Here is a 144,179-nt window from a genome sequence, read left to right as displayed (position 1 = left end):
GTCGGGATTTTGATGTTGATCAGTGTTTTACGCATCTGTGCGGACGGATGTACGCTAAACCGCCAATGATACCACTACATTCTTTCATCTTTTTCAAGGTATCATGTACCTATACTTAAATGACAGGATGATTACGGATGAACTAAATCGTGTTCTTCAGTTGTTTTTGTATCTTTGTTAGTCAAGACAGACTTTTTGCTTATTTTTTTTAAGTCCGTAGGTGATAAGACCGAAACAGAACTCTTACTTAGAATCGGCATATTCCACAGACATGTCATTGAAGCACATGTCTTGTGCTATATTCATAATTAATGAAGTATATAGCTTGTTGCTGGGATTTTGTTTTTGATTTTGTTTTGTTTTGTTTTTAGAGAGAGAGAGAGAGAGAGGTAATAAGAGGCAGATGCACAGAAATACTTTCGGCCTTTCAACAGTGTTGAAAAAAAACCCCTGAATTTAATACCTCGACTGAAAAGGAGTAAGTACGTCGTCGTTTCGCCGAAGAACAGCTGTCCATTGAGGTAGGCCAGAACTCCAGCAAAAAACAGACCCAGAAGTTGAATTTTGTTTTTCTCTGATAGGCGCCATCGCTTCAGATCTAAAAAGAAAACAAAGAAAAACAAAACAAAATAAAACAAAACAAAACCTGGAACACCATATTACTCGATCAGCGAGGATGCAAGACTTCTTCGAGAAAAAAAAAAACGCCAGTCATTCCTCTTTGATTAGAATTGTCAAATCTTAATCATTGCAACATACAACATGATTATCACGTTTATCATACACAAACACTATTGCACACGGTAAGATTTAACACGTTTCCTGCGAGATTCTACATCCCAATAGTACACTTAACACATGGTTCCAAGTTCTCACTGTAGGTAATTATGTTTACTTGTAAAGCTGGACCCTAGATGCTCAAATTTAATGTATGAACGTCAGTGTAGAGTAATCACCATCACCATAGAAAGAAGAGGAAACAAAGTGAACTGAAACATCAGCTCATTGCTGAAACATCAACATCTGAAACATCATCTAAAATGTTGCAGGATATTGTTTATTATCCCGTACATACAGGAGCCGGGTGGAAGTCCTCGTATATGCTTGAAACAATTTTATACGGTATCATTATGTTACATGTGTCAGCAACAATGATTAAGATGGTCGCGTGTTGTTGGGGACCAAGGTGATTTGTGTCGAGTTTGTGTTTGTGTGTGAATTTGGGTTTGTGCGTATAAGGGGGATTTTCTGGAGCGCAAAAGGTTTCGAGGGCGATAGGGCTTCCCTTTTCAGTCAACATTTTGTCTGTAACTTGTGTAACTAAGGACAAAAGGGGATATTAGCGAAAGTGGAAGAAGAGCCCGTTCACTATCCGTCCTACGAAGTGCCTCATGTTAAAGATTTTTCTCTGCACTTGTCTTTTATATAGGAGGAAGAAAAGTTCGGTGGATTAAGGAGTGATCGTTTTCCCACGGTGATTTTTGTTGGCCCAGGGACGTTATTGAACCTACCTGCATGTAGTGAGTCAATTACGTTGACAAACAGACGACCGCACAATAAGTACTATTTTCTTTTCTTTTTTTTTTTGAGTCTGTCGCCTGTGACTTTAAATTCTCCCCACCCTCCTCCTCTCTCTATTATTTTCTGGTTTTTTTTTTTTTATATTTGTATGAGGCAGTATCAGATAAAAGCTATGTACACTGTACTGGAAAATGTGGCAACATGGTTGTGACAGAATAAAATATATTTTGACATTGAAGTTCGCTCTCAAAGAAGAGTTAGCGTCCCTGACTTTGCAAACACCCCCATCAGACAGTTTTACTTAAACTTCCTGAAAATATCACATGGTATAATGAGAGCATGAGTCGCGTATTTTTTCAAATTTCCTCGCTAATTTTAAGGATATAGAGTTAAATACATAGGCTCCTGGTTTTGTTTGTTTCATTTTCCGTATAAAACGATTTCTTTAAGAGGTCCAAATTGATGATTAACGACATCCCTTATTGAGGTACTTTGCATCTAATGTTACATTTATTCTATAATTCTTCGCACCTATAACAACACAGTCTGCGCATGTACTTTTAAACAACGCTGCTTAGATAGGCCTATATCATGAAGGGGAATTCACTGTTAGTACTTGTAACCATGCATGGAGCTGCAGCTCCATAGCTCCATGCTGCAACACACGAAGTACACGTGTCCTCTAGTATAATTGACTCGAAGACAAGTGCACTGAACTTAAAAAAGGGTAAAGCAAACTGCAAAGATGATTATTTGTCTTCAGGATATACCGCATTCCTAAGCTCTGAGGAGGATAGATCATGTACAGATACTACGGGCCAGCAGAAGGTGAGTTTCAAAGCGGGGAAAATAGGAAAATATGGGGATATATGATGAATTTATTTTATTTCTATTTTATTAAGTCTTCTTTAAAAGCAGGGTAGTCCCATTCAGTGCCACAAAGGCCTGCTTTACAGGGGAATCCTGCGTTGATATACATTACATTACATGCGAACACAATAAAAAACAAGAACAAAACATAGATATGAAACACCTAAAGAACAATCAGTTCGTAAGAACATAAAACACATAAGAGAGAACATAAAACGAGCGGAGAAAATAGATATCTGAATAATTCATATTATAGCTAGTGCAGAGGGTTCATATCAAATGAGAGATTGATGTTGGCGTACACGAATCTGAAATGTTTGCAATGAGGAGGCTGTTTGAATAAAAATGGGTAACTCATTAAATGATTTGCTTGCAGCATTTTATGTGAAGGAGCATTTCTTATATTTATATAGATTTGGGTATATGAATCCAGTCCTACTGGTGGTGACTCAATTTCGATATTTCCACGCCCCTCTCTCTCGTTCTAGAAAAAAAAAAACACAATCAAACAATCGAAAATATTGGAACAAAAAATTAATGGTGCATAAAATGTCATGCCCATGGTATTTGCAATACTGTCCATTCTTGGAGATACAAAACTATGCCGTGATTGACAAATAAAGAACAAACTAGGAAATACATAGATAAGGATAGGAAACAAAATCATAAAAAATAAGTTGTTAATTTCATCCTATGCGTGCTACCAAGGATTCGTTTCTTCAACACGCTGACAACATGTTTTCTAAGTCACCATTTACATGACATCATACTTTGGAAATATTGCAGTTCAGATTTGATGAAGTCAAGAATTTTGATAAACCTGGGCCCTGTTTCATAAAGCTGTTCGTAAATTACACACGACTTTACGAACAACTTAAATATGTCAAGCCAAGTGGGTTTTCTATAGTAATTGTTAATTTCAATAGCTAAAAATTTGCAGATGATAATGATTATTCTTACACGTTAGCACACGTTTTTAGTTGAAAATATGTTTGCCCCAATGTAGATGAAATAGTGGCAGTCGTACTTTATTAAAATGTTAAGAAAACAAATGGGCACACATATTGGTACTTTAAATTCAGTCGTTCGTAAAGTCATGCTTAACTGTCTTTACGAACAGCTTTATGAAACGGGACCTGAACAGTAAGTTGGAAAGCTGTCGAACATATACAAATGTGTGTGTGTGTGTGTGTGTGTGTGTGTGTGTGTGTGTGTGTGTGTGTGTGTTCTCTCTATGATACTGATGTAAAAACGTGACAATAAATAAAGCAACACGCCCAACATTGAATGCCCCCCATCCCGCGTTCGTCTGTGACGTCACACTTAAATTATTACAATCGCACGGAGTTTCCTTTAGGGTATAGTTGGTTTAAATGTGTCTTTCCATACAACGTAAGAAAAAGCAAGAACGCCCTTACACAATATTTATTTACAGTAATATACAGCAGGCATACGATATTACTCTGGTGTCTATACGCGACACCTTAATTCGTATCTTCAGCCGTCATTATCTTTCAGCTAATCAGTTCATGGTGATCACATGTCCACACTGACCTTCTGTCGTCGACACACACATTTTACTCAAAGGAGTTACCGCTCCATCATGAACTACGATTGTATACAATTCTGTCTAATTTAAATAGAGTTTATGAGAAGGAATGTTGTTCAATATGGTTGTCATCGTTGAAGAGAATTATGACAGTAGACTAAATTCCTTTCGGATTTCTGAAGCGACATTGCGCAATCGCAACATGAATTATTCCACATCATCCCTCCCTCCCTTTTCGTCCTCGGCCGCGATGCATTTAACGGTATATAGCTGTGCTTTATACGTAATGGGCATGAAGAGACAGTTACGCAAATATTAATATGCCACCATGATAACTTTTTATTCATCACCAAATCAGGGTCAAAATTATGTGGAGGTGTAAAGTGGGACCAATTTAATCAGGGAAAGATAATTCCATGGTCAGATATCTCAGACACAACTTTGCAGTCACACCTGACGATGACTGTAACGTGTGTAAATTTGCCATTGAAATGTGCGAAGGCAAGGAATGTTGCCCTTGCTTGTGAGCGTTGCGTAACTCCCCCGCCTTTGCTCTGAGTAACCCAGCGTGTACGCCGTAAGGTGTGCCACGACCTTGTCGCATCCGCCTTCCGCAAACCTCTTTTACGTAATATGTTGCGTGAAAAAAAAAAAAAAAAAATGCTTCAAGTTCGACCATGAGAGGGGCACGAGATGTTTATCGAGTTCAATTGTTTGCCCAACTACGTTCTCATTCAAATCTCTAGTACAACTGCCCAGAAAATCAATAAGGACCAACAGTCACTCCATTCACTTGAGTTTGCACTAAGTGTGTTACCTGTATAAAATTATTTACGGTCAGAGAAGTTGTCTCATTTTGTTTTGTTTGTTTTCCCGTTATACTTCATTTATTCTTTTGCAAAGAAGTTAAGGTGGCGTGGCATAATACATACAACCAAATATGTCATACCTCCTTAGTCGAACAAAATGTCAATAAAATTGTAATCGTCGCAGATATACATTTGCAATGTGCAGAGCGCCATAACAATTAATCGTAGCTCTACATGTCGTCACGAATACGTAGAAAGAGATTATCATTTTTCTACATTCCGGAATATTAGAGGAGAACAATGAATCTTTGTTTCGGGGATACAGATTCCTATAAGTGAAACTACCTAAAAAGAAAGAAAAGAAAAGTGTCACAAACGTCTCGCCAGAGATATATCGAACCACAGAATTAACGGTGTTCGAAAAGTATAGTGACACGACATTTGCTCCTGCGACAATATTGCTCTGGTCTCATTTTCTCCAAGGACTTAGGGTTGTGATATAATACCCCTCTTACTCAAGTTCTACGACACGTAGAAAGATTAAAATATGTTTTCATAAATTTGAAGATACCAACTGGTAATCAATGCATATCTCTATCATATCATTCCTTCTATCTATCTAAGATCTCCAGCTCTATCTATATATATATATATATATATATATATATATATATAATCTATCTATATACCTATCTATCTATCTATCTATCTATCTATCTATCTATCTATCTATCTATCTACCTATCTATCTTATCTATACCTATCTTACCTGTTTATCTAAGCCTATTAATATATCCTCTCTTCAATATTAGCTACAAACGGCTGCAAAGAAGAAACAGAAGAGTATAACCTTCTATTTGAGGGCAAAATAGGTTTTTGTTTGATTCCCAGGTTTTGTTTTCCCTGTGGAACGCAGGGAAAAAATTCGTTTCATTACTTGGAATTATGTTTCCGACTCTGATTTGACGCTTTGCTAGTGAAGTATCATTCAAAACGGTAACAAAAAGCGAATAGAACCTTTCTTAAAAGTATAATGGTATGCATAAGATTTTCATGTATTGAATGAGTGAATTATTGCGTCCTCTCGCTATTTTGTAGAGACCGAAAATTACAGCATCGCATTTAATTTAACAGGTACAACCCGATCTATGAATCGTTGCAGCTAATTGGGACACTCCGAAATGATTTCCGTATGTTGTAACCGAAATCGATTTCAATTTTCACAGAATCTATGAGTGAGCATGTCAGTTTTAATCATGCCATCTAAAAATACTAGTAAAAAGTATGATGGTAGCTTCCATGTAGCTCGCATTCTGTTCATTAATCTTAAACCTTGTGCATACCTTGACAAAAGCTTTAGGTCACAACGTAGGTCGATCTATTTGAGTTTTGCTCATTTTTTTGTCACACTGCTAAACAGCAAGTCATGCAGTTATTTCACCGTTTCCTTCTCCCCCCCTCCCCCATGAGTCTATTTCTATCATACTAAAGGAAAGTGTTTCCGTTGAGTAAATTCCAATTATGTCAACCTAAACACAGAAATTAGCATTTGAATGTCCCCTTTTGCTTATTTTGAGGGCTTTCTTTATTTTGTGGATTTGTGAGCAAGCCTCGATGGGACTTCTCTTTAAGAAGGCGGGCACATAGCAACAAGGCAAACAATGTACCTTGTCCTTCGTAGCCTCCCGAGCATCTATGGAATTCGTGTAGACACCAGCTAGGAGCGCAGACGAAGATATGACGTCATTTCTTGATTTCCTGTCTCGGTTCGAATATTCCATTATTCATTGGAATGTTTCACGAGAAGTTTGTAATCACATAGGCCCAAATATAATGTGTTGTAGCACTCTTTCCCTGCTTTTAGACTACGTCCCTGATAGACGGATAAGGAGTAGAACAAGAGGAAAACATAGAAGTTCTGACTTACCCCCTAGGGGCTATACAGAAATGCGAAGGAAACGGCGCGATGTCGTCTATAAAAGACACCTTCCCCTGATTGGGCAATAGACGCGTGACGTCATTCTAGCCCTGCGTTGTAATCTTTTGAACAAACTAGGAGGGGAGGGGGAGGGGTGATATGGGCCATGAGATTGACGTATCAGAAAACTTTTCTGCTGGAATCACGTGTAACACACGCGGTTTCATGAGGTGCTCTATAGATGTCCAGTCGTCATGCATGTTTTAGCACTGATGATTTAGGCGTGACAGTAACACGTTCGAAGACCGACAATGTGTCCATCTTATCACTTAGTAACGAGCAAGTCGGCAACCACAAATCACCCCTTTTGTAGTACGATAATTAGAAGAAACAGAGTATTGAAGACCATAATTATGTTATTATTCTCTTTTTTTTTTCAGGTTAGCGGAAATATTGAGTTAGAATTGAAACGCAAAGTAATCACTGATGACGTGATCGTCCCAAGGGACATTTTTGGGGATGGGGGCTCGTTTCCGAATACATTCCTTTAACTTTTGTTTATCAAACCGAAGAGTATAGGCAAAGGTATGTGTGGAAACGTCAGATTTTGGTACATTCAGCTACTGCTCTATCGTTGTCGGCATCATCATCACTATCATTATCACCATCATCATCATCACGATAATCGTCATCACCATTAGTAGCAGTTTCTTCTTACTTATATTTTCCCCTCTTTCTTCTTCTTCTTCTTCTTCTTCTTCTTCTTCTTCTTCTTCTTCTTCTTCTTCTTCTTCTTCTTCTGGTTTTCCTTTTCCTTCCTTCATTTTTCCTTCATAATGTTCTCGTAATATACTTTTTAGTCGCCGACTTTGCTTCTCATCATTGATGTCCGTGACTAGGTCGTCGTTGCTATCTTTGTCGATACATCATGGGTTATTAATTTTAGTTTCGTCAACCTTACTGTCTCATATTCATCCATTTCTGCGTGAAGTAGTTCTGTTTCTGATCAAATCTAGTCGTCCATACTACCAACAGGAACTGTATAGAAAAGGATGATTAGAACTGTTTGTTTTTCATTGGAGTCTAAGAAGAATTTTGTGTTTATGTTTTTATGTATACTATCATTGTTAGGGAAGTTCCCGGTGTCGTTAAAGGACAAGTAGTCCACCTTCATGTACATATGGATTGAGTGAATGCAACAATATTAGTAGAACACATCAGTGAAAGTTTGGGGAAAATCCGACAATTCGTTCAGAAGTTATGAATTTTTAACGCATCTGCGCCATCACTGCTGAATGAGGAGACTGCTACAATGTATGATGTCACATGCGTAGCGGCAACGGTATAAGAAAAATAAAAAGAAAATTTCACAAAACTTTGTTTTTTGCATAAAATGCACATTTCTTCGACTTAACTGTTACTGATATATGATAAGGGGAATATTATTCCCCTTGCCTTCTGAAAGAGAAAATTCGAGTGTTCTTTTGTTATGTGAGAAAAGTGAAAACATGTTGAATTTTCTGTATGCTTTCTTTATGTCGTTGTGACATCACAAGCTCGAGTAGTCTTCTCATCCAGCCATGACTGAGCAGAAACTTCAAAAATTCATAACTTTTGAACGGATTGTCCGATTTTCCTCAAACTCTCAGTGATGTACTCTACTAATATTGCTGCATTCACTCAACACACATGTCTATGAAGATGAACTTGTCCTTTAATTTATCTCTCTCTCTCTCTCTCTCTCTCTCTCTCTCTATATATATATATATATATATATATATATATATATATTATATATATATATATGTATATATATACTGTCATAATTGAATAATTTATTGAAAAAGAAAGTCATCGAAACCTCTTGAGACAGCAATAGATGAAGGTGCATGGAAATGCATCTAGGTCTTAAAGGCACTATTTACCTTTGCAGATGAAACAAAAAACCAGCTTTAGTGCTTTAAAATAGTTCTAAAATGTGAGTTAGGGATAGAAACAACCACTGTAAAAATTTGAATCCGTATAATCGATGCTAAGTATTGTTAAATGCACAAAATGTGAACGATAGTTGTAATCAAAATGTTCCCAGACTTAACTGTCTACAGTTATAGTTTATTGAGAGAAAAAACAAAAACAAAAACCCTGATATCTCCTTATATTCTATACAATGTAGTTCTAAAATGTGAGTTAGGGATAGAAAAAACAATCACTGTAAAAATTTGAATCCGTATAATCGATGTTAAGTATTGTTAAATGCACAAAATGTGAGCAATAGCTGTAATAAAAATGTTCCCAGACAAAACTGTCTACAGTTATGGTTTATTGAGAAAAAAACAACAACTGATATATCCTTATATTCTAGGCTTTATTGCGAAAAGTTTGTATAGTACGATGTTTTGTGGTCCAACAGACCTGCACATAATGCATCAGCTGTGATATTTTGAACAGTTTTTAAATCACTGCTGCAGCTCCCAAAGGGAAACAGGACCTTGAACGAGTTGATTTCAATGCTATTAAACTCGGCATGCACAGTGAGTTTCGTTATGGTGGTGGTGGTGGTGGGAACAGGGGCAAGCGGGATGAATAGGGGCAGCATTTGTTTAGTTGAATAGAGCATGGGTTTATTCAAAAGAGTTCGTTTCGGATTGCATGCGACGACAGAATATTATAATGGATTGGTGCATAAACGTGGTATGCTGATATTTTTCCATTTGAAGGACATTTTTACAGCTACTAGGTGATACACCTCATCAGTCATTGACTCTGTGCAATTGCCTTCGATTTTCTCCCTCCACCTAATTTCGTGACGAGGAGGGACTATGATAATGATGGTGATAACGATGGTAATGTTGATGATAGTGATAATCATAATCATGTGGTAGGTAAAAAAACATACTGATTATCAATATCATCGACAGTCATCAACATGGTCACCGTGGAGTCTATCATAAGAGTGTCATTATTTTTTAGTGCAAAGACACGTCATCCTGAATAGCAGATCATCTTGGCTGTCGAAATACCAAGTTTCTAAAATGATGTTCCCTGCAAATATTATACACTGTATATTGTGTGTAATTTGTAACACCAGCTTTAACCGTAACTGAACACTATGGGCTGTATAATGAAGATTTAGAAAAACAAAAAAAAAAAAAAAAATTATGTTCTCAACGTATATGATATAATTGTATCATTGAAACAAAACTCAGGACAACGACGTTTTCTTCTTCTTCTTCTTCTTCTTCTTCTTCTTCTTCTTCTTTTTCTTCTTCTTCTATCATAACGAGGCAGACTAATATACATTAAGCTGCATCGTGGGCACTTATGTGAAAATGTACTTGTGATGGTGTAAATCATCGTTTCTGTGGTTTAGCATCTATGGAAGTAAATGCATACATATTTGTAAAAGCTTATAACTTCTGTGCATTATGAGTGTTATCTTTCACTGCGAGACGAGTAGATGTCTCAACAGCTGCCAAGGGTAAGCTGGGCAAAATCCGCAAAATGTTTCCTTTTCTCGTGATGCAAGCGCAATGTTTATAGGCTGACCTACACCAACTTTAAAACATGTTATTCGGATATTCACTGCCTTTCAAATGAAAAAAAAAACAACAAACAAACACAAATATAAAAAAAAATAATAAAAAATGAATTCCACTGGGCTGGTGTATGCACTCCTGAAATAAGCTCCTATTCACATTCAACCCCGGTATACCTGACATGCCTGAGGGCAGGAATACCACTAAAGGTTTCAGTAGCAGCGGAATTCTGATACTACGTCGCTGAAAGGTTTCGCCGCAGTTTTGGGCTCCCATTTTCAGGTGTTAAGAGGACCGGTCATGCAAAAGCAATAGGATGATGAAGCGTTTTGCCGATTAGCCGAGTCTGAATTTTATTCGTAAAGGCAACATACATTTCAACTGTTTTCAATGATATACCGCTCTCCACAGTTTGTATTAAGTCGCAGTCATGTCTAAGGAAGTGGCCTACCAGACCAACTTCAAATTGGCTTTGTCAAAACAATCGATCAAGACTGAAAGGGTTATATCATGTTTGTCAATTATAGACCGAGAGCATGTCTTTTATTTCTCTGTGTACCACCCTATAGTAAATTTGCGAGGTGATGACACACGAAATGGACATGATGAAATTCACTGAAAACGTACAATGTCATCAGAACATCCATGTTTAACTTTATTAAATTAAGTATTTTGTTCCTTTTATTTCACTTTCTCTAATGTTTTCAATCAACGTCACCATGATGTGGAATTTCGCATTGATGGTAAAGACTTACCTCGGCGAGAGAGTCTCGACGGCGTGACAGACGATTTGGAGGTGTGAGCCTGCCCCCCATTGAGGATGTAGGAAACTTCGATGGTAGATATACTGTCTGATGACATACTGTACTTAGGGTTTATAGAGACAGTTGTCCCTCGTTGGAAAAGATAAAGTAATGACCCAAGAAATCGAATGAATGAAGGAGTCTGAGTAAGGTTACTCCAAGATGGGCACCTCTGACGACGACAACTCCGACTGCCCTGCCTCCGATCACTCCGACGAACCACGGACGAAGTGATGCCTTAACCTCATTCTTTTAACCCTATAACGAAGTTCAGTCCATTCATTCTGTTAAGGTCTATGCTCGCGGTTCTCAATAGTTTGTCTGCGCAGTCTCATTAGCATGGGGGGAGGGGGGGGGGTCATAATACCAACACACGGCAGTGGGCGGGGCACTTCTGTGATACCACGCCGTTCTGGTCCAGGTCCTGAGCCCCCATGGTCCGCGATCACTCAGTGATGTCGTGACCACGGTTTGTCGCGAGCAAACACACCGAATATTTATTTTGCTCGCCTTTGATTCAGTGTGGGATATATTCGTCCCCCCCCCCCCCCAAATGTAGCTCCATAACCTCACTCATACGTGCGTGCGGAGGGTGATGAGTCTATTAGCTATTCTAATTATCGATCGTCAGCATTTCACTCACGTTTTGTTGTTGTTTCCGAATTGTATCTCTTTGTTAACTTTTGTTAACATATTGATTGTGAAGACGAACGGCATGGAGAGAGGGAGACCGATATTTCTTTTTTACAAAGTTATGAACGCAACTTATTTTTCTGTAATTTTGTCCATAATACGTTTATTAGTAACACTAATTTCGACGGTCAGATAAGGCGGGGAATTTGTGAACTGTGGTCCTGTTTCATGTAATTTGCAGCATGTTTTGAAGAGCAGGAAATTGACGAATCGATACGAAATACTAACCGCAGCATAAGTTCATATCTTTTCAAAAAGCTCAACTATTTTGAGAATGATTCATGCCGACTACATGAGTAAAAATAACATTACAAAATTGTAAGATCCATGCTTTCATGGCAGATTATAGTCCGATCCCCAACTCTCTCGCTTCCTTTGTGCATGTTATGTATTAGTTATTTTCACGTGAATTCAAGAATTTTTTCTAGCGTACTCATGTATGTGTTGATACATGTTTGCATGTATATGTTTTCTTAGCATATTTACACGTCTCAATGAAGTGTCTATTCCGTAACATTGTTGTTATTTTCAGTTTACATTTTCTTGGACTTTAAAAAAGAACTGTCTAGGATATATATATTTTTTATCATTAGCATCACATAATATATCAATTATCAAATGCTTTAACTTTACATTCTTAGATTATTTTGTATGTTATTGGTATATTTTGTGAAGTGCAATTGAATTAATTTGAATTGAAATACATATCCTATAAATATGGGTTATATATATATATATATATATATATATATATATATATATGTAGATAGATGGATAGACAATGCTATTTAAAAGATAAAACTTATGCTAATTTTGGAATCATACACAAAAGCGATAGTGAAACGTACGTTCTACACAAGTATTAAGCAACTTCTTTTCTTCTAATCAATAAACTTCTCTAATGTTTAGTAGAAAACTCTATTTCCACCGGTTACTTATATCATTCTGCCTAGATTTTGAGCCCTGCTGTCTATAACTTACGTGTTTTGTTTGCAGTTAGAAGAGCTAAGATTTTTGCGTATGATAATTTGGTAAGATGTCCACAAAGGAAATTGTATTTCTCCCGGAAAACGCGATTCGCGAAACTTACATTGACATTTGTAGTTAGTGGAGTTAACGGAACAGTAGAAAGATTCACTCCATTAAGATGTCAGTCCCCATTTAGACCTTTAAAGACGTGACGTAACAGACATAAAGCATTTTATGATAAGAGAAATGGCAGGAAAATTCCGAACCTTCACATATGATGACGTCACGAAAGAAGCATTATTGGCCATGCGCAGTCGATCATGACGGAATAGTGACTTATTTAAATGTCTTCATATCTCAATATCTGATCTAGTTTTTTAACCTTCTCGGTATCATCTCCTACCGTCACCCCAACCCCCTTCCTCACCCCCTCAACCTGAAAACAGTTATGTTCACTCAAAGTCGCTATATAAGCCACCAGACAAACAAGCGTTTTTTTTTTTTTCCATTGGTTCTCAACAATGGACCCTATACAGATCGCTGTTACATGCATAAGAGTTCCAGTTCATAATAGATTCTGTTTCGCCTCGCCGCCCTGTTGGGATGTAGCTACGTGCGAAGAGGCTGTCCGCTGCTTACGTCCATGATGTCACTCATACACTGATGCCATTGCTATTTTAGGGAGCCCTTTGACTGTGGCAGAAAAGCGAAAATGAAGCGTGTCAGAAGGGAGCGAATTGTCGCGATAGCTCGAGACAGGTTTGACTTTGAGATTCCATACGTCCACAGAATGTGGAGGAAACATAAAAGAGACGTGCAGAGAGGGAGAAGGGAACAGAATTAGAGAAAGGAGAGATGGAAAGAAGAAAGAATGGAGTTCAGAGATTAGAAGAGAGGAGAGAGAAGGGGATGAGGAACAGAGTGGTACCAATTTGGAGAGAGAAGGAGGACTGGAAAGCAGGGCAGACAGGGGGATGCAAACGTCTGCTTTAATAACATCTCAACCTTTCAAAGGCTTACAAATCTCCAAATATGACCTGTCTGAATTCATATAATCCCGTATTAGTGACGTAGCGGTACATTATCATTGTTTGTAAAGCGCACTGAAATTCTTTTCGAGTCTGAAATGTGTTGTATGCGAATTTGCTGTTATTATTATCGCAGGAAGACCACTACATAACCACGATTACAAACTAATCCGATCCCCAACCCCACCATCAGTGGAGTCTAACCTTAACACCACTTCAACGCTGCAGGTGGCTCTACCGGAAAACCCGAGGAGAGTGACACCCCGGGCTTCTAAGCCTACGTTTCTATGGTTGCAAGAAGAAAACAGTTTTTTTTTTCTGCCTAGGAAAGAAACAGGAAAGGCTGCTGCGCTCTCATATGATTTGTCTTTATTAACTTATTTATTTATTTATTTATTTATTTATTTATTTATTTATTTATCTATTTATCTATGTATCTATCTATATATCTATCTATTTATGTATTCATTCATTCACTCTTTCATTTATTAATCTATCTATTTACTTCGTTGCAGAAGATTTGGTACGTTTCTTACATTAGCAGAAACAATGTCTATAAAGTTTGGTTGCTGTTGCTGCTGTTTTCTTGTGCGTGGGTGTCTCTGTGTGTGTTGGTGTATGTACTTTTGGCTTTCAGGTAGATCGGAATAGGTTGGTGGGACTCGAATTTGATTTGAAGTGGAGGATACTTTTAAATTGTAAGAATTATTCGCAATAACTAATCGTTATGGGATAATAATAGATATGAAGGATACTTTTAAATTGTAAGAATTATTCACAGTAACTAATCATTATGGGATAATAATAGATGATTTATTTTGGTTGGGAGAATTTGGGGAGGTTTTATTGTGCTTATATGCACGATTTCATTCTCAATTTGTACAATGTATTTTTGTATATGTATAGTCTCTTAGAGAAGGACTACGACTTAGGCCATACAAACATACAAACATTTTAAAGAGTATATTGTGTCAATATTTTTTCGTTAGTTTTCACCAGTGGGATTGATTTATAACTGATTTACTTTTATCATCGACGTGGAAGAGAGATATTTTTCAGCATATATTTGAAATTCAATTGTTTGTGTGTGTGTGTGTGTGTGTGTGTGTGTGTGTGTGTGTGTGTGTATTTGTATTGACTTTTTTCATGTTATACCCTGAATGGGTTAATCCATGGATGATGTGAATGAAATGAATAAAGACCAATGAAAAAAGTGTGCGTGCGTGCGTGTGTGTGTGTGTGTGTGTGTGAACGTAGGACTGTTCTTGAAAAGGCGAGATGAAATATTTGTTGTGTGGCTTGAATTGGTCTATCGTTTATCCTTAAAAGCTGCAGAAAGTTATAAAGTTGATTATGACGGGCAAAAAACCAGGCCAGAAAAGCTCTCGGCTTCTAAGCCGCAATTCAAATGATCACGAAACAAAAAGTAACAATTATTGTGTCTCATTTTCTGAACGTTAAATGATTTATTTTTACTCCACTCTGTCACGAAAACAGCTGACAGACAAGGATTGTAAATCCAACCTACAATAATCAATCAACATAACTGTTGATTAACGCATCCATTTTCTTCTACGGCGATTTCATTACCTTTCATCTTCAGGTTGACTTAAATAAAACACACACAGCGGAATAAGCAACAGTATAATGGTAGAAATTTCAACAAATTCGGACAAAAATAATGATGTGGCAGGTTAGCAGCGTTGCGTGTTTCGGCAGTACTTTGTACAGTCATAATTGGTCACAACGATCGAAGCTAATTACAAGAAATGTCATCATCACGCTTTTTATGTTGTTTTGTAGACAAACAGCATTTAGTGTTCAGTTTTTCATCAATGACTAAGCTCATTCATATTCCGTCGAGAGTCCAACGTTACTCTGCATGTCATTGACCGTGTTTTCTTTTTCTTCTCAAATGCTCAATAAGAGTAGAGCCTATTCAGTAGCATGAGTTATTTAAATGTGTCTTTGTCAGAGAAATATGAATATAAATGAATAAATGAAATTAAATCAAACGAAATTAAATAACAACTATACCTCCACAATCTTTGAAGTGAAGTGCATGTACAAACATTTCGTTTTTATTTCATGAAAATAAACAAACAAATTAAGATAAGAATTATATGTGACAATGGTAGAAGATCATCAAACATCATCTGAAATTGTTTCTTCAGGAAGAGAAGGCTTTCAAAAAATACGCCACAGGTAAGAATAGCTAAAAGACAGATTATAAACTTTTACACAAACAAATATGAAAACATACACGCTTCGCATTGTAATGGAACGTGAATAATATCAAAAGTATATTCCTACATAATTGTAACATCATACATCAATGACTTTTGTAAGGCACATATATACACTTCATAATCTGAAAAAAGTAGGGATTTATGAGCCCATTATTGCGAAGGACAAAATGGGAAAATGCAGGAGACAGCTACCTTAAGCTTTACATTCCCGCTGAAGGCCCTAAACCAACTTTAATGCAACATCTACTCAATGCCCGCGTAAGATCTCAGCAAACAGACGTTATGCGACAGTTCTAATACATTGAATACAACCAGGTTTTTAGTTTTCTCTCTGAACTTATACCTGACAAACAGATTAGATCTGCTACCATATCATAATCCGTTTGAACCCATCATCTATTTCCTTAAATACAAAAACGTGTCTTAAGTCGTCATGCAAACACAGACGAATGGTACTTGTCAAAGGCCAGACAGTTCAGTGAGAGGAAGAACGTCACTTTAAGATTTCCACTCATTTGTTACTTCATGCAGCTGTTTGGGATTTCTCGCAAGGATATAGGGCCATTTTGTTTCCCATATCACAATAATTATATCATTTCCCGGGAATAACTCAATATGCATGCACCTATTAACGCTTGCGATTGATATGCATTTTTGAACGTCTATGTACATAAAACACTTCTATCAGTTCCAAAACTCAATAAAATGCAATGATGATTACTTGAGATTGTCTGAACACAGCAAAAGACTCCTAAAGAAAAGGGAAAAGAAAGATACTGTATACTGAGAAATAGAGAGACAGGGGGAGGGGGGAGATGTCAGATGTCGATAGGAGTATAATATGTAGTTCATAGATGGATAAATAGATAGATAGAGAGGCAGATATATAGGGCCGAGATAGACACCAACAGGTAATCAGATGATAATAATAACTGGCAATGACAATAATTGGCTACTAAGATCACATGCAGTAGAAGACTATATTCCCAAAAATGTACATAATATGTAAGATTTACACATGTAGGGTTTACTTAACTTAAGTTTTGCTAACTACACTACACGAACAAACGCACTCCCTTGTCACATATATAGCTGAGAAGTGGGATTCATAATTTGATACAAAATCATACAATGATACAAACTGTTCTTACCCCGAATGATTATGCATGAGAGAAACTTGTGGTTAATTCAAGTACATGTATGTTATCGCGGTGTTGTTTGTCTGTTTTCTCAAGCAAGAAATGAAACAGGCTGATCAAAAGAAAATTGGAAAGAAAACCCCATAATTTCAGAGAGGTTCTTCAGAAGATTTAAAGACGTCTTCACTGCACCTCCCTGTCCGCAAGAAGCCGAATCCATTCGCCTTTAAGCAGTTTCTTCGGGATTTTGACCTGCTGTGCGGTCGCCGAGGAATTCGCAAGCACGTATGCGCGCAGGGCCTCGAAAGAACCCGGCTGCAAGCAGATCAGCTTGAGTGGAGGGATTGCGTTCCGGCTGCGCTGAAACTCGTAACCAGATGCTAGAGTGCGTAGGGTTTCATCCAGTTTCAACGCCACCTGTCAATGTAGAAAAAACAAATAGCAGTCATGATGATGTAGTCATACATTGCATAATGTATCTGCCGAAAAATTCACTAGCGGGGCACGACTGAATATAGCACGAAAATTAACAAGAGTGGTTATTGTGGAAACTGAAAACACAATGTATGCCTGCTAAAGTTTGAAACTTAAAAAGAAAAGAGAAATAAGTGATGCCGAGGTTGAGGTGAACTCTCAGATATCAAAGATAGACTGATAGCTGTAGCTAGCTAGCGAGGAAGATAGATAAAATCATGTGCAGAAATAATCGTCTTTGTGGTTGATGGCTTTAACCGATGCCGAACGGGAGTCGAACTCCTAAACTCGAACGAAAAATGTAGGCCTACATCTATCGGAAGGAAATATCAAGTGGTGTGCCAGTAACAGTCCAGTCGTGGCGCTGTTTTGTGTGTTGTTAAACAGAGAGTATGTTGCTTTATTTCCATCTCTGTACATGTAAATTCGATCTACCCCAGTGAGATCTTTAGTATAAAAGCAACAAATTTGTCAGCATATTCGCTCTTTATCCGCGTAAATCGCAGTGTTATCATTCGTGAAAATATTCGGCGTTTTGATAATAAGTACTAGCCGATTCGGTGACGTTTGGATTCTCATTTCACCTCCTAAATACCCCACTTGTAAACCGATGTCCCACGGATATTACGAGAAGTCCCGTTCACGTTCGCTTTCATATAATTCAAGTAATAGTTTCACCTCAGTAGGACACAAAATAAAAGATTTATAGCAGCTTAAAGCATCGCTTGTTTTCCAAGTGACTGTAATTTTCATCATCGGCACACCAACGCTAAATTTGATGACTGTTGCTACACGCATTTCCCAACTAACCTGCACATAGATTCTTACTTTCTATCAAGTTCATGTACGGTTATTATATCCTAGCATCGAGGACTTTTAGGGGACAGAGTTGTAAATGGTAGGGACTACATTTAAGTTACCCAAATATATCATATCAGACATATTTCTTTCTTTTTTTTCACGAGGTTTTTCGTTCTCAGGCCAGCGGGAGGATCGTATGAGGATGACGTCGTTGCCTCTTATAATTTGCCAATACCACTCTGTTGTGAATCAAGCAAATTCTTTGTATTCCTTAACTTCTTTTATGCGATTCGAATTTAACCGCAACCACTATTAGCTTCGTTACATTTCACGATCACTTACAAAAGTCAGAGCTAATGTGGGGTGACATTTTCCCATTGCGTTATGCATTCAAATTCTGAAACCTTTTCCGTCGTGATAGATCAATACTATGACAATTGTCGTAATTTGCCTTTTACACCCTCCACATCACGGCATCGAAACATTACACGCAATGAGGTCATTAATCTACAGTAGTCGCCATGGATTCAATAAAAAAAAAACAGTTGAAAAAACCCACAAACATTAAAACTATCAAGTAAGACAAACGACACACCCACACAAATTCAAGGAAAGGACACTTATAATAATACATGCTTCTATACAGGTGAGGCTGATAGTGGAACCTCCTCCAATCAAAAACAAGTCCCACATAACAAAAGAGACCTCCGACAAAACAGACCGTGACAAAGGTAAAGCATGTTCTAAAAATAGACATGACGATCGAGTGAACAAAATCAGTCAACTGAGGAATGAGCCTCGTTTGTAACTCCTTTTCAGAAACAAAGAAGGCACTGCATTTGAAAAGGGATGAATACAGAGTTTTATTTGTGTGTGTGCGTGCGTGTATGTGGAATATTTACTATTTTCCACATGAAATTCCTAAGGCTGAATGGTAGGGGACTGTTTTGACAAGACACTTAGTTACGGAACATTTAGTACTGACGATGGTTTCTTTCCCAAGGCTTCGTCGCATGCTTAAAGGGATGGTACAGTATTGATGGAGATGAGAATTGGGCTTCTAACTTTTTGCGAGATACCAAGAAAACACTTGTGGAACAGTACAGAGCATACCATTTTAAGTGGAATTCGGAGTTTATGTGATGAAAATCGGGTTTGGAATGACTGAAACATCCAAAAACAAAGTAAAACAAAGTGATCGTAATAAAGTGTGGGTCCCACACTTATTAGAATTGCTCTATTTTGGATATCTCAGCCATTTCAAAACCAATTTTCATCAAATAAACATTGAATTCCTCATGGAATTACATGCTCTTTCATATTTCACAAGAGGTTTCTCATTATCTCACCAAAAATGTCAGAAACCTGAAATCTGAACCAAAACTATACGATCCCTTTAAAGCAAATCATGGATCGTTGCTTTTCTCAGATTTGCTTGGGAATGTAGTTTGTCTTGATAGATTTTTTTTAAATACATTTTTAATGATTACGTCAACAGTGAGTTTACCGACATATTTCAAATCCATGCCTAAAAAAAAAAAATGTATTCGAAAATGAATATATCATTGATATAGACGGATCCTACCCTTCCTTAAATGGCGCGTCTAACCAACTTAATTGATGGACATGCCTTTACATTTTAGAAGCGAAATATCAAATTTTTGATAAGAAGTGTGAAGAAAAAGTGACATATTGGCCTACATTATCGTCATAATCATACAAAATATTGACTGCAACTGGTTGTTACGATGTCTTGCCATGATAGCACATGATAATTGTACCTACATGACATGACATCAGAAGCGTTGGGGAAACCTGCGATTCAGTGATGTTAAAAAGTTTCGGAGTTGCCACGCACAAATTCCTCGTTTAAAAAAAAATAATAAAAAATAAAAAATCACACGTGCGAAATCAGAAGAAACTAAGAAGAGGATGACAAGGATTTAAAAAAAGAAGAAGAATATGAATACGAATAAGAAATAGACGAGTAACATCCACAATAAAAAACTGCATAAACAATCTATTTTCACTTTTCATACAATGACTTCGACACACATACCGGGGGCATTGAAGGATCCTTCATCTAATATTTTGCTCCTGTTCTGAAATCCAAATTACCTTTCCCATCGATATGCACGCAAATTAGCTAATTGGCGATCTCACCTCATCTTTGTTCTTGCCTTTACAGGTGTCAACAATGCGATCCAGCTCAACAAAAATGACGTAGCAGGCATCTCGATCTGTTGCCGATAATCCTATCAGAAACAAAATAATGAATGATATGCGTATCATTATTATCTGCTAGAGTGGACATCAAAGTAGGCCTATATAGTTATAGGTCGAGCGGATTTGAATTCACTTGCTCCAGATTTTCTCGATTTTTATCTTTAAGTGACTGCTTGAAGGAATGTTTTTGTCTCACGAAGAATCAAAGTGGAAGGATTTAAACACACGCGTGTAATGCAAAAAGTTGGAGAGAGTTTCTCTCCAAAGTATTCAGCGAGTTTTTTGATTTTCAGAGAACTCTTCAGCAAAGAGTAATGTCCTACGTAATAAGAAGGAGGTGTCTATTTTACTTCAGTGCCTTGCATGATGAGGACGAAACATTGCAAGTTGTTCTGTGCATTTAGACTTTTTCTCCGCGACAGCACTTTTACTGATGTGTTTGCTTCTTTGACTCCGCACTGTTAGAAAACATCGAAGAGACGCAACGATGTAACATTACTGTCAATACATCGAGGGGACCACAAGATCAATAGCTCATGGTACCGCGAGTTTAATCAAACATCAGACTAGTCTTTCGTGTAAATGTCTGGGAGTTGGCTAAACACACAAGATGTGGCGGAAGAAATAATAAAACAAAAAGACAAAATGACCTCTTTTTTTCATGCAATCTCAGCCCAGCAGCTCGAGTGAGGTACAATGGCGATGAATTAATGTCTATCATTTCCACATTAGCTTCAAGCTGCAAAACGGACCGTACAAAATATGATAGTAATAGTAATATTGAAGATGGTGACGATAGCAGCAGTAGGAGTAGCAGTGTAGTAGTAAGTAGTAGTAGTAGTAATGATGATGGTGGTGATGATGATGATAATGATGATAATAATGATACTTCTTCACAAACAAAATAAATCAGAAAGTATTCTCCCACACAAAAATACACACGGGAACAGAGCAATGGCCTGTAGTCGATGTCTATGATTTCCTTCACAAACTGCTCCGTATTATAAATCAAACATGGTACCCATATTAAACAGGAAACATACTTCTTTCGCAATAGGGTCACAAAAATCATGCAGTTTGTGAACGGCCGCTGAAATCGCAATCTATGCAACATAGACCTCTTCGTGAAGTTTAAAAAGAAATCCTAGTTGGAAGAATGTGAAAAATGAAGTGAAACAAAACATTTTGCTTGGATAGAAAACAGGAAGCATATTACACTTTCTCCTATTGTAGATACATTGTAATAGTATACTTTTGAATAAGAAATGTCTCTGGAGGACACAGGCTGTAAGGTGACCTGCAGGGCCCCGTTGCTAGAAACTTTGCGTTTAAACGCAACTTGCAACTGATTGTCACTGGCCAATCAAAATCATTGTTGCATGCATGTCTTCTTAATAGGGCAGACCCTGAGCCAATCAGAATGGTTGTTTCAAAATTAGCAATTATTTGCAATTGATTGCAACTTTCTTGCAACAGGGCCCTGGTCTGGAGCGAATCGAAATTCTTACCCATCGTTTCGTCGTAGAGGACGCTCTCAACACACGCGTAGTCCACCAGCGAGGCGTCATTGCCAAGAGCCGAGGCGAATGTTTGAGTGACTGCCATGCGGATGTTGATATCCGTGGTTTTCTCCCCTCTCAGATTGAGCAGTTCGCCAGATCTACATGGGTTATAGGTCGAAATAAATTGAAGCTATACCAAGAACCAAACGGACAAACAGACAAATCAACAGAAAGACAAATACACGCACATAGAACGACGCCCACAATATCACACACAATAACAGCTGCAACATTATCAGCTGATCGTAGTGTTCAGCAGCATACTACCAAATTATGTTATTTTTTCATAGCTCTAGAAATGATCAGTATGCACCAAAACTTTATTAATACTTTAAAACAAAACAAAGCAAAACAAAACAAAATTACCTCCAAAATGGCCGCTAAATATGGGTGAAAGGTTTATAATTATGTATCGTTATCTAAAGTGATGTGGTGGATTATACCCAACGAGGCAACCAGACCTTCTTTTTTCGCATTTCTGTCAAGCAAAATACATATCTATATTACATCAAACGGGCCAAAATGGCATTCAATATGGCAGCCTAATAGTTATATTGACAAAATATATCCAAATATGGTTTATAGATTTTGTTTTTTCCGACGGGCACTGAAAAGTTTGATATTCACATTCTTTTTAAGCAATGAAAGTGTGTCACCTACGAACAGAAAGACATGGAAAATAATTCAAATTTTAGGTAGGCATGTCAAAAATGGCTTTTAATATCGCCGCTAAGACGACTGCCAAAATCTGAAAATCTGAAATTTAGTTACTATATTGTATATCATTGAATATTATTATATCTATTATTTATTAATATATTATTATTATTGAATATTATTGAATATTGTATGGGCCGTAGGCCCATATTATGATTCATGCGAATGATTTTGTTCTGTAGAGGTTCTCATATAACTAGCCACTAGACAACTTGTTCATTTTGTTTTCATCTGAGAAGATGGCTGGTTAGCCCATATTCTGCTGCAATTCTTCGGACCAAGCTCTTTGCGATGAATGAATGAAGCTGGATCTTTTACGTGCATGAGATGTGACTCTCTAATAAACAGGACATCCATTTTATGTCCTATCCAAGGGACAGACGGTTTCGCCTCTTAAGACGTGAGGGGACGATAATTACAATATTGCTCCGTAATCAAGACTAGGGGAATCGAATCCGCGTCCTTAGGTTCTGGAGGCAGACGCGCTGCCGATTGGGCGAAATCACCATCGAATCAGATTTTCTAGCAGTAAAGCAAGGTACACTTTCTGGTGCCCATCAGACTCTAACTTTCATTCCCATAGGTATTATGCCTTCTCTATATTAGTCGTAGCCTTTTGTCAAGGGCCTCTCGCTGTATGACGGCTATAACGGGCGAGCGAGGCGAGTCCAGCCGAGCGCGACGCAGTCCATCTAAGCTGAGCTTCATTCGACTCATCCGCTCACCATCATATAGTGAGAGGGCCTTGTCAAACGGCTACATTAGTCGGGGTATCTCAGTCGCTACTGCCCATCTAGATTTCCGCCATATTCTAGGCAAAGTAAGTCTGTCACCGTGCCGAATTAACCTTTATTACCTGTACTGGAAATCAACGATTGGACATTTCTTGTGGAAGCCAGCAATCTTAACGATGTCTCCCATCCGGTACCGAAAGAGGGCGTCCATATTCGTCACCACCAGTTCGTAGGACTCGCCCACCTGTACCTCTTCAGCCAGTAGGGTGTCGGGTTGGTCCTCCTCCCTGATTGGATTGAGTACCAAAGGAAAGATAAAGATAACAGTTAATTAAAGTTTTCCCTCCTCTCGGAAATGGAAGGCATGGAGAAGTGAACTCTCACATTCAAATTCACTAAAGTTCAATGGATATCATCACACAAGCAAAGCAGTAAAAGTAACAGGTTATAAAAGTATAATATAGAAAGAAATTCGAGAAGAAGTGAAAACAAAAATAACAATACAAATATTAGTCAAGATGTCAGTAGAGTCAAACCTGTCTATAGCGACCACTCAATCAAAGCTGAAAGAGTGGCCTTCATAGATAGGTGGCCTCTATTATACAGACAGATTGGAGGCCATTTTAATTTTGCTGCACGACTTGGAAATGCACTGGTACATATGTTATGAATGGATGCGTGGATCTATGTACGAATGAATGTCAACATTAATTGCTGTTTAAAGCTATTTCATTTTCATGGAAATAAAAACGGGGGATTATGAAATTCAGCAGTTTCTCTTGTTGTTGATGTGTTAGGGGATTTTTTTTTTTTAAATTATCGGATTGGCCCCCGGAAAAGGCGTTGGTGGCCGCCATAAGCAATTAAAAGCTAAAATGTGGGGCTACTGTTTCTGCTGTCCGACATGACGCCACCATACATAGCTAGGGTATTTGACACGTTATTTCCGGGGGGGGGGGGGTGGTGACGGCATCATGCAGGTGGTCACTAAGACAGGTTTGAATGTATTTGCTGTTGAATACCGCTTGTCGACTGGGATGAACTCGTAGAAGATATCAGCGACATCGATGAGGTACTGGTATTCGTCTCCATAGTATGTGCCGATGACACCCTCCGTGGCATTGTACACCTGAGACACAATCGGTAAACCTGTCGAAACATAAGATAGATTAGCAAATGATACCTATAATGTATAGTGGGTATGGGATTACTGTTCCATTCTCTACCAGACCATTATTGATGAGAGCAAGTTTATTTTGATCTGAGTTTTATGATTTATCATTGTGTACATACCCTCTTCACGGAACATGTCGTCTGCAGAGGTGTGAGCTTGAAACTATGCTAAATGCCGAGTAGAAAGTTGATTTTATTGATATCTAGGGTAAACAAAACATAATACATCATGGTAATCCAAAGCAAAAGCAAACTAAACACTTTGCTGAGCAGGAGATGATCAAAACGTGCGTTATATACCAACCTTTAGCGTAAGTCTTCTCCGTCCGCCTAGCATACGGCGCCTGTGGTCCGGAGGAAATGGCTAGGATGTACAGCATGTGGGGCCAGATGCGCTTGGCTATGCCATCGAAGCCTTTCTTAAACTCCCGCTCCAACTCCGCAGCCCGCTCTGGCTCCGGCTCTAGCTCGGCTTCCAGTGCCGCTTTGATCTCCGCGTCGAGACCGACGTCGTCGCTGACACGACCTCGGCGCAGATCCTCCACCAGTTTAGGCCAGTTCTCTTCCAGGTAGTTGAAGAAGGAGAGAAGGGCGCTGGCGAAGATAACGACGAGGGACTTGATGGTGCGATCACGGAGACCGAAGAGAGAGTGGACGTAGATAGCTTGGTGCTCATTGGTCAGTCGCATTCCTGCCGGAGGAGTTACGAACAGTAGACGGAAAAGGAGATCGGGAAGGGCTAACGTTGTTATAGGTCCCATCTTGATTCCACCTTCCGATAGCTTTGAGTCAGTGTGGACGTACAGATACAAAAACGTCTGCAGAGGCGATGCATCCGGTGCGTGGCGCTGTTCTACGAGGTGCGTTACCATGGCGCCCATTTTGAAGAGGGAGATCAGCTGCCGCTCCATGGTGACGGCGATGAGCTTGGGCTTCCCCGTCGTTCCCGACGTTCTGCCGATTCGGGTCGTCTTACTGGCTGTCACCACGTTCCTCTCTCCGCGCGCGACGCGCTCCATGTACTCCGCGTAGTGCGCATATTTGGTCAAAGGGTGCCGCTGGCGGAATTTGGCGACCGATTTGATGTCCGCGAAACGATGATCCTTTCCATAGGCCGTCTTAGCCCGCCTGGATAGGAGATTCAGCAGGAATTTTTCCTGCGTCTCCTGGCAATGTGCCGACTCGTATTCGCGGCGTTTGGCGAAGTAGGCCCCGATGCGGTCGTTTATCACAACATACAAGTATCGCAGTAGAAGCACTTTCGCGTCAGCATACCGTGGCGCGAATAGCAGCGATACTCGAATGAAGAAAAAGGCCGATAATGCCAAAAAGGTGACGAGAAGACCTGCATTAGAAACAAGATAAAACTTTAATTCAAACCATGAAAACAAGCTAAACTAACAAGACTCCTATTACCAGATTCAAAATTTTACTCTTCTTTTTCATTTAAAGAAAAAAAAAAGACGGATCTATATGTTCTGTATTAATATTAATGACTTCCTGATATGCCCCCAGGAGCGGCAACCAGATTTGTACGTAATTATTCACCACGAAATTTTTGATTATACAAATGTTCATTTTGATGTTTGTACGTTTGATACGCGAATGTGCATGAGCAGGCAATCTATTCGAGATAGAGAATTCAGCATAAGATGTGTGAGGTTGTGTATCATAGATGCTATGATGCAATATTCATTCCAAGGTCGTACATTAACCTCAATGTAAGCTCCTGGCTCATCTCATTTTCTCTCGTCAGTTTATTCAGAGGTTGTGTATGCTTTTACTATTTATCAAGCTCTACCCCTATAGCCGGATGTCTATTATCTTATCAACTTATTGTTACATTAATATTGGGGATAGAAACTGACGTCAGGATATATCAAACGTCAAATTTTGACAGTCAACTGTCTTCCCTACTCACTTGCATGATTTCATTCCAAAGAGCCACGTTTTCTGCTTCTCCCTAATGATTCAACTATAGTCAACCGCGCATCAACCACGACTCTATTTTAGATAAGATTCTGGTATATCAGTATACGTCTCCATAATCGTCTTGAATCGAGCATGGTGAATTATATATGTGCCAAAAGTGTCATCTAAATGGTATTCATACTTTGAATCAATTATAGTTGGCCAGACAACCTTTGCCATGATCAGGGGATAAGACGCTGCTACTTTGGATGGCTCGCAGCAAAATCTTCGTACTTTTTTTTTTTTTTCACGGTTAGGACCAGGTATGGCTTCATTACCGTAAATTTTGCGCGTCCTTGCATAACATAACAGAGGGCACATTCAAGCTCAGAAATAATATGCATCTCACGTACCATTATGTTTGTTAATAGTTGATTCCGCTGTATGGGCGTACTTTGTACTATATGCACACATATATGTTAATGCATTGTCACGAATGTGATATTGACTCAAAAAACTTGCGTTTATCGGCACATTATGTCTGGTCAATTCAATTCAATTCAATTCAATTGAAGTCAATTCAATTTCGGTTTTATTAAAAAACACCAAATAAAAGTCCGAAGACTAACCATATTTGGTTTCCATCAAACTTTACAGCTTTACAACTTTACAGGGAGACATAAAGAAAAGAAATAAAACAAACTGACACTTTACACAACAGCTGATTCATATTGACAACCCCCCCCCCCGAAAAAAAAAACCCAAAATGCCACACTATAATTACATTAACATAAAAATTGATAACATCAACTTTAACAACAAAGTTAAGGCATCAAGAGAAGAGAAATTGCACACACCCTCGCATAGAATGTACATTTAATAAAATTCATTATATATAATTCACACATTAAAATGTTTAGATATTTTTTAACATCTAATTTCTATCAGATGTAGCCCTCTCTTCCCATCTTACTGGTTTTACCTAGCTTCGTAATTTCAACAGAATACGGGAGGTCTGAAGGAAACTTTCGCTGGGGCAAGTGGTAACGCAATGTGGATTAACTTAAGATCCCGAGCTTAAATCCAGTATTGTGTCAAAATCATTTGACTAGATGTATTACACCAACCCAAGTCGATCTGTCTTGATCGACAGGTGTAAATTGGCACCTGCATAGTCATTATTTCTTGGTAATATATATCAGAGACTGAGCCTTTACCACTGATGTCTATAATAATCGCGAGAGTGTATGTTTCAATCAATCAATATAGTATAATATAATATATATATATTTTTTTCATTCACCCATATTATGATCATATATATATATAAATATACATATATTATATATATAATGATCATAATATGGGTGCATTAATATATATTATGATATGAATAGGAAGTGATGATTATAGATAAATAGAGAGACGGATAGAGGTGTACACAGGAAAAACAATATATTATACTGTGCGATACAGTTTTGTGATATTATGTGGTAAGAGTATGAAGATTTTGTCAGTAATATTTTTGGTATATATTATATATGTGTATATTGTATATCTCTGTGTTATGTGCCTAGGGAAAAGTGCCAACACACCATCCACTCTTTATCTGTACCCGGGTTCCATGCCTGCTATTTTGATTGTTTGTAAACCAGCTGTAGGGGTTAATGACCACGAGAATGCTTATTGTATTGTAATTGTTAACAACCCTCCATCTGCACTGACACACTTGTAACACTGAACCTAATTCTTTATACTACCCCACTTCTGCCTGACATGCACCACCGCACACACACCTTCCCTCCCAATATATCACATGATCACTCTCATCCCGCCACAAGACAGCCACAAGACAGCCACAAGACACCCAAGTAACTCACACGTCTGCTTAGCAGGTAATTATATTACTTAGTTTATTTATGATATGTGTTTGATATTTTTATTGTATGATATGTCTGTATGCTACATATACTCATTATATATTCATTTACAGTTATACATTGTTGAATGTGTTGCAAATTGCCAAAAATGTTGCCAAGTATGCTATGAAGCTATTAACTCATGCTGAACTTGTATTTGATATATTGTGTTCATGACTCCAGATTTGTTATGCTCAAAAACATATATTTCATTTCATAAACAGATAATAAAGCTGAGGAAGACCAAGGTCGAAAGCTTCGTAACAGCCGGCTTCATGAGACATCCTTTATCACCATTACATTGTATTCTTCCTAAGATGACAGAGGCTTACGGTACGAGTATCAGCATCATCGCACTATATATATATATATATATATATATATATATATATATATATATATATATATATATATATATACATACATATACATATACATATCTATATTTTAAATATATTTTAAAATATCTATATTTGAATTTGTAAAAGTTGTTCGTAAACATTCTTTTTCTTCAGTGAAGTTTAGAGACTATGTGCAAAATCATACTCAGTAGGTGTGTGATTTGGCATTACAGATTGAGTTGTTTTAAGGCAGGTGTGGCAGGGCCTACACACAACGATTAGTAAAACAAAAGAGCTGAGGCTTTAGCCAAATAACTAGCTAGATCAACATATAAGAAGACTTGTGTCGATTCTATCAGATCCCATACTTTTCTTTTCCAATTTAGATTAACAGTTCCTTTCATACAGAAATCTGCTGCAATCTCATCAAATGGTTATTCATATTCTCAACACAACAAAAGAAAACATTGAAACCACTGACAAGCTCATGTTGGCAAGCTGCATATTGTATAATTGGAAGAAAGTAACAGTGAGACGGAGAAAGACTGGGAGAAGGGGGGGGGGTCGAAATCAGTCGATCTTAAAGGGATCGTGTAGTAGTTTTGGTTGAGACCTAACTTCAGGTTTTAACATTTTTGGTGATATAATGAGAAACCTCTTATGAAATATGAAAACACATGAATAATTCCAAGAGAAATTTGAAACGTTTATTTTTTATTTTTGATGAAAATTGGTCTTGAAATGGCCGAGATATCTGAAATAGAGCAATCCCAATAAAAATGGGACCCACATTTTCTGAGAATCGCTTTCTTTTATTCTGTTTGTGAATTTTCATCTCATAAAGTTTTCAACCGCCTATATGGGGGTTGAATTCCTCTTAAAATAGCATGATCTGTATTATTTCACAAGTGGTTTCACCAATATTATACCATCCCTTTAATAGTACCGTCAACTAAATGATACGATCAAAGTTACAAACTTCGTTCTTACCCCGTAAGACTGTCGAGGTGAGAGACAGGTCTTGGACTTGTGCCCAGCGATGGATGATGGCCAGAGCCAGGCCCAGACTCACCAGGCCAGCAAAGCGCAATTTCACCTGAGCCCTCGTCATGGTTATAATACCCCAGCATACACAAGGTTCTACTTACAATGTACAAGTCTGAACACTTGATTCTCCGTCTTCAGATCAGACGAGGCCTATGGCTTCATTCTTCTATACGGAGGAGTATTCAGCGTACGACTGATATATATATACGGACCCTCGAAATTGGAGTTTGCAACAGCGTTCAAGAGACCCTGGAGTTCATTCTTTGCAGAGTGCTTGACACATGAGTGTATGGTACCAAGATCAAAGTCGACTGACGGCGTGCCGTGGCCTATTGACATGCATTATAACGGGACGGGTTCAACGTGAAGGACATCTGTGAAGGTTGTCAAACTATAACAACTAAAGTTCTTTTTTCTTTTATGTGTTGTTTGTGACGTGTAAAATAGTAAATTAGAGATCATCTACAATAGTCAAGTCATCTTGGTGTTGGGACGTAAAAAAGAGAGGAGGTATAGAGTAAAGTAATAAGGGATTATTTTAGCAGCAGCAATAGAAGAGTTCACGGTACATATGACGCGGGGTTTGAGCTTCAGGTCGCGAGATGAATTCGAGACACGCTCGATTTCCGAGTGTGTGACGAGGGCCTTAGAAAAAGGCTAAGCCTTTAAAAAAAAAAAAGGTTTGAGCTGGGACAATGTGGGCGGGGTTGGGGTGGGAAGGCGGAGTGGCAGGTGGAGAGGAAGGAGAAGCCGTGGGGAGGGGATGGAGAGGGGAGGCTACAGACGAAGAAATGATGTACCTGTATATTTTTATTCTATTTCACAGGGGACAGCTCCTGCACAAACGATATTTTCTTCCCCTCTCGCTGGGTCTACACTCTCGTTGGTGTCTAGTGTCGCGTTACTATGACAACCTTCTGCTCGGTCCTCCTGGAATTAGTATATTGGAATCGAGGACCGTTGACCCTGATGCAGGGGGTTGAAAAGAGACCCCTCTTCCATCTCTCTGCCTTGACAATGGCTTACCTAGCATGGCTTGTCAGCCACGCCACCCAGATCACTCCACCAAATCTTTTGAAGAATGTAGCTCTCTTTGTGCCTTGATCGTGAGCAGGTACGAAAGGGTAATGATATTGTACTCGGATATCATTTTCTTTTCTTTTCTTTTTTTTTTTTTGGGGGGGGGAGGTCAGATTTTGTTTTCCCAAATGGCGTCACGTTCACGTTTAAAATGGTTTCAAATGGAGGTGTCGCGTTGCTATGACGACCGTCTGCTCGCTCCTCCTGCAATTACTGCAGTGGGATCGAGGGCTGTTGACCATGGGAGGGGGGGGGGGGTGGTTGAAAAGCCTACTTCTCTTCCATCTCCCTGCTTTGACTTGACAATTGGCTTATGCCTCATTTATGTATACTTGTGTGTGTGTGTGTGTGTGTGTGTGTGTGTGTGTGTTTTTTTGACTTGGGAGATTGGAAAGTGTCTCGGGCCTGGATTCTTGTCGGGCTGGTGTGGAGACGCCTGATGTCTTGTTAGTTTGTTTGTTTGTTTGTTTGTTTTTGTGTGAGTGTGTGGGTGTGTGTGTGTGTGTGTGTGTGCTCAGTGGGCGTTTTCGCGTCGGCCCGGTGGGGATCTGGGCCCGGGATATATATATATATATTTTTTTTTTCTTCTTCTTCTTCTTTTTGCGATCGCAAATTGGCGCGCTATTTCATTTATTATTCGCATCAGCCCAAGCGTTATCAAGTGGCGCGATGGTTCGCATCGATTTATACTGCTGTTTCGAGGTTTCCAGAGTTATGGACTCGGGAGGATTTCTCGATAATAGCGCGCTGATTGGTATATCATTAAATGGCGATCTGTCGGGGCGTCGGGCTGGTGTGAGGACGCCTATTGATATAATTTTCGATGTGAATTACACCACACCCAGAATGTACGAATTCTTGGTTTGACATGGGCAGAACCATTTTTTTTTTTTCTTCTTTTCGCTGGGATGCCTGCCATGTATGTTAACTGTCAGGCTCTGGGGTGATTTGTACACTATATTTATACAATGTTTTGTTTTTGTTTTTTTTTTTCCCCATCGATATGGGTTTTGGTGCGTGTTGCACCACACCCAGAATGCACAAATTCTTGGTTCGGTATGCTTCATATTCTTTATGCATAATTTGAATATTTTTTTTTTTTAATTTTATCTTATTATCTACCCGGTTCAAATTTTATCTTATTATCTACCCGATTCAAATGTTATTATCTACCCGGTTCAAATCAGTGCATGTATGTCGGGTAAGAAATTACTGTTAAGTTATGTGTGTAGAGTACGCAGACTTTGCAGAAACTCTTTTTTTTTCTTCTTCTTCTTTTTTCGTATGGCTTTGGTGGAGGGCCGCTTTCAATCATCTCCTTATGGTATGGAAAGTGGGTTAGTTGTTTTGGTATGGAGGTTTATTTTTGTAGTGTTTGAAATTATGTACAGGGTAGGTATATGTAGCACATGGGTATCAGGTTTTTGTTACCGAATTAGATATTGGGATAAGTTAGGCTGCAATAGGAGGGAGGGAGAGGGGATTAATTCTAGGAGTGAAGGGTGTGAGGTGAGTGTTGTGTGCTTGAGGTGTTGTGAGCGTGAATGTTATGGGATGTCAAGTCGTGGTAGGGTTGCCTGTTTCCATTTTAAGGAGTTATTTTCAGTCAGCGCAAGTTCGCACTTTGCAATTTCCTGTCTGTGTAATCAGTTGGGAAGAAATGTCCTGGGAAAGAAAGTTTTTTGTGGGCATGTTTGGGGTGTGATTGAATTATCTGTTGGGAATAAGGTTGTTAGAATTTTTGGGATATGTGATGTAGTATATGAATAGTCTGTCTTCTTGTACATTTATGTCTTTAAATGTAAGAGGAATAAGAGATAAGTTGAAAAGGAAGAATATTTTTGAATGGTGTAAAAGTAAAGGGAGTGATATAATTTTATTACAAGAAACATATAGTACACGGGAGGTGGAAGATATATGGAAGTTAGATTGGGATGGACCTATGTTTTTCAGTCATGGATCAAATCATAGTCAGGGTGTATTAACGTTGATATCTTCACATTTAAAATTAAAGATTGAAAAAGTGGTAATAGATGATGATGGAAGATATGTTATTTTCAAAGGTGATATGCAAGGGGTTACTTTGGTAATGGGAAATTGTTATTTCCCTACAAGAGATAAAGAGAGAATGCAAGTGGAGTTTTTGCAGAAATTAGATATTAGTGTATCTAGGTTGTATAATCCTAATCAATTGTTTTTTTATAGGAGGGGATTTTAATTTGATAATGAATGGAAGTTTAGATTATATGGGACCAAGGAAGGTGTTGAAAACTGTTTTTAATGAAAAATTTGAAGATTTTTTGAATAAATATAATTTGATAGATATATGGAGAAAGAGAAATCTGAATAAACAACAATTTACGTTTAGACAAAAATGGCCTGTTATTCAAAGCCGTTTAGATTACTGGTTTTGTTCTTCTAGTTTACAACACTCTGTGAAAAAGTGTGAAATAATAACGTCAATAACGCCTGATCACTCTGGTGTTTTGTTACAGGTTGAACAGTTGGTAGATATATTTTGTTATGGTAAGTCATACTGGAAATTTAATAACAGTTTATGTATGGATAGAGAATTTGTTGAAAAATTTAGTAATGAAATAATTAGATTAAGGGAAGAATTGAGTTTGAGTATTCAGGGTAAACGATTGTTATGGGATTTTATGAAAATGAAAATGAGGGGATATATTATAAGTTATTCTAAAGATAAAGCAAAATTGAGAAGAAGTAGAATAGAGGAGTTAGAAAGAAATATTGAGGAATTAGAGAACCAGATATTAGTTTCATCCAGCAATGCGGTAGTAGATGATATAGAGGAGAAGAAATCGGAGTTACGAAAAATATATGAGTATTCTCGACAAGGTTTGAGAGTTCGGTCTAGGGCTGAATGGTTTGAAGAAGGAGAAACAAAAACACAGTATTTTGAACAATTGTTGAAATCTAATAAAAAGAAAAGTGTTATTAAGGAAATATATGATAATAAAGAACAGTTGATAAAGGATGTAAATGGAATAATGAAAGTAATTAGGTTATTTTATGAAAAGTTGTATTCTAATAATGATGAAAATATCTATGATATAAATTGTGTATTTTTTGATGATATTCCGAAATTAAGTGAAGAGAGTAGAGAAAGTTGTGAAGGGAAAGTTAATATAAATGAATGTTTTATGGTTTTAAAAGAAATGAAAGGTAATAAAGCTCCCGGAAACGATGGTTTCACAGTGGAGTTTTATCTCACTTTCTGGTCGGTTCTGGGGCAAATGATGGTAGATGCTCTGAATGAGGCATATGATGAAGGGGCTTTATCAATATCAGAAAAGCAAGGTGTTATTACTTTATTAGAAAAAGAAAATAGGGATGTACTATACATCAAAAATTATAGACCAATTACACTTTTGAATGTAGATTATAAGATATTATCTCAGGTCTTATCAAATAGAATTAAAGAAGTTTTGGGAGAGATTATTCATTTTGATCAAGTTGGGTACATAAAGAATAGGAATATAGGAGAAGCGGTAAGATTAGTAGATGATATGTTATTTCATTCTTTGCACTATACAAGTGGGTTTTTGGTCACAGTGGATTTCGAAAAAGCGTTTGATTCAGTTGCACATGAATTTTTATTTCGGGTCTTACATAGGTTTGGTTTCGGTGAATCGTTTTGTTCCTGGGTTAAGGTGCTTTATAAGGATATTAGCAGTTGTGTTATGAATGGAGGGCACTCTACTGGTTATTTCAAAATCAAGAGAGGGGTTAGGCAAGGTGATCCCCTGTCTCCGTATTTGTTTTTATTAGTAATTGAAACACTGGCACAAGTAGTAAGGAAAGATAACACTGTAAAAGGAATATGTTTTGGGGGAAATGAAATAAAGCAAATTTTATATGCGGATGATATTTCGTTGTTTATAAAGGACATAAAATCTTTAAATAGGTTACAGTATATTTTTGATGAATTCGGGAAAATAAGCGGTTTAATTGTAAATAAAGAAAAATTTAATTTTTTGTGGATGGGTAAGGATACAGAGAAACCTGTATTATCTGTATCTGGAAAATATGTTGATGCAGTTAAAATTTTGGGGGTGAATTTTGTAAGAGATGTGAGGGGGATGAATGAGATCAATTTTAAAGAAATATTGAGTAGAATAAAAAAGTTGTTAGGATGGTGGAAACAGCGTGATTTAACACTCATGGGAAAAATTCATTTGTTGAAAACTTATGCATTATCAAGGTTAAATTATGTTTCATCACTCATAGTTGTTCCTCAATGGATATTTCCTGAATTGGATAAGATGATTTTTGAATTTTTGTGGAATGGTAAAGACCGGGTAAAAAGGAATATTATGTATCAAGATTATGTTAATGGGGGACTGCGAATGATAAATTTTAAGTTGTTTGTCAAAACGCAACGTATTATGTGGCTGAAACGTTTATTGTATGGTGAGAAGAAATCTGGGTGGAAAATGTATTTTGATTTTAGTTTTCGATCAGTAGGAGGAAGGTTCTTATTTTAATGTGACTATGAATGGTCTAGATTGACATTGACAAATCCAGTTCCACCTTTTTATTTAGAAATGGTTAAGGTATGGCAGGAAATGGATAAATGTAGGAATTTTGAAGATGAAGTGATGAATCCAGTTATATTTAATAATAGAAAAGTATGTATAAAAGGGAAGAGTATTTTTGATTGTGATTTATATGAAAAAGGTGTTTATAATGTACATCATATTTTACAAGGAGGTTTTATTAAACCCGTTGGGTATTTTCGAAATTTAGGTATTATGGGAAATGGTATATTTAAGATAAATGATATTTATAATGTTCTTCCAGAAAAGTGGAAAGAGTCCGCAGGGAGTGTAAAGTTTCAGCAAATTGATGTATTAAATTATGATATACAGGTGAAGATTTTTGGTAAGATATTAGAATTTCAAAATATTAAATCAAAAATAGTGTATGAGTATTTTGTTACAGCTTTACAAGAATTGTATACTCTGGAAATAAGATATGGTGAAGTGAAGTATGATTGCAGTGATAAGGAAATTAGAAATTTATTTCTTAGACCTAGAAGCACGACTTTACTTAGTAAACATAGGGAATTTCAGTTTAAGTTGTTACACGGGGTGATATATACAAGGGAACATTTGTTTAAGTTTGGTTTTGTGAATGATAATCTTTGTTCTTTTTGTCAATTGGAAAGGGAAACTTATTCACATATATTTTTTGATTGTGTGAAAGTAAAGCCGATATGGCAGTTTCTTATTGAGTTTTATGATTTAGTTGAGTTAGAAGAATTAGAATGGAGAGATATTTTTTTAGGTTTACGAGGTAGTTCAAATCGAATCAAATGCGTGAATGCCTTGATAATTTTGATGAAAATTGTAATATTTCGGTCAAGAGAACAAAATAAGTTACCTAAGAGGGAAAAGATAAAGAAATTTGTTCTGGATTTTATAGAGGAGGAAAAGAACGTTGCGGTTAAAGCAGGTAAGCTCGGTTTTCATTTGCAAAAATGGGAGCAGTTGAAACTTTCATAGAGTCAGATGTATGGTCAGTTTAGGTTTTAGCCGTATTAATGTTTAGGAATTGGTATATGTATCAGCATTATGCTGGTCACTTTTTTTTTCCCCATGTAAAATGTTTAGTTAGCTTCGGTTTTAATTTGGTGTGTGTTTAACTGTCAAAGAAACAGGTAACCAAGATACCACAAGTATGTAGTGTGATTTGGCGTGCAAATGTTGGTGTTTGTGAGTGCGCACTGGTGGGTATGTTGTTGTTGTTTTGGTTGATGTCTAGTGCATATATGGGTGTGTGTGTGTGTTGAGGGAAGGCTACGGGGGGGGGGGGTATGTTAGTGGGGAAATAGGTGGGGATGGTTAGGGTTATAGGTAGATGTAGTTAGGTTAGAGTAGAGTAATGGTTAGCGGGGAAATAGGTGGGGATGGTTAGGGTTAGGTAGATGTAGTTAGGCAATGGTAGAATAATGGTTAAGGGGTCAGGCAGGAATATGGTTTGTTTTGATGATATACACATATGGTTATTTTGTGCTTGTACGGGGGGGGGGGAGGGGTGGTTGATAGGTTAGATGGAAAAAAAATGATGAGTTTTGTTCGGTTAAGTAAAGAATGCTTTTTTTTTATATGGTTTAGGAACTGCTGTATTCTCAAAAGAGTGTAAGAGAATTTATATAATGAAGTGGATATTGAGCAATCTGATCAAGTTGATCAAGATTTTTTTCCCTTTAAGAGTTATACTTTATCTGATATATTTATGTATATAGTGCGTGCTCTGCCAAAAAAAAAGAAAAAGAAAAAAAAAAGAAGTTAAGTGAAAAAGTGATTGAGTAGCACACATTTCTTAGTCGGTGTGTGAGTGATAAGGCACATTCGGATTGGCTTGATTAGGCTGATCAAAATAGCTTTTTCTGAGAATTATGTAGATTTTTATGTCATTTCCCTTATAAAAACAGGGTATGATTTGGTAAAAAGAATCAAATATATTGTACTGTATGTTTGAAAAATGATTTAGCAGCACAAGAAAGAAGAATACAGCTGCTTTCTTCTTTTGTTGGTGGATGTATTAATTTTATTGTTAATATGGATTTCACATTGAATGAAACTCAAATAAAAGAATATTATAAAAAAAAAGTGTGTGTGTGTGTGTGTGTGTGTGTGTGTGTGTGTGTGTGTGCTAGCAAAGTTATATGGCAGTTGTAAACCTTGGTTTGGCCATAGTAGACGATTCTTACTCTCTCCGAGTGTGTCCTCCTTGTTATCTTGTAACCAAGTACTCTATGGCCATATAGTATCTATCCTATACAGTTTAATAAGGTCAAATGAAATTGACGTGCACGCAGGGGGAGGGGGTGCAATTATCTGCATGCCAACAGTTAAATTCTATCACATTCCTGATATTGCTTACAACATTGTGGTGTTGACACTTGACAGATTTCGAACTTTGGGGCATATGCTAGGATTACTTTAATAATTAAAAAAAATGTTTTTACATGTGAGAGATATAGTCATCTTGTGAAAGGTGAAATTTCATAAAACAAAGACGAAAACAGAAACATTTTGAGTGGTATGGTTAAAAGAGTCCATGTTCAAATGCATACACACTAAGCCAATTTTCTCCTACTGAACAATAACAAACCTATCCGTTTTTGCATCTACATTCTCTTTGTACATTACTCCGAATAAAGTACAGAGGAAGCATGAGAACGGGTAACAGTCTGTCTCCATTTCCGCTCAAATTAAGCGTCAAAGCGTAAACCGCATCAGTCTAGTGTGAGCGAAGTCCGTTCTTTACTCATTCACGTGTGCGGAAAAAGTAGCAGAGTCAGTGTTATGACCACCACTGAATCGTCGCTTGTGAGCAAATAGAGTGAGTGTATTTACAGTACCTTTTTTTTTCGTATGTTTTCTCGTTGACATGCAAGCAAAGTTCGGCAGGTTCATACGCTATGAAATTCACATTGACTGAAATTACCGCGCGAAATTGATCGTGGGCACAAATTTCTCGGGAAGTTATATGCTTATGAAAACGTTTGAACATTCCCTCGAAGATGGGCATGTAAAGAATTAAATGACAAGATAATGGAAACCATGGAGTTGTGCACATTGAAAACGCCACTTGGAGGCCTTTCTCTCTCTCTCTCTCTCTCTCTCTCTGTGTGTGTATGTGTGTGTGTGTGTGTGTGTGTGTGTGTGTGTGTGTGTGTGTGTGTGTGTGTGTTTTGTGTATATAGAAATGACTCCAACTTGTTTCATGGCCTACGCTGAAACTACGTCTAGATATCTATGGCGGGTGACTATACGACCTTCCAGCTCGATGATTGCAAGTCAAAGTTCTGTGTTTACATTGAAAGAAAGAAATAAAATTCTCTTTTTTTATGTTAAAATAAAAGAAATTAAAAGAAAAATAAAAGGGAGCGCATGCGCCCCCTTTCCTTTTTTTTTTTATTTTGCGCCCTCTCCCTTTCAGAATTCCTGGATCCGCCCCTGGGTATCTCTAGACAGACAAAAATAAGACATATTTTAAATGATTCGTCAGCACTTTGACTCTAAAGTACATCGGCAGACAATTTTCCGATAGGGGGAAAATAACCTGCACCACAACACTACAGGTTCTCGTACCATGTCTGACACTATCAATGAATAAATTTCGGCAGTCGCGTCATGTTTGTACAATGTATTTCATTTCTGAAGCTCTTATCTGGTCTCAAAGTACCTCAAAACAACCAGTGTCGAGACGGTTCTCTATAGGTTGTCAATGTGATCTTCAAGGTTTAATTCAGGAAATTGTAATTGAAGGCTGGTATATAGTAATGACCGTCATGTTATCTGTTTCTCACTGAAAGTGCGAGACGAAACAACTTTGGCGCTTGTACTATAAAACACACAAACAATATGTTGTACGATAAACTTTGTTTGCGAAGGCCTAATAGTGGGGGTTTGCCCAAGGAGTCACGTGTCTCTTATACGTAAACCCTGTGCAACATATTTATACTTAATCGAGATTATATCCATGATTCGATTTTACCAGCGTATAAAGTCGACTATAACAGGGATATTTCTGTGATCGGGCGATATAACGTGACTCAACTCTTTTGACTTAACATCTTCACCTCTCATCAGGATGAAAAAAATCCGTGACATTCACTTTCACGCCGTCATTGACTTATGAAGGTCCATGTTTATAACACTTACATATAAGATACATAATAATTAACACCAACACTAAGATTATATATAACTGATCAATCACAATGGCAATTTCATTGATGATTCAATGTCAATTTATTTCCATATTTCACAACGAAAAAAAAAACACACACACCCTAGATATAACAAAATAGAATGATGTATGACATCAAATTTGGATGCACAACAAAATACAACGTAGTACTGACAAAACATAGAACCTGGTATAGCAGTCATGATTAAAATAATCTGATGATAATAATCCGATTACAAAGCAATGGCTATAAAGACAGAAAGTATTAGGACAATGATAATTGTAGGTCATTACATGACACATCAACTCAGTAGCATTCTTTAGTGAAGAGCCCCAGATGGGTTTACGCTCCACGAGCAATTCAACGTTAGCGCGATCTCTCCTATAGCTGGCGCCCTTTGAGAGTATGTTATCAATTAACTTGAAGCCACCTCACAGGGGTCATAATTATGCAAGCAAGATTTATCATTTTACCTTTGGGGCCCAGTGTTTATACATACAGTACACTTGTAATATAAACTACAATAATATAGTTCGGGATGCACAAAGAAGGACTGGAATCACCGCGGTATGGTCCTTATTAACATCCAAGGGTAATTTTCCTACAGAAATGATCAGCATGTATATCCATCAGATGGCAACTTTGAATAAATAATTACAAAGAAAATGGATCTTATAAGGTAAGAGATTTTATTCTCTTTTAAAATACATTGGTAGATACCAGCGATCATGAATGGTAAAACTCTTGATAAAAAGATATATCTCCAGACCTCGAAATGTGGCCTCCTGTGATGGGTTAATTGCTCGTACCCCGTGCGAACCACACCTTACCTTCTGACTACCCCTGCATAACCTATTCCAAAGAATGATTCCTGCAAACTTTCATAAAGTTTTCTGAAATAAGATAACTGAAATCAGGTAAAGTAAAAAAACAAAAACAAAAACAAACAAACAACAACAAAAAAAAAAAACCAAAAAAAAAAAAACCAAAAAAAAAAAAAAAAAAACGATTCATCAAAAGGAATCGCAATAACACGCTCTTAAAGACTGGCTTAGTAGATACTGATTTCGAAGTTTAGCCGAGGGTAGCGTTAATAAAAGCAGTAAAAAAGCGGCGGTGGTGGTGGTTAAAGTTGGAGAAGAACAAAAGAGAGCTGATCACTGCAACCAATATGTCCCTATCATGGCTGATATATGTTTTTGAGTATATCGCATCTCTCTGCTCGGTCATCTCCTTCGATCGTTAGATGGACGACTTCTAATGGAAGAATTTCCCATTAGAAGTCGTGTTCTTTGTCGAGCCAATTGAAGGTAATCCAATCTAACAGTGAGTCATATTTATCTAATGTCTTACTGAAGTACATCTCCGCTAGATCTCGGCCATCTTCACTTCTCTCTCGGCGAGAAAACGAATCCACTGAGTTCGGTCTAATTTCTTCGGGGATTTCACTTGAACCGCGCATGCTTCCGAATTCGCCAGAATGTAAGAGCGCAGGGCGGAGAAAGAGCCCGGATGGACGAAGACCAGCCTCAGCTGCGCTATTCCGTTGCGCTTCCGCTGATAGTCGTAGCCTGCCGCCACTTGGCGTAACTTGGCGTCGAGACTGGCTGTTATCTGCATTAACACACATCGGACAAATAAGAACAAAGATATTTTTGTTGTCTGAAACATAACGATACTGTATTTGAATTTAAAGGTAATTTCGGTGTCGATCGCTATTCAGTCAAACAGAGATAATTGCTGATAATATTACAACTGGGCTACATAGCGCGAGATAACAAATTCATGTTCCCTACGTACTTTACAATTATCCATTCAAAACGTACATTCGTATTGTAGGCCTATACTATGTTACCTCTCTTTCGGGAGAGTTAGAAAAAAAAAATCCGTCTCAAAGCTACAAACGCGTACATTACTCTCGTACCTTCTCCAATTTATTGTCGATCAAACTGTTGTCCCTTGCGTCTACTTCCGCGAAGATGACGTAATAGGCATCTTGCCCTAGTTTGGTCGGATCTGTGCATGATTATGATTTACATGAATAAACACAATCATACAACTGTAAAATGAGTGAAAGATGCAATACGCCATGTATAAGCCGTACCATATCTTGCTGGCGAATCAATGGGATCGGAGCATACTGCAGTTTCTGTAAATGGACCATAAGACCGTTTTACCATCCAGTCCCCAACGCTTCGAATAGATACCATTCATGTTTGCATCTGACGAAGATTTTGCAATGCTGGGATCGAAAGCTCACAACAAGTCTCCTTTGACTCAATAATCATGTTGATCTCAAGTTGATGATATCGCTCTCCATTACACCTTATTACAGAAGGACAGGAGGACCTCATTATGTTGCAATAAAACAGCAGAGCATTATGTACGTGGCGGATATTACAACGAACATAAGTATTCATTGAAACCTTGAAAAGTGGTCAATCTAATTATTATTTTTCATCGCTGTATACTATTAACACTTGAGTGGAAACTATTTATAACGATTTGATATATTTCCAGTGAAATTCATGTATTTCTGCAAACATAAAAACAGTACTTTTATGTCTATACTTCTACCGTTGTTCATAATGCGCGATGAACATATTTATCGACAGAATTCATTGCCATGATAAACTTAGAAATTAAGACGTTGCAGTCACATTTCATCATATCACAATCTTGCACTGTGTAGGGTACTTTTATATCATAACCGTGTCTTACAGTAAATGTAAGTATTATTCGAGAAATAGAAACGTATCAAAGTAAAATATTTTTAAAAAGGAAAAGAAACTCATGCAAACAGCGAATAAACTACAATTTGATCAACGCGTTCACCTGTGGCTTCTTCGAAAAGGACGCTTTCTACACATGCGTAGTCGACAAGAGCAGCACTCGGAAAGTCATCAGAAAACGTTTCCATGACAACTGTGCGTACGCTGACTTCTGGAGTTTTCTCTCCTTTCAAGTTGAGAAACTCTCCGGATCTGAGTTAGCGAAGGTAACGATAATGAAAGTTGACAAAACAACGATAAGGATTAAGATAAATCAGCGCCATCGGAGCCATCGAAGAAAGAGACATGAAAACTACTGATTTATATCAAATTCCTTTGAGAAATTGCAGACAGAAAGGGATTCGTATTATAATCATATTTACTAAACTGCGTTTATCTTATAGTGTCGACCTTCATCTCATTTTTTTTTTTTTACTTCTGTTAAACAACAGTTTTTATAGCCACACTGTACTCCAATATCGAATCAAGTTATCTGAACATAATCAGCAAAAAATGTACCATCGCATGGTACATTATCATGGTGCCATACGATGATAGTACATGTAACATATACTAAATCATACATGTCACATGGTTTATCCTGTGTCATATCACTATCTTTGCTGATATTGATGCGCATGAACAAAGTGACTTCCAACGCACAACTCGCTCAGAATTCAGTACGTTGCAGCGTAAATACTACGTCTCAGATGCTAACAGTGTATTCTACCCATACTCATCATAAAACAACATAATTAGAAGTCTACACATCACAGGGGCGGATCCAGGAATTCTGTAAAGGGGGGGGGGGGGCAACTAATATTTCTGGTGCCACTTCCGGGTTTCATTTCATTTTTTTCTTTTTATTTCTTTTGTTTTTAACGACAAATAAAGTGGGTGCGCCGGTTGCGCCCCCCCCCCCCCGGTTCCGCCACTGCTTTAGAAGAAATTCGTTTCACTGATTGTCTACCACTATACCTGTATTGGAAGTCGACGATTGGACATGTTCCGTAGAACCCTGTCACCTTCACGACGTCGCCGATACGGTACCGATAGAGGGCGTCCATACTCGTGATGACGACTTCGTATGTTTCCCCGACTTCCACCTCCTCCGCCAGCAAGGTGTCCGGTTGATCCTCGTCACTTAGGTCAAGAAGTTACGTCGTTCAGGGCAATAAAATACAACAACAGCAACAACAAAAGGTACATGGGTACTCATGGATGTTTTTGTCTCTCGGTTTCACACCATGATTTATGTGAAAATGATTATCGAACAATAATTGCAAAGGCGATTGTTTGAATTAATCAAAATTTGATTAATTTAAACATTGTCAATGCTTGTATCGAGTTGTTTTTATTGCAACTGTTTGACAAATTGCCCTCCATCAATACAAGGCAATTTGTCAATCAGTTGCAATAAAAACTGCTCGACGCAAGAATTTTCCCAATTTGAATAAATTTGCAGTACCCGCTGCATACTATAAGGACAAAACCAGCACTGTGGCTGTCGGACGGAAGCCCGGTGGTTTAGTGGATAAGACGCCTGTCCGGTAATCAGGAGGTCGATCGTTGGTTCGGATCCAGCCCAAGTATGTATGCCCACTACTTTCTTATGATGGCTACTGCAAACACTGCTTAATTCGGTGCTTAGTTACGTCGATGTAGTAAAATTTGTCAATCACCTGGTTTTCATGATGCATTTGGATTATGGTCAAAGGGGTTCATTGATTGAAGCACAAAATCACCAATGTCGGTAATCTCGGCGTGTATCACCGCCAAACAAGAAAAATGGGAAAGAGAGGAGGTTTGCAGAGCTTCAGTACCTAAATTCAATCAAAACCATCATCTCAAAATGACTTCGACATTTTACGTATAATGAAGCTGCCGACAGTAATAACACAGCTGGTGACGATAATGATGTCACTTCTATCAAAATTGAACTACCACATCTTCTACTTCTACCTACGTCAATAACAACTACAGTCTGTATTATGATAGTAAGTATATGTAATGATAATAACAATGATGAAATAATAATAGCAGTGTTAATAGTATCAAATTGTCTTAGTCATGAAGGGAAGCCTCTGTACGCTGTTGGAGCCATGCTCTTTGTTGGGTCCTGCATGCCAACCTGACTACACCAGGATTGTCAGTTCCCAATCTGTACACCCATTATAAGTATACAAATGACATAAAGCATTTCATTTGGGTAGAAGCACAACGGGAATGATTCGGGGCCAGGATCGTCTAAGTTAGTTGCATGTACATTTTATTACATACAGCAATCATGCACAATTTGCCTTAGATTCCCTTCTGCTGATGTTAGAATATCGTTAGGACCGCGTACTAGTGATATTTCAATGCAAAAAAAAAAAAAATAGATTGGTTTCGGGCTGCAATTCCACATAGTAAATTTTGACAATCGGAGAAACAAAAACAGATATCTACTGAATCTACTAAAGGATTTTAAAATCAGGCGTACCAATGATCAACGGGTATGAACTCGTAGAACATGTTGCCTGCGTCGAGCACGTATTGATGATCATCGCCGTAGAGGGTGCCAAGCACGCCTTCCGTCGACGTATACATCGTGGAAACAATAGGTATACCTGAGAAAGAAAGAATTAGGGTGGGAAGAGGGAAAATAATTCAAGTGACTGACATATAGAAATTCTTCATTTTAAAGGGTGTGTACAGTTTTGGTCGAGGTGAGGATTTAGCTTTTAACATTTTGCGAGATATTCAGGAACCACTCTATGAGATGTCAAAGAGACTGCGATTCTAAGGGGTATCAAAAGTTTATTTGATGAAAATCGGTTTTGAAATGGCCGAGTTATCCAAAAACGAGGTGAAACAAAGAGATCCTAATAAAGTTGTGGCCTGTAGTCTTTTATTATTATCACTTTTTTGGATATCTCAGCCATTTGAAAACAAATTTTCAACAAATTAGTTGAATCCTTCTTAAAATTACATGCTCTTTCATAAGAGGTTTCTCAGTATCTCACTCAGGAATGTTCAAAATATGAATGCCCACCTAAACCAGTACTGTACAGTCCCTTTAAGCTGTTTATGAGCGTGAATTCTATTAAATTCAACGAGGTCAAAAGCTGGAATGCTTTCATGCAACACTCGTTACGACAGCGACTGTAAAGGTGATTACTATTGACACTCGAGTATACCTTAAAATATGTCAAACACTTCAGTACACATTGATCAGTCACATGGTATGGGTTGGTTCAACATCAGATTAAAGGGACAGGCTTATATATTTCTACCCTCCACGTCCTCCCCTTTCAAAGTGGAGTAAAATTCGTCGTGGATGAAAAATAGCAATAACGAACTAAAACAAATAACACAGGGGCGGTTGATGCCAAAAGATCTCTCATTTTTTTTTCCCTTACGATCGATCACTCTTCTAAAACGCAATGCTTCAAACATAACCACATTAGTCCCCTTTCTAGATGATAAATTCATGTCCAAATCACACAACAGAATAATAATAATAATAAAAAAAACCCCAGACAAATAAAATCTTGGGGGATGCATTTAGGCGTGACTGACTGCATGTAATCACATGCACGTTATCTTGTCTCAGATTATGTGAAACAAAAGTGCTGCTTAGGTTCGACAGTCAATAGGAATCATGGCCCAAGTCTAGTTCTACCTTGTGTGTACGTCTTTTCTAGCCGCCTGGCGTACACAGATGCCGCACCAGAAGATATGCCATACATGCAAAACATGTGAGGCCAGATGCGCTTCGCAATCCCCACGAAGCCTTTCCGGAATTCCTCCTCCAGCTCTTCGGCTCTCTTCGGCTCTGGTCGCAGCTCAGCCTCTAGCGCGGACTTGATGTCGTCGGGAAGTCGTCCAGCGTGATCACTGATCCGACCAGTGCGGAGATCTTCGACGTACAACGGCCAGTGCTCTTCGAGCAGGGAAAAGAAGCGGTAGATGTTAGCGGAGAAAAAGCCGGAGATACATTTGATTGTCGGGTCGCGGAGGGCAAACAAGAGATGGGCGTACATCGCTTGACGCTCGTCTTTGAGTTTCATCCCAGCCGGAGGAGTACTGAACAGCAGACGACACACGTTATCCGATATCGTCATCATTGAAATTGGGCCCATTGTTGTACCGCCTTCGGAAGTCTTCGGCTCGGAATGCACGTAAAGAAGGCATATCGTTTGCAAACTTTTTCTTTCGCGCGCGTATCGCTTGCTCACGAGATGCGTCACCAGGGCGCCGATTTTAAAGAGAAACACTAGCTGTCTCTCTTTTGTGACGGGGATGAGCTTCTGGTTCCCGGTGGTTCCTGACGTAAGGCTTATCCTACTCAGCTTTCCCACAACCAGCACATTCTCTTCTCCGCGCGCCACGCGCTCCACGTAATTCGCGTACTGCGCGTATTTCGTGAGTGGATGCTGCAGACGAAAATCTGCCACTGACTTCATAGCGATAAAACGATGATCTTCTCCGTAGCTCGTCTTTGCTGTTTTCGACAAGAGTTTCATGAGGAAAGTTTCCTGCGTTTTCTGAAATTTCTCGGAATCGTATTTTCTCCGGCGGGCGTAGTAGGCTCCCACGACTTCATAAAGGCTGTTGGACAGGTACAGTTTGACGAGAAGCCTTGTATTTGCGTACGGAGTGGCGGTAAGGCGAGAAATATCCAGAAAGATAGCCGCCAGCACAGCTAACCAGACGACCAATATTCCTACATGATACAGGGGTAAATTTAAAATGACTGTTACTGGCTGTTTCTGAGATATGCTCATGTATCTTAGATATGTACAAATCTAAGAACTTAATCGTTTTGAGCTCTACAGTTTGTTTCCTACCAATTGGTTTCCCCTGCGATGATATTTGCAATATGAACACCATAATATGAAGAGCTTCGTGGCAAATTGGGCTAAGCGCCATTTTTAAACATTACAAAGTAAGTCCATCAAGTAAGGGCAAAATAAGATATTTCCAAAGATAATTCACTTGAAGCATAACAGGGAATATTCTTGAGATTATGATTAAAATTATATCTTATTATACTTTTTTTAAAAATTTGTTAGCAGCTTTCATCGCAAATACCTCAACTTAAGAAGAATGGAGTCAGCTCGTTTTGAGATATAACTCTTCATATTCCCCTTCCTAACCCGAAATATACAAGCACACGTTCAGGCAGAAACGCACGCTCGCACACACACACACACACACACATACACACTCATAATACAACGGGGGAGACATAGGTAAATAGAATAGCTAAAACGGTGTGACCATTGATTGCGATCGTCAATACAAACCTTTAGTTTGTTGTTTTATCGTTTTTTACTTGAAAATGCAAATTGAGAAAACAAGAACACTGAAGTCTCAACCCTACATCAGCTGAAGGCAGAGTTCAGACGTACAACCCTATAATTAATAGTTTGGAATGACGTGGGGCCTAAAGGTTATTAGACAAAGTGGCTGTTTTTATTTCTTGCAAGCATTTCATAGCTTTTAGAGAATTTATTCACAGACAGCTCACATGAACAGTAGAAACATTATGAACCATGTATAGCTGCACTGACATAACTCATTATTTTGTTCGATGTTATGCCGGCAGCTCCCATTTGAGTTCCTAAAATGCATTCATCATCGTCACAGAAATTATATACCCCAGCTCAAATATCTGCTTCTATCATAGTATCCTCTGGGGATTTGTTTTTATCACATCCCCAAGACCCCGGAATGCAATGTTCCTTCGTAAGAAATTGAAAAGGGGATGCATCAACTACTGTATATTTTTAGAGCCCACACAACTCAACGCCAACTTACAAGACTTACGGAGTTTAGCCTGGCCCTGTACACCGTTTCGCAATCTCCGTATATCCCCCTCCCCAGGTTACGATTTCCCCTACAGATACTGTATTTGCTTCAGATTTCCTTCGAGTTAACTATGGCACACACAAAGAAATCATCGCGTTCTAGATGTAAAGGGAGATGTTGAGGTATGAGAGTGCACGGAGGCTTGGTTGTTTGTGTTTTAAGTTTTGTTTGTATAATTTATGTTTTTGTGTTTGTAATTTAAACCAATATAATGCGTAAATATATTAGAGTAAACCAAAGTACTTGATTTATATGCGCGTGTCAGGATTTGATTTGTATTGGGTAATTATGATAACAATAACAATAGTAATAATAAAAATACACAAATGTATATTCATGTATCACAATTATGCATCAATGTATGTCTGTACATACTATGATGTACTACGTAGGGCCTGTTAAATATAGGCCTACATTGAGTACCCATGACCATTTTGACAGAGTGCATCGATATCTGCATGCGACCTCTATAAATCTCACTTGCATACTCTTATATCATCATTTTGATTGCGATATTTTTTTTATAGATACTACTCACCCCAACAGAGCATTGGAAACAGGGGCAGCTCCCCTGTCCATATTGCACGACGTAAAATCGCCAGTAACAACAATACGCATGACACTCCAATTACTCGTAGCTTACTTTGAGGCCTCATCGTGTGTGTGTGTCACTATATCATACTCTAATGCGGAACAGTGTATTCGTACTCATGAGCATAACTCAACGTCCAATTTTTAACGAGAGGCTGCGATGTATAAGTTGTGAAGTGTCAACGTGCAAATGCTGTGTTTTAATGTTTATTGGTTTCTAGTAGTGGTTAGGAGTGCGGCATTTGCTGACATCCAAGGAGGAACCAAAATTGAGAACGACACTTTCCAAAGTGACCTTAATAAAGGTCAAAGTTGACTCACGACAAGAAGCAGACACTGTTCACACTCATGTGCACAAGTCTTCCTGACACTCGGCAACATCAAAATGATAATGTGTCCTCACAAATATTGCACTGTTGCAGTCGTTTAAGTAAAGCACAGTCACGTGCACGTAATTAAACCCGACGGAGGTTCCGCTGGCTCGTCGCTCCAAAAACACAGTCAGAGTTAAGAGTGTGACGTATGGACTCAACATTGATGATAATACTGGTATCATCCTCGACTTACGCTGTCAGTTGATTTTTGCGATCCTTACTCTATTTCCGACAATCACGAGCTGTGACATCGTATGCCTTTGACAAAAAGTAGGCCGTGATGCACCGAACATGTCGTGAGATCCATCTGTATAGCTGTCGCGGTAGAGTCTTTCATATCAGCATTGCGATCTATATATGAAAATACATGTATATGTGTAATGTGGGCAGGTGGCCTGGACAGCTGTGCCAGGCTACACACATCCTTACGGAGACAGAACTAATTATCTGCACAGGGATCGATGCAATGGTCGAGTATACAGAAGTAGGTTACATGCCTTTGTGAAAATGATGTTCACGATCGTCTGTCGAAGCGAGTATATTCCTACCGAGTTCGTAGCCTCAGTGACTTTGCCTATATTTATCTGAACCCGACTAATAACCCAGTTCGCCGGGAGGACACAAAGAGGTTACCTTTTGACCTCCGTAAACAACGTCAAAAATGCTTCGCCTCCGCATTCGGAAACACCAACCATGGAGCTACAACGCACCAACTATGCGGCATCAATATAACCATTGCCAAGAACACAGACAAACTTAGCGCCTGGTGCATTATGACGAAAATATGGAAATAATTTGGCAGCGATGAGGCAGAAAGCCCCGGCGAATCTGCAGTATAATTATAGTCATAAAGGGAAAACGCATTCACAGTGCACTCATGGAACACAAGAAAACATTGGCATGCTTTTGAAAGGAAAGGTGAACAAATGCCTCGGAACAGAGCTGATATACAATGTACCTCGTCTGCTCGTTAAAAATGTCCAGTCGAAGCGTTATACTGCGGTAAATGCCCTTGGAATTTTGATTGTGTTATCCCATAGTATTCACGTAGACGTTTGATATGCATCATACTGCTGATATGTCACTATTCCATAAACTCAATTTAGGCGCGGTCAGACTGGCAAAAGGTCGAGAAGTTTAACATCGCGAAGACTTCGCGATGTTAAACTTCACAATCTTTTGCCAGTCTGACCCCGCCTATTGAGCACGAGAGACACATGAGAGAGGGGAAGGGGTGGTATAATGGGAGGGAATTGAGATCGCACGAAGTTGTGATCATCAGATATAGAGTCACTTTTTAGGAATGCTTTTTCCCTTCTTCTTAAGCCCTGTGGCATATACAAGTAGTACAGGTACCATTTTTTTTTCTTTATAAAAGAATAATGTCTTTCTTTCCTTAAAGCCCTGTGGCCTACATATCCACGACCTTGCCCGACTATAATGCCTTATACGGCAACATTTTGTGGCGGAGGCAATGTAGAAACATATAGTGGTGTACATAAAAAAAGAGGCATGTAATAATATGCATGTAGAAATCAAGTCATTATCTCCCTCATAAATACAAATACGGGTTCATAAAGAAATAAACGTACACATAATCATTCCTTGTTCTGAGACATGCACTTGACGTACATCACCTTCTGGATGTGACAAATTAATCAAAAAGATTTCACTCACATAGAAGTCTGTGCGACTGACTACATTGATAAAATTCAAACTCACATTCCGCAAAAGATTGACCTCAACGAATTACACACAATATTAAACACAAATCTAAGAAAATAAGCAAAAGTATATTTGATTCATAAAAAAGTTAACTTCACATTGTACAAGGAGCATTTTTTTTTTTGTCAAACACGATACAAAATAGAAGTAAATGTTCATCTAACATCGTACATGTATAAGGTCCCTTTTTGAGAAGAATGAGACTGCGACAGAGCAAGTGGATCAACCCTGTGTCATACATGCACCACAAATTGATGATATTGAATATCAGCAATTTGAAAGGATGACATTTAATTTTACAGCATATAGTTAGTGCATCAATACTGCAGCCGCCATATTGGCTCTATGGTATAAAAGGTGATCATTCAGCAGAAAACTGTCTTCTCCTTTGCAAACCATAATATTAAGGAATACAAAGAAATTGTGGAGTTCGCAAACCATAATATAAAGAAATACAAAGAAGATGTTGGGTCTTTGGAAATTTGTGGAAAGTTTCGGCTGTTTCCCCAGTACAAACTGTTACAATTAAATATATAAGAAATGTCGAGTCTGGGGAAAAGGAAAGTTTTGGGAAGGGTGCTAGTCCCGGAGAGGAGGGAGAAGCACCACACATATATACATGGGATTTTCCATCATGAGCAGCCAGGTGGTAGTGGACAGTCGCTAAGACAAAGTAGAGTGTAGTCTAGTGGTCAGCCTGACGGTCACTTTTGAACAGGCATGAACGTGGCCTAAAGCCATGTAACCGACAACTGATTGGAGGATGGTTTGCATAAATTATCAAGGGGTGGAGCATGTAAATGCTATTATATTCATTATGTTGTTGCTAGGTGTTGCTCCAGTGGTGGTGCTAGACAAAATTTTCCATAGCACCATGTGCTGCACCCTCAGAATCATTATAAATAGAATGATTCTGTTCCTTGAAGTTAGTTGATTCGAGCATTCATGTATTCATCGGTCACTCATTGAGTGGGAGATACCCACTCTCTTATACCGTACCGGAAGACTTGTGAACTTCATCTACAAGACAATAAACGACCATCTTTGTACATACATCACTGTCTGCTTTGGAGTTCTTCAAAGTGTCATCGTGTGGTTGTTGAGCGTGAAAGGTACGCCAGTGTGCTGAGAATGCGGCATTGCTGAAAACCATCCAGTTACATTTGGTGGCAGCGGTGGGATGAACTCCCAGTACCTGAGCAACAATTAAAACCATCAGCTGAGACACTATTTCTGCGCTGTGTGATCCAGAAATATTGCCTGACCCGGGAGACGCCGAGTAGCAACCGTGCTGGTGGTAACAACAGTTGCTAGAAGTAGAACACTGTCTTGGGACTCGAAAACTTTTTGTGTGAGTTCCAACAACGAAAAAGACTGGAAAGCAGAGCCCAACTTCATTATATCAGTCGTCTGCAACGCAATTGTGGCGTCATCAACACCGACGTGGGGCAACGAGGTCCAGCCTGTGGCTTTGCAGACAGACGGGAGATCGAGGAGCTGACTGAGACGACATCGATCGTGCACCGGAGTGAGCAGTCGTCAGGACGGAGTCTGGGACAAGACTACAGCAGGGGACAGCTGGCTGACCCAGGGTGACGGCAGCAACGGTGACTACAACAAGGAGCATCGACAAGGCCAACTGACTGATAAGGGGGAGCGAAAGTCTTATCAGAGGGGTAAGCGAGTTTCTCTTAATTAGTCAACTTCAAGGCAAGGCAGAGAGAGTGGACACACTACTGTGATACATTGTATTACCTTCATATTGTATGTATAGTGAAAAGGTTGCATGTTGATTAGTTAGGAACATGGAGGAAGAGGGTATCCTAAGTCAGGTAAGGATGCAGGAGTTGAGACAAAAGTGTGAAGAGTTGGGGCTGTAACATGAAGGGTTGAATAGGAACCAGTTGATCAAAAACATAGAAGAGGCAAAGGAAGAGCAGGCTTGCCTCTGCCAAGTGCACCAGTCATGAGCACAGATAAGAATACGACGTGTCCAAAACACTGCTGCGCGCACTGAGTCTGATACAATGGAAGAAGCACGCATGCAATTTAAACTTGAAAAGATGCGGATGCAGGTGCGCCTTGCTGAATTAGAAAATGCCAAATTGGAAGTTGAGCGCAAGGGGACCAATGTAGGGTCTTTTGGTTTGGATAGGGGCATCAGAAGGATGCCGATGTACAAAGAGGGAGAAGATGTTGATGTGTTTCTCCGTGCTTTTGAGAAGATGGCGCAATTAAATGAGTGGCCGAGGGAGGTATGGGCACTACAGCTCGCCCCCTTACTGACAGGTAGAGCTTGGGAGGCATACTCAAGACTGTCACTTGAAAGTAGTAGAGTGTACGATGAAGTCAAATTAGCCATCTTGCGTAGGTATGACCTCACACCCGAGGCATATAGGGTCAAGTTCAGGGAACTGAAGGTGGATAGGGACGAGACCTATACTGAGTTTTCTGTAAAGCTGACGGACCTTCTCGGGCGGTGGCTCCATGGGGCGGGGGCTTTAAACGATCTAGACAGACTAAAGGAGGAGATAAAACAAGTGCCTTTTGACCTAAGAGTGTGGCTCCGAGACCATGAGCCAGATACACTGGGTGACATGGCAAGGCTTGCCGATCAGTATGTCATCAGCAGAAAAGGGGCAGGTAAACCACAGGGACACTGGGGAAAAGCAGGCCCTAATCACTCCCCTAAACCAGGTTGGAATTCGGGATCAGGAGGGGGAAAAGGAGAAAGTAAGCCAAACCCTCAACAGAATAAGAAGCAAAATGACAGGGCATTCAGACGCAAAAAATTTATACTAGAACGGTATAGCTATACCAAAATGGTATAGCTATACGATGAATTTATACGTCTGAACGCTGACTAACGAAACGACGTATAACGAAACGACGTATAGCGAAACGACGGTCAGAGCATCGTTTCGAACTAGAACTCGATAACGAATCAGCATTCCATCGTGTGCATTGTGCGTCTGAACGTATGGCGACCATAGAACGGTATAACTGGGCGGGGCTTAATGGGAGCGAGCACGAAAGGTGACCTTGTACCTGTCACTCATGACCATAACAACGTGCGCAGTGAGAAACTGCACATCTATACGACGTTTTTCCGGAATGGTCGAAATTAGCGTCTGAACGGTCTATCGGCTATACGATGATTCTTTATACGTCGTTTCTTTATCGAGTTTTGGTATAAACTGGCTTGCGTCTGAAAAGGGGGTGAGGATAGGGGTAACTACAGAGCAAAGGTGAGGTGTTACACCTGTGATAAGATTGGTCATATCGCAGTAAATTGCCCAAATGCCCACAAATCTGAGCTCCAGGCAGAGAAGAAGGGGAATGACAAATCCAAGGAACACGGTCCCACCTATTTCTGTAGACCTGAGCCCCACCCCAAACTAAGACCATACATTAGTGACGCCAGACTGGGGGACAGACATGTACGTTTGCTGCGTGATTCGGGATGCACTCATTCTCTAGCGAGAAGTGATGTTGTAGATCCTACATTCATTATCCCAGGTGAGATAGTGAAAATGAAGTAGTAAGAAGTAAGAAACAGGTACCGATTGCACGTGTGCATCCCATTAGTGAGCCGGCTCATTAGTGAGCCGTACGGGATCAAGAAATAGATCCGTGTTGGACTGGTAGATGAGATTGAAGTTGATGTTCTGCTTGGGAATGAGGTGCTAGATGAGAATGACCCTGACTTAGACATCCCCGACTATGTGAGTAGAAAAGAGGCAGGCTTAGTGGTGACAAAAAATCAGGCCCGTGAAAAGGAGTTAAAAGAAGAGCAAACTAGAGCAGAAGTGATCAGATCCAAAGTTCAGGTGAGGGACTTGTTCGGGGAGAATGAGCAAGGGGAGGCTGCAGATAGTGGCAATGATGATGATGAGAGAGAGGATGGTGCACATGAGGTGAATGATGTGCACGATGATGATATACAACTGTGGGGACAGGTGAGTCTGATACCACTAGTGACAAGGCAGCAATCGGAGAAGAGCCACAAGGAGAGAAATACTCCCCACTCACTTAGACATTGGTAGAAAGGAATTAATTCAAGCCCAACAAGATGACCCCTCATTGAAATCAGTATGGGAGAAAGCGGAAAAGAAAGAGGGAAATGAGGGAAGATGTCATTTCTATGTCGAGAATGGGGTACTCATGTGAGAGTGGTCAGGAAACTCTAAATCAGAAAGTAGTGAGGTGTACATGCAAATAGTAGTACCAAAGGGCTATAGAACAAGACTACTGGAGGTTGCCCATGACAACCTAACAACTGGTCACCTCGGGGTAGGCAAAACACAGCAAAGATTGATGCAGAATTTTTATTGGCCTGGTATTTTCAGAGATGTGGCAGAATTTTGAAAGACTTGTGGCCCGTGCCGAAAGTGTGCAAGCCAGACAAGAGGGATTAGTAGGGCAAAACTAGTCTCGGTGCCAGTCATTGGCAGCCCCTTCAGAAAGATAGCAATTGACATAGTAGGGCCACTGCCTCGTAGTAAGAAGGGAAACAGGTACATTCTTCTTGTGTGTGATTACGCAACCCGGTATCCAGAGGCAGTACCTCTCCCCTCCATTGAGGCGGAGAGAGTGGCAGACGAGCTGATAAGAATTTTTAGTAGAGTAGGGATCCTCCACGAACTCTTGTCAGACCAAAGAGGTTTTATACATGGAGTTCCAACTGGCTGTAATTATTCAAACAGTTGTCAGATTTCTATTGATGTACAAAAGAATTCCACAGGTGCACTTGTGCCTTTGATGATCGATGTTCCAAGCCGCCGTCTTGCTGAGCAATCTGAAGATTCATTTTGAACGTCATCATAATGTTGGCCATATTTTGCTTATCTATTTATTAAATGAAATGAAATTTCACTTCATAATAAAGCATGTAAAACAAAAGTCAATTTCGTTCAGAAATTTGTGCAAAAGTGTAAATCAGAGCTATATTATGTGAAAATGGTTAAAACTGTACCATCCTGGAAAGCTGGTTTTATCACTTTTCGACTTAATTTCCCCAAATGAAACTAACATGTAATAATCTTCAAGTATAATTCTTTATTGATAGATGTATCAGATTAGTGCCCACGTATGCCCAGTCGAGTAATTTTCATCTTCATTTCAGCATTTTTCCCTCAATTTCTGTTCGCGCATCCTCGTGTCTGTACCACCTAGCTTTTATAAGAGGGATAGCGAAAAGTAATTACCATCACAAAGACATATCCTCCTTTAAAAGTGGCTGGTGATTATGCAATGAGACACGAGTCAATTGTCTTCGTATCGGCGCGGCAGATCCTGTTTGGCACATGCTTCAAATATTTTTGAGCGGCGGCTTCGAACATAGATCAAAGGGAATTACTCTGTTGTTACTCCATCTCTTCAACCTCCTTGGTCAGACCAGGGGTCAAATCTTATGTCCCTACTCATGAAGCAGCTGTGCAGTAGTCTAGGCATTAAACAGATAAGGACCAGCCCCTACCATCCCCAGGCTAATGGCCTAGTTGAAAGATTTAATGCCACCCTGGAAGACATGCTCAAACCCTACACACTGTCCAGGAAATGTGACCTGGGATGACCTCATCCCATATGTATTGTTTGCCTATCGGGAGGTTCCCCAAGAATCTACAGGGTTTTCCCCTTTTGAGCTCCTGTATGGACACAGAGTAAGAGGGCCCCTAGATGTGATCAGAGAGGCATGGTTGGGAGAGACAGTGCCAGAGGAAGGGTTAGTATCATTATGTGCTAAATTGTAGGGAGAGATTGGCCAACATCACGACAGCTGCCCAAAAGAACCTTGCCCAAGCCCAGAAGAGGCAGAAAACCTGGTACGACAGGAAAGCCAGAACAAAGACCTACAAGCAGGCGACAAGGTGTTAGTCCTCCTCCCATCAAGCAGCAACAAGCTGCTAGCCAAATGGCAAGGACCCTATCCCGTGATACAGAAATTGAGTAATGTGAATTACGTAGTCGAGATGGGGGACAAGAGGAAGAAACAGAGAGAATTTCACACAAACATGCTGCGAGTTTGGAGAGAGCGACAGGAATGTGTGATGTACACGGATGTGGATGATGGAAATGATGACGAGTACCTAGACCAGTTTATAGAGCTACTGACACACAGAGGGACCTCCAGTGAAGTAGAGCTCCCCGACTACCTGACAACACAACAAACCCAACAATTAGGTGACGTCATTCATGACTTTACGGACATCCTAAGTGACAATCCCGGACGGACTGACAGGATTGAACACGACTCAGTGACATCCAATGACCACCCCATTAGGCAAAAGGCCTATCGACTACCTCATGCTGTGAGAGAGACAGTAAAAAGGGAGCTAGATGAAATGCTTGAGGCAGGGGTAATTTCCCATTCAGATTCCCCATATGCTAGTCCCTTAGTAATCGTAAAAAAGAAGGATGGGTCACTAAGACTTAGCGTCGATTACCGAAAGCTTAATCAGGTGACAGAGTTTGACGCCTACCCTATGCCCAACATTGAGGATATCATTGATGAGTTAGGGAAAGCCAAATTCATGACAACCATAGATCTAACCAAGGGATATTGGCAAGTCCCTCTCACAAAAGAAGGAAGGAAGAAATCTGCTTTCATAACCCCATTTGGCCTTTTCGAGTTTAATGTCATGCCATTTGGCATGCAAGGCGTGCCCGCGACTTTTCAGAGGTTGATAGACCAGGTGCTGCGCGGCGTGAACGAGTTTGCAACAGCATATATAGACGATACCCTCATCTATAGTGAGTCATGGGAAGAACATCTTGCTCATGTGCGAGAGGTGCTTGGTAGACTTCGTGCGGCTGGTTTGACAGCAAAACCGAGCAAATGCAAGTTTGCACGAAAAGAGGTATTATACCTTGGCTTTGTTTTGGGTGAGGGATGTGTCAAGCCAGAGCCTGCGAAGATTGACGCAGTCGTGAATTTCCCTAAACCAGTCACAAAAACTGACGTGCGCGCATTTCTAGGACTGACTGGATACTACTCTAAATTCATCCCTAACTACAGCAAAGTGGCAGCCCCACTCTCAGATCTCACTCGCAAGAACGAACCAAGGTTAGTTAGGTGGAACAGCAAGTGCAGTGAAGCACTGGAGGTACTCAAACATGTACTAGTGAAATCCCCTGTGCTTAGGAACCCTGACTTTGAGAAAGAGCACATTGTACATGTACAGGTTGATGCATCTGACAGAGGTATCGGGGCAGTGCTCAGTCAGAAAGATGAGAAAGCGGAAGAGCACCCCATAGCCTACATCAGCAAAAAGTTGCTACCAAGAGAACAAAGGTACGCCACGATTGAGAAGGAATGCCTGGCAATTGTGTGGGCTATCCAAAAGTTTCAGCCGTACCTGTTTGGAAGTTCCTTGCACAGACAGATCACAATCCACTCCGATGGCTCCATCAGATGCAGAACCATAATGCTAGGTTAATGAGATGGTGTCTGCAGCTGCAGGCTTACCCCATGCGTGTAGAACACAGAAGCGGGCCTAAAATGGAAATGCGGACGGTCTGTCACGCATGTAAGCTGTGACTATTATGCAATTATAGCTACTCCTAGTTGTGAGGAATTTGCTCTCTGGTAATAGGATTATGAGACAATGTCTGTTATTGCCTTGTATCTCAGTCATGATAATGATGTTGTTAGAGAACATAATTATAGTCCTATATAATATGTTAACATTACAAGTTAACCCTCTGCCTTGCTGTTGACTTTAAGAGAACTCTCTACCCGAAAACCCCTTTAAAGTACCTAACGATGTGAATTTGAATTTCATCATCACTTGGACACTAAATACTGTTCTGGCCAAGAAGAAGGATTCCGTAAGCATGGATGCCGGACTGTAAATATTTGAACGGCTGCAAGATGAACGCTAAGAAGTTTAGTGAACATTGTTCCTGTGGCCAGGATTGATTTGTCATCATTCTACACATTGAATAATGCACTATGAATGATTTGAATTTTGCTTAATCACCATCCAAAGAATTATGCACCTAATGTGGAAGGAAAGTGGCGATTCAAATGCTACTCGCTCACAGCTGGCTCTCATTTTGCAGGAAGAGATGAACACTTATAATTACCATGTGTTTTCTAGAGCATTTTAAAGTATGATAATATGATGTGCCAATAACACATATATTGAGCAAGTGCAAAACATGGTTTGAATTTCTGACAGGTCAGTTGGTCAGGTGACAAATAATGAATGTGTGTAAATAAGTATAATTACTTTATGTTTAATTCTTTCAACAGGGAGCAGAATCATCTCTTGGTGTACAAGATGGATTTAATGTGACTTTGACGCATAATTATTGGTTCATGGAAATGGGCATATGAAAAAGAATGTTGATCTTTATTATTCCATCCCATTTACATCATCTTAAGGAAGGGAAAGTTTGTGACAGAGCAAGTGGATCAATCCTGTGTCATATATGCACCACAAATTGATGATATTGAATATCAGCCATTGATTTTACAGCATATAGTTAGTGCATCAATACTGCAGCCGCCATATTGGCTCTATGGTATTAAAGGTGATCATTCAGCAGAAAACTGTCTTCTCCTTTGCAAACCATAATATTAAAGGATACAAAGAAATTGTGGAGTTCGCAAACCATAATATAAAGAAATACAAAGAAGATGTTGAGTCTTTGGAAATTTGTGGAAAGTTTCGGCTGTTTCCCCAGTACAAACTGTTACAATTAAATATATAAGAAATGTCGAGTCTGGGAAAACTTAAGGAAAGTTTTGGGAAGGGTGCTAGTCCCGGAGAGGAGGGAGAAGCACCACACATAATATATACATGGGATTTTCCCTCATGACCAGCCAGGTGGTAGTGGACAGTCGCTAATACAAAGTAGAGTGTAGTCTAGTGGTCAGCCTGACGGTCACTTTTGAACAGGCATGATCATGGCCTAAAGCCATGTAACCGACAACTGATTGGAGGATGGTTTGCATAAATTATCAAGGGGCGGAGCATGTAAATGCTATTATATTCATTATGTTGTTGCTAGGTGGTGCTAGACAAAATTTTCCATAGCACCATGTGCTGCACCCTCAGAATCATTATAAATAGAATGATTTTGTTCCTTGAAGTTAGTTGATTCGAGCATTCATGTATTCATCGGTCACTCATTGAGTGGGAGATACCCACTCTCTTATACCGCACCGGAAGACTTGTGAACTTCATATACAAGACAATAAACGACCATCTTTGTACATACATCACTGTCTGCTTTGGAGTTCTTCAAAGTGTCATCGTGTGGTTGTTGAGCGTGAAAGGTACGCCAGTGTGCTGAGAATGCGGCATTGCTGAAAATCATCCAGTTACATTTGGTGGCAGCGGTGGGATGAACTCCCAGTACCTGAGCAACAATTAATACCATCAGCTGAGACTCTATTTCTGCGCTGTGTGATCCAGAAATATTGCCTGACCCGGGAGAAGCCGAGTAGCAACCGTGCTGGTGGTAACAACAGTTGCTAGAAGTAGAACACTGTCTTGGGACTCGAAAACTTTTTGTGTGAGTTCCAACATCGAAAAAGACTGGAAAGCAGAGCCCAACTTCATTATACCAGTCGTCTGCAACGCAATTGTGGCGTCATCAACACCGACGTGGGGCAACGAGGTCCAGCCTGTGGCTTTGCAGACAGACGGGAGATCGAGGGGCTGACTGACTCGGAGTGAGCAGTCGTCAGGACGGAGTCTGGGACAAGACTACAGCAGGGGACAGCTGGCTGACCCAGGGTGACGGCAGCAACGGTGACCACAACAAGGAGCATCGCCAAGGCCAACTGACTGATAAGGGGGAGCGAAAGTCTTATCAGAGGGGTAAGTGAGTTTCTCTTAATTAGTCAACTTCAAGGCAAGGCAGAGAGAGTGGACACACTACTGTGATAGATTGTATTACCTTCATATTGTATGTATAGTGAAAAGGTTGCATGTTGATTAGTTAGGAACATGGAGGAAGAGGGTATCCTAAGTCAGTTAAGGATGCAGGAGTTGAGACAAAAGTGTGAAGAGTTGGGGCTGTCACATGAAGGGTTGAATAGGAACCAGTTGATCAAAAACATAGAAGAGAGGAAGGAAGAGCAGGCTTCGCCTCTGCCAAGCGCCCCAGTCATGAGCACAGATAAGACTACGACCCAAAATACTGCTGCGCGCACTGAGTCTGATACAATGGAAGAAGCACGCATGCAATTTGAACTTGAAAAGATGCGGATGCAGGTGCGCCTTGCTGAATTAGAAAATGCCAAATTGGAAATTGAGCGCAAGGGGACCAATGCAGGGTCTTTTGGTTTGGGTAGGGGCATCAGAAGGATGCCGATGTACAAAGAGGGAGAAGATGTTGATGTGTTTCTCCGTGCTTTTGAGAAGATGGCGCAATTAAATGAGTGGCCAAGGGAGGTATGGGCACTACAGCTCACCCCCTTACTGACAGGTAGAGCTCGGGAGGCATACTCAAGACTGTCACTTGAAAGAAGTAGAGTGTACGATGAAGTCAAATTAGCCATCTTGCGTAGGTATGACCTCACACCCGAGGCATATAGGGTCAAGTTCAGGGAACTGAAGGTGGATAGGGACGAGATTTATACTGAGTTTTCTGTAAAGCTGACGGACCTTCTCGGGCGGTGGCTCCAGGGGGCGGGGGCTTTAAACGATCTAGACAGACTAAAGGAGGAGATCCTAAAAGAGCAAATGCTAAAATAAGTGCCTTTTGACCTAAGGGTGTGGCTCCGAGACCATGAGCCAGATACACTGGGTGACATGGCAAGGCTTGCCGATCAGTATGTCATCAGCAGAAAAGGGGCAGGTAAACCACAGGGACACTGGGGAAAAGCAGGCCCTAATCACTCCCCTAAACCAGGTTGGAATTCGGGATCACGAGGGGGAAAAGGAGAAAGTAAGCCAAACCCTCAACAGAATAAGAAGCAAAATGAGGATAGGGGTAACTACAGAGCAAAGGTGAGGTGTTACACCTGTGATAAGATTGGTCATATCGCAGTAAATTGCCCAAATGCCCACAAATCTGAGCTCCAGGCAGAGAAGGGGAATGACAAATCCAAGGAACACGGTCCCACCTATTTCTGCAGACTTGAGCCCCACCCCAAACTAAGACCATACATTAGTGACGCCAGACTGGGGGACAGACATGTACGTTTGCTGCGTGATTCGGGGTGCACTCATTCTCTAGCGAGAAGTGATGTTCTAGATCCTACATTCATTATCCCAGGTGAGATAGTGAAAATGAAGGGTCTCTTTAGTAAGAAAGAGGTACCGATTGCACGTGTGCATCTCATTAGTGAGCCATACGGGATCAAGAAATGGATCCGTGTTGGACTGGTAGATGAGATTGTTAAGTTGATGTTCTGCTTGGGAATGAGGTGCTAGATGAGAATGACCCTGACTTAGACATCCCCGACTATGTGAGTAGAAAAGAGGCAGGCTTAGTGGTGACAAAAAATCAGGCCTGTGAAAAGGAGTTAAAAGAAGAGCAAACTAGAGCAGAAGTGATCAGATCTAAAGTTCAGGTGTGGGATCAGATCTAAAGTTCAGAATGGGGTACTCATGTGAGAGTGGTCAGGAAACTCTAAATCAGAAAGTAGTGAGGTGTACACGCAAATAGTATAGTACCAAAGGGGTATAGAACAAGACTACTGGAGGTTGCCCATGACAACCTAACAACTGGTCACCTCGGGGTAGGCAAAACACAGCAAAGATTGATGCAGAATTTTTATTGGCCTGGTATTTTCAGAGATGTGGCAGAATTTTGAAAGTCTTGTGGCCCGTGCCGAAAGTGTGCAAGCCAGACAAGAGGGATTAGTAGGGCAAAACTAGTCTCGGTGCCAGTCATTGGCAGCCCCTTCAGAAAGATAGCAATTGATATACTGTAGTAGGGCCACTGCCTCGTAGTAAGAAGGGAAACAGGTACATTCTTGGTGTGTGTGATTACGCAACCCGGTATCCAGAGGCAGTACCCCTCCCCTCCATTGAGGCGGAGGGAGTGGCAGACGAGCTGATAAGAATTTTTAGTAGAGTGGGCGCGGCAGATCCTGTTTGGCACATGCTTCAAATATTTTTGAGCGGCGGCTTCGAACATAGATCAAAGGGAATAACTCTGTTGTTACTCCATCTCTTCAACCTCCTTGGTCAGACCAGGGGTCAAATTTTATGTCCCTACTCATGAAGCAGCTGTGCAGTAGTCTAGGCATTAAACAGATAAGGACCAGCCCCTACCATCCCCAGGCTAATGGCCTAGTTGAAAGATTTAATGCCACCCTGGAAGACATGCTCAAACCCTGGAAGACATGCTCAAACCCTACACACTGGAGGGAAATGTGACCTGGGATGACCTCATCCCATATGTATTGTTTGCCTATCGGGAGGTTCCCCAAGAATCTACAGGGTTTTCCCCTTTAGAGCTCCTGTATGGACACAGAGTAAGAGGGCCCCTAGATGTGATCAGAGAGGCATGGTTGGGAGAGACAGTGCCAGAGGAAGGGTTAGTATCATTATGTGCTAAATTGTAGGGAGAGATTGGCCAACATCACGACAGCTGCCCAAAAGAACCTTGCCCAAGCCCAGAAGAGGCAGAAAGGCAGACATCCTAAGTGACAATCCCGGACGGACTGACAGGATTGAACACGACTTAGTGACATCCAATGACCACCCCATTAGGCAAAAGGCCTATCGACTACCTCATGCTGTGAGAGAGACAGTAAAAAGGGAGCTAGATGAAATGCTTGAGGCAGGGGTAATTCCCCATTCAGATTCCCCATATGCTAGTCCCTTAGTAATCGTAAAAAAGAAGGATGGGTCACTAAGACTTAGCGTCGATTACCGAAAGCTTAATCAGCTATGCCCAACACTGAGGCTATCATTGATGAGTTGGGGAAAGCCAAATTCATGACAACCATAGATCTAACCAAGGGATATTGGCAAGTCCCTCTCACAAAAGCAGCAAGGAAGAAATCTGCTTTCATAACCCCATTTGGCCTTTTCGAGTTTAATGTCATGCCATTTGGCATGCAAGGCGTGCCCGCGTCTTTTCAGAGGTTGGTAGACCAGGTGCCTTTCATGTGGAAATTTTAGGCATTTTCTATAGAGACTGCCCAAGTAAGGATTACGGTGGGACACAGTTTCGGCCTGCTGACCAGAGTTGGCAGCACAGGTTTCCACAGCCTGGTGCACCTCAGTAAGAGTTGCATAGGAACAGGAACTACTCATCACATCCATATTGGACTAATGGCAGCGACAGTAGACGCCAGGATTTTCCCCGAGAACAGGAATGACCTACCTCCAGGGAGAACCAGATGGGTATCGGGGTCATCCTGATTTTGCACAGCAGAGTGGAAGTCCAGAAAGGCAAGACATGCCCAGAGGGCAACCAGAACCGGAATCCAGTGGACAGGAAGCTCACAAGGAATCCAATACTCCAAGCATGTGTTGGAACCATCAGACGAGGGGGTCCCTCCACAAGGCCAGATGGATCTGGTACTCCAGTTGGATTTGTGTCAGAGACGGAGGTGGTCCCCAATTTTTAGCAGAGGGGATCATGGGTTCGTGTCCAGGGCCATTGGAGAGTGTTATTCTGTGGATATCAAGTTTGAGGTGTCACCGTGCCCTGACTTGTGGACCCCGTCTCGCAAGTAACCACATAGGAGAGACATACTTCAAAGACAAGTTAGAACTGACAGGCATTCAGATAAAGGAAGACTACTGTCCCTTTCCTTGGTCTCAGCAAGAGGGGATGATATCCCGTATGTGGGATGCTTTGAGGTTGATGTCAATGTCTTGACATGTCAATGATGACATAGGATCTCAGCCAGGATTGTCTTGGTTTTGAAAGATGACATGGCCATGAGGCGTGGCCAGAATTCCATTCATAGGATACTGGGGATGAACATATTGCAGGAGTTTTGGGGTCAGTTAGTAGGTGGCGAGCAGGAACACATGAATAAGATACTTAGGACCACCCCAAATCCAGTATGGCAAGAGCACTTTAGGCTATTCATACCCATCAGAGGGAGGATGCAGTGGGCAAGGCGTATCTGAGACAGGATTCCCTTCACATACTCTTGGCCAGGCAGATGGGAGTTGTGGAATCTCAGAGTTGTGGAGTCAGCAGGTCCTATGAGGCAGTCCTTGTGCCTGAACATTGCAGAAATGCCTTCCCTGGAGTGTCTGCCACTCCATGCTTGGTAGATGCACAGAATGACCATTTCTCCGTAGCCCTGTGTAATGAAGCAATTGTTTGCTGGCTGGCCAGCGTGTGCTGTCCACAATCACCTTGATAGGGAGAGTGTCCTGCCTCATAAAAAGATTAAATTCCATCAGTGGCTTTCAGAGAGGACCGAGGATACTCTAAGCATACTAGAGGAAATGTCCTTATTTGGAAGATATGTATAATAGCATGGTAGGAGATCTAGAAGGGCATCATGTCAATAAATCCATGTGCTCTGAAAAATTCGGAGTTAAAGGGTCTGAAAGGAATTCTGTGAGAAACATCCATGGACACAAGAAAAATTAGAGGGGTATTGGTAACAATCTGTTGGCAGTGCATTCACGCTGCAAACTGAGATGTTTTCTACCTACTGTAAAGGTTCTTGATTAGGCTGACTCATACATGAAGAAGATGCATGTAGGACAGATGACCTCTCCATTCTATGTGGTCGAGCAATATGTAACAGGTTTACCATTTTGTGATACGAAATAATGTTTCCAATATCACGACACAGAGAAAAATTATTCAGTTGATGTTATTTTGGATCATGAAAAAGATTCACAGACATATGCGGTCAAACCTTATTACCTTGTACACTTAGATGCTGTGAGATTGTAAGGCGGGTGGTTAAATCCCATTTTATTGAATAGGAAAGTGTTGGTGTCCATGACAGCTTGTTTATGCTTAGGTCATAGCACCATAAGGTTTCATTGGTGGAAGTACAGTATTTGTGCAAGGCAGGAGAAAATTTGGTTTTTGTACAGACAAGGTTTATGTGTTTGTTGCTGCACTAAGTCTCTTGGGGAGAATTTACAGGTTTTACACAAAGAATATTTAATATGTGGTGCACATGGTATAATTTCCGACTATAAATTGGTGTAATAAACTGTATTATTGTTTACACCATTTCTTTTTAGGTTTTTGGTGCCTGGCCTGATATGCTGAAGTGCCACTACACTGTACTATAATTCAACCTGAAGACCCATGGCATCCATCTACCATCCTAACCCAATAACATTAAACGCTCTCTCCCACCAATCCCTACCCCTATCTCCAGCCCCTAAAAAACAAGGCAAACCAGAAATGTCGCTTTGGCGACTGGTATGCCTCCGCCATAATGCATGATTTTCCCAATAGGTCTAGATAGTACATGTGGACACTGTGTGATTACATTTTCACAAAATTGGCAAAATATTGGAATGACAAGTTTGTCACAAATGTGTTGAATGTTCACCTTCCTTGACGTAGGTTTAATTGGATGAATAGGAGAGCATGTATCTAGGGATTTAAGGACTTTAACTTGACTTTGACCCATTCATACATTTAGGCATTGAGTAATTTTCATGGTACAGGTGTGGAGAAAAAGTGCAATTTCTGAATTGAATAGTAAATTGTTACCATTTTCATCTGGCCCTTGACCCTAAAATTCATAAGATAATTACTTTCAGGTAGAACATGCATAATATGTACTAAGTTTCGAGGTAACTTGAGCCACTTCCGAGATATGGAGGAACAAGGAAAAGTAGAAATTACGCGGTGCGTAATATATGTCCCCGCCGGAAGTAGCATTTTGTAGCAAAATGTACAATAAAGGTCAAAAATCAAGGTCAAAGGTCAAAGAAGTCAAAGGTCAAAATTCTGTGTAGCAGTTTTGAAGCGCTCACCTAGTGCCATCACATAAAGCAAACGGAATCAAAATCGGGTAAGAAATGGCGAAGGAGTAGCATTTTGTAGCAAAATGTACAAAAAATGTAGGTCAAAAATTAAGGTCAAAGGTCAAAGAAGTCAAAGGTCAAAATTCTGAGTAGAAGTTTTGAAGCCCTCACCTAGTGCCATCACATAAAGCAAACAGAATCGAAATCGGGAAAGAAATGGCGAAGGAGTAGCATTTTGTAGCAAAATGTACAAAACAGGTCAAAAATCAAGGTCAAAGGTCAAAGAGGTCAAAGGTCAAAATTCTGTGTAGAAGTTTTGAAGCCCTCACCTAGTGCCATCACATAAAGCAAACGGAATCGAAATCGGGTAAGAAATGGCGAAGGAGTAGCATTTTTTGGCAAAATGTACAATACAGGTCAAAAATCAAGGTCAAAGGTCAAAGAAGTCAAAGGTCAAAATTCTGTGTAGAAGTTTTGAAGCCCGCACCTAGTGCCATCACATAAAGCAAACGGAATCGAAATCGGGTTAGAAATGGCGAAGGAGTAGCATTTTGTAGCAAAATGTACAATATAGGTCAAAGGTCAAGGTCAAAGGTCACGACTGAAATTCTGTGTAGAAGTTTCAAAGCTCCCATGTAGTGCTATCATATAAAGCAAACAGAATCAAAATTGGTTCATAAATGACAGAGAAGTAGCAAATTGAAGATTTTGATCACACACGGACGCACACACGGACGGACACACGGACGGACGGACGGACGGACACACGGACACACGGACACACACACGTACGGAGCCCGTTTCATAGTCCCCTGCTCGAACTCGTTCGGCGGGGACAAAAAGTTAGTTCAGTGCTTTCACTTGATCTTTGACCTTTTGACCTTTGAGGCAAAAAGAGAAAAAAAAAAACTTTCCAGAGAATTTCTATTAGGTTACACACACATACACCATGTGTAAAAAATAACCCTGCTGGCATTGCATAAATATGAGGGTAATAGTAAAATTTTGAGGTCTTGCACTTGACCTTTGACCCCTGACCTTTGACCCCATGAACCCTACATTCTCTAGATAATCACTTCCAGTCAGTACATGTATATACAATGTTCCATGAAGATACCTTGAACAATTTTCCAAGGTATGGAGAAAAAAAAGTTTAAATATTTTTACTTGACCTTTTGACCTTTGACCTCATGACCCAAACTTTCACCAGAGAATCTTAATTGGGTAATACATGTATACACTAAGTTTCAAGAAAATATCTTCAAGCATTCAATAGATATGGTGGAAATAGTGAAATTTTATGTATTTGACCCTGACCTTTTGACCTCATGACCCAAACTTTCACCAGAGAATCTTAATTGGGTAATACATGTATACACTAAGTTTCAAGAAAATCTCTTCAGGCATTCAGTAGATATGGTGGTAATAGTGAAATTTTATGTATTTGACCCTGACCTTTTGACCTTTGACCTCATGACCCAAACTTTCACCAGAGAATCTTAATTGGGTAATACATGTATACACTAAGTTTCAAGAAAATATCGTCAGGCATTCAATAGATATGGTGGAAATAGTGAAATTTTACGTATTTGACCTTGACCTTTTGACCTTTGACCTTGAGCATGTGCACCCAAAAGTTGATAGGCACAACTTCACCCCCTAATACACATACATGCCAAGTTTCATTAGGATACCTCAAAAGGTTTTTTAGTTACCTTGTCCACAAAATTCATTACCGACGGACGGAAGGACGGACGGACAACCCGAAAACATAATGCCTCCGGCACCACCTCGTGGCGGAGGCATAAAAACAAACAAAAAACAGTCAAACTGTTGAGGTGTTTGGCACATTTTCATCAAAGTTTCAAACATAACAAAATCTTAATACAGGAAAATGGCAACAAAGTGCACATAATACAGTGGACTCCCGTTATAACAAAGTCCTCGCGACCATTATAGTGAAATTTCGTTATAGCTGAACAAATAAGCAATAAATATACATAGAGTGGATAATCTTAGGGCCTGAATTTCTACTTCATTGTAGCTGAAATTTCGTTACAACTGTGTTCGTTATAATGGGAGTGCACTGTACATTCACGCAATAAAACCTCCCAACACAACCATGAAAAAAGCTCTTTTCTATGGTCTTCATATAGTCAACCTCCCCTTAGTCAAATAAAAAGGGACCACAGAAAATATTTTGACTTACATAGCACCATTAACACATGTTTACATCCATCTGGGGTAAAATTTTTCATCCACTCAGCCAATGTTCGACTAGTGCGATGGCAACTCAAGTACAATTGACTGCAGAATGATTTTTTTTTTTTTTTTTTTGGGGGGGGGGGGGTCCATGTGATACTAATCTAATAAAATGTCTGATGTAAGAACCAAATTACCTTGCCTCAAGGACCTCATTATCCAAAGTTTCAACATATTTACTCAAACTGTTTGTTTTCTCAGTCACTATTTGCAGCTTCGTCTTTCAGGACAGTGCAAATATGAGGTGACCATGAAGCCACCCAAAAGCTGTATACTCAACAGAACATGAATACACATACTACTATAGATCTTTTAACTGAGGTAGACAGACAAAGACTCTACATTGTTACACTATGTTAGATGGAAGACATATAAGAACAAATAATCATACAATGGCTATTTTTTTCTTTTCAAAATATTCAACACAGACGAGTCTATTTCCATCACTATGACAACTTAACCAATGCTGCACACTGACACTGGTCTGATGGTCCCTGACCAGTAAAAATCACTGTCAGACCAGTAACTTTTTCAGGATGGACTAGCAAAAAATGGAAAACTAGAAATGTCGCTAAGGCGACTGGTATGCCTCCGCCATAATGCACGATTCTCCTAATAGGTGTATAGTACATGCAGACAATGTGTGATTACATTTTCACAAAATTGGCAAAATATTAAAATAACAAGTTTGTCACAAGTGTGTTGAATGTTCACCTTCCTTGACCTAGGTTTAATTGGATGAATAGGAGAGCATGTACTTGGGGATTTAAGGACTTTAACTTGACTTTGACCCATTCATAAGTTTATGCATTGAGTAATTTTCAAGGTATGGAGAAAAAGTGCAATTTCTATAATGAAAAGTTCATTGTTACCATTTTCATCTGGCCTTTGACCCTAAAATTCACAGGATAATCACTGTCAGGCAAAACATGCATAAATACGTAGTAAGTTTCAAGATAACTTGAGCCATTTCTGAGATATGGAGGAAAAAGTTAGTTCAGCACTTTCCCTTGATCTTTGAGTTTTTGACCTTTGAGGCAAACAAAAAAAAAAGGAAGAAAAAAGAAAGCTTCCAGAGAATGTCTATTAGGTTATAGATGCATACACCAAGTGTAAAAAAGAAAAGAATCCTGCTGGCATTGCATAAATGAGGGAAATAGTAAAATTTTGAAGTGTTGCCCTTGACCTTTGACCCCTGACCTTTGACCCATGAACCCTAAATGCTCTAGATATTCACTGCCAGTCAGTATATGTATGTATACTATGTTCCATGAAGATACCTTGAACAATTTCCAAGATACAGAGAAAAAAGTTAAGTTTTGATATTTTTACTTGACCTTTTGACCTTTGACCTCATGACCCCAAATTTTCACCAAAGAATCTTAATTGGGTAATACATGTATACACTAAGTTTCAAGAAAATATCTTCAGGCATTGCATAGATATGGTGGAAATAGTGAAATTTTACGTATTTGACCGTAACCTTTTGACCTTTGACCTTGAGCATGTGCACCCAAAAGTTGATAGGCACAACTTCACCCCCTAATACACATACATGCCAAGTTTCATTAGGATACCTCAAAAGGTTTTTTAGTTACGCTGTCCACAAAATTCATTACGGACGGAAGGACGGACGGACGGACGGAAAACCCGAAAACATAATGCCTCCGGCACCACTTCGTGGCGGAGGCATAAAAAAATTAGGTACAGCTGTACCTACAGGGGGGTGTTTCATAAAGGTGTTCATAAAGGTACGAACAACTTACGAGCGACTGGTGATCAGTTCTTGTGCTGAATTATGGAAATTCTTATAAGTATAGCACATATGAACTGATCACCAGTCGCTCGTAAGTTGTTCATAACTTTACAAATAGCTTTATGAAACAGGGCCCTGGTCTCAAAAACAGGTTGGACCAGCAGAAAAAAATGGGTTAGTGTGCAGCCCTGACATAACATAGACAAATTTGACAGTCCACAAATGCAAGAAGCAGCACCATCTGAGTACTTCTACCAATTTGAGCCCTGAGATATGACATTGGAATATAAAATCTAACAATATGCATTTTCATCATTTGCTAACTGCCAACAACACTTCTACATGCAGTCCTACTACAATTGAACCTTGTGATGATTCACAGTTTAGGTGGTTGATAATATTGGCTGAGGTTGTTGTGCCTTGTGACAGTCATTGCAAATATTGACAACAATTCAATATTCATTTCTTGAAGAAGAATGACTCCAACTTTCTCTGTTTTGACACCTTTCCTTCTTCTTTCCCAACTGGCCTGCATCTCTTGCCCTGAGTCTGGAATGACAAGAAAATGGAGACAATAAAAGAGAAATTAAAGAAATTCGCACAAGTATTCATTTAGAAATTAATACAGCACCACCTCACACTGTAAAACCTTATCTCTTAAGAACAATACCAAACAAACTCAATGCATATTTAAATTTTACCACATTAGTTAATCTGAAAAGTACCTTTGGGATATAATTGAACTTACATAAACACACCACACAGCAGAAATAAAACTTTATTCTCTAGTCAATACATGAATTAAATTGGCCACATTTTCTTGTTATACCTGATGTAGTATGTCATCGAGAATAGCAGATGTTTTCTATGTCTACCTTGCTTTTGATGTCGAACGCGCTGAACACTTTTTTCATAGCTGTAGATACAGCCATGTCTTTCATGGTTGCCTTGGAGACCCACTGGTAGTTTGGCACATCATGTGACTTGTCACATGGTTCTTCGATGTCACATGACTTGGCTTGGAAGCTCTCAACCTCATAGGTTTGATGTATGTGAGAGAATATGTGGATGACCTGTCAACAAAAAGAGGATGAAAATGATGATGTAAAATACAACATTTGGAATCTTTAAAGGGATGGTATAGTTGTGGTTGAGATGGGGGATTCAGATTTTTAACTTTCTGCAAGATAATCAGAGACTATTCATGAAATATAAAGGAGCATACAATTCTAAGAGGTATTCCAAGTGTATTTGATGAAAATTGGCTTTGAAATGGCTGAGAAATCCAAAAACAAAGTAAAACAATGTGGTCCTAATAAAAGGTGGATCCCAGCTTTTACTAGGATCTCTTTGTTTCTGGATATCTCATTCATTTTAAAACCAGTTTTCATAAAATAAACTTTGAATTCCTTTTAGAATTGTATGTTCTTTTATGTTTCATTATAAGTTTCTCGTCATCTCATAAAAAAGTTGGAAACATGAAGCCCCATCTCGACCATAACTATACCATCCTCAATACCCCTTCTTCATCGGATGCAAGAGCATCCCACTCAGTTCTCTACAGGTGTCAACCCAGAATGGATGATATTTAATCATCCCTAGGACTGAAATATGTGGTGTACCTGCAAAAAACATCCATGTTTATCTGGATGTTGGGAGGGAGGACTACACCTACCCTAACCTATCATCCATTTTTGTACACCAGCAGCCTTGCGCTGATATCCCATGCATGAACATGTAGATCCACATGCTATTATGTGCACATGACTGCTGTGCAATTCAATATCATGAAGTGTCAGTGGAATTCATGATGATGATGAAGACAATAGTATCAATGACAATCATGATGGGATAAGATCATTTCATGAATGATAATGATAAAAATTATCATCAGCAGCATATTAATCATATTAATGATAGTAATAAAAATACAAAAATAGAGAAATAGGACAATCTAACCAGTGAGTTACCTGATCCACATGCCTCCTGGCAGTTATGCTTTCAAAAGTGACATGGAGGTCATCGGTGAAGTAGGCATCCATCTTGTTTCTCCTCTTTTGGACTGGAGTGTCGTCAGTGACAGCAACACTGGGGAACTCCCACATGCCAGCCAGCAGTCCTGTGGTGGGGGACAATCACAAATCAACAATCCAAGAGTCTAGTCTTTCTTGTAAGGCATGACGTGGATTGTCAATACTGCTGACCGAACACTACATGTCGTCTGTTGAGAATGAGAAGGGCGTTAAGTGGTCTTGAACACTATGGGTTTAGTGGCAACTTAACTCCCTTATCATTCTCAACCGACGATGTATTTATCAGATCGAGTGGGGCCCCCTCGGGCGTAAGTATTTTTTGCCGACCATCCTAAATGCGTGTGAAGCACAGTACTTCATAGAGTTTTATACCACTCTTTGAAAGAAGTGGTCCAGTATAATAAGCTAATTTTGCAGGGTTGTTGCTCTTTCACTTGACCAACTGATATGACATGCATTTCGTGTCTGACAGGGTAGTATTACATGTACTGTGAAGGGCAGGTTAGAATATTTCTGAGAGCTGAAAGATGTTGCTCACAAGTTTTCTTGTGAGATGAGTATTGCTACTTAAAGTTTGCATATTCTTAAAAGGGAATAAATTCCTTATATGGATATGTGGCCTAAGTGAATGCCGAAATATCAGTGGCAAAAAACGCCAATGAAAACTGCTTATCCACTAGTGGCAAGCCAGGAGAGCAAAATGGAGTCAAAAGAGGACTGAGCTTTCGATCCTAGCAGAATCTTTGTCAGTAATATTAGTAAAACAAATCAGTGAAGTTTGTGGTAAATCAGATATCCTTTTAAAAAGTTATGAACAGTAAAAGTTTTTGTGTTGCCATCATTGCAAACACTACAGCAAACCCAAACATCACTCAAGTGTCCCATTAATGACAATCATTCATTTAATTCTCTCAATCCACAAAATCTGGATTTATTAGCCGTAAGTTCTGATGCTTTGAGGGATTATTTGTCCTGTACATTTTTGCACTATTTTAATAATCACGTTTATTCATATATTCATTTATCATTTTTTCATTCATTGATTGATCTGGTTATCTATAAATGTATTTACTGATCGATGAATCATAATGATCTATTCTGTTATTTTGAAAGAAACTGCATCAATCAAACAAACAGCAATCATATCAAAAATAACTGACCTGTTTCTGGTCGTTGAACCATGAGGAATTCTGTATCCGTGCCACCTAGTCTCTCCACAATGCACACAGCATGCTGCATCAAGAAAACCAGCACAGATAGAAATATTCAGGACAGACTAACATCTTACAATCACAGCTGTGGATCACTGACAAAAATAATACAAAAACAATGAAGAGAATTGGCGTGATCATTAAAAACATCGAAGCAGCACTGAATACTGACAAGAAATCAGGGCTACATTTCGACACATATTGTCAGTAGATTATCTTTTTTGAATGTTTGTTCTTTTCATCTTGCCTGTCTCAAACAGGATTGTACTTGCATGGAGTCCATCAATGGGTTTTAATACAACGGATTTAACACAATTCACATATTGGACTGTCTGACAACACACTAGTACAAAGATGCCAGATGACAGTGACAAAACTGAATTTTCTGTGAGACACTTATGAAAGCAAGCTGTGAAATAAACCAGTTTCCTGTACAATCTGGACCATTCCTGACACCAGCCATGTTTTAGGAGTATTTAGCAGCAGTACAGAATGCCATACACTCTTGTTGAGAGGGCCTTCGGCTCCAAATCCACTGTCTTGAAAAAAGGTGTATACCTGATACATCACTCTCACCAAAAATGCTCAACTAGACACCCGGCCATGCAGAGGTGATAGGAATAGCCAATCAATGCATGGAAAAAAGCAGTACTCAATCTGATAAAGCAACCCTATCCAAATGAAACCAATTAAATCATCATCCATCTTTTCCAACTAAAGGCGACTCCTGTTATAACAAAATCCTTAGGACCAGCAGTCTTCTTTCATAATATCAAATTTTGTTAAAGGGTGTGTACAGTTCTGGTCGAGGTGAGGATTTAGCTTTTAATGTTTTGCGAGATATTCAGAAACTACTCTATGAGATGTCAAAGAGCATGCAATTCTAAGGGGTATCAAAAGTTTATTTGATGAAAATCGGTTTGAAATACCTGAGATATCCAAAAACAAGGAGAAACAAAGAGATCCTAATAAAAGGCGTGGGGTGTAGTCTTTTATTATTATCACTTTTTTGGATATCTCAGCCATTTGAAAACCAATTTTCATCAAATAAACATTGAATCCTTCTTAAGATTACACGCTCTTTCATATTTCATAAGAGGTTTCTCATTATCTCACTTAGGAATGTAAAAAACATGAATCCCCACCTCAACCGGTATTGTACAGCCCCTTTAAGCCTACAATGTAGCTGTAAAATATTTTAGTATACAGATATATGGCTGATAATACTGGGCCCTTTGTTCTTACTTTGTTGTAGAAAGTATGTTTTGTTCAAACAGATGACATTTTGTAATAAATGTGTTCATTATAACAGGACTGCATTGTATTATATCATCCATGTTTAATAATGTTCCCCATCTTCATCTGTCATACATTCCAACATGGTGAAGTGGTCCACCCACACATCCAAACACCCACACTAGAAAACTGATGAATAATGCTGACCTACCTTGGGTTGCCCCAGTTGACCAGCCATAATCAGCAAATTATATCAACCAGGCACAGTGTGCCATACAATACAAAACAAAGGTGACGATATACTGAAAGTAACAAGATTATGTCAAATGAGAGAAAATGGTATAAAATGGATCAAGAATGATGGAGAAGTGGAGAGGATCATGGAGGATAAATATTTACCACTTGTTGCTTGGGAGGCTTCTTCTTTGGTTTCCTTGGGTAGTTCATTACTCCGGCACTCTCATCCCATGGATCCACCAAACAGAGAGAACACTTCTCAGCAACTGTGTAGATGGAGGAATGAAATTACAGAAATATTAAACTTCTTTTCAAGGACTTGGGCATAACCTGATAGAGTAGGTAAAGCAGATGGAAATCACTTTTGCGTGGATAGTTGGTCACTCACATTTCCATGGCTTTATCAACTGCATTCTTACAATACTTTCACATATTTGCTGTTGATTTACTTGTAACATCTTCTGCTGTTATGGCAATTGCAGCTATGAGATGCCCGACTTCGACCTGAATTGTCTCGTAAATATTGATCGACATAGTCAACGATTTCAAGAGATAAACATAAGTAAAATAAAGACTTGAATGCAAAATCTCTGGTTGACAACCTCTGCTGATAAAAACAACAAAAATAATTAAACAAACCTCAAAATGCTACTACACAACACAACACAAATTAAACATAGTCAATGTATGCACATTCCTAGAAAGTAATTTGCTACAAGGAAAAGAGGCAAAGACATCACACAATAGGGTATTACCAATGCTGCACAATGGCACTAGTCCGATGGTCCAGGACCAGTAAAAATCATTGTTGGACCAGTAACTCTTTCAGGAATTGACCGGTGAAAAAAATGGAAAAACTGGGTACCTACTGGTCCGACAGACAGGTTGGACCAGTACAAAAAACGGGTTAGTGTGCAGCCCTGGTTTTAGCGTTATAAGTGCCAGGGTCACTTACGACACTCGATGTCCCTGATCTCATCTCCTCTCGACCCATTGTGACCTTTGACCTTTGAACCATCGAGCCTGGACTGGCACTCTCTCTTCCTCTGTTCCACCTGTTGTAAGGCCCTGCAGTGGGTTCTGATGGGACAGGAAGCACACTGGGGGTTCTTTGGGAGGCACACGGTGGCTCCCAGCTCCATCAGCGACTGGTTGAAATCCCCAGGGCGGTCTGGGTCCACAAGGGCGTTGGCCAGCTCCCTGTCAAAATGTTGGAATAGCAGGCAGCGTGCAGATTTATCAGCTTTAGCCAAAACCCATTCCTGAAATCCTTACGATGAAGGTGCAAAGATTAATCAATTGTGTGAACTTGGTCAAGGCCAAGAGCACAGTTAAAAGGTCCAAGGATAATATAAATCCCAAATGTGGTTGTCTGCTATAAATATTGGACAGCTAGAGATAGGGCTGACATTGAAATAAGCAGACTACCCTCCCCCTCCCCCCCCCCCCCCCCCAACACACACACACACATCAAGGCTTGTCATGAATTGTTTTATTTACTACCTTGAACATGAAGTTGAAAATGGAAATTTGAAGTGACTAAGTTTTTGGCATGCATGGTACAAAGGATGTATTGTGCACAACCAATTTTTTTTTTTTTCAGCCACAAGTTATTAACTATCTGCTCCTCAAAGAAAATCTGTTGTATATAGTGTATGTATATTTCATCTAGGTGAGAATGATATAGTGCCTATGCCACATATTTTGTTAGTGTCGGATCAAATAAATTGGAACTTGTCAGACAATTGCAACTAATTGACAAATTGCCCTACATCGACGTAAATAAGCACTGAATTGATCAGTGTTTTAGTAGTAGCCATGATAAAAAATCATGGGCGTACATACTTGAGCAGGATTCGAAAATACGACCTTCTGATCACTGGACAGGCGTCATCTCCACTAGACCACTGAGCTTTCGCCCGACAGCAAGTGTTGGTTCTAATCGTTATAGCATGCAGCGGGTACTGCTTTGTTATTCAAATTCATGAAATTCTTCCGTCGAGATGTTTTCATTGCAACTGATTGACAAATTGCCCTACATCGACGTAAATAAGCACTGAATTGATCAGTGTTTTAGTAGTAGCCATGATAAAAAATCATGGGCGTACATACTGGAGCAGGATTCGAACCTACAACCTCCTGATCACCGGACAGGCGTCATCTCCACTAGACCACCGAGTTTTCGCCCGACAGCAAGTGTTGGTTCTAATCCTTATAGCATGCAGCGGGTACTGCTTTGTTATTCAATTTCATGAAGTTCTTCCGTCGAGATGTTTTCATTGCAACTGATTGACAAATTGCCCTACATCGACGTAAATAAGCACTGAATTGATCAGTGTTTTAGTAGTAGCCACATATTTTGTTAGTGTCGGATCAAATAAATTGGAACTTGTCAGACAATTGTAGGAGACATTAAATTTGCAATAAAACACCACCAGAAAAGAGTGGGCTATAAGTTATCTCTTTTCAAGACGAAAGTTAGAGATTTCCCAACTTTAATTGAGACGATTGACAGTGCATTTGTGAGATGTTAATTGTGTGGAAATTGCTTGAATCACAAAATGTATGAAAATAACAACGCAGCAAATTACTCTGCATATACAATAATCAAGTGGTTTGCAGGGAATACAGGAGATATTAATGATATCATGATCACTACATATGGCTTTGATCCGGAAAGGTGAACCCATGTGGGATAGTGGCCAACCTAAACAGATGTTTAAGTCCACATGAGTGAGCCAAGTGCTCATATTCATAAAGGGAAGAACACAATATGACCACTGTCTCTATGTCCTCACTCTACAAAAGTTGTAAACAAAGAGGTGATACATGATGCAATCTACTCACCAGATAGCTGCCATGACAACCTGACTGGTTGAGTCTGCACCGATCCTCCTCAGCCTTGACAAAACTCTGATCACATTCCCATCCACAACTCCTGTAGGCTGAAAGTATCAGATAGGACCATTTCCACAAACAGGTAAACTGAGCAAAAAGCTGTTTGTTCTCAAGAAGAATGGCATGCCAACTGATAAAATAACTTCCCATGTACAATCTGTATAACGCTGGAAATTCTACATGGAAAAGGTCATATATGGGTGCATTTAGTAAAAGAACTGTGTCTTTTCAACAACAACAACAACAAAAATGTCATGCTTACTGATGAAACATAGTATGCCAGTCTAATTAAGTGAGAAGTAAATTGATGTTCAACTCCTGAACACTGATAAAACTATGCATTATACAATGTTTGCTAGGCACTAAAAATTATAACTCATAGGGTATTAGATTCCTCCTCTTGGCATTATTTTCCGAGTAGAAAATGTGTTATATAATGCTCTTCAGAATCTTAAATTAGCAAATAGTTTCTACTTTGCATGACTGTGACCATGTTGTACCGTGACACAGTAATCACTTCTTTTTTTTTGGAACTGATTGACAAACTACCCTTCATCCACATAAATAAGCACCAATTATTCAGTGTTCTAGTAGTAGCCATGATAAAAAATCATGGGGATACATACTCGGGTCAGATTTATTTACGTTGATGAAGGAGACTTTGTCAATTAGTTGCAATAAAGACAACTCAACACAAGAAATCATTGATTTGAATAATTACTCTTTGTTGTACGTCGACACACACCAACATCGGTCTTCCCAAAACAATGTTATTTGATAAGTTTTGCATTTTGGTTCAAAGTATTACAGAATGTGTCTATATCTCAAATCACCTTACAGATGACACATGGTTCAACTACATTATAAATCACACTACAGTTTATTCCCTGAAATGCATTTCAAACACTAGTTTCAGATGTCAATTTTATTTTGTGGCTATTTCACTATCCTCCACCAAACACCTAAATCACTGCAAATACAACTTTAGTCCAATATCTACCTCATCAAAGGCAATTGAAGCTATGGCGCCTGCTGTGTAGCGACCAACACCTGGCAGCTTCTTCTGCAGCTGTTCAGCATTCTCTGGTATCCTCCCTCTGAGTTCATTCTGGACCTTGAGGGCACCCTCCAACAGACGTTGACCTCTGGAGTAGTATCCAAGTCCTGACCACATTTCTCTCACCTCCTGGACCAGGGAGGTTGGGGAAAATGAGAGAATAAAGAGAATAAGTACAAGCCGGGAGTTGCCGGTAGGTAGACACTTTCTTCAAGAACTTTGTTTTTAACTCTTTATGCACCACAGTATAAACCCTGTGTGTGCCACATTATTCTGAGACTGCAATGCAGGTATGCTTTGGGAAAACATTTTGTTTGTAATCTCCATTTGACTTTTGACAGATTTTTGTTATGCTGGGCATGCAATGAGCAAAGCTGTAGAGAAATTTCCAAGCGAGGCTTTGATGTGAGTGTTATGACAAGTCTACGATTATTTTTCCTTCAAATGACCAGTAGGTACACTATTGTCCAGGCATGACTTTTGCTCACAAAACAGTGACAGAGACTTGGAATTCACTTGAAAATCCAGTAGGGAATACTGCTTGATATTCAATCACCACACATGCAATATATACATGTGACAAGACTGGGATCATGAGTGAAGCTTTCATTGTACTGTGGCATTTGGCAATTCACCGAACGGTTTGGACTGGTTTGTGCGTTTGAGCAAATATGCAAATTTGGCATGCCGTCGACTGAGCTGGGCGTGCGAATGTGGCACATGAAGAGTTAGTTAAGTCAACGTACCTCTAAAGAGTGATCTTTAATAACGTTTTGACATGAAGAAGATAATTGACCATTTGAGAATACATTGCTTTTTAACTAGTCCTGTGACAACCAGCTCTTTAATCTCTCAATCTATCTTCTCTTTTGTTGGTAGTGTTTGTGTGCCAATTATGCACAACATGTCAGGTGTGACACATAAAATTTGAGCTTTGTAAGTTATGAAATTTGAAGTTAGAGTTCTTCTTTAAATACAATTCCTCAAAGACTGCATCCAATTGTATGGAATCACAAAATGTCTGCATAGGCATACTGACCTCTAGTGTAGCCTTAGACAGCGATTGAAGTGTGGGCCATTTCTGTGCAAATGAAATGAAAAATAAGACCAAGGATAAACCAGCTGATATAGAACAAGCTAGAGAATGAATATTGAGCCTTATTTCCCCTTCATTGTGATGGATAAGAATCATTTACAAGTTAGAGTTGGCTGGGGCATATCAAAGCACATTTTACAGTAAAATTTGCAGTTCAGCAGTTGCAACTACCCAGTGTAAACACATGGGTTATTTTTAACAAACACAGAAAACTGTCCCATCTTTGATTGCTTGGACTTGATGGGATGTTCTCCTGCACAAAATGGGGTTTTTCCTGCTTGCGTCTTTGATGTTTCATCCACCTTATTTATTCCATTTCAACAAATGTATGTGTACCATAAAGGTTATTTTTTAACTTTAAAGTTTCTTTTTTTTCACAGTTTTCCTTTTTTCCCTCTAATTTCTTCTCCCTTAATATGGTAAACATCTTTATTTGCAAACATGCGGATAATGATCAATTCAGTAATATTCAACATACATGAAAGTAAAGATTTGGCTTACTAGACACAACAAGAAGGAAACAAACTGTCTTGGAAAAATAAAACTCTTGGCTGGTTAGTGTTATGTTTCTTCTTTATAGCAGCTTCACATTGACACTTCAACTAGATCTGCTCTATTGATAGACTGTAAATATTTTGGGCAAAACTGAGGCATGATATTTTGACAGATTATTTTTTGATTGAGTGACTGATTAATGAATGAATTTATGCTTCAATCAAGAATATTTTAAAGTACCTGTAGGAATATTAAGAAGGGTGCACTCTAAATACATGCATTGCAATGCAGTGCAATGTAGCATTGCCTAAATAGTCTTGTCGGAGACTAAGCCCCTTATCAACAAAGTTGAGACATCTGAACTTGTAGTCTCTTACAGGGGTGATGGGAAAATAACAGATATATGAAGAGATGGTATGTGTTACGAAAAAAATGAGAAAAGAAGAGCTGGGTAAATGCAGGAAGGAAGGCATGACTACATTTTTATTTTTTTTTATTTTTTATTTTTTTTTAGGAACAGAGGATTTTTTTTATTTTAAAAAATGCACAAGAATCATACCTTCATCCATCTGTTATAGTAATCTATCACCGTGGCAACCTGTGTCTGCTGGAGCATGATTTCTGAGACCCAGACAGCATAGGCATGTTGGTTGGAATCATCCTTTTTCATCTGTTTACAAGGATTCAAATATAAACTGTATCAAAACAAATTATGATATAAAGTCAGTACAACATGACATTAAAAAAGAGATAATCAGTCAATCATTCTACCAGCAATAATGTGGGCATGCACATCTAGATAGTCAATCTTTCATGACTTTCAAACAAAATCTAAGACCACATTTGTTCAGACTATTAGAGTGATTTGATAACTTTTTCTATCTTTTCATTTTTGGTTGTTTCCATGAACCTGAATGTATATGTATTGCACTTCTCTTATATTTGTTTTTGTAATTCTACACTGCACTACATAGAACTGCATTTTGAGCATCCTGGTAAAACTGATACAGCACCTTATAAATACATAAGACAAATTAAGCAAATCAATGCATAATTGTATTATGTAGAACATATACCCAGTACATGTGTATTTCGTTGTATAAAACAATATCTTAAGTACCAGTATCTTTAGTGGATGTTTCCACAGAAGAATTAAGAGTTACAAGGATGAATGAAGATTATAGCTCAATCTTCTACCTAAGGGGTTACCTAGGTATACAATGTGTAGGGCCTAAACACCACAAACGACAACAGGCCCTAAATTTTATCAAAAACATATATTCCTTGTCAACATCTGAGCAATAATTATTCTTTATCTGGAATACCTAACAAAAACAAGAAAACTACTTAAAGAGTGCACATTGAGAATGTACGAAAATGCAACTTCGAATGTAAATTCAATATTACAACAGGATCACTGTTTGAGCAACTGTTTTGTCAATGATGGGTGAGACTTTACTCTACTTACATTTCTCCATGGCAGATCCCTTTTATTTGCATCGTACCATTCCAACATAGCCTTCCTCAGGTGAAGGATTTCATCATTGTCAAGACTGTGGATGCTTCCCTCTTCATTCACTGTAAAAAATCAACCACAAAAATACATACACAAGATTCATGGATGGGTCCTACATTTGGAAAAAAAAAAAAATTAGTAGTGTACAGAATACAATGTAAGTACTTAAAAACCTTGACACCTTGCCACTTTGAAGATCATTGCACTCAGAAAAGAGGTGTTGTGATTGATTGTTACATCTGCAAGTGATTCTACTTGATGATGTTTTGTAAATATTCAGATACAGGCTTAATATTATATATATATATTTTTTTTTTGGGGGGGGGGTGGGAGAGACAAAGATTACTTACCATTTATTATCCAACCAATCAAATACAGTCTATCAGCTGTTCATACTAAAAACACAATTTCATAAGATACACTTTTACTGGAGGATGAAAATTTGATAAATGTAGGGTTGAGTGTTTAATTGGGTATACAAAAACAAAAATATATTATTCAAATGACTGACTCTGTGTGTTTGAAAGAGTATCCAATAGCAGCTTTATAGGAGTTATTCCTGCACAATGCATTATGCATTGTGTAGTACTAGTTGATCTGAAAACAGCATGTTGGGTCCACCATGACTCTAACTTCTCCCAAACCATAAATATCCAGAAGAATCATACAAATTCACAGCTGTACAGTATAAAATAACTGGCAAGGTAAATAATGTACTCAAGATTTAGAGTGTTGTGAACATTTGGAGACTGACGGGAACTAATAACATAACCAGGTATCATTACATACATGTCTTATCTACCTCCATTTTCACTCTTTTTCTTTCTGTATGCAAGTGCATAATTCCTGATACAAACAAGTACATCGAGACTACAAACACACTCTGCTGTCACAATTCTCTATGAAATTGCCTAACAAATGTATTCAGGTGCTATGATATGATCTGATTATGTATTAATAACATGTAGGCCTAATCTGAGCTCGTCGGTAATGCAGTGTGCAACAACCAGGGAGGTGGAAAATCTTTTCACCAGCTGGGGTTGGCCTGGTACGGTACTAACCAAAGACGCTTAACTAATAAGACACGAAAGTGCGCGCTAATCCTGTACAAAACAAATGGACAGCGCGCGGTCCTCAAGCGTATACGCACATCACCTGAGACGCGCTGCCTTGACGCTTGATAAACAGCAGCAGCGGCTTCAGGGACAGCGCGTCTCAGGTGATGTGTGTCTTTGCCTGAGACACGCTGTCTTTTGAAGATGTTGTTGTTGTATCAAGCGTTTTGATTGTGAGATCATGTTGTTGCCAAATTTTTACCTCCACGAAATAATCCTTATTGCTCTAAAATCTCATTCTTCAAAATAATCCCCTTTATCGAAAAAAAGCTACGACTATAATTTTTAAATCTTTTTAAGACAATAAAAATACCACTACCTTTGAAAATGAATGATGTTCCTCGGTGTACTGAGTTTGTACTTAGCTCTCTTTTGTGTCGTCATGTAGGGTAGCCATTTTGTGTCCATTGTTATCGCGCGCCTTCGTATCTTATTATCTCTACTATCTTTGGTACTAACTATACCATGTATACACAGCCCAGTCACTGTATAAATAGCGACAGGTGCGCATGCGCTTAGCACAGCGTCTGGTCGGGCTAGCTTGGTCGGTACAAGTCAAATAAGCAGTTATGGTGCAGGTTACGGCGTCATATACTGATAATAAAAGGGTCTAGATTATGTGCATAATGTATACATAGGTAGGCCCATATTTTTTACAATCTTCAAGCTACACGTGTACACCCACACTGCCACAGCAACATAAATTACATCAATAAACATGCTGGATACTACACGCCACTAATATACCATGGAGCTACTAACATACCAAGGCAAGGGGGAGTACCTCGATCCTTGGTAGATGTCTATGCTACATTGTCATTGCTAGCCACTTTCCTCTGATTTCAAATCACAACTTGCAAGCCTCCTCTGATCTGACAGCACACATTCTGTTGCTTCTCTGAGCTATCGGGCTTGTCGTTCTAAAGTACTGAGTAAAAAATTTTAGTTGTTGTCTAGATACATGTATTTAGGGTCTATACGTATTTCATGATGAGTTTATAGCCCGACCAGCCAGACGCCGTGCTTCAAGTTGAAGTTCAACAGTGTACTATAAATTTTATAGTTAATGATTTGAGTACAGCACAATTCGCGCGATCGACACACACAGCTGCACAGCCACAGCTACAGCACCACAGGATTCCACTTACTCCAACAGCTGATCAAGCTGAACAGAAGTTAAAACGAAGAGTATCACTCACCTGACCTATTGCTGAAGGTCTGCTTTTTGTTCTTCTTCATTGTACAAGCGAAACTACGTTGCAATACCACAAGGCGTCTCGAAAATACGAAAATCATTTATTTCAAGCTGAAATCACATGTAAACATCCACCGGCGCCATTCTCCTGGATACCCAATGCCAAAATGACTGGGAGTGTGTGTGCGTGTGTGTTGGAGTTAAAGAGGCAGGGAGCACGCATGGTTTGTGTTATGCAATTTCAGACGAGCGCGCGCCTTCTTCGAGGGAAAATCCCGGTATATACCAATATCTCTTTGGGTAATGTGAGGGACTCAATTATTTGTGTGGATATTATTAACATGTACAAAGTGATGATCGGACCATCAGTTGAATGGCCTGTATCATATTAATACTATAAATAATGAAAAATAATCCCCTCAGACATAAAAAGTAGAAAATTAAATGGCAAATATTTTTTATAAACCTACTGCTATCCCTCATTCTTACTGACTTTCCCATGTGCCATTAGTCCGGTACTAACGTTGATGATACGACAAGCAGATTAATTTTCTTCATGCACGCTCACTGAAACGCTGGACAAGGCAAAATGACGTTAAATGTACCAATCATTGACATTCATCGAGACAACTTCACTGATTTTTGGCCTGCTATCAATTTAGCTATCCAGACAGCCTCATTTATCGCCATTGATGCCGAACTGAGTGGCTTAGGATGTCGTCGAAATCTGATGGCCAAGTAAGCTGTTCAATCACCAGTGATCACTTAGTCCGAGGTGTTGATATTGATGTTTGATTGAGATAGACTTGTCTAATCATTGACTTTGTCATTGATGGACAGAGGACAGTGCAGTGCAGTGTGATGAACGTTTTGAATAATTGCCCCATGAAATGGGGATGAGATGGATGTCGTTGTTTTTGTTTTCTTTTGTAAATACCTACACTAAAATGGAGTATGGTAGGAATGCAAATGTTATGTTTTTGTGAATACCCTAAAGAGAAAAAGTGATTTCAGGAGGTTTAAAAATAGACAAATGCACATGGGCCGAAACTTGAGATTGAATGTTGAGTCTTTATTCTGCTGTCCAGGGTTAAATTTACTCTTAGGGGGCTAAATTTTTAGGCGTCTAACTTCAGCACAGCCCCTTGGCCTAACCTAACCCTAACCCTGTTAAACCCTGTAAAAGTCATCTTAATTTAAGGCAAAAAAAAAAATGAAAATGGTTTGTTTGCCATTCGCGACCGACCAAAAATCACGGAAATTTCGGGTCGGGTTTTTTTTTTTTTTTTTTTTTTTTCTCTTTGGATTTTTTTTTTCCACAAATTTCATCTTCTGCAAATTTGTGAATGGTTTTAAACCCAAAATAATCCATTTTAAGCTAAAGAAAGAATGAAAAAAATGTCTATTTTAAAAAAAAAAAAATCTCATTGTCGTAATCGTGTTTGGGCCGCGTAGGGCCGCAGGCTACATTTTATAGCATGCATTGCATGCTAGCTACCTTTTTGGCTCACGTGCATAGGTAGTGCGCTAGCTAGCTAGCTACTGTACCGGCCACGGCGCAGCGCAGCGCGACTGCCAAGATGGCTACTTTTGCAGCATCCGTTACCAGCTGTCATGGTACCAAAACTGTTTGGAGTTCAGTTGCCAGCATCTCACTGGAAGGTACTTTTTTGGAGCTGTTTGCAAAATTTAACAAAGGCTGCGTTTATCATCTTTCCCCTGTTTGACACGGCTTTCAAAAGCAGTTTCCAAAGCCCTTTCGAAAGCCATTTCTAAAGCCCTTTAGAAATGGCTTCCAAAATAGTTGCGTTTAACAACTCATCGCGAACAAGAAAACTGGCCTTGTCACTTCGCAGCTGCATTGCGCAATTTGACTCAGAGGAGAAGGGGTCATATACTGTAACTGCAGTACAAAGCCGTTTCAAAACAGCTTTGCGTTTATCTTGCTTCAAAGGGCTTCTAGAAATAGGTTTCTGGAAACCTGTTTTGGAAACCTGTTTCTGAAAGCGCAAATTTGCGGCTTTCGAAAAGGCTTTCCAAACCCCATAATCAAAACAGCTTTGCGTTTATCAACTCATAAAGATTCCTTGAAAGCCGTTTGGAAAACACGTTTCTGCCAAGAAAAAGAGTTGATAAACACACCCAAAGATGAACGTTATAAGTGTTTGTCAGTGAGTGTGTCTGCCTCGCTTTCCGGGCCCTGGCAAGATGTAAATTTGAATGAATCCCTTGGAGTTTTGAGTGCATTAAACTTGTGCCACATCCTGTACAAAGTTGAACTAGAACTCGAAGTATTGCCAGAAGGATGAGTGCATTACGAGATGCCCTGCCAAAGTTACAAAATTACGTGGGTAAAAAGGGTATTTAAAAAACAAAACAAAACAAAAACAAAAAAACGACATACCGACCCTCTTGGGTTTTGGCAATTAAGGGCAAACAAACAATTTTTTTTTTTGCCTAATCATATTACTTTGATTCATATCACCTATTTTTTTTTCAATTTTAGCAGAGGTAAATTACATCATTTATGGTATGGCTATGCTGAAGTAATAGAAGCCTAAAATAATTCAGCCCCCTAAACCCAGGATTGCCCTTTATTCTATTGCGCTTGAATTACATGGCCCATTGCACTGGTAATTTTCAATTTATATAGAATATTGGAAGAGATTGTACAAAGGGAAAGAGTTCATCATGTACAAAAACTCACACTCACCAACAAGGCTCAACCTTCCGTGCCGAATTACAAACACGGGCAAAAGCTTATAGGTTTCTGCTTGTTGCTGGCGGTAGAATCATGGGTAGGCCCTGTATTCATGGACAGCGTTATGGTCGATCGAATTATGGACAGAGCCTTCCTTTACCCCCTACTAATTTTGTCATAATACAATGTACTCTGCCCTACCCTGCCCTTGGTCATGATAGCCTACGTACTGATGCAAGCTTACATGCACATTAAGCACGTGGTGGAGACAGCATGCATCTGTGTGCAAGCTAACAAAACAAGGGTAGGGTAGTGTAGAGTGGATATGGTAAATTAATGGGGAAGGGGGTGACATATAAGGAAGTCTTTCCACATAAAACAAATAAAATCCATACTAAGACTGTTTCATCCTTGCTAGTATGATGAGAAGATATTGGCACGTGGGATTGCAGAAGTAAATGGTGAAATTTGTCTTCATATCAAAGTTAAAAAAAATACTGATCACCAACTTCCAAATAAAAGGCATGATAATAATATGCATTCTGGCAATCACTTTACGCATGCAGTTGAAATGTCACATACTTACCCTCTTTTGTTTACTATTCTAGGTCTATAGAGGACAGATACAGATTCATCTCCGAGGTGGCCAAAACCAGATCAATTTTGTCCATCGGGATTTCATGCTTCAAGCTGCTGGAAGATCAAGAGAATGAAAGTCCAATGGTCAATCCACCAAATCAACTGAAGTTTGTGGCCCAGACCTTCAACATCTTGACCCTATGTAATGAGGATTACATGGTAGAGCCTGGTGCCTTGCAGTTCCTGGTTGGTCATGGCTTTGACTTCAACAAACAGTACTCCAGTGGTGTGTTGTACTACAGGGGTCCTGATAAGGTTAGTGTGTGTGTGTGTGTTTGAAAATATTTACATGGTAAGCATGGTATCACTGACGTGCTTGTGAGCAAGCTACCACAGCACTGGCGGTTTGAAGTCCCCTCGAATGAGGATCAAGTGTCGTGTCAAAGGAGGGGACTTGAACCAGGGAGCTTACGATCAAGATGCTGTGGCCTTTTCGACCGGGCCACAATGGCTCCTAAGTCAGTACATCTAGTACGTGGGGTTTCAACAAGCCTGCCAACCTTGTCGTCTTGGTCTTGTTAGGCTAAAATCAATGATGCACAGTCAAAATTTTACTTGCTCATTATGTTAAGGGGGCAAAATATATAGCACATTCCCTGTCAGGTTGCAAACCAGAAAGATAGATCAATTTATACAAACTCATTTAGTTCAAATTCTTTGGGGGATGTAAATTTCATGAGGGCAAAGCATGGTACATTTTCTTGTGTAATATCAGATATTATTTTCTTGTTGGTTGGAATATTAGTTTGGTACCTGCAGAGGGTTGTCTGATGTGATGTGGTACTTGCTTTTCATCTCCAGAAATTGTGTTGTAAGTGATTCTTGCGTAAAGACAACCAAATTAATGATCTGTTTGTCTTACAATAGATTTATTGAACATATGTTCATGCCTTTTTAATTATTTCTTTTTGTCAAGCTTTACCCTGCACTTCTTTTCTCCCTTTGCTTGATTTTTCAGATGTATACATTTCATTGTGTGCCCTGTTTCTGTGATAAGCACAATTTACAACTTAACCATATAATTATGTGTGCAATGTGTAGTAACAGGCGTCGTAGATAATTCCATTAAGCTATGAAGAGTGTTTTGAGAAGGAACATTTCATATTGTTCTCATTAGCTGTCAGAGTGATTCATGAAATCTTCCGGGGGGGGGGGGGGGGGGGGGGTTTGGCATATTTCATAGGAATAAAGTTTTTGATTCTGATAAACAAAAAAAAAAGAAAAAAGAAAAAGAAGACATAACCAATTCTGTTGTAATTTGCTAAAGTAGCCCTTTCTGATGTCTCCGCAAGTTTGTCTGTGTTTGTGTGTTATATTGTTTTTGCATAGGCCTAGAGTTTGCTGGTCTTGGCAAACCCACAATTGATAGGAATTTGTGACATCATAGCATATCACTTAAATTTTGTTTTGTTTTGAATGATAATGTCAATCAGCTGTGTTTCTGTAATAACAGAAACCATTGAATGCTTGCGAGCCCATTATGTGCAATATCACTTTCACTTCCTTAACATGTTTCCATTGCTTTCAGCAAGAGGATAAATCTTGGCCATCTGTCAGGCTTGTTTTCAACCAAGTTTTGGCTTCAAAGAAGCCACTGGCTCTCCACAATGGCCTAGTCGACCTGGTCTTTCTCTACCAGAACCTTTATACTAACCTGCCCCCAACCAGTGCCCAGTTTGTAGCAGACCTCAGTGAGATGTATGCAGGGGGCATTTTTGACACCAAGTATGTGGCTGAATATGAGGCTAGAATGACAGCATCCTACCTAGAATTTGTCTTCCGAAAAAGGTAACTTCTATCAACCTTGCTGATATGTAATGGAAGGAGGTTACATGTGATAATCTTTCCTGAATGTTTTTGATTGAAAGAAGAAAAGAAGAGGCATTTCTATTCAATGCTGGGTATTGATATTTGTTAAAGATTAAAAGCTTCACTTGATATCACAACTTTTGTTCCATGATTTCAATGATTTATTTGACCTTCCAATTGTCAATCAGTATAGATCTACAATTATTGTAATTATCGAATTTGGAAATTAGAAGAGGGAAATTAGCGTATTAAACAAAATAAGCATTTTTTCCATACTTGTATCCATTATGCCAGCGAATGATATACCTGATTAAATTTTCTTCATCAAGTTCCATTGTTTTGTAAATTATCTATTGTCTTGCACAGCTGAAGATAGCCAACAAAGGTTGTTGGTGTGTGTGTGTGTGTGCGTGTTTTGACTAGGGTAACATCTATTGAGCCATCAAGTTGTACGGAGGTCATAACAGAAGGCTGGAATATGCTTTCAAATCCACTCTCCATTGAAAACGACACAGAAGATAAAGTCATAAAAAAACCAACAACAAGTAATGCAGTATATTGAAGAAGGTAAACCACACTTCAGTGATTTATTTGCAGTCTTGTATGTATTTATAAATGTATGTATGTTTGTGTATATGAATATATTTGTATGTACAATTATATATGATTGTATGTATATGAGCAATAGGCAGGCGCGCCGGAAGCAGTTTTGGATTGGGGGGGCAAACATTGGAGGGGGCTCAAGATTAGACCATGCATATGTTACACAATATACACATACACACACACACACACGCACACGCACACACATCTATTATATATATATGTATATATATATATATATATATATATATATATATATGTATATGTAAAGTGGCGTACGGTGGGTCGAAACATGGGGGGAACCATAAAGTAATTTTGACTGTCTGTATGCTTGTGCGTGTGTGCGTGAGCAATAATGGGACTACAATACATTACGGAATGTGATACATTCAACAACGCAGTCATTGAGGAACATTGTAAGTTTTCCTTACATGGATTATGGAATGACGGTGTGAAACGATCGACAAATTATATACTGTCAGCAACATAAGGTGAATGGCATAACAATAAAATGCGAGCGAGCGAAGCGAGCGAGCTTGAAAATTTTGATATTCTGCAGTTCCAAAACTGGAGTTTTGTAGCTATATATTTCGTTTTGGAAATAAATGGGAGCGCATCGGACCCAACTGCTGGCAATTATTGGCAGCAACATTAGGAGAATGGCATAACGATTCAATGCGAGCGAGCGAAGCGAGCAAGCTTGAAAATTTTGACATTCTACAGTCCCAAAAAGGGGTTTGTAGCTACAGTATATCTTTCACTTTGGAAATTAATGGGGCGGCGCATCGGGCGCAACTGCTGGCAATTACTGGCAGCAACATTAGGAGAATAGCATAACGATTCAATGCGAGCGAGCAAAGCGAGCGAGCTTGAGAATTTTGACATTTTACAGTCCCAAAACTCCCGTTTGTAGCTATATCTTTCGCTTTGGAAATTAAGGGGGGGGGGGCATCGGGCGCAACTGCTGGCAATTACTGGCAGTAACGTTAGGAGAGTGGCATAATGATTCAATGCGAGCGAGCGAAGCGAGCGAGCTTGAAAATTTTGACATGTTACAGTCCAAAAACTCCCGTTTGTAGCTATATCTTTCGCTTTGGAAATTAAGGGGGGGGGGCATCGGGCGCAACTGATGGCAATTACTGGCAGCAACGTTAGGAGAGTGGCATAACGATTCAATGCGAGCGAGCGAGCTTGAAAATTTTGACATGTTACAGTCCAAAAACTCCCGTTTGTAGCTATATCTTTCGCTTTGGAAATTAAGGGGGGGCATCGGGCGCAACTGCTGGCAATTACTGGCAGTAACGTTAGGAGAGTGGCATAACGATTCAATGCTGGCGAGTGAAGTGAGCGAGCTTGAAAGTTTTGACATTCTAGAGTCCAACAACTGCCGTCGTAGCTATGTTTTTCGCTTTAGAAATTAAGGGGGAGGCGCACCGGGCTCAACTGCTGGATGCGAGCGAGCGAAGCGAGCGAGCTTGAAAATTTTGACATTTTACAGTCCAAAAGCTGCCGTTTTAGCCATAATTTTTCCCTTTTATTCATATATATACATATTTATTTTATTTTCTTTGTTTATTCATTTATTTTTATTATTATTATTATTATTTTTTTTTTTTTGGGGGGGGGGCTTTTTGGGGGGGCAAAAATGCGTTTTGCCCCCCCACTTTTTGGATTGGGGGGGCGGCCGCCCCCCTGCCCCCCACTTCCGGCGCCTATGGCAATAGGTGTATATGAATGTTGCTATCAAAGTGATGTGTGAGTATGTGTGTATTATGAATGTATGATGCATTAATGTTCAGTAGTTGAGTACTGTTGGTCTTCTCTGTCTCCAAATAGCCAACGAGAGAATGCACTCAGAGGGCAAGACGGGTCGTGCCACGTCCACATAGACTTCCCCCAGTATTCTGATGGCATTTCTGCTGTGTGCTACCAGAGTTATGTACTGCCTGCAGACTTCCTGTCCAGACATAGAGAGGGAAAGCCTGGACCCAAGTCTACACTGGTCTGTGAAGTCTATGCAGTAAGTTGTCTCTTTCCACAAGTTTTAAGTGAAAATTAGGTCCAGGATGGCATTGAATATTACTGTTGAGTGTAGATCACATTAAAAAGTTGTTTGATGGAGAATCATTTGGTTCTTCATCATTATGAGGGAAATTATCTGTGATTAATGTTTTGAAAATAAAATAAGAAGTGGATTTTATGAGCAAGTTTGATAAGAAGTATAGTATTTTGTCGGAATATCGCTGTTCATTCATTATAGGGGATTGAACATCTGCACTGACTGAACATTCAATTGGCACTTCATCCTCAACAGATTTGGCGCAAATATGAAGTCATTTCTCTTTTGCTTTCTATATGTCCTTCGAACCTAAAGTAACTTGCTATTGGAGGCAAATCCTCTGTTTATGAAAACCTACCTCTGTTTCAGACCTCAAGTAAAAACAACAAGGCGTGATATTGAGGCCATTGCAAAGTAATGATACAAGTGTATGTTTCCTTTATGCAATACTTTGGTAACAAAATAAAGGAAAATATGATTTTACTCTTGAAACACAGCATTTCACAACTGTCATGATTGCCTTGAAAACTTGTCGTTCAAACAATATTTGATCTAGTTCCTTTGATGACTGATGTGTGCTGTGCTGACAACCAGTCGTGACCCACTACAACAAAAGGATCCAAAAGTCGCTGACGGGCGATCCAAGCATGGCCCAGAAAAATGCTATTTTTCAGGCTTTTCCTTTGATCATTTAGCTTCAAAATTTCGGCAGATGATAGAAGATACATTAGACTACAAAATTATGTTAACCGAACGTTTTGACAGATTTTGGTGATCTGACTTCAAACTCGATTTTCTCGGCTCACCCGTCAGCGATTTTAGGATCCTTTTGTTGTAGCGGGTCACATTCAGATGTACGGATGAATAAACCATAAAATCTTTATTTGTGGCTTTGTGAAATGCAGCTGGTTATTATTTCCTATCTTAAACATGCCAATAATATGTGAACAGATACAAACTTTATGCATTTGATAGATCCAAAGTGTATTTCATATTTTCTGTCTTAACCAAATATTGCATTTCGCATCCTTTGGCTTTGTATTATCCATCTTTGGAATGTCAACAAAATATGTAATCTTCTGAGTGATGGTCTTTTCAGTCATGGTATAAATCATTTTGTTGATTTCTTCCTACATCAGGCCCATGGCTATTGTAATAAAGGAATGAAGTGTCCCAAGTCACATGACCCGGATGCCATCCTGGATGCAGAAGAAGTCATTGCGGAGGAGAAGAAGAAGCGTAAGAGGAGGAGGAGGAACAAGAGAAATCGCAAAAGAGAGGTGGAGGTGTTTGACGGAGAGCAGGATGAGAAGAAGGCCAAAGAGGGAGATGAGGAGAAGGAGGAGGAGGTGCAGGGAAGTAGGGATGTAGCCATGGAAACCGCATCAGCTGGCAATCCTTGTATTGGAGACGAAGATCAAATGGAAGAGACTGGTGGTGGTGGTGACCACACAGTACTGGCAGCCGATGGAAGTGAAGCAGGAAGCACACAGAATGGCATGGATGATGGTAGGGGTGGAGAGACGATGAAGGTGGATCCTCTGGTCCCCAAGCAGAGTGGCAGCCATCGAGCCGGATTTGACGCGTTCATGACTGGCTTCGCCACGGCTGCTTTCCTGGCAAGGTTCGGGAAGAAGAAAAGCAAGCCTGTAAGAGAACAGAACTCCTCTACAAACGCAGGCATTGGTGATGCAACCACGCGAGGAAGCCAGGGCCAGGAGACCATGTCGATAATGGAACATTTTGGAGTGAGTCGCATGATCAACAAGATGTACCTCAGCGGAAAGGAATACCCACTGGCGATAGCCAAAAGTTCCTTCACAAAGACGTCTGCAAACCATAGAGAAAAGATGATTGCCATTGAGAAACTTGCGAGGTGATTGATAACTGCCAGTAGAACTGCAGAATATACAACAGCAGCATTTTGCATGTTGGATGAAAGTGCCTTTGGAAGTGACTGGTGGTCCATGGTACATTCCTCTGTTTTCAAGGAATGTGGAAGTTATGCCCATGGTAGAGACTGGGTTTGGTATGCAGGTGTCACAGAAACCTACCTCTCACCACTCTTTTTAATGCTTTAACCCTTTACACTCTGAACCATCCAGAGCTGCCCCACCTGATAATTACATTAATATACTGAAATAGCAATGGCTGCCCTTTGCACACTTGTATGTGTGCATATGGGATGCAATGTGTTAAGATGTGTGGTATGTGTCTCTGCCCTATTCATGTGATCTCTGTGTCATTGTAATTTACCATTTTGAAGGGATGGTGTAATTTTGGTTGAGATGGGACTTCATGTTTCCACTGTTTTGTGAGATAATGAGAAACCCCTTATGAGGTATGCAAGAGCATACAATTCTAAGAGGACTCAAGAAGTTAATTTGATGAAAATTGTTGTTGAAATGGCTGAGGTGTCTCAGCCACTTCAAAACCGATTTTCATCAATTAACCTTTGCACTCCTCTTAGAATTGTGTTCCCTGTAACATTTTATTCATGGTTATCTCGCAGAAACTTAAATCTGAATCCCCTATCTAAATCCAACCTATACATGATCACTTTGCTTCAAGCCAAATGAAAAAAAAAAAAAAACTTCATGTGACAATTAATGTCATATTCAGTGAGATGTTGATATTACAATAAACCTGTAGCTACTGAAGGGTTACACATGTACATGTTGTAGTTGTACATGTAGCTGAAATGTATCTAAGGCCCTAGGTTATTAAGCCCTTATTTGCTGTGAATGTTGGGATTGGATAGGTCAGGTGAAACCACACACGGTTGCAGTTCCTGCAGAATGTTTTATCTACTGTCAAATACAGTAACTGTCACATCTACTTGGACTGAGGTAGAACAGTCAAACTCGTCTGAACAGCCAGCTACTTGTGATCACAGCGAGGCCTCCAGAGATAAGTCATGTTTAGTGGAATGCTGCCTCGAACTGCTGGGTAGATTTAACAAAATATGCAGAAATATTGGCGAAGTGCTCAGGGAAAGCTTTGGAAAATTTAACTGTCCATTGAAAGTTGTTACTTGTTGATGTTTTGTTGAACTCTATGTGCTGCTGTCTCTGGATTAAAAAAAAAAAAAAAAAAAAAAAAAATCTCCCAGATTTTAATAACAGGAAGATGACATAGATACAGTAATGTAAATGTATTTCTCATATCTTTGTGACACAAATTTAGAGCAAAGTGTCATTTTAGCATCAATACATGTATAATCTTATATAAATTGCCAAATTTCTTGACCAAGCACAATTAACCTGTTGAGGACGGTTTGATTTTGCTACAACATGCATTTCTCATAGACACTTGCCTGAGTATACTCGGGACTCGTCTTCAACGGGTTAACAAGCAGAGATTCATTTCAAGTACATAATGTAGCTAAAGTATGAGGAAAATGTCAAGTTTTTGACTGTATGAACTACCTGACTGTGATTGAAAATTGTGAGCTAAACTCTCTTGATAGCATATTATGCCATGAAAAATAGAGATATTATTACATGTACCGGGGAGGTGATAGAGGAGTAGAATCCTCTTCTCAGTGTGTGCAAATTTATATGCTTAGGTTCTATAGTGTGACAATTGACTGTTCATAGCATTCCACTGGCTTTGCTGTTCCATGCTTCAAGCTGCTCTTCCATTGATTTTTGATGTGGAGGCCAAATGAGAGGTTTTTAATTTTAACAATTTTAAGCTTATTTCAGAGCAATTGAAATATTATACAGTACACAGCTTTCTGGGAGTACAGTGTATGTTATGGAATAAATCTTTTCGGTTTGTCTTCAAATCCTATTATTTATACCCCTGGACTAAAAAAAAAAACCCCAAAGGAATACACTTGTATTAGTATCTTATAAAAAAGTCGTGAAGAACTACTATTTTTTAGTGATTTTTGTTCCCCTGCCTGTTCTCTACACACCAAACAATTAATGTCAAAAAATGTTGAGACAGCAAAATGCTTCTCGCTTGGTTTGTTGTGATTGAGGAATGATGCATACTCTTTACAAAAAATGCTGTCTTTTAATAATTATCAAAGCAATTTGTTAACACCTGCGATACAGCACATGACTTCTCGGCACGGAGCTTGGGTACAAAGGAGAGACTCTTGTTTCTTTTCCTCTAACACCTCCCTGCGTGCACAGAGCACTCCCATCGATCATAATGAACACAGTTTTAACAAAATTTCATTAAAAGAAAGTAAATAATTTCAGGTCCCTGAATTATTATCTACATACAGTATCTTGATGTGCATTACTTTGATTGATCGGCTGTTGCAAAATTTTGATGTTATGGAACACAAAAACAGAACTGCCGACCTCAAGGATTTTGTTATAGTGGGAGTGGCCTGTATTTGTTATTATGTATGTTCGTAATTATTTTCTGCATGACGTGATACTGTACAAGCTGTAATATTCGCATACAGATATTTTTTGCAAATGAGGTCGCGGACTTGTTTGCGATATGTTGTTTTCGCAAATGCACACCAAGGCCATCTAAGTGCACCATTACAATGTACCTGCATGGTGACATTTTTGTGTTTTGTTAAATTTGCGGTCCAATAGCGATTTGCAAAATTCGTGAAAATAACAGCTTATACAGTGCAGTTGTATACACATACAGCTGTAGACCACCTCTAGTATGTATATTTTAATTTCAATGTCAAAATGAGTCACTTTGTGGTTCAGTTACCCTTGTTTTTTGTCTAAACTACCTGCACATGTTTCTTATTGTTTTTGGTTTTATTACCATGGAATAAAAATTGATCATTCTGTATGTTTTCAGTGTTTGCCAAAGAAGTTCCTTTTTGGCTGTGGCATTTTTATAATATTTTCAAATTTCAGATTATTTGTTCATGTAAATACCAATCAGAGCCACAAGTGATATCATTTTTAGTCACTAAATGTCCCATAAGAGCCTTGTAGATTTGTCTCACTCTAGGCAAACCCTGAAGTCTGCTCACCTTTTATATCAATATTCATTTTCCTGAGAACCCAAGTACAGTGCACTCCCTTTATAACGAACACGGTTATAACAAAATTCCGGTTACAACAAATTAAAAATTCAGGCCACAACATTATCCGCTCTATGTCTTTTATCGTTCATTTGTTCAGTTATAAAGAAATTTTGATATAACGAAAGAAAACTACTGGTCTTGAGGACTTCGTTGTAAGGCTGCGTTCACATAGAAGTATTCGGTATTCAGTATTCGCTATTCGCTATTCGCTATTCGAGCCCCGAATACACCATCACCCGCACCGTCAACTCACCATCCCATTCAGTGAGGATTTCTTCCTCCTACATCCTAGCAAATCTTATTAACAATTTCTAAACTGCATCAGAATGTCAGTCTACATGCTTATTTTTGCTAAAGGGCAAATCCAGACCAAAATTGTCATTATTTCATAAACGAGAGACGGTATACGCTGGAAGAAAATCGAACAAGTTCGATTCCCACTTTGCTATACTTTTCGCTGCTATTCGGTACTTTCGAATAGTGCCCTCCTATGTGAACCGGTGTGAGGAAATCCTATCGTTCGATTCAAGCTATTCGCGTGCCCTCGAAAAACGAGCCCGAATACCCGAATAGTATACTGTATACGCTATAATTTTCGCGTACATAAATTTTCGCGAATTGCCGATGTCACACATTTTCGCGAGTGGTTAAATTCGCGATTGGGGGACCAGAGACATATGAAGTGGCAAAGAAAGTGTGAATTTTCAACTTACTAGCAACGAATGCTACCACAGCGACTGGGCTGTGTATACTAGTAGTTAAACGTGGACGTGCTATATGTACGTAAACAAGCTTAGCGTTAGCCAGTATGGTCTGTTCGGTAAGCCGTAAAATGTTTGTATCGTCAAGGCAAGGGATTCATTTTGGAAGGTGATATTTTCGCGTGTTGTTAATTTCGCGAATAGCTCCCGACTCGCGAAATTCGCGAAAATAAAACCCACGCGAAATATATAGCGTATACAGTACTTCTATGTGAACGCAGCCTTATGGGAGTCTACTGTAGCATGGCGTCACGCTTTGACATCATTTCACTGAAATACATAGCAGTTGATAATTTCTACTATAGCTGGATGAAATTACAGCAACAACTGTATTTTTAAACCAAAGTTCATTAAATCTCAACCTTGAGGATCGCTAGCTTATTTGTCTTTAAAAAAATTGTACAGTAGTATACCTGGACACCCCCCCCAAAAAAAAAAAAATAGATAAAATAAAGCCATCGAGTAGTGCTTTGTCTATCACAACACACACACACACACTCACACACACACACACACACACACACATTGGATGGATGGCTAGACCAAGGAGGTTTAAGAGATCCAATCGGTTTTAATTATTCAATAAGCTGTCAGTTTCCTATGGCTGTACAAAAGAATTCCACAGGTGCATTTGTGCCTTTGATGTTCGCTGCTTGATCCTGCCATCTTGTTGAGCAATCTCAATATTCATTTTGAACGTTAACATAATGTTGACTATATTTTGCTTGTTAACTTATGAAATGAAATGAAATCTGACTTAATGATAAAGCATATAAAATAAAAGTCAATCCTGTCCAGAAATGTGTACCAAAGTGTAGGTCAGACCTGTACGAATCATGTGAAAGTGTTTAAAACTGTATCATCCTGGAAAGCCGATTTTGTCACTTTTTCACTGAATTCCCACAAATGAAACTGATTATGGAATAATCTTCAAGCATAATTCTTTATTGATAGATACAGTATATCAGATTAGGGCCTGGGCATGCCCAGTCAAGTACTGTAGCTTTCATTTTATTTCATAATTTTTAGCCCAATTTCTAATCGCGTATCTCTGTGCCTTAACCATTACACACTGTATATGTGTGTATATCACCTACATGTATCTTTAGATATAGGCATGGCGAAAAGTAATGTACAGTACCATCAAAAAGACGTATCTTCCCTAGAAAGTGGCTGGTGATTATGCAATGAGACATGAGTCAATTGTCTTCCTATCTGCACGGCAGATCTAGTTTAGCACATGCTTCAAATATTTTCGAGTGGTGGCATCGAACATCTAGCAAAGGAAATAAGACAGTACATGGAGTGACTCCATTTTCTTAAACCTCCTTGGATAGACGTCAAAGACAACCAGAAAAAGCATTATGGCTCCATCGCATAAGCAATGTAGTGCCTCCATCACCTTTCGGTTGGATCGGTTGCATTGTTTTCTTTTGATGTGTTCTACACTTTGCACACATTCATTTTCATATTTTACTATACACAGTACAAGAAGACCCGGAGGAGAACTTGTTCATTCATTATCTTTACAGTTTGTATTTAATGTACAAAGAAACTACATGTACTTGACGAAAACGTGACAAAGAATAGGATTTCTACACAAAGGGCAATAGATATTTTTCCCCCATTCATATGAAGCAAATATTACTTTGAGTCAACACATATATGACCAATACATTACTCTCATCGGTGGAAATGAAATTTGCATAATCTTGCCTCGGGCATATTAAATGACACTCTCTTTTTTTTTTCACTTTCAAGACAATATCCATTTTATTTTGCAGAATCCAAGCTATTCATTGCAATGGCAAGGAAAGTAAAAAAAATCACATTCTAAACTCCGGACTCTTCTGTTTAGAACAGAAAAAGCGCAGAATTTCTTGAAAAGGTAAAGCATCACTTTATCATATACAATATTACTGCAAATCTTCACGGTGCAGTCAGTGGAAAGCTAAACATAATTATGTACTATAACTGACCCCTCCCCCCCCCCCCCCCAAAAAAAAAAAAAAAACCCAACAAAACAAAACCAACAACTAACAAACAAACAAACAAAAACAGAAACAAACATACATTTTCCCCCAGAAGCTTTTCAAGTAGCCTTGTTTTTCATGACAAAGTATGAATAGTTCCCTTTGAAACCAACTGGGAAAAAAAAGGTTTTCTGCAAAAAGTTTACTTACATGATGCTATTAAACTAGAATGTACAAAGCAATTTACAAGTGACATCTTACAATACATTCCTCTCTCCCTCAGAGAATGCACTGGTCCATAAGTGGACAATGCCTCTACAAAATAACAACACCAAAACAAAAAAACTCAGTATGAAATGGCTTGCAATCTTTTCTTTTTCTGCGTGCTTGTGCAGTATCTGCATGAAATTCTTATTTTTATCAAAGAAACATGAGTATAAACATTCCTCCGATGTAAGCACATAATGAATTAGAATTTGATACTACACACAATCTAATTTGATGACTGCAGCAGCAATTTATCGAATATCAAAAATTGAGGGCACTTTTGGCCTCTCTTTCCATTACAAAAGTGTCAAGGTGAACTTATTTCAACCCCAAAGTGCAATCCTGAAGAGAAAGATATCCATGCTTGGGGGAATGTGTCAATTTTCTCTTCTACAGAATATGTGTTCAACTACCTTTCTCTGAATTACTGAACTCCAACAAACCCCTATGGGCAACTCGTAGAATCAACACTTTTTTTTGTGTGTGTGTGTACGTAAGAGCACTGTTGCATCATTTGCATATCATGCGGCATTCATTTGCACACTGTTCCTCCAGTGCCAAGTTTCATGGTCCGGCAGCATGGTTTGGAAGTTCACCTATGATACAAGATGGCAATCTATCCTACAGGGATCACTTGCTGGTATATGATTTTTCTATCTTATCCCAAAGGTTCAAATACTGACGGTGAAATGAAAGTTGTTAGCAAATACTTTAAGCGTCAGCCATTTTCTGAAGTCACACTGCCCATGCAGTGCACTTCATCACTGTGAAGTTCCAAATTCAAGATAGAGAACAAAAACTAAGGAATGTTAATGCATCTTGGGGAACTCTGCAAAGGACCGAGATGACAGAATGGAGCTTTCCTAGGCTGTTTCCATGGCAGCAGTAGAGTCCTCGGTGGGAAGCTTCTTTGTTTTGATCTCCTATATGGCAACAACAAAACAAAAGACAAAATTGACACAAAAATATTGATGAGTACATAGGGTCTACAACATCGTACACAAATGACATGTCAATGTTGAAATGGGTGGACAATAACTGTGTACAGCAACAGTTACATAATCTTTTCACAATTTATACACATTAATTCTTACTTAGACAAACCTGAGGAAATATTTCCAGCCATGTGATAAAATGTGACTGCCCAGCTCATAACCCACTAAAATTTGATAAGGATTCACTGTAATGGACAAAAATATGTCAGTTTACGGGTTGATAGACTCATATTTTTATGCCTCCGCCACGAAGTGGTGCCGGAGGCATTATGTTTTCGGGTTGTCCGTCCGTCCGTCCGTCCGTCCGTCCTTCCGTCCGTCCGTCCGTCCTTCCGTCCGTCCGTAATGAATTTTGTGGACAAGGTAACTATCAAAACCTGTTGAGGTATCCTAATGAAACTTGGCATGTATGTGTATTATGGGGTGAAGTTGTGCCTATCAACTTTTGGGTGCACATGCTCAAGGTCAAAGGTCAAAAGGTCAAGGTCAAATACATAAAATTTCACTATTTCCACCATATCTATTGAATACCTGAAGATATTTTCTTGAAACTTAGTGTATACATGTATTACCCAATTAAGATTCTCTGGTGAAAGTTTGGGTCATGAGGTCAAAGGTCAAAGGTCAAAAGGTCAGGGTCAAATACATAAAATTTCACTATTTCCACCATATCTATTGAATGCCTGAAGATATTTTCTTGAAACTTAGTGTATACATGTATTACCCAATTAAGATTCTCTGGTGAAAGTTTGGGTCATGAGGTCAAAGGTCAAAGGTCAAAAGGTCAAGTAAAAATATTAAAACTTTTTTTCCATACCTTGGAAAATTGTTCAAGGTATCTTCATGGAACATAGTATATACATATACTGACTGGAAGTGATTATCTAGAGAATGTAGGGTTCATGGGGTCAAAGGTCAGGGGTGAAAGGTCAAGTGCAACACTTCAAAATTTTACTATTTCCCTCCTATCATGCAATGCCAGCAGGGTTATTTTTTTTTACACTTGGTGTATGCATACATGTGTAACCTAATAGAAATTCTCTGGAAAGTTTTTTTTTTTCTTCTTTTTTTGCCTCAAAGGTCAAAAGGTCAAAGATCAAGTGAAAGTGCTGAACTAACTTTTTCCTCCATATCTCGGAAGTGGCTCAAGTTATCTTGAAACTTAGTACATATTATGCATGTTCTACCTGAAAGTGATTATCTTATGAATTTTAGGGTCAAGGGCCAGATGAAAATGGTAACAATTTACTATTCAATTCAGAAATTGCACTTTTTCTCCACACCTGTACCTTGAAAATTACTCAATGCCTAAATGTATGAATGGGTCAAAGTCGAGTTAAAGTCCTTAAATCCCTAGATACATGCTCTCCTATTCATCCAATTAAACCTAGGTCAAGGAAGGTGAACATTCAACACATTTGTGACAAACTTGTCATTTCAATATTTTGCCAATTTTGTGAAAATGTAATCACACATTGTCCACATGTACTATCTAGACCTATTGGGAAAATCATGCATTATGGCGGAGGCATACCAGTCGCCAAAGCGACATTTCTAGTTGAAGTTTGTCTTACCTGGGAGAGTATTCTTTCCTCAACTCCTGTCAAAATTTAGTGGCTTGAAACAAACTGAGATATAACAGTTTTTCTAAACCTTATTTTTTTTTGTCCACGCAAGTGCTGTTTACACTAGAAAATAGGACACATTTTCTCCTAACTCTTATTTCACTCATTGTTTGAATGGGGTAGGACTGCACTTCTCAACTCAACCTTTTTCAACAGGAAGCCCACTTTGGCTCCTGCAATTTTTTTTTTTTTTTTTAAGCCCATATCTCGATCAAATATGAATCTTCTTTAATTTTATTTTTGGCAAATATCCTGACCCACCACTGACCAGGGAGAGCTTTGCAGCCCACCGGTTTAGAGGGGGGGGGGGGGGGAATTAAGATGGTTCAATTTCAACATGTTGCATATCTTTTTAATGCTTAGAGCTTACTCTTTTAAACTAGAGTGTGGATTCAGTTTGGCCTACTTTTTGTGGGTTTTGAGCTGGGCAGTCACACATGTTTGCTGTGAAACTACATATTGCTATGACCAGCTTTTAAAGGTACTAGCCCACATTTGCAAACCCACGAAAATCAAAACTGCATAAAACAGGTCCAATATGACTTCAAGTACAAGTTATAACAGTAACATACCTCACCTGTTGCTCTTTGTCCATACCATTCGATAAAAGAGAGAAAATCATCGTTTTAAAATCAATTTTCAAACCGGGTCAACCCGACCCAAAATCGAATTACGAGCGCGGGCTAGCTATGTACATGTAACTTACACATGTATCGCGTGCATGTAGTACGTACGTGGACCGGAGCTAGCGAGCGTTATACGCATGCATACGGTGCATTTTCATTCATTTTTATGAAAGTAATGGACTAATTAGAACGAAATTTTGCACAGGTGTTACTGCAACCATACCCAAACTCCATGCTAACTATGAGACCAATTGCTGCAGGTTTACAAATGTGGGCTAATACCTTTAATACCACAGTCTTCTAAGAAAAACAATGCAAGATACATTTTGTACCCTCGCTAAATTTTGTTGGCATTTATGATTTTTCTCCCTTTTTCAGCATGTGGTCAACAAGCACTTGAGAAAGCAGATATGTAAGGTCTCTGTTTTGATGAATTCTCCTGAAACACACTGCAAAAAAAAAAAAAAAAGAAAGAAGAAAATCTCTCAGTGGCATAAGATATGGTTTTGAATTTTTGTATGGCAGCAGAGAGAAATGACAAGAAGTTGGCTCAAAATCTAGAAATTACAGAGGGAAAGAGAGAAAAGTATGTCATAGGATAGATAAAGATTAGTGTGTGTTTCATTTATACACAGCCACTAGCAGATTGGTGTGAATATGATTGGACCCTAGTACCGACAATGATGAAAGTGAATAGGAAATGCAGAAAGGTATAACATGTAATAAGATGCATGATCCCAAATCTGAATGAACTCGGGAGTAGGACTTAACACAAATATAAATACAGTGCATTCCCAATATAACAAACACAGTTGTAACAAAATTCTGGCTACAGTGGGACAAAAATTCAGTCCGCAACATTATCCACTCTTTGTCTCTATTGTTTATTTATTTGATTCTAACAGAATTTTGATAAAACAAAAGAAAACTGCCGGTTCCTAAAAAGAACTTTGTTATAACAGGAATGCACTGTACAAGTATGATTTCAATGTACACCATGTCTACACAAAAAAGCATGCACTAGATATGCTTAGAAATGTCATATATTGGACAAGATATATATGAAAGCTCTCGAGTCAGATTGTATGACGACCATTTTTTTTTTTGGTACATATGAAGAGTTGAAAGTGACTGTATATTTGGTGCTCTGACCCTATGTTCAGAAATGCTACATGGGCAATCAGAAATCAAGTTCAAATGCATAGGTTACCAGAAACAGATCTGAAAAAGACCCATTCAATGACACTTCTGAGAATGAAGGAAAAGTCCTAGCATGAACCTATGAGCCCCCTCACCGATGGTTTTTCCGGCGAGAGTTTCCCATTGCCATTGGTCAGAGTTTTGCCATTGGTGTCGCCGTTCATTTGACCGTTGCCGTTGGCAATGGCAGCATCTCCTGCGCCATTGACAGCGGCTCCTGCCGACTTCTCCTTCTCCCCGCTGCTGTCGGTGGTCGTATCCTTGGTAACGTTTTCCTCCTCATCCTGACGGCTCCTCTTCGTCTCGGCCGAGGTTCCTGGCTCTGCATCACCCTCCTCCGGCTTTCTCTGTGATGGTGGTGGTGGTTTGGAATAATTCTGTCATAGGTTGTTGTTGGTTTTTTTTTTACCCAGGCAGTTTTTGAATAAGCATGGAGACAAATGACAAGACACTGAATGATAAAAACAAATGGTGATGAAGGCAAAAAAGAAATAAAAGAAAATAAAAGAAAAAAAAATAAAGCAATGATATGTCTGTTATGTAGATATGAAAGGTTATGGAAAAACAATGGAACACATGCAACCATAATGTTAAAATCCTTCATACAATGATTCTGATGTTAGAAGTGGATGGGAAAGTAAAAATGACTCATATGAAGCAAAAGAATAAAACAAAAACCAAATCAACAAAACAACATGCTGAGGAAGCCGCAATATGCATTAAAAAATCAGAATTGTATTAACAGCACAGGCTGAAAGACATGTATAAACATAAACACAGACAAAAGAAAATTACATGCCAGCACAAACAACCAATAAACTACCTGCAATCAGGTCATGTGCTATCAAGAAAATACAACTGTATCAGGTAGGATATTTTTCATCCATAGTAAAAAGAAAGAAGAAAAAAGGGCCACACATAATATCAAAAGCAGAACTCAACAGCTTTTACTAACCTTTTATTCTACACTTGCCAGAACAAAGAGCTAGAATGAATTTGAAACCTATCTAGATTTTGGCACCGCTTTCCGTAGCCTTTTGAAAAGGCCTTCTTGCTGAGAAATGAGACTAACTCGCCACACCAAGCTATGCGGGAAATGGGTGAACACAAAATCTAGTGACACAGCCACAAGGCCTTATGTAAGTTGGGGTTTGTTTGTTTGTTTGTTTGTTTTTTCTGCCACTTTGCGACATAAGCGATAATGAATTATTCGTGTGCTCATGAGCCGATCAGCAGTTAGTATGCTATGCCATGTAAGAATAATTTTTTGTGTTTTAATTTTGTGGGTGATCATGAGGACTCCGTGAGCACTTTAATCAGTTTCTACTGCTACATGTCAAAAATTTCCACACCATGAAAAATTCCACTTTTATTGTGACCCTTTCACAACCACCATTGCAACATATCACCGATGTTGTCCACGGAAAAGTTGTCAATGGGAATGAAAGAGTTTACCCACCTTCCTTTTAACGAGATGTGAAGCGTCCTGCACCTTTTCCCCTCCAGCCCTTCTCACCGCAATCTGTGGATGACAAGGAGGTTAAATTAACATAACGAAAATACTAGTTACTAAAAATTAAATATATTTAAAAATACATTCTTTAATTGTTCAGTCACTCAAGTGTTATGTTTGTGTAATAAAAAAAAAACACATAGATCTATCAGCGAAAGTGAAGTGCGAATTTGTGTGTGCGAGTCATGCATTTGACCGAAGTTATGTACAGTTTGACCTCGATTAACCAGTTATATCAGGACCAGCATGCATCCAAAACCCACACATTATACACAGAAAAATTATTGGAAACTGCCATTTGCCGGGACATTGGTCACAAAAACGTGCTATATCTCAGCAAGCATACCCCTGATTTTCGTGAATATAATTTCAAAATGTGTGCAAGATGTAAAGGAAAAAAGTAAAATTTCAGTGAAAAAACTGTCAAGTTTACAAAATTATCACGAAAAACAAAGGGGGGGGGGTTGTCTTATTTAGAAATAGTCCTCCTAAATAGGAACTAGTGGCCGGAATGGAATACAGTTGTTCATCTAGACTGCACATGCATGTATTCACGTAATTACGCACCTGTTGAACAGGCGCAGATGATGATGATGATGGAGCAAATCCTGATGAGGATGCTGTGCTGGGACCAGCTCCATCTGAGCTCTCTCCTCCCACTGGTCCTTGCACTTTCATCTCTTTGGCATCCTCCAACTTTGGATGAAGAATTATCAAGAAAAAACAAACAAACATAGTTATGAGTACATTGAAGCAACAATGTTAAAAAGCAAAACATTACATAATATAGACAAGCACAATTTTCAGGTCAATGAATGTATACACAGCCTTTGGGTAAATGATATATTTAAAAACAAAACATCTTCTCTCAAATGTACAGATGTAAAACATTTATAAACAGTGAAACTTTCAAAGTAATTTAGTGTGTATGTCATACATTGATCTTCTTTGTCATAATATAACATCAATTTCATGAGTGACAAACACTTCAATCTTCACATAATTACATCTGCTAAGGAAGGATGTTATGTTTTCGTCCGTGTTTGTATATCTGTCTGCAAAATAACTCAAAAAGTTGTAAAGATTTGGATGAAACTTACAGCAAAGGTTGAAAATGACACAAGGAACAGATGATTAAATTTTGGTCGTGATCATGGAATTTTTATGCAGTTTATGAAGGATTTTCGATAATTTGGCAGGTAGGGGCTATTAACAAGGGCGTTCAAACTGCACATCTTGAAGTTTGTACACGCGCACTAAAGAGCGTGCTTTGCTCGGGCGAGGTGCCGCGCAGCTGAAAGCTGATGATGTAACAAAGACTGCTATTTTGGGAAATCTGGTGATTATCAGCATGCATTCGTCACCATGGTATTATTTTCCTCTCACCTTGCTCACGATGTCTGGAAGAAGCTCTTTGAGTTCATCAACCTCCTTCTGGTCTTTGAAGAGGGGATCATCTTCATTGGCCTTTTCTGTTGTGGATAAGCATGATGAACAAGCCACTTTAACAACGTATTCAAATTCATGAAATGTTCCGCTTCGAAGACTTAACTACAAGCTATACTAACAAAATGCTTATTGGATAATATGCTTGAGGACCTGGAATCTAGTGTGCACATTTTCTCTGGTGCTATTTTTGACAAATCTACGGTAAGCCCCACGCAACAATTTTCTATTTCAAAGTATGCGCAGCAACAAGATATGTTAGTAATACTGGGTTGTTTTGTTTTTTTTTTTTTTTTAATACATTATTGCTTCCAAACATACACACAGCACTTTTACGCAAACTACTTTGCTTGTGAGTAAGGTATCAACAACAATAATTATTAGCACCATCAACATAACAATACTAGTATTCAGTAAATAGGCATTTTTGAAGAGTTTTCCTCAGTTTTCACTGATTCAATTTATACATTCTTACCCTCCGGTACATGCAATCATTAATTTGATTTCATTTCATTTCATTTCATTTCATTTCATTTCATTTCATATATTAGACCACTTGCCATAATATCTTCGCATACTACAATCTTTGGGAAATTTGAGAAACATGCTAGAGAATAAAAACTTCTCTGCTGTCAAGGTTTATATAGCTCTTATAAAAAGTATTCCATTGAAAAAAAAAATCCAAACAATACGGTATACACCAAATATTTCAAGAATTTTTGAAGTTAGCAGGTGCTATTCACAAATTTAAAAACATAAGAAAATGGTCTGATCCCCCGACATGAATGTGATGTGCACGCATGCATTTCTCCATTCATACTCCATGATCGTGAAATTAAGCACTTATGAAATTATTCAATAAGTCCCGATTGGCGAAAAATCAGACTCACAATATGGCATATACAGTAATCAGAAGTATCTACACCTGGGTGCAGAACACGACATATATATCACAGAGCTTCTGGAATATTACCTTTTCCCTTTCCCTCTGCCTCCGACACTCTCTTCTCCAGGGTGGCCAGCCGTGCCTCAATCAATTGCTTGGAGAGATTGTAGTGCTGCAGATTGAAATGTTATATGATGAAAACGTGAAACAAGAGGAAGGGGGTTGGGAAGGAGACTTCTTTTTTCTTTCTTTTCTTTTAAACAAATACAAAAACTAAAACAGACAAACACACACACCAACCCCCCCCCCCCACAAAAAAACAACAACAAAACAAACAAACAAACAAAACAAAATGCAAAATCCTGGGTACTCAAACACACAAGCATTTTTTTTTTCTTTTAACATTTATATGACAGTTTCACAGTCTCTTTTGCTGGGGGCAGCATTGGAACAACTCAACTCAATTTCAATCCACTGACTTCCAATGGGTAGCTGGTCATTTCTAGGTGAGGGGAAAAATGCTGTATGATGACAAAGTCTATTTTTCAAGATTAAATGTGATAGATTAAAGATTAGGATAAATAACAAATTTTTCATTGCAAAAAAGAAATAAGGTAAAATTTCGAAAGTATGCATTTCAGGCAAAGGTTAGATGACTGGAATCTATTATAGGTTAACAGGGGAAAAAAATGATTTTAAAGGTCAAGACTATGATCTTACCTCAATGGACTTGTCATACTTCTGAGCAAATGTGTATGCCAGGCCAAGATTATAATGTCTGCACCATATCATTAAGGATCATCTATATTTCATTGTGAATTAAACATAAGAAGGGAAAAAGATACAAAGTATTGAGCTTTACACTTATAAGTCTGTATAAAGTTTTGAACAAGAGATGCAGTGAATATGATTTGAACTGAATTTGAACAGGTGAAACTTCAAATTCTACACCTCTCTTATACTAAAAATGGGAATCCAAACTCTTCCATTTGTCTGTTTTATATTCTATTCAATAAAATGAATATGAATGTGCTGTGGAAGCATAACTTCATATCAAATTTTCACTGCTCTGTTAATACTATTTTCTCCCTCTAATCATTACAAAATTTCTAAATCACGACCAAAATCTAACCAACTGGTCTTTCTGCCTTTATCAAATTTTCCTGCAAGTTTCATCCAAATCTGTTCACAACTTTTTGAGTTATTTTGCAAAGAGACAGACAGACAAATGAACAAACAAACAAACCAATGCTGGCAAAAACATCACCTCCTTGGCGGGGGAAATCATAACAAAAAGGCACCTTAACAAACACATACATCAAAATTACAATATAGAGGCACAGGACAAAACAACTGAGATGTGGTTGTGTTTGTAAAGACTAGATGGTTAAAGGATACGTTCCAGCCAGCAGTCTACTCTCTGGCTCTAGATACTTCTTCTGGATCTCCAGGCAGCTGGTGAAGTCCACAATGCTCTGGACGTACTGCTCTGTTTCCAGGCCCAGCTCGCCCAGCTTGAGGTGGATCTGGGAAACCTTGAGTTGAAACTCCTCCGACTCGTTCCTTGTTGGTGCAGTGGGAAAATGAATAAGAAAATAGTAATGACGATGACCATCACAGTCACTTTCAAAAGACAACTTTAAAATATGCCAATTTGGGGTTCCACTTTGGGCATGAGCAGAAAAAGGTCATTATTCTTATTCTGTTCTAAGAGGGCATGTTGTTTTTTTTTAATTCACTATTAAGATCAGCATCTGTGATGTAATGATTATTCAAGTAATCCTTATAAATGGTGCTTGCTAGCATATCCACCTGACAGAAAAAGTGTTACAAGCGTATTTGGCAATATCAATTGAAAAAGATTTATGCATTCAAAACAAATTTATGAAATGGATGCTTGCAAGTGCTAATAGATGGACCAATCTGGTCACCTGGTCTATGCAAGTTCATCCTTTATTTGAACATGACTGATGAATTCCATAAATTGTTATGTCAGGCAAGCTTGTGCATTTTGCTGCTTTGAAAATGAGTGAATTGACTAACCTACTGAGGAAAGAGAAATGTCATTTGTAACCATGTGCACATGAACTAACTCTGAACTGGCTTATTGTCAGAGCAAGGAGGTTCGAGAAATGGAGTCACAACAGTCTTATTCGCTTTGATCCCATGCTCGAAGCCGCCACTCAAAAATATTTGAAGTATGTGTCAAACTAGATTTGCCACTCAGATGCAAAGACAATTGACTCATGTCTCATAGCATAATCACCAGCCACTTTCCAAGGAAGATATGTCTTTGTGATGGTAATTACTTTTCGCTATCCCTACTTACAAACGATGGGCGGCAGACAATGGTAAAGGCACGGGGGTGTGCGAATAGAAATTGCTCAAATATTGCTGAAATAGATATCAAAATTACTGACTGTAAGCGTCTGTACGCTAATCTGACATATTAATTTATGAAGAACTATACTTGAAGATGATACCATATTAGTTTCATTTAGTTTCATTTTGCGGAAATAAGGAGAAAAGTGATAAAACCGGCTTTCCATGAGGGTAAAATTTCAAACATTTTCACAAAATACAGCTCAGATTTACACTTTTGCACATATTTTCGAACGGAATTGACTTTTGTTTTATATGCTTTATCATTAGGTGAAATTTCATTGCATTTGATATATAAACGAGCAGCATACATCCGATATTATGTTAGCGTTAAAAATGAATGTTCAGATTGCTCAGAAAGATGGCGGCTTCAAGCATCGGACATCAAAGGCACAAATGCACCTGTGGAATTCTTTTGTCCATCCATAGAAAACTGACAGCTGATTGAATAATTATAGTCAGTTGTAACTCCATCTCTCGAACCTCCCTGGTCAGAGTATGTCTGCTCTGGCCATGTGTAGTGACAGCTGATCAGGACAACCTACCTGCTAAAGATTACTCTGGCCAGTTCCAGCATCTCCCAAGCCAGCTGAAAGTTTGGAATGTCGTCAGCATCTTCTTTCTGATAAACAAAATTACAAAGAAGACCATCAATGATGTATTGACAATCATGTCACAAATAGTAAAAACTGAAAACAAAAATCACCAATGTGTAACAACAGCACAGTGTATTATGAAAATTTGGATCATTTCATAATATAAAAATTACAGCCTGAAAACATTTTAAACCAAGACCATCAAAGTTTGACTTTTTCTGTGAAAATTGAATGAAAAATTAACAAAGCATACATCATAAATACTTGTATTAGAACCAAAAGTTGGAAGCTGATGAAAAAAGAAGGAATGGAAATACAAGTTATCGGCATTCATGTGAACTATCAAGATACCATTGTACTTTGCTTGGCATACAGTTACCTGTTGCCTGCAGTTAAGTTTCTTAGCAAGATACATTTTGTGTACAACTGTAACTTCCTCATTTGTCGTAAATGGGCAGACAGCTAACCCAGCATTTTCATTTATCAATGTCTCATACAGTTAGTGCATGATACATCCCTTCGTTAAAAGCAATAAATCTCAAGTGTGAAACCAACTGAAATTCTGCGAGTTTTGGATTCCAAACCAGCATCTCACCTGATCAGACTTTTCTCCTCCTTCTGTTGTATCAGGCTCGGCATCCTCATCATCATCTGAAATGAAAGATCAGGTCCCATTATTTTACACAGGTGGCCGATGGAGGACTAGAATCTTAGGGTTAATTCCTTGCCCAGCGAAGAGGGGAATATTCTTATGCAATCTATGATTAACTAAAGTCATGGGCGTCATAGCATTAACTAGTCTTTACAGCCTGTGATCCAAGATCCTCCCGATATACACCTGGTGATAACACTAAATGTTTTGCATCAAAAGCACTGTACAAAGGTGAGCTTTCTCAAAAATCTTGCAGTAGTTATTCATGGTTTAACACTTCTTCATAATCAAAGTCCAATGCATGAAGATTGAACTTCATCTTTGTAGTTTATATTGCTTTGGAACAAGTCTATACAAACACATTGTTTTTTTTTGTGTGTTTTTTTTTTTCAGGATATCATGATTACTTTTCCGGATACATTGTTATTACCAGTCGTTGCAACAGTTGCAACTTGCTCTTACAGTTGTTACTCTGTAAATTAGGGAGCAAAATTACTGGGAGGTGCACGTACATGTAGCTAAGTTGAGTAACGTCTATGCATTTGCATTTAAAATAAAATCAACACTGACAAAAGCAACGGAAAGCAACATTTTCCATGCAGAGACAAGTGATTAGTAAACAACTCAAACTGAAAGCGAAATCAATCATGTCAAGACTTTGCTTTCTTCTCATGAGAGATTAGTGAACATAATGACAACTTGAAGACATATATATAAATTGCATGTTTGAGTTGCACCCTCCTTATCTGCACAATGCCAGATATGTATTGATTTGGAGGTAAATGAAAACAAAGACTGTTTAGGGTTCCCCTGGCTAAATGGCAGTCAATTTGCAGTCATTTGGTGGAACAGCAAAGGAAATAGTTTTTGCATTGCAAAATAGTGAGATCATAAATTAGCACCTCTCATTTTCTCATACTTTAATTCATCGATCTATCACAAGTGTTCATGGCAAAAAAAAAATTATGTGAAAAATAACTAGCTGTTGTTTCCTTTGAGAAAATTCATATAAAAAGAAATCAGCATTTGAATGAGCACAAAATATAGGTTAGATGGATTCACAATTTCACAATACTATGAGTTGGCATGCATTTGTGTGAAGCTTTAAAAGAGTTAGTGTACATTTAATATCAAGTTACTGATTGGATGATGGCATAATCAATTATCGTTAACACAAAACACATCCACAGCCACAGAAAAAAAGAAAATTAAAACATCGCTCAAACAGGAAATTAAGACTTTAACTGCTCTGATGTTACTGACATTTTCACAAAACGGCTGATGAAATGCAGGACAAATATACACCTTGTGTGCTCCATTAACATCGATATGGGGATTGAGGAGTGTATACCTTTCTTTTCTTTTTTGGCATCATCTGCTTTCTCATCAGTCTTTGCTGCACTGGTTTCAGCATCACCCTTTTCACCCTTTGCCTTCCCTTTCTCTTCCCCCTCCTTATCTTTACCATCAACTTCCTTTTTCACATCACCCTCTACAGCAGGTGCTTTCTCACTGTCATTTGAAATTTCCTTCTTCTCTTTGGAACTTTTTGCTGCATCTTTCTCCTCTTCTCCTTTTGCTTCATCTTTCTTCTCTTCGGTCTTCTCTCCATTTTCTGTTTCTTCTCCGGTCTTCTCCTTATTTTCAGTCCCCTGTTTTACATCCTCCTTTTTCAAATCTTCCCTTTCCGATTCATCCTTATCCTCCCCACCTTCATCTGTCTCCATCTTCTCTTCGTTCTCCCCATCCCCCTCCCCCTTTTCCTTTTCCTTTTCCTCCTCCTCCCCTCCCTTCTCTTTCTCGGATTCTTCCTTTTCGCAGGTTGCCTCAAGTGCTTCTTGCACCTGTTGGATTACTTCTTCTCTTTCTTTGGCTAAGAAAAAGGAATGACAATGAATGGAAATAAATGTGCATATAAATGTTTCTAGAATACATATAGATAGATTTTGTTTACTTTTTGATGGCTGACAGTCACTGGCCCTTAAAACTTTTGTAGAGGTTGCATTTTTACAAGACATGAAAAGGGTTGCCTATATTTTTCTACCAAGACAATATAAAGATGACCCTCCCCCCACACCCCAGCACCATCATCACCACCACTTGCCCCTGTAGGAGTAGAAAATTGTCCAATACATCTAATTGGTAGGTGACCTTTATGGCTCACTTCCCAACTGGTTAGTTTTTGTTAAACAGATTCCAGAATAGGTAATGCGAGGGTTGCTATTTTTGAGGGTTGTGGATTGATCCCCTTGAAATGTTCATTGTTCAACCCAGGATGAATGTTTTATTCTATGATGGACACTTCGATTAGTTGCCCTATCTACACTGTAATTCTAAGTAAACAATACTTTACCTTCCAGACTGTCCGCACTCTCTATGTTGCTTGTACTGGGTTTCTCCTTCCCAGCATTATCATCATCGTCGGAGTCAGAGTCCGCAGATTCATTCGGGACCCCCTGCAGGGCGTTACCGAGGACGCCATTCTCCATACTGGCCAGCTCCAAGAGGGCACAGCCATACCGGAAGTACGCCTCCCCACACTCATCCGCCATTTCGCCATACTTGGCAGCCCTGTGTAGAGCGGGCAGAAACAACAAGGGAAATGTTATTAACTTCTGGCAGAATCGTAAGTCCTCTTCCCTGAGTAGGCCATTAATTTGTGTATAACAATCTAAGTTTAGCAGATATTCCAATGTCATTGTGAAATCCCAGGTACAATGCAAATGCTCTGACTTCTGTATCTAAATATCATGTATCTTATTTTACTGTACAGAAATAATATCAAATCATATCAAATCAAACTATTTGATTTCAAGTAGCATCTTCTAAACAAGTGCATCATTTATCAATTTCTTCTTCTTCTCTTTCACAATGTCCTGGAAAGCCAATGATACAATTTCAGTGAATAATTACATCATGCAATTTAAACCTTCATCTGTGCAATAACAGGGGAAGTTTTATTAAACTTTTTCATGTTCATGTGTGGTTTTTTTTAGGTAGAGTATACATTCCCTTGACATGATCGCCATATGTGAAGGTAAATAATATAATTCAAGCTGTCTGGAGGAGCTAGTATCATATTACTAAAGTTCCTTTCACATTTTCTTGGTGTAGCTCTGCCACTGTGACATTAGATGACAACAGAGTTTCTACCCAGAGAGTTTTTGAAGTGCAAGTTCAACACGGAAATCCAGCCACCCATAATTGGACCATAACAGCATCCAAAATTTTACTGCCAGCTACATGTAGAAACCTATATGCTTTTGCGCGGGGTCAAATTTTGGCACGGCAGATTGAACCTTGTGGAGGTTTATTTTACCGGTATTTCAAAAACTCGTAACTTGTAAGTTGGCAGTCAGATTTTCATCAAACTTTTACTAAAATCTTTGGCCTTTTTCTAAAATCCACACATGCCTATGCAGGGAAACTTCCCTTTATTAAAATTCTTGCATTGGCATCAAACTCACAACAACTCGCAAGCTTCCTGCAAGCACTGGACAGCAGCTGGTGGATCCCCAACAACAAGATTCCTCTTTCCTTGGCCTAAAAGATCCAGGGCCTCGGCATCAATGTCTTGGGCTCTGGAAAAAAAGAGAGAGAGAGAAAAAAAAAGAAGACAGGATATATATGTATGAATATGATTAAAGGGACTGTACGGTACTGGCTGAGGTGGGGATTCATGTTTTGAACATTCCCAAGTGAGGTAATGAGAAACCTCTTATGAAATATGAAAGAGCATGTACTTTTAAGAAGGATTCAATGTTTATTTGATGAAAATTGTTTTTCAAATGGCTGAGATATCCAAAAAGTGATAATAATAAAAGGTGACAGGCGATGCCTTTTTTAGGATCTCTTTGTTTCACCTTGTTTTTTGGGATATCTCAGCCATTTCAAAACCGATTTTCATCAAATAAACTTTTGATACCTCTTAGAATTGCATGCTCTTTGACATCTCAGAGTGGTTTCTGAATATCTTGCAAAATGTTAAAAGCTGAATCCTCACCTCAACCAGAACTGTACACACCCTTTAATGAGTTAAATGCTGACAGAAAAACATTTCTGAACATCTCAAAGAATGATTTATGAAAGAGATACTAATTCTAATTCTAATAATAGGGACAGGGTTAACTGTACATAAAATTGAAATAACACTGATTCAAATTAATGCATAAATACAAAGCTATGTTTGATGTGTGAGTGACATGAAATCTAAAAAAACAACAACAAAACAAAACAAAACAAAAACAAACAATGCTCTACTTATGATATGCAATTTGAAAATTGATATCGGACACCTCACTTAAAGGGATCATATAGTTTGGTTGCGATGGGGCTCTAGGTTTCCAACTTTTTTTTGTGAGATAATGAAAAACCTCTTATGAAATATGAAAGAGCAATGTAATTCTGAGAGATTCAAAGTTTATTTGATGTAATTTGGTATTGAAATGGTGGAGATATCCAATAAGCAAAGGAATCCTCATAAAAGGTGGGACCCACCTTTCATCAGGATCGCTTTGTCTTACACTGTACTTAAAATTGTTTTTGGATATCTCAAATAAACTTTGAATTCCTCTTAGAATTGTATGCTCTGTAACATTTCAAAAAGTGGTGTCGGAGTATTTCACAAAAAGTTAAAAGCTTAATCCTTATCTCAGTCAACTGATACTATACCATCTCTTTAAGAACTGCAATTCTACACCAATTTTAATTTGGCTGTAATGAATACATATTGTGTTGCAATAGCCTAGCAAAGATACCCCCCCCCCCCCATTAAAAAATATATATGTATTTCTAAACAAATCGATGAGAAAACTTGGAGTTTATGACATCATTCAGCATGTGGCAGCACTAGTATTAGAGTCAAGATCTAGAAATTATGTTGTACTAAATTGTAGTGAATGCACTCTTAAAGGGTGTGTACAGTTCTGGTTGAGGTGAGGATTTACTTAGCTTTTAACATTTTGCAAGATATTCAGAAACTACTCTAGAGATGTCAAAGAGCATGCAATTCTAAGGGGTATCAAAAGTTTATTTGATGAAAATTGGTTTTGAAATGGCTGAGACATCCAAAAACAAGGTGAAACAAAGAAATCCTGTAATAAAAGGCGTGGCCTGTAGCCTTTAATTATTATCGCTTTTTTGGATATCTCAGCCATTTGAAAACCAATTTTCTTCAAATAAACGTTGAATCCTTCTTAAAATTACATGCTCTTTCATATTTCATATGAGGTTTCTCGTTATCTCACTTAGGAATGTTCAAAACAATGAATCCCCACCTCAACCAGTACTTAACATTCCCTAAACCATTCGGTGGAGACATGAGAAACTGTACAATTCCATCATTCTCTTGTCTTTTATTTTCAGTAAATGTTACATGAAATGAAACTTCGCTATTCTGTAATTATGCAACAAACTACATGAATTAGGACTGATTTTACAGGACTTTTTCATTGCAAGTCAACTCTACTGTAATGGAAAATTACACTTTTTGACCTCTGAACTGCTACTTAAAGGTCCAGTTTTCTGGCCCTCTTAAGCTACACTTTGTGTCTTTTTGTTAATGTTTTGAAGTGAAAACCCATGTTATTTCACTCAAACACATTTAACTTTATCAAAGGAATGCAGAAAAATAAGTTTCATCATAAAACTAAAATTTTACAGCTATTTTTTAGCACTTAGTACAAATCAAATGTCAAAATTTGCACAAGTACAGGTACCACAGAAAAATCAACATAAGGGACTACAGACATTGAAGACATGATTCCTAACTATGCAAATATCTCTGAAAACTTTTTATGTAACACTAACACTAGTTAGTAACAGTGTAACCACACCAGCGACCCCAACATGTACCACAGCGCCCCGCGCAGGGGTTTAGTAACAGTGCTGATACCTAATTTTGTAGATTAGTATCTTTGGACACCAATAAAGAATTTTCATAGTATTAATCTCTTTTCACGGGTCTAGGGCAATTACCCCCTGGGCAATTACTCTAGACCCTTCCCCTGGCCTTAATCCTAATCCTAATCCTAATCCTGAACCTAATCCTAACCCTAACCCAAACTCCTAACCCTAATCTTAACTTAACTATACACAGCCCAGTCGCTGTACATGGTACGTCGCGACAGGGCTGTACGCGCGCGACCACCAATCACTAGGAGAGGCGACGTAATCGTACACGATAGCTTTGACTTTTGATACTTACGATCATTTTTGTCACCTCAAACTCATCGAGTATACTCTTCAATATTTACTCTACATCTGATGCTATATATATTCAAATGTACGTAATGAAACTTACCGAAATTGATCATCATATCCAGCATGTCCACACCGTACACAATCTTTCACGCCAGGCCAAGCTCAGATATCGGGTGGTCACGTGATGTGAATGCCCTTTCAAGCAGCGTACGCACGGTTACTAGTATAAGGTATACAGCTATAAACTGTACTGGGTTATTGTGTCGCAGACGCCAAGGTTTGTTCGACACTTTCAACGCACACGCGCTCGCTCTGGAGCACATCCGGTCACGCATGCGCATAAGTCAAGGCGCCATTTTGAATCCTGCAACGACGAAGCCCGGCGGTCAGGAATTGCGCCAGAAAGTGTCATTTATTTGTTCCACGGACTTATCGCAAGTGGTCTCCATGGACCCAGTGTGGCGAACTATTCTTCTGTAGCATTTAACGTGAGTAAAGTATTCTGTTTAAAGGAGAAAAGTATACATGTTCCTAAGTTTTGTAGTTGTGTTGAGGTTCCTCACTTCGAGGCTGCATGCCGTGCGTGTCAGACGCTGTTTTCGCATAGCGTAACAGTGTCTGGTCGGGCTAATCTTAACTCTAACCTTACCACTAACTAGTATTTAGCTGGGGGGTTAAATTGCCCTCTGGGGGTAATTGCCCGGATACGATAATCTTAATTCTGTTTTGAAGCCGTTTATTGAGGTTGCATGAACTGCTGCTCGGGGGAGATTGGCAGTCTTGAACTACCCTTTGACTAAATGAATACTTCCTGGCATCAACAAGGGAGTTCATGGGTAGCACATGTCTCATTTGACCCCTACACCACAGACTTTCAAATAACATGGAAAGGACCTGTGACAGAGCATTTTTTGTTGAAGCATGCCACCTTTGTAATCAATGTCAATGAAATGCGTGTGCAGCTTTTGTTAAACATTATTGATGAATCACTTTCACCTGTGCGTTCTAACAAGGTGAAACACACAACATTCCAAATCCTCATTTACCTGAGGATTCTTTTCGTTTAAAAGTCAATGGCAAATACACAAACATTCTCATTTGACCTTTATTTTTCACATGCGCAAATCGCAACCGTGAACTCCCTTACTCTCATGTGTTGCTATGGATTTTGAGTTGGTGTCCTCTTGTGCTCTGACACGTTGCAAGTTGGAAGATTTCTGTAGGATTTATTCTGACATTTCTGTCTATCTTGTTGAATATTCTGTAGGTTTGGATTAAGTCTGCTCTTCTGCATCTATCTTCTAGTGTAATGAGGTGGAGTTTGTGGAGTCTCTCAAATTTAAAAAAGTTGTGTCCAGACTCTAGACCAATGTAAACATAAAAAGACTTGAGTACAGTCTAGAGTAGACTGGAGTCTATAATTTCTACAAGAAAAAAAAAAGAGTGAGGCCACAAAACCTAAATTTAAACATTTAAGGGTGTGTACAGTTCTGGTTGAAGTGAGGATTAATAGCTTTTAACGTTTTGCGAGATATTCAGAAACGGTACTCTGTGTGAGATGTCAAAGAGCATCTAGGGTATCAAAAGTTTATTTGATGAAAATTGGTTTTGAAATGGCCGAGATATCCAAAAACAAGGTGAAACAAAGAGATCCTAATAAAAGGCGTGGTGGCCTGTCGCCTTTTATTATCACCACTTTTTTGGATATCATTCTCAGCCATTTGAAAACCAATTTTCATCAAATAAACATTGAATCCTTCTTAAAATTACATAAAATTTACTCTTTCATATTTCATGAAAGGTTTCTCATTATCTCACTTAGAAATGTTCAAAACAGTAATCCCCACCTCAACCAGTACTGTACAGTCCCTTTAAAGAACACTCTAAAATAATAATAAATATCCTCCTCAGGCTCAGCAGCTAGCACTGTAGCAGTTCATAAAATTTATCAAATTAGCTTAATATGTTAGACAGATCTAGAACCCTATAAAGTTTTAATAACTGTTAGTTAGGAAAGTGTATTAAACGTTTCTAGAACTCATGAACAATCAACAAATCTGACAATATCTCACCTGGTGAAGTGGCAACATTCCTGTGTTTAACACAGAACTAACTTTCTAGTATCTGTAGCCTACAGGTACATCTTCACAAGCCATCCCGATTCTCCGTGCAGGTTTATGAATACAAAACATGTCATTAGATGTGGTGGTGTGGTGAAATGAAATGCGGACTTCTTAATCTTAAATCTTACCCATTCTCCTCAGGCCCGGCTGTCGCAGAGCTGGAACCAGCTTGTTGCTCTTTTTCCTCGGTAAGCATCTTCAAAAACTTGATGGTTCGAACCAATCAAACATCCAGGTTAGTTGTAATAGTGAGGATCTGAATTTCTACGGTAAATTTTACATCAAAGAACACCTCTAATTACACATGTCCCGACTTTCCCGGTCCAGCCAGAGTGGCAGTGCCAAAGCAGAAACTCCAGTTATTATTTCTGTATGCACTGCACTGTGCATGTGTTTGTGTCAGCACTGATGGAGGAACAGCGTAAATGTGATGTGACGATGCCCCTAAAGAAGAATAGGTTGCAAATCGAAAGAAATTGTAACCAAAACTGAACGTAATTTAAGCCAAATTTATACAGTTCAGCACTGCAACAACACGTTCCACAACTTAATACAACAGCAAATGCATGTGAGAAGTGCATTCAATGCAATGGCTCACATGCATGCACAGTATACAATAGACGGCGGCAAAGATGCAGTGCACAAAACCAATTTGAATGTTATGCATGCTATTCCGACGTTCATTCATTCGTGAAGTGTGTATTGCCATCAACATCTCACGTACACCATTTCGCGCGCTATCCTCCGAATAGCGCGCCGGCTGTTCCATGTAAGATATATACAGCGAAAAAATGCACAATGAGACCATAATTGCACTATCAGTGATAGATAAAAACATTTTGATGGTGGCTACAGGAATTTTTGTAAACAAACTTGCTATTCTGCTTCTTCTTAAAAGATTTTATCGCTCTCTATATGACAAAGAGGGGCTCAATTCGAACAGCAATCTAAGAAAATACAGTAAACGTAATTGCAATTGTTATATAAATATTCATGTTAAAAATGCATATTCATATTATAATTTGGTGCGCAACATTGGTGTATTGAACAACATTGCGTGTCTTAGTCATTTCTGAGGAGATTTAAAAATCACTAAATATAATAAATAATATTAAATATATTTTTTAATTGCTTATTTGATTCAATTGATAAAAAATTGAATTTTCTTGGGTAGACATTTCATCATTTGTACATCGACGTCACTCATCCGCCATATTGAATTCATGTGAACGCAGCCTCGTGGTTTAGATTGCTCGTATGACACAGTCCGCACCTGAGAGAAATGAATTAAAGGTAAGTGAGAACATCATTTTCTTAGCTAGGTGTTTAACGATGCTACTCTTATGAACCGATAAGTTCAATATTTTGTCTTACTAAAGTGAAAGATCGTTTTGAAATGTCATATTATGACTTCTACTTTGATTGAGTCAATTCGCAAGTTTGATCCTCCGCCCTGTAAGTAGTGTTGTTACCCAGGCATCTTCCCCGCAATCTCTGGCGTGGTTAGTGTGCGTACTGCCGGTCGCAGGTCGCGCCCGCCCGTACGCCATACATATTGTACATGTGTAGCTAGCTGGTGCATGTGACTGTGTGTGTGTGTGTTTGTCTTTTGTGATCAGTAACGGTGAGAGGTAGATTTTAAAGATAATTCTACGTTAAAAGTGACAATAGCGCATGTTGAATTCTGAAATATATAAATTCGATTAATCTCTTTTCTTGCTTTTTGATCATGCTGAAATTTCATGCTCAGCCAGTGTATGTAAAGTTAGTGATATGGATTTTTCTTTTTGTTTCCTGTTGCTTTGCAAAGAAAAAGAATTTAGCACCTTGTCCTTGGGCTGTGCAATGTTGGGCCTTAACTTTAACTTTTTCGAACTGTATTTGAGTAAAACCACTTCAGTTTTTGGCCACCCTCCACCACACGGCCCTGTTTCATAAAGCTGTTTGTAAAGTTACGAACAATTTACGAGCGACTGGTGATCCATTGTGATGTGCTATACTTATCAGAATTTCAATACTTCAGCACAAGAACTGATCACCAGTCGCTCGTAAGTCATTCGTAACTTTATGAACAGCTTTAATCTGGACACTTCTCACTTATCACAAGACAGCAAATTGTATTGTCACAACCAGGCAACAGGAAAGTCCTTTACTTAGTCACCTCTAAAAATCCTTATAAAATCCCAAATTTCACTGTCAAAAATGCAAAATCGGAGTATAAACTTTTCCAAAGCGTACATGAATTAAGTCCTGTGTTACGATTTAAAGAATCAGGGTCGCTGAAAGAGCACAAAAACTTGAGAAATATGCTGTTCTTGTGAGAGATTTTTTTGCTTGAAATCACTACCGAAACGACAGGGCTGTGTATAGATACAAGTTAGTTTATCATGAACTATACACAGCCCAGTTGCTGTAAAAACGCTATAGGGCTGTACCAGGATGATGGACAACAACAAAGCGAACATGCCGATTGCGTTAAGTTTTAATACTTGACATAATTATTGTCACCTCAAACTCATTAAAGACAATCTTCGTTAATTCAACTTCATGTCTGTTATCGATATTGACATACAACTTACCGAAAACAAAGATTTTATGCAGCGTGTGCAAACGGTACTTCGTCTTTCACTGACAGCCATTTTGAATAATTGGGTGTTCACGCGATCGCAGCTGCACCAAAGTGCAGCACCGAATGTGTGAAATCCTTATGTACCGTTTGCACATGCTGCATATAATCTTCGTTTTTTGTAAGTTGTAAATTGTGTATGTCAGTATCGATAACGCATCAGTGAAAGTGAAAGAAAATTGAACAATCCGTTCAAAAGTTACGCACCAAAATACATGTTCATTGAGTGAATGCAGCAACATTTAATAGTAGAATACATCAGTGAAAGTTGGAGGAAAATTGGACATTCCGTTCAGAAGTTTTGAATTTTTGAAGTTTTGGTGATGAGACCGCTGGTTCAGAAGACTAGTATGGCTCATGACATCACAAACAACTGTGTACATTGTATGCACTACAATATAAAGAAAATGATATAAAGACAATTCAGCATTGTCCTGATATTCTCTCTTCTCTAGCAAAATGAAAGAGCACTAGACCTACCTCTTTCAGAAAGTAGGGGGAATTATATTACCCTTTACATACACTGTATTCTGTATGGCAGTCAAGGGAATGTGTTCTTTCCATAAAATAATGAAATGATATTTTGTGGAATTTTCTTTAATTTTCTTTATATTGTAGTGCATGTGATGTCATGACCTGTAATAGTCCTCTGATCCAGCAGTCTCACCGCCAAAATTAAATTTAAAAAAAAAAAAAAAGTCTCGAACAGATTGTCGAATTTTCCTCAAAATTTTACTGATGCGTTCTACTAATATTGCTGCATTTACTTGATCCACATGTATATTTGGGATAAATTCCTTTTTATGTCTAGTCTTATTCCAGATGCTAAATTCCTATAAAACTAGTTGTGTGAACAGTGAAAGGCATGCACAAGAAATGTGTACAGTATTATTTTCGAGAAGAATATTATACCTTTGTATTGATAAGGCCTATGAATATTTGTGAAAAAAGTTATCATGCATTTTACTGTTTTTGTCACAGTATCACTACTGTATATTTTTGTCATGGATCAAAGAATGGTTGTAATCTCTTCAAATTCTCCCCTTTTTTTTTTAATAATTTGCAGGTTTTACATACATGCTGAGGTCAGACAGAGTGGATTTCTCCAGCATTTTTATTTCATGAACTGTTGAATTCAACAATCTCAAAAATGAATCCCGAAAAGTTGTCCAAGCTTCAACAGCAAGTCAGAATAGGTGGCAAGGGTACCCAGAGGAGAAAAAAGAAAGTTGTCCACAAGACGGCCACGACAGACGACAAGAAACTGCAGAGCTCATTAAAGAAATTAGCTGTAAATAATATTCCTGGTATTGAAGAGGTAAGTTCAGGGAAGTGACCCTTTTTTTCAGGAAAGAGTGATGGTAGCAGTTACATACTGTGGACTCCCATTATAACGAAGTCCTCAGGACCAGCCGCTTTCCTTTGTTATATTGAAATTTCATTGTAACTGAACAAATAAACAATAAAAATGTCATGTCTGTATGTCACTTCACAAAAATTAATGGCAAATCGTAATGTTTCTTTATGTGCTTAATCCTAGTCCCAAGATTGATTTTCGCGGTGGGGTTAGGGGTGGGTGGGAGGGGGGGGGGAGGGAATTTATAGTATGGTACTGTTTAATATTGCATACATTTCCTAATACTGTAAACTAGAAACAATAGCAGCATGAAATTTGCCACTGGCATTCAATGCTTTGGTCAGAAAAAAAAAAATAGTGTGCATTTTACTTTTGCAAATCATGGCACCTCAAAAGTTCCATGTGGGCATGGATGTGAACATTCCTGGTTTTACAGCAAACAAAAATTTGAGCCTCGTAAGCAGCAGGTTATCAGTCATCATGCAGTGTTCACATTATATCAATTTCTCTACACCCTTCAAAGATCAAGCTTTCATGTCTCTTGCCCTTACCAGGTAAATATGATCAAGGATGATGGTACTGTGATTCACTTCAACAACCCCAAAGTTCAAGCATCGTTAGCGGCCAACACATTTGCCATCAGTGGACATGCAGAAAACAAACAGCTGTCAGACATGTTACCCGGCATTATGAACCAGTTGGTAAGTTGTTTAGGGCCATCTAGCAGGAGTTGGCTCTCCACCTCCACCCTGGAGGAGGTATTATGTCTTTGGATTGTCTGTCGATCTGTCTGTCCCACCTGGCTCTTATCATGATTGAAGAAAAACTGTTCTGTGGATTTTTTGTTCGTACTTGGCCCAATTATGTTACATGAGGTGTAGAAGCTCGGGTTAGTTTTGGGCAAAATCCCTCAAGGTCAAGGGGTGCAAGTCCTTGGCATTTGGCTCTGATGACTTTAACTCTCTCCTGACGTAGAAATAAGTGCAAGGGAGAGAAATGCCAAAGTGCTTCTGTCATTGCTTATCAGCGACCAATCCCAAACCACTTTAATGTGAAATTACATTCCCATTGTGTATTTGTTATGTATATAAATTGTAAATGATTATTTTATAAGTTATACAATTCATCTCCCAGGAAAAGAAACTTTGAATTTCCATACCTGTACGCAAAGGTTAGTTGGAAGCTGACGATTTATGGTTAGTACCTCGTTAAAAGCAAATTTCCATTGTATCTGACCTTACAATAATGGGACTCCCCTGTAACTGTATTAACTACCTAGGTACTTCAAGATTCTGTAGCACCCTTAAGTGTTCCAAAGTACTCCCATGCGGCAAACGATACGATTTTAAATGTGCCCAAGGTATTTATTTGTCCCCCCAATATTCTCTCTGATGCCATCGATGTGTGCAGGGAATGGACAATGCAACTCTCCGTAGCAAGCTCCCACAAGACATGCCCATCCAGGAGGCCGGCGGCAAGACGATTGCAGTCAAGCCGGACACCATCGATGAGGAAGACGAGGATGTACCAGGTACGTTTGGTCGAAACAAATCGCCGGGTGTGAATTCAAGGCAACATCGTCATAACCATGAGGAAGATACATTGGGGACAAGATTGTCCCTTTTTGGCCCTTCCGGTAGTGGAAAATCAGCTTTTATAAATTCCTTTTTGGCAGCTGAAAAGGAATTTTATAATAAGTACGAATGAAATTTCAAACTGTGTAAATTATTCAAAAGATAAACTCTTACCCTAAGTATAAAACATTCATGTTCCACTATATAAACAGTTAGTGTGAAATAACATGACAAACACAGCAGCTCGAGAGCGCTTCCTCCCCAAAAATGTTTCCGATCTAATTTATGGTAATGATATGCAGATGTCATAACAAGGAAACGGCACAGCTTGCATGCATCGACCAAGCAAAAGGTGTACAGCTATCCATTTGAAATATGCACATGAAAGATGTTACTTCGAGGATTAACTTTTGCAAATTAATGCAGTGTGATATGTTCCGATTTCTGCTGTAGGTTTGGAAAATTATAGTTTTGAAATGGTTTCACAATGCCAGTTTATTATGTTGTTGGCAGTTAAACTAGGACAAGGAGAAAAATGTTGACATGTTTTGGCTGACTTTTTTTTTCCAATGACACTGCAACTCGACAAACGTAGCTGGGTTAATTTCATGCAGAATGTCATTGTGGGTTTGATTTTAATCTTACCAAACATTTTTTGGTATGCTTGGAACACTTCAAAGGTGAATGTATTGATAGTAACCTGTGGCCATGAAGAGGAAAATTGGTTTCCCCTGCCAGTTTCAACAAACAAAGCACAGAGTTGGCATTGTCGCAATGAAATTTTACAAAAAAAAAAAAATTCTTTGGTGTTCTTTTTTTTTTAGGCTCAAAATTTATCTCACAGTAAAATTAACTTTAATTTCCCATTGGTTAACATGCAAAGTTAGTTGGGACCTGATGATTTATCTTGTTATACAATGTATGCAGATTATCTCTGGGTTATCTGTCTTATATTTGTTTTGGTTTGTTCAGGAGTACAATACATATGTAGTTAGACATCAGTTCACATTTGCTTGTTCGAGAGTAGAACATGGGAGGTTTTTAATGAAAGCCTAGAGTATTGAAAGTGGATTAAAGTGGATTTCATTTCATTTGAAACAAATTGTTGTTTACCATGGTTTAATGCAAAAAAGAAGTGGTAATTTTCACCAGCAAGCTAAAAATCAAGGGGCTGGAATGTTACTGCAGATATATCAAGAATAGTGCCACCTTTTGTTCTGATTTTGATAGAAATACATATGTGTACTAGTGGACTGTAGTAGTGAAGAAGGCAGACACACCAGAGAGTTGGTGAGAGAAACATGCACTGTAAAAATGGAAATTTGAAACTAGCGCGAAAGTAAAAGCACACAAATATTTTTTGCTTGCCATATGTTCCAGTATTTGAGGTCTTGATTCTGCGAAATTAAAAACACGCGAAACTCTTCTTACCCTGCTGAGCGCAAAAAAAAAAATTAGTCGCGCGAAAATATCCACTTTGACAGTATGCTGTAGAACCCACAGGAGGCATAAAATTTTCTAAGTTATTTGTACTCTTACTAGGGGTTGTATACAGTGCACTCCCGTTATAACGAAATGCTTGGGACCGGCAGTTTTCTTTCGTTATAACGAAATTTCGTTATAACCGAACAAATACAATATATAACGAAAACAAGGAAGTCACGCATATCATTGTCATATTCTGTTTGTTGAATACTCGTCATACAGTGGAAAACTATGTGAACAATAAAGCAAATAGTAATTCAATTTCAGATTATTGTATTACAATAGTGACACACCAAGCGAACACACAGTGATGTGATGCGTTCGCCCATGCAGAGACGCTATAAAATACTTGTTCCGCTACGTATTTTCGAAAGCAATCCTCATTTCGTTATAACGGAGCACATTTCTTTTGGTTTTTTTTGTCAGTGGTGCTCAGAAAACACTTCGTTATAACGAAAATTTCGTTATAACCGTGTTCGTTATAAGCGAATTTTGTACCATAGACTTTAATGGCGATAATTTTTGGACAGGAAGTTTTACTTCGTTATAACGAAATTTCGTTATAACCGTGTTCGTTGTAACGGGAGTGCACTGTATTTTGTCGGATCGTACTCCTAATTACAGCTATGTACAAAATAATTTTCCCTCTGTTAATGATGAGAAAGTTATGCCGTGTCATTTGCTGATGGAATTGATTTAAATAGTTGTTTGGTGTCAGTCATTGTTAGAATCAATAAAAAAAAATTCATTTAATAATCCAAATGAAGTGTATTTGCTACAAGTTTCTGAATGAGTGAGCATGACTGATGAAATGGAAGTGGAATCAGAAGACAAAAGAGTTCATGCAGTGGAGTAACATGATCAGAAAATAGCCTAGTAAAGCCTGGGTATCCTTTGGGGTGTTTCATAAAGCTGTTCGTAAAGTTACAAACGCCTTACTGGCAACTGGTGATCAGTTCTTGTGCTGAATTAGGGAAATTCTGATAGCACATCAGGACTGATCACCAGTCGCTCATAAGTTGTTCGTAACTTTACGAACAGCTTTATGAAACAGGGCCCTGGTACTCTTGCAGTGTACAATAGGCCAAACCATCAGTGCATACAGTGTGCAAGGAGTTCTAAGTGGGGTAGTTTACTGAATTTGGGTGAAAATAGGCTGAATACAAGGGCAGATGGTGAAGTTATACATGTTGTGTGGTAATTGAAAAAAAAAAATGGATTTTACAGCTGGATAGGTAACTCTAGGGCCCTTCACAGATTAGACCGTTAAGATTTTGGGGATCATATGTTAAAGTTTGCACCACCTACTCGATGATGCACGCAGAAATAAACATTTCATGGAATCTAAATATCTCAACATAATGCGACAAGACAATCAAGAGAGGTACGAATAAAAGATCCGTGCATTCGTAATCAAAGGCTTAATTATACTGAAAATCATAACTTTGATACAATTCAAACAGAAGTTGACATTGATGTACCAAACCTCATGCTAAATATGTAGTATAGAGGTAATCCAGTCAGCAATTTTATACAGCAATATTATACAATGTACAAATATTGTAGGTTATTGATAAACATTATTTTTCTCTTGTTTTGCGGCTCTTTTAACTGACGTATCCGTACATGAACATCCATTTGTACTGCCTAGTCAGCTGCAAGGTTTATCATCTGACTGCACTGCTTGAATTTGCTCCATTGCAAAGTGATGACCTTCCCTCTCTCTTGACTTTTGTTCACATCTGCTAGATCTCGTTGGAGACTTTGATGCCCCATCGAAGCAGGAGAACTAGGAAGATGCTCGGAAGCAGAGCGGGCAAACTTTGGCACACAACTTTCTTCACCGTTCGGCCAAGATGTGAAGCCGTCAGCCAGACCAGTCGGCCCCCATGTTGAGGCAAAAGCAGTTGAATTTGCAGAAAACTAAAACATTATCTCTCTTTTTGCTGGCATATGATTTTGCATTGTTCATATGATATGAACGATGGACGGTCCAGCTCAGCTGCAGAATCGGTGAGGGAATAAAAACAGACCCCAGTTAAGACGCTTGGAGGGAGGGGATTACATCGGGAAAGTACGTTTAAAGTTTATTCAAATGAAGATCAATTTATACAAGTCCACAAATTCATTGATACTACCGTGAAGTGCACACCAAAAATGCCCGAGACGCACAATGTGCATAACTGATTTTCACTGTGGGGCACTAAAACAATAGTGATCTGTCCATTGTGAGATATAGTTTCATTTACAGAAATATACCTCAAAAGTAATAAAAGTTTCACTTTATTCATGTGGGTAAGATGGTTCATTTCTCTTTATAGATATCATCTGCATCTTGGTAAAATTCAGTAGCATCTAAGGGAGTCTCTTCCATCTCTTTTTCTTTTAAACTTCTAAAGCCAGTTTTTATTGTGCTTTATCACAATGAGTGTGAAAGTGCTTCAGTAATGGACACTGAAGTGTCAGCAAGATTGCTTTTTGGTAGTTCGATCGCATGAGGGGCTTTGTAAACATGTGATACATGCATCATGTTTTGGACTTCTTTCGTAGCCGTCCCATTTATCTTTGTCAATTTGATGACAATGAATTGACAATTCCAGAAGCACAATGTCAGATATACTTGTATTATGTATTCTGTGTGCACAGGCATCATCATTTCTATGACAATTAGCAAAACTTTAGAAAGCATCAAATGCCAACAATTCTCCTTTAATTGTGCCCATGAAGGGAGCATGAAAATCCATTCCGTTGTCTTGTCAGTGGCCTGGACATTCTTCCTTTTCGATGATCTTTTTACTGGTAAGTTAAAGTGTCAGATGTCTTGTGAAATTTGGGGTACCGCCAGTACGCAAATGTCTCCTGGTCAGCCCCGTCTCAGATGCGCAGTGTGGGATGGTTGGGTAGGAAAGTTGGTCTGGTCTGGGCTGCATCTTGCCCACCAGACCAACATGCGAGCAGCATCCGATGCTGGCCAAAATTTTTTTAAAGATTGTATTCGATCAACTAGGCCTCAAAAAATTTATAGCAGCCAAAGTGGGCCATGGGTGAATAAGTTTGAGAAGTGCAGTATTATGTGAGTGTACAAACCAACCAAACCAAGTTTTGTCCTTCATTCAGGGGGATTTTTGAAGATTCCTTTGCTTATCACGTGACCAGCACATTGCAGCATTGCGGTGATGACCCACGACTTGAACGGCTGCAAATCAGTCAGATTTAAAACCTGTAAACTCCTTTTACACAAATTTTAAAGCAAAGAGAAGAATAGTAATGAACAAACTGCATGCATTGACTGCATTGCCATTGTATGTGAAAGAATACCGGTATACACAACCACACAAACAGAAGTGGCAATGCTACGGAGCTATCCCACAGTGCATCTGTGTCAGGGCTCTGCAATGATGCTCTGCATATTGGCGGTACCCCGAATTGGCCCTGATAAACTAGCTGTGGCTCGTTCTAATGTGAACAAAGTTTATGTTAGTGCCAAGTCACCTTCAGTTTTAATAGATTTCTTCATATTTCAGAACAAATTTAATCCAAAATGTTGAAAGTACCACATGTAGGATCTAAAAACTTGTGGATATGAGAAAATTTTCACCAGAAATAAGAAGTACTTTTTGCATACATGTATGTCGAGTGTATGAAGAAAGGTTAGGTGCTGGAAAAGTGCAAATCTGTGTTTTTGTCTTTTTTTTTCTTTGATATTGAAAAGAAATGTCCCACAAAACAACCTAGTTTATCTATACACATGTATTTTGTATTTAAGAGTAGTATGTAGTTGATTTGCATGGTATGTTATGCTCATCCTTTTGTATTTGATTTTCAAAATCTTTTTAATAAGTTTTATCAGCTTGAGTTTGTGTTTTCTTGGATGATAAGTTTTAAAAGTTTAAATGGTTACCTGCCAAGCATTAGTACTTGTATGAAATAACAAAGGAATTCTAGAAGACTTCATCTATGAAACACAGAGGCAAAAATGTGGCACACTTAATTTTACAATATGTAATTTGTGAAGTACTTCAATAACGAGTCACATTTCTGCATCAACCGTTTGTTTTCACATGTTTATCACAGATGGCATTCATTAAATCTCACTGGTAAATAGGTATGGGCTTTTGTTTGAAACCTAAGGTTTGATACTTACCTGTTCTATAACAACAAAAATACACCTGTAGAAATCTTGAATAGAATTTTGTAACTTTTGATGAGAAAGTACAAATTACAATGGAGATTTTTTCGTGATTTGTATGAACTGTTGTAAACGTAGGTTTCCCATCTTGTAAAATGTTCTTTTTTTTTTCCTTTGGTAACTGAATAATAAATGTACAATGCAAATTATTGTACAATGTACATTGTAAATGAACTTCTTTGATTTTATTTGTGCTTTATCAAGAGTAACTGAGCAAGGAATAGCAGTACGTGAAACCCTGATCAGGTGTGGAGAGGACAATGATATAGTTTGGAGTATAATCACAGAGATTGTAAATTAATTTCTCCAATTTGTATTTTATCAAGCATAACTCTGAGCAGTTAATAGCACAAGGTGAAACCCTGACCAGGTGTGGAGAAGAAAAATATACGACATGGGGTGTAACCATAGAGATCTATCTTGGTTCTTCAGTACAGATGTATATATCTTTATGGGTGTAACAGAAGAGTGTTCTTAGAGGAATTTCTTTCTCAACACATACTGGGTGATGTCAAGTTCGATGCTGGCGCTGGTGTTACATGTATCTCAATGCTAGCACCAGCGACAGACCCAAACTTAGAAATCAATCAGTGTTGCTGGGTAGACCTAAAAACTACATGTATATTTGTATAATGTGTAGTTCCAGGAGCCAGTGTGTGGTGTGGTGTAGAAATATCATCTGCTAGGCCCAGTTACACGGTATAATGTATATTATATGCACTACTACAATGTACATTGTATTTCCACTTGCATCAAGTACACATGCATAGTGTATGATCATGCAATAGTTTGGGGTCAAATTTGGATGAAACCTTTATTGTTATACTGTATTTTACTAGTTACGTAATCCAATCCAATCACATCACAGTCAGATTCTAATTGACTATTTCACCCTATCTATCAACACAGAAAATGGGTCATGCTAACAGCCAAACACTTGTATTCAAAGTTGTTGTAGACCGAGTAGATTCATTCAGACTCGGATTATCTTTATTGATCTATGATGGCACCTAGAAATTTTGTTTCCATTGACATCTGTACAACAATCATGACAATACAAAGACATATCCACTTGTTTCAATGACAGTTACAATGAACGCTATAAGCATGATATATCTAAAATAAAAAATCCACTAAAAATGTCCCTACGATTAATGTGCCTCCGCTGTGTCACATAATTTTTTCCAGAAGTTCACAGTACATCCTAACAACAGCAATGTCAATAACAGCAAAGACGACAACAACAACAAAATGATATCGGAATGTAAAGAGGAAACTCAAAATGTCGGCTGTTTTTGCTGGAAATCTTGAATTTTAAAACAAATCAAATGTGTATATAATAATAACTTTCAAAAACTCTTTCCACGTTCAGACGCCCAACTCAGTGGCTGGCATGCCAAACTTGCATACCCGCTTTCATGCAAATTAAACCCACCCAAACCAATCAGTAAATTGCCCAAATACCACAGTACAATAATTCAAGGTTTGATTTTTCACTGCATTCCTCAAACAGCCTGCGTAGTGATGACACTGTCTGATACAAGTCAATCTGCCTATTTGAAGATTTTTTGTTGTTGTTGATAATTCTTTATTCGAATTTCGTTCAATTTCATATCACAAGAATCAGAAACGTTCACAGAACAAAAACAAGACATCATACAAAACAGACTGCATCATACACAAACATAATACAGAATAACATAAAATAACATCAACTTACACTATATATTTAAGGGCTAAATGCAGTAATACCAACATTGTGCAAACTAATGTCAAACTTACATTGTAACTCTTTAAAAAAAAAAAACAAATCCGTTTTTTTTCAAAAACACATTCTCGCAAAATGAAGATGTGAAAATGCAGCTTGTCCTAACACACACACACATACACACACACACACACAAAGCACAAGCAACTGCACTGCAATCAAATATTTGTTGAAAATAACGCTATTGGAATATTGTGTATGATGTACAACAATAAAATTTGCATTGCATGACACCTAGTTTGCCACAAGATTTGACTTTGACACCATGGACAGTACCATACACACACATCTATGCATGTAAAATTGTGGCTTACATGTGGCATGCGAGTTCTGTATATCCCTTATACAGAGTGTATCAAAAAAAAAGGTAATCCAACTTTGGAGGGCTGCCATTTCTTAATTGTCAGTTATGACGAGCACAATGCTGGTTGTAAGGAATGAGGAACTCTCCCTCTTTCCATTGATACCACCAATTTATGTTGACAATTGTCATGCATGACAGAGCACATGGACTTTAAAGACAATGTCAAATTGCACTTTTTTCCAAGTTTGCGTGTTATTGTGAAGGAACAATGCATGTCTGACTGCATGGATGAGATCTGTCAATGAAAGTGGTCAAATCATCAGGCCAGCCTGTACGACTGCAGATTCATGTTGTAGGGTTTCTTCTAACGTTTTATGGCTCATAACCTTCAACATGGCCACGTTGTCGATATTTGGTCCTTCCCATTAAGGCGAAACCATTATCCATTTTACTCTCTTCATATTCAAGACATGGTTTGCCACTGGGAGCTATATGTTGAATATGAACAGGGAAAATGGATTGTGTGGGTTGGCCTCTGTGGAAGCGACCAAGTTTTCAGACAAAAGGCCATGTTAAAGGTTATGGACCATAAAATGTAAGGAGAAAACCTAAAAACAAACCCTAAACGGAAAACCTAAACACAAACTTGCATTTGTACAGGCTGGCCTATTTGGCAACTTTCAAAGTTGGATTACCTTTGGATTACCTTTTGTGGCAATTTACTACTAGCTAATATAGCAACACTGAAGCAGCTACCTAGATGCAGCAGTTGAGTTTATATGAAGAAAGCACAAGTGGTGGGTAGACCAAAGTTTCTGAAATATGAGTCAGGGGTCTATGTTTTCATTGAAAATTTACCCAAAAGATACCACTGAAAGATAAATTTGCTGTCCCCTACATACTGTACTTGTTCTTACATAATAAGGGAATGTTTGGCCTCCTGGTATATGGCACCAGACGAGATATTTCCTGTACTATGCAGGGGGTAACTAATACATGTATTACAGAATGTAGCTGGCTGAATTCATATCACATGTTATGATGTACATGTATATCATCTATAGTGCAATGAAGTTTTATAAGCAGAAGAAACCAAGACAAACAAGAATGTACACGGACAAGTTTAAATTGGTGGAACATTATTCTTTCATATCATTTGGATAGTAATATCACTTTCAAAGTGGAATAATTTAGAAAAAAAAGAACATTGATTGAAACCGACAGCTTGTTGTTGTTGTTGTTGTTGCACAAATTTTGAAGGGTAAAGGTTTTTCTACGACTTTCTGAATGGATGTTTCTTATAGTTTTATCTTTCTCTTGGTGACTATTTCTTGGCACTGCATTCCACACATAGGATTAAAAAAAAGGTACACATATATTCAATATAAAGCAATATGCGACTGCATTAATTTAGTCACAAAATTTGGAATGTAATTCATGTCCATTGCAGTACATAAGGAGACTGATTATACATTGCAACTAAATGACAGTTCATCATTTGACATACATTGTTGGTAACCAGTTGCATTACCATCACTTCAAGGAACATAATCAAATTCAGTTTGCTGTAATACATGTATTAACTTGCCAAAGGAGGAGAACTTTGGCTCTAGAAAGACTTATTCACCCTTCGTACCATTTTTGAACTGAATTTGTCTTTACCATCTCATTACATTACCTGGATGCAGAATAGATGGTGCAATTTGTAAATTCACTCACTGAAAACAACTGTGATAAAATCAGCACGTTCTTAATTTTCTACTTTCTAATTTGATAAATGGAAACTGATGACTTTCATCTCACATTACAAAGTTCTGATAGCAGCATCTTCCACAAACACTGTGGAAGAAAATCAACTTATTCTCACTTTTTTAGCTTAATGACAGAGCACTTGACTTACCACTTTCAGAAAGCAGTGGGAATAATATTACTCTTAACATATATCAGTAGCAAGTCGTTGAAATGTGTACTTTAAAAAAATAATTTTAAAAATTCCTTATATTTACTTCCTATGGTTCTTCATAGGAGATATTGCAAACTGCAATTGTCTTCTCATCTAGCAATGGCTGCATCAAAACTCTGCAAATTCAAAACTTTTGAACAGATTGTTTTATCTTCCTCAAACTTTCACTGATGTGTTCCTCTGATATTGCTGCATTCACTCAATCGACATGTTTGTTTCATTCCCCTTTATTTTCTCCTTGAGACACATTTTAGTACACTTCAGCAGAGCCTAATACCAAAGATGATATTCAATCATCTGTACATTTGGTTTCTAGTCATCATTACACCACTCCTGCTTCTTTTATGGGACAGTTTTCATTCATTATATCTAAATTTCATTATAACCAAGAGCATTTAAAAGGACATGAGGATACATACAGTAGGTTTATTTCGTTGTCACAAGAATTTTGTTATGACCGTGTTTGTTAAAACGAGAGTGCACTGTACAGTATGTCCCCAAAAAATTTACAATCGGATTTCCACATTGATAACTTTCAGCATGATTAAACTGTCTTAATGCTATTTCAGGGTTTCAGAATATAACATCTTATCTATATTTTGGAGAAAACCCCCATTCAATTTGGTTAAGTGGTCACAGAGAAATGTGGATTGTTGTAAAGTATGTCATGGGTCTGTTTCTTCCAAGTTTAGCACTTGGATGCTCGTGGAACTGCATATCAATGCGTGAACACAATGGACAGAACTCAGAGGGAAGGGATTCCTGACATGCTCTACAAAGATCCACATTTCTCCTTGACCACTGAAGCAAATTGGATGGGGTTTTCTGTAAGATGTGGGTAATAAGTTATAGTTTCAAACTCTGAAATTGTATTTGGATTGATTCACACAAATTTTAAAGTTATCATTGCAGAGGGTCCCATTCTGTTTTTGTTTGTTTGTTTGTGTGTTGTTGTTGTTGTTTTGTTTGTTTGTTTGTTTTGTTGTTGTTGTTGTTGTTGTTGTTGTTGTTGTTTTTTTTTGGGGGGGGGGGACATTCGGCAAAACCACAATGAATCCACTCTTCAATACCTCTGAATGGAGAGGAGAGCATTATTGGTCCACACTTTCAATGCCAAAGTTCATACATTGTACCATACACACCTTTCTACAGTGTATCTGGGGCAAAATCTCACAAATTCCACAATCTCTTCTGCAAACCTTTGCTCAGTAGGAACAGGCCAATCCATGTTAATTCACAGATGATGAGACTCATCACAGACTATCAAAGGCAATGGTCTCAGCCAATCTATAACAGCTATGCTTTGCTGTACTCCTACTATGAGGATAACATTTTAATCCATTGAGGACGGACTGACTTTGCCACAACACGCATTTCCCATAGACACCTGCCCGAGTATACTTGGGAATCGTCCTCAACAAGTTAATACCCTGGAGACCGTCCTCACTTGTTGAACTCTTCAATTGTGTAATCGTTGTGCCTCTAGCATTCAGAGTAGATTTTTGCTTAGCATGCTACTCTCTAAGAACAAGTCTGGGCATTTTGAGGCAGCACTGTGCCACAGGAATATGACAGGTTTGATTCGCCAATCATAATCCCTCTCCTTCATATCTCAAGTCTTCCAGAGCATCAGTGATTTGCTCCATCATGCCTGTCAACCTGTTGGAGCGAGAATATGGGTAGGGTGATGGAAGAGGAGAGGAATAAAGACTGTTATACATACATTTAATAGCACAGGCTGCAATGCTGCTAGTAATCGCACATATTCATTGAAAAAAAAAATGATCTTTTTTGTGAGCATTGTTGACACAGTTTGAAAACTCATGAAGGAGCTTAAACATTTCACATTCTTTGTATTACAACAGTTTAATAGATTAAAAAACAAAAAACAAAAAACAAAACTTCAGTAAGAAGCTTCCACTCATACTTGCAACCACCTAGTGAATCTGAAATACCAGTACTAATTGTCTGGGACCACCGATGAGCATGATATCCTTCTCAAGTAAAGACTGAAATGGAAATGTAAAAGCAATTAAATCATTTGACTGAGATGTACATGTCTACACACAGATGAAATTAAACATTGCAATACACATGTGCTGCTGATAAAAGATAAATGGCATTAAAGCATATGGTCTTTTACTCAACTGAACTTCAATCTGATGCAGACTGGCAAAAAGAAGCCCAAAAACATTTACTCACATAGCCTTGAGCTCAGAAATTTCTCTGGAATGCTCGTCATTTCCTGGTTCATCTTGAAGTCGCTGTTTGGCCAACTGCAACACAGCTGTCTGTGGGAAGAAGTAATGATGAAAGAATGGGTGTACAAATTTATGGATTTCTCATTACGACTTCTCCTTTGCTTTTGTTCTTTTATTCCTGTTTTTGTTCTGTAAATTTTCTGTTATTTTTGTGTTTGTGCATATACCGTCACATATCAATGTTGCACACTGAGAAGTATACCAGCCCTTTTAGAGGTCATTTGTAATTACTGTGTAATATGTCTGTCACTCGTGATAGATAAAACAGACTGGTATCATATCATCATCATTTCCCTTCACAGATTGGTATAGGCTTACCAGAAATGAATGATGCAATATGAACACAGCTGGAAGAGAACAGTCTCTTCAGTGACATGGCAGCACAAGAAAACATTTCATCTTGACAAAAAACTGTGCTTCATTTGTTTGTGCACACACACACACACACACACACACACACACACAAGTTGTCATTCAACGTGTCACAACACCCAAATCAACGTGTCACAACACCCCAATCTGAGCCTCACTACTTGCAACTCAACACTGAATGATTACATAAAATACTACTGAAATGAATCAAATCTATTCTACAAATTGTAAGTCTTCTACAAAAAATGATATCAACAACAACAAAACAACTTATTTATAGCTACATAACTTAATTTTCAGAGACTAAACACCTTGTTCTTCTGTTAAAATCAACTTTGTATCTCTTCCAGTTAATCTCTGTTTTATCTATATATCTATCATACCTTAACTCTCTAGAAACATTTCTGAAATTATATTTTTTTGCTCCATACCTTTTCCAATTTATCTCTCTCTGCTTCCTGTACTTTCTTCAAGCAGTCAGCGATATCCCCCTTCTGATACTTCTCTCTGAAGAGATCTTCAATCTCGATGATTCGCTTGGAGATGCGGTTGAATTCTTCAGTGCAGTTGTGAACCACCTGACGGTACGCTTGAAAGTCATAGTCTGGGGACGTCTGGAGATAGGTCTTGTGCCCTCTGCCAGGAAAACATAATTGTCCAGCTTTAATATTTGTGTTTCCCAACAGATACAAAGACATCACATATTACAACTGGAACCATTAACAGCAGGTTCCTACATACTTTCTAGGCAGTGATTGATACAGAGCTGAGTTTCACTTTTCATTCAAAATCATAAAGTATTAAAACCTTCAGCAAAGAGATGAAACTTAAAAGATAAAATACATTCTTTTTTGCGGTTATTACTTTATCACTTGAAATCTGCGATTGAAACAAGCTCTGCTGATAAGCAGTGCTACTCACAATCCTTTTTTCTTATCATGACACAGAGATGCAAGTGACCTGCTGGTCTTGATTAATAGTGAGCATGGTCAATGGCTGGTCAAATGATATTCCTGAGTACTGTTGTTTACCAGTCTCATATTCAGAGAAGTTAATGTACATACATGATGTACAACGTGTATGTGGCACAATGTGAAGTGACTTTTCCTTTAATATAGCTTTATATAGTTCTAGATGTTTCACATCCCACCCCCCCCCAAAAAAAAAAAAAAAAAACTAGAAATGTCGCTACAGCGACTGGTTATACCCGCGCCAAACAACATTTCATAAGCTTTGGTCAAAACAACATTTCATAAGCTTTCGTCAAAAAACTGAGGAAGTAGTTAAATCCGCAAGATCTTTCCTTGATCTTCTGCCATTAATATGCCGTTACCATGGCAACGTACTTTCGGGTACTGTCAAAAAATGCGTCTTGCACATCTACAACCAAAGGCACACATCTGTACCAAGTTTCATGGAAATTGGGCAAAAACTGAAGAAGTAGTTTGCAACACAAAATTTTCCATCATTTTGGCTCATAATATGTGAGCTGTTACCATGGCAACATACTTTTTGTCACTGTCAAGAAATGTGTCATGCTGACCTATATCCTAAGACAAACATTCAATATGAATTCCATGAGAATTGGAAGAAAACTGATGAAGCAGTTTTGTCATGAAGCATTTTGCCCTATATTTTACCAATAACATGCCGTTACCATGGCAACGCACTTTTTGCCACTGCGGAAATATGTGTCTTGCACATTAACATATTCAGATGAACATCTGTACCTAATTTCATAAAAATTGATCAAAAACTGTGGGAGGAGTTCGCGACGCAAGATTTGTACCCATTTTTGCCCATAATATGCCGTTACCATGGCAACGTACTTTTGGGTACTGTCAAAAAATACGTCTTGCACATCTACAACCCAAGGCACACATCTGTGCCAAGTTTTATGGGAATCGGTTGAAAACTGAGGAAGTAGTTCGCGACGCAAGATTTGCAACGGACCGACCGCCCGACCGACCGCCCAACCGCCCGACCGTCCGCTGATTCTTATATACCCCCTTCAAACTTCGTTTGGCGGGGGTATAAAAAAAAAAACAAACAAACATGAAGAAAGAATGAATATACACTATATACTTACTCATCCAAACTTCTGTACACTTTTATTCTCTCTTCCTGAAGGACGTAAAACTCATGAAGTAACTTTTTGGGATCGTCATCCTTCTGGGGAAAAAAAGTGGGTAAATGATGTGTGGGTCTTTAAGCTAAATTTGATAATGCATATATCATATCAAATGATGCTCCAGCAATAAAAACAAAATGAAAATGATAATAGAAACAGACAGTTTTCTCACACAAGCTTCCCAAACCCTACTCACATTAAGTGATTACACAGTGGTGATGAATCAGATAAACTACATGGTGCACTCTTCCCTGGTCATATCACAATGCCAAAACTATCCTGCAAATTAAATACTTGTATAAGAGTCTGTTCCATTTATCAAGGGCATGCCAAGTAAAAAGTTGATCGGTGTAATTAAACTTTAACACTACTTTTGCTTGTACACTTACACTGTGTAGTGAGAGAGAGAGAGAGAGAGAAAGACAGACATATATGTGAAAGTAGTGTTAAAGTTTAATGACACCGATCAACTTTTTTTAGGTGATCTGAGTATCCTCTCGGATCACCTTCTGTATCTGTACGGATTCTTTGTTCTTCTTCTTTCTTTCTTTCTGGACAAAAGTTGTGTTTCGATTAGCTCAGAAAGTGCTCTTCCTATCAATTTCAAACTTATACCATATATGTATTGTGTCTCAAAGACGACAGATCAAGTAAAATCATTGTGATCAGTCGACCGTGACGTCACTATGACGTCATTATACGAAAACACATTTTCATTCATATCTCATTAATGGAATGGAATTTTTCAATGAAATTTACATCACATATATTTCACGTCAAGCAAATTCTACACATATTCTCAAAATTCATATATACCCTTAAAACATGCGCGTACGCACGTGTTGAAATATTTGTATGCTCCAATCGAGCTCAATTTTTTTTTGCACACGTTTCAGACCATTTGGAGCATTTTTTGAAAAATTGAAAAATTTGGACGGACGCGTACGCGCGCGCGCATATACGCACGCACAGCTCATATGTAATAGAAATTTCCCGTTTTTACACTTTGATCGGATGTCTGAACTGTCAAGGAATATTTCTACCAAGTTTCAAGTCAATCCGACTCAATATGACGTCTTACTGGCCCTTCAAAGTTGAAATTCCGCGCGCGCGTCAATGGCGATATACAGTGCAACTATGTCAAAAAACCGCCAATTTTTAATCCGATTTTACTCGTCAGGATGGACGGTGACCCCCAATTTTCTTTACATATTTTGAAAGCCGATGAGTTGTACATGTCATTTCATGGGGTGGCAATGCTGGCAAAATGATTAAAACATATCAAATTTCTTAATAAAGTAAAAAAAGTAAATTTTCAAAATGACGTCATCAAATTTCAAGTTCATTCGGGCATATCTCACTAATCCTTTGTCAATTTTCACCCAGATTTCAGTATGTTGTAGCTTATTAAATGTTCTTTCATTAATGTAATAACAATATTTTGATTAGATGACGGCATCACCTCGTAAAAATGGATTGAAAGTAATCTTGTCAAATTTGACCAGTTTACGTGTTATCTCTATGGGAGTGCAGTTTTTCTGGAAATGAAAATTGACATGACTATCTTTATCGAGCACTAGCTCACTTATGCTTCAATGAATTTCTCCCAGATTTTAATATGTTGTAGCTGAGACTTTGTGCTATCGTTAGTGTGCCCTTCGTTTTTTCATACGATGTCTACATCACGTCAAAAAACTTGGTTGAATTTAAAGCTTATCTTCGATGTATTGAAATATTTCTTTCTTTCTGCAACTTTCCGTGCAATAACTCAAGAAAAACATATCCTATCACCCCCATATTTTGCACATGTTTAGTTCATGTCACATACATTATTTGATAAAATAACAACTACTTGATCAGATGCCATCTTGGGTATGTAAATTAGGGTCAAAGGTCATAAATGTTTTATCCTGTATCTTGATGAATACATGTCCTATCTTTCCCATATTTTGCACACGCAAAGATCATGTTACAAGAATCATTTCACAAAATAACCACTCTTTGCTCAGATGCCATCTTGTCTGTGCAATGTCGGGTCAAAAGGTCATATGTACTTCTTTCTGTTTCTTCGTTATGACGTGTTATCTCTATGGGAGGGAATTTTTCTAGATGTGAAAATTGACATCATTGTCTTTATCGAGCACTAGCTCACTTACCCTTCGCAGGCCTCGAATTACCTGGGAGGCAAAAGGCAATTTGCCGCAATGCCCTATCTACTTGCCGCAATGCCCCTCTCAAAATTACTATGCTTATTGCAACTTCTCCTTGCTGCCCTTAAAAAAATTTGAGAGAGAGTGCCCCTAAAACCAAAAATTGCCTGTCCCTAAAACTGGCGAAATTCGAGGCCTGCCTTCGGTGAATTTTTCTCAGATTTTAATATGTTGTAACTGAGACTTTGCGCTATCGTTACGTGCCCTTTGTTTTTTTATATGATGTCGGGATCATGTTAAAATACTTGGTTGAAATTAAAGCTTATCTTCGATGTATTGAGATATTTCTATGTTTCTGCAACTTTCTTTGCAATAACTCAAGAAAAACAGCCCTTGTCACCCCCATATTTTGCACATGTTTAGTTCATGTCACGTACATTATTTCATAAAATAACAACTACTTCATTGGACAACATCTTGGGTATGTAAATTAGGGTCAAAGGTCACAAATGTTTCATCCTGTATCTTGGTGAATACATGTCTTATCTTTCCCATATTTTGCACACGCAAAGATCATGTTACAAGAATCATTTCACAAAATAACCACTTCTTGCTCAGATGCCATCTAGGTTGTGCAAAGTGGGGTCAAAGGTCATATGTACTTGTTGCTGTATCTTCGTTATAGTGTATGAAGATTTGGTACCAAAGATGGAAGACATGACTCCCTTTTCTAAATGAGAATCCAAACATCACACGGCCAATGTCTCTGAACACAGATGAAACCTGCATGGTCATGCCTATTGCGATCAGGACTTGAATCATT

General features: G+C 38.7%; 8 protein-coding genes across 8 annotated transcripts in view; 2 read left to right on the top strand and 6 right to left on the bottom strand.

Moving 5' to 3' along the window:
- Positions 1–11,442, bottom strand: part of LOC140236556 (uncharacterized) — a 16,435-nt gene extending 4,993 nt beyond the window's left edge. Inside the window, exons 1-3 of the mRNA XM_072316481.1 lie at positions 11,374–11,442; positions 10,959–11,070; positions 464–598 (exon numbers count right to left, since the gene is read on the bottom strand). Of these exons, the coding sequence (XP_072172582.1) occupies positions 464–598; positions 10,959–11,070; positions 11,374–11,442 (316 nt within the window). The remainder of the gene's footprint in view (positions 1–463; positions 599–10,958; positions 11,071–11,373) is intronic.
- A 5,825-nt stretch (positions 11,443–17,267) lies between these two features.
- On the bottom strand, positions 17,268–30,053 carry LOC140236555 (uncharacterized). Its single transcript, XM_072316480.1, has 7 exons — positions 29,933–30,053; positions 25,076–26,116; positions 24,621–24,747; positions 23,721–23,885; positions 22,094–22,245; positions 20,523–20,614; positions 17,268–17,501 (listed from the first exon to the last, which is right to left on the bottom strand). The coding sequence occupies exons 1-7, from the start codon at positions 30,051–30,053 to the stop codon at positions 17,268–17,270; spliced, it is 1,932 nt and encodes a 643-aa protein (XP_072172581.1).
- A 10,789-nt stretch (positions 30,054–40,842) lies between these two features.
- LOC140236554 (uncharacterized) lies at positions 40,843–52,741 on the bottom strand. Its single transcript, XM_072316479.1, has 7 exons — positions 52,558–52,741; positions 46,233–47,276; positions 45,051–45,177; positions 43,547–43,711; positions 42,633–42,781; positions 41,722–41,813; positions 40,843–41,411 (listed from the first exon to the last, which is right to left on the bottom strand). The coding sequence occupies exons 1-7, from the start codon at positions 52,739–52,741 to the stop codon at positions 41,166–41,168; spliced, it is 2,007 nt and encodes a 668-aa protein (XP_072172580.1). The 3' UTR covers positions 40,843–41,165.
- Positions 52,742–71,151: 18,410 nt separating this feature from the next.
- On the bottom strand, positions 71,152–85,244 carry LOC140236892 (adenine DNA glycosylase-like). Its single transcript, XM_072316826.1, has 12 exons — positions 85,107–85,244; positions 82,745–82,854; positions 81,836–81,946; positions 80,725–80,766; positions 79,629–79,814; positions 78,578–78,675; positions 76,686–76,930; positions 75,893–75,996; positions 74,207–74,279; positions 72,984–73,132; positions 71,889–72,086; positions 71,152–71,562 (listed from the first exon to the last, which is right to left on the bottom strand). The coding sequence occupies exons 1-12, from the start codon at positions 85,201–85,203 to the stop codon at positions 71,473–71,475; spliced, it is 1,503 nt and encodes a 500-aa protein (XP_072172927.1). The 5' UTR covers positions 85,204–85,244; the 3' UTR covers positions 71,152–71,472.
- Positions 85,245–85,651: 407 nt separating this feature from the next.
- Positions 85,652–97,689, top strand: LOC140236772 (target of EGR1 protein 1-like). Its single transcript, XM_072316701.1, has 5 exons — positions 85,652–85,840; positions 88,412–88,697; positions 89,971–90,230; positions 92,691–92,874; positions 94,053–97,689. The coding sequence occupies exons 1-5, from the start codon at positions 85,692–85,694 to the stop codon at positions 94,791–94,793; spliced, it is 1,620 nt and encodes a 539-aa protein (XP_072172802.1). The 5' UTR covers positions 85,652–85,691; the 3' UTR covers positions 94,794–97,689.
- A 3,344-nt stretch (positions 97,690–101,033) lies between these two features.
- LOC140237359 (protein HGV2-like) lies at positions 101,034–121,773 on the bottom strand. The gene is made up of 14 exons (XM_072317296.1): positions 121,305–121,773; positions 116,320–116,433; positions 115,206–115,423; positions 114,204–114,725; positions 112,796–112,851; positions 112,150–112,226; positions 110,621–110,785; positions 109,943–110,000; positions 109,310–109,394; positions 108,277–108,362; positions 107,458–107,586; positions 106,837–106,899; positions 105,473–105,724; positions 101,034–101,854 (listed from the first exon to the last, which is right to left on the bottom strand). Exons 1-14 carry the CDS (start codon positions 121,370–121,372, stop codon positions 101,795–101,797), a joined length of 1,953 nt encoding a protein of 650 aa, XP_072173397.1. The 5' UTR covers positions 121,373–121,773; the 3' UTR covers positions 101,034–101,794.
- Positions 121,774–122,334: 561 nt separating this feature from the next.
- On the top strand, positions 122,335–132,577 carry LOC140237231 (transcription factor BTF3 homolog 4-like). The gene is made up of 5 exons (XM_072317174.1): positions 122,335–122,469; positions 124,869–125,120; positions 125,714–125,860; positions 126,570–126,690; positions 129,968–132,577. Exons 2-5 carry the CDS (start codon positions 124,953–124,955, stop codon positions 130,009–130,011), a joined length of 480 nt encoding a protein of 159 aa, XP_072173275.1. The 5' UTR covers positions 122,335–122,469; positions 124,869–124,952; the 3' UTR covers positions 130,012–132,577.
- Positions 132,578–137,602: 5,025 nt separating this feature from the next.
- The window catches only part of LOC140236553 (required for excision 1-B domain-containing protein-like), an 8,460-nt gene continuing 1,883 nt past the window's right edge, over positions 137,603–144,179 (bottom strand). The window contains exons 2-5 of the mRNA XM_072316478.1: positions 141,165–141,247; positions 139,507–139,711; positions 138,645–138,733; positions 137,603–138,101 (exon numbers count right to left, since the gene is read on the bottom strand). Coding sequence (XP_072172579.1) covers positions 138,032–138,101; positions 138,645–138,733; positions 139,507–139,711; positions 141,165–141,247 — 447 coding nt within the window. The 3' untranslated portion in view covers positions 137,603–138,031. The remainder of the gene's footprint in view (positions 138,102–138,644; positions 138,734–139,506; positions 139,712–141,164; positions 141,248–144,179) is intronic.

This window comes from Diadema setosum, chromosome 13 (assembly GCF_964275005.1).
Source record: "Diadema setosum chromosome 13, eeDiaSeto1, whole genome shotgun sequence".
Classification (NCBI taxonomy): Eukaryota; Metazoa; Echinodermata; class Echinoidea; order Diadematoida; family Diadematidae; genus Diadema; species Diadema setosum.
This window is presented reverse-complemented; position numbering and strand designations above follow the sequence as displayed.

Bases quoted from the DNA above. Each gene is read 5' to 3' on its own strand.
- LOC140236555 (XM_072316480.1), bottom strand. From the start codon at position 30,053: ATGACGAGGGCTCAGGTGAAATTGCGCTTTGCTGGCCTGGTGAGTCTG. The intron at 26,117-29,932 runs GTAAGAACGAAG...TTTCTAATGCAG, and splicing joins CACCTCGACAGTCTTACGGG to GTCTTCTCGTCACCTTTTTG. The intron at 20,615-22,093 runs GTAAGAATTTCG...TGTTTCTGATAG, and splicing joins CCTCTACGACGAAACGATGG to GATTATCGGCAACAGATCGA.
- LOC140236554 (XM_072316479.1), bottom strand. From the start codon at position 52,741: ATGCTCCTTGTTGTAGTCACCGTTGCTGCCGTCACCCTGGGTCAGCCA. The intron at 47,277-52,557 runs GTCGGTGTTGAT...TGTATCATGTAG, and splicing joins GCTGGACCTCGTTGCCCCAC to GAATATTGGTCGTCTGGTTA. The intron at 42,782-43,546 runs GTATAGTGGTAG...TCGCTAACTCAG, and splicing joins ATCGTCGACTTCCAATACAG to ATCCGGAGAGTTTCTCAACT.
- LOC140236892 (XM_072316826.1), bottom strand. From the start codon at position 85,203: ATGATTTTCGTATTTTCGAGACGCCTTGTGGTATTGCAACGTAGTTTC. The intron at 80,767-81,835 runs GTATGATTCTTG...TCATTTGCACAG, and splicing joins ACTATAACAGATGGATGAAG to AAATGGCCCACACTTCAATC. The intron at 76,931-78,577 runs GTGAGTAGATTG...ACATTTTGACAG, and splicing joins GTTGTCATGGCAGCTATCTG to GGAGCTGGCCAACGCCCTTG.
- LOC140236772 (XM_072316701.1), top strand. From the start codon at position 85,692: ATGACGTTAAATGTACCAATCATTGACATTCATCGAGACAACTTCACT. The intron at 88,698-89,970 runs GTTAGTGTGTGT...CATTGCTTTCAG, and splicing joins ACTACAGGGGTCCTGATAAG to CAAGAGGATAAATCTTGGCC. The intron at 92,875-94,052 runs GTAAGTTGTCTC...TTCCTACATCAG, and splicing joins TGGTCTGTGAAGTCTATGCA to GCCCATGGCTATTGTAATAA.
- LOC140237359 (XM_072317296.1), bottom strand. From the start codon at position 121,372: ATGCTTACCGAGGAAAAAGAGCAACAAGCTGGTTCCAGCTCTGCGACA. The intron at 116,434-121,304 runs GTAAGATTTAAG...CTTTTTTTCCAG, and splicing joins GCCGGGCCTGAGGAGAATGG to AGCCCAAGACATTGATGCCG. The intron at 107,587-108,276 runs GTGAGAGGAAAA...CTTCATCCAAAG, and splicing joins TTCCAGACATCGTGAGCAAG to TTGGAGGATGCCAAAGAGAT.
- LOC140237231 (XM_072317174.1), top strand. From the start codon at position 124,953: ATGAATCCCGAAAAGTTGTCCAAGCTTCAACAGCAAGTCAGAATAGGT. The intron at 125,121-125,713 runs GTAAGTTCAGGG...TGCCCTTACCAG, and splicing joins ATATTCCTGGTATTGAAGAG to GTAAATATGATCAAGGATGA. The intron at 126,691-129,967 runs GTACGTTTGGTC...CACATCTGCTAG, and splicing joins GGAAGACGAGGATGTACCAG to ATCTCGTTGGAGACTTTGAT.